The 144,179-nt window shown below is 38.0% G+C and overlaps 1 protein-coding gene across 1 annotated transcript; it reads right to left on the bottom strand.

Annotated features, from left to right (window-relative positions):
- Positions 1 to 41,966: 41,966 nt before the first annotated feature.
- LOC149848826 (alpha/beta hydrolase domain-containing protein VTE7-like) lies at positions 41,967 to 125,003 on the bottom strand. Its single transcript, XM_089997632.1, has 11 exons — positions 124,625 to 125,003; positions 121,304 to 121,398; positions 121,014 to 121,111; positions 120,746 to 120,795; positions 72,856 to 72,951; positions 72,394 to 72,483; positions 44,602 to 44,694; positions 44,254 to 44,349; positions 42,945 to 43,010; positions 42,553 to 42,670; positions 41,967 to 42,378 (listed from the first exon to the last, which is right to left on the bottom strand). The coding sequence occupies exons 1-11, from the start codon at positions 124,802 to 124,804 to the stop codon at positions 42,266 to 42,268; spliced, it is 1,095 nt and encodes a 364-aa protein (XP_089853758.1). The 5' UTR covers positions 124,805 to 125,003; the 3' UTR covers positions 41,967 to 42,265.
- Between the last annotated feature and the right edge of the window lie 19,176 nt (positions 125,004 to 144,179).

The raw sequence follows: 144,179 nt of genomic DNA, 5'->3' as shown, positions 1-144,179 counted from the left end.
TAAATTCTCCTCTCTTTTCCCCAAAGGAGAGACTCAGGTTTGACCCTTACCTGAACAGGTAATAAAAAATACTCCTCTCTTCCATGAAGAGGAGGTGCTTGAAAAATGAACTTTCGAAGAGAAATTATGTTTTTGTCAAAACTCCGTAACTTTAGGCTTCTCTTATAAAAATGTGGCCGATAATAAAGGTCGAGAAAAATATCATAGAGGAGCGAGTTTATCACACTCTCCCGGGAAAAGGGTCCTCGATGACGGGATGGCCTAACAAAAAATATTTGAGGCCATAAGGAAAACGAGCTTCCATCGAAACTCTCTCTGGAACTGGAGTTCCTTGTGTGATAATAAAAAAATGTCTTACAAACGGTTCACAAAACACGAGTCCCTTCAAACTCTCTCTAGAAAGGGGTTCAGCGAACAAACAATAGTTGCATGCGAAAAGAATGAGCTCAGGTCCCTTGCAAGAAAAATGATTGATAATTGATTTTGAGCCAATTGGAAGCGAGTTCGACACAAGGGTCGAATCTTGGAGGACCATGATTGGCGGATGCAACCCGAAGGTTGGGAAAATAACAACTTGGATAGAATTGATAACCTGAAGGTTTGCTTGATAAAAATTGGTGATTCGGAGGTCGATTGATAAAACTTGATTGACCCGGAGGTCTGAAAATGATTGATTTTGATAAAATTGGTAACCCGAAGGCTTGCTTGATAAAATTGGTTGACTTGGAGGTCTACCTGACAAAATTGATCGACCCAAAGGTCTGATTGATAAACACGGTCAACCCGGAGGTTTGCCTGACAAAATGATTGACCCAAAGGTCTAAAAATTGGCATTGAACCTGAATCTTGATGTGGAACCAATATAAGTATTGAATTTGATGAGAAGACTAGCACAATAATTGGGTTCAACAAAAGATCTAACGTAAAGTTGAATTTTGGTGAAAGGACCAATTCAAAAATTGGATTTGATAGGACCAGTGTAAAAACTGGGTTTTGCCGGACCAATTTAAAAATTGGATTTTGAAGGACCAGGGTAAACTGGATTTGGTAGGAAAGTTTGAGTTGGAACTCGAATCTTTGAAGGAAAACTATGCAAATTAGATTTGAAAGAAAATTAGAGTCGGAACTCGGATCTTCTAGACCAATTCTTAAATTTAAAGGAAAGAAAATTCAAGTCAAAACTCGAATCTTCAAAGAAAAACTAGACCAGTTTGGAGTTTAAGGAAAGAAAATTCAAGTCGGAAATCGAATCCCAAAGGAAAATTAAATCAATTCGGGTTTAAGAAAAAAAAATTCAAGTCAGAACTCGAATCCCAAAGGAAAATTAAACCAATTCGGATTTGAGGGAAAGAAAATTCAAGTCAGAACTCTAATCCCAAAGGAAACTGGAAAATTTGATCCAGAGCTCAAATCTTTAAAGGAAGACTATACCAATTGAAGGAAAGAAAATTTGAGTCGAAACTCGAATTTCAAAGGAAAAATTAAGCCAATTAGGATTTAAAGGAAAGAAAATTTGAGTCGAAACCCGAATCCCGAAGGAAAAACTAAACCAATTAGGTTTTAAGGAAAAAAATTCGAGTCGAAACTCGAATCCCAGAGGAAAAACTAAACCGAATTAGGATTTGAAGGAAAGAAGATTCGAGTCGGAACCCAAATCTTGAAGGAAAAACTAGACCAAATTAGGAAGTTGGGAAACTCGAGATAGGGCTCGGATAGTTGAAGGAAAACTGGACCAACTCCGAAGTTGGTTTTGAAAATGGGCTTGAAAGCTAAATTTTGAAAGCTCGATCAGTTCGAAGACTGAATTTTAGAATAGTTCGGCTAGTGTGAAACTGGATTTTGGAATAGTTTGACCAATGAAAACTGGATTTAGGTGGTTCAACCAGTAAGAACTGAATTCAGGTGGTTCGACCAGTGAAAAGTTGGATTTAGAAAGTTCAACCAGTGAAAAGCTGGATTTAGGAAGTTCAACCAGTAAAACTGGATTTGAAGGGTTTAACCAGTAAAAATTGGATTTAGGAAGGTCGACCAACGTACACTGGATTTAGGAAGTTCGACCAATGAAAACCAGATTTAGGAAGTTCAACCAGTGAAAACCAGATTTAGGAAGTTCGACCAGTGAAAACTGGATTTAGGTGGTTCAACCAGTGCAAAGCTGGATTTAGGAAGTTCGACCAGTAAAAACTAGATTTAGAGAGTTCGACCAGTAAAAACTGGATTTGGAGAGTTCGACCAGTAAGAACTGGATTTAGGTGGTTCGACCAGTAAAAACTGGATTTAGGAAGTTCGACCAATAAGAAACCGAATTTTGAGAATAGGCTTAATCTGAAAGTTGATTTTTGACCTGACCGGCAAAAATGGTTTCGATAAAAGACTCGATCTGAAGGTCGAATTTGAAAAAGATTGGTGTTTAGAAAGTGTTTGATGATTCTGATGGGAGATTTTCAACCCTCACCTTCACGATGACCTAGACAACTGCCGGGGTCTCAGGATTTGTCCCTTATCCTGAATAGGGAATGAATTTGATGCAAATGAATGCAAAATGCAGATGAATGCAGACAAATATGAATGAATGCAAATATATGGTGGGAGATTTTGTTTGATCCTACCTGCATATAGGACGTTTTGAAGAAAAACAAATTTTCAAGAGATGCCCCAGTGTAACTGGGGAGTAAGGTATTAAACAAAAGGATAAATAATTGATATTTGACGAACGCTCTCTGAAGGTAACAAGGGAAAGATTGACGATGCACTTCTTGATTGATTCGGGAGGCGCTCTGAAAGGGGTCACTCCTCGCAAGCAGACATTTTGCAAAGAAGGAGAAGAACAAAAGATGCTGCCAATTATGAAGAAAAATGATAAATTTATTGACGCATTGAAGAAGAGGAATAACAAATCGATAAGAGAACTGGGACTACATCGCCCCTTCAAAATGATAAAAGCAAAATTAAAGAAATGATATAACATTGGCATCATCCTTCTTCTTCACATCCAGAAAGGATGTTGGCAGGATAGCTGATTGATTCTCTAACTGCCTCAAGAAGTCCTCTGTTGATGCAATCCTGCACGATGTTCTTGAAATTAGAGCAATGTTCTATGTCATGCCCCAATGCTCGGTGATACTTGTAGAATTGATCTTTCCATTTCTCCATAGTGACAAAAGGATCAGTGGCCTTCGAAAGTCTGACCATATCTTTTAAGAGCATGTATGCGAGAATACTCTCGAGTGCTTGATCTAATGGGGTAAACTTGCGGTCATGGTTCCAACCGTTGCGTTGTATCTTTTGCTGAGTGCTTGATTTCTTCGAGGTTTGGCCAGGATAGTTGATTGGTCCTCTTTTTTGTCCACAATGAAGAGATTCTCATCGACGTAGTCTTGAATGATGTTCTTGAAGACAAAACAGTGATCGGTATCATGCCCTACTGCCCGATGGAATTTGCAGAACTGACTCATGAATCTTCCCATGATCGTGGGAGGGTCTGTGGCTCTTGGGATCTTTACTAATTCCTTAGTCAACATATATTCAAGGATTTTGTCAAGTGACTGCTCTAGAGGAGTAAACTTGCGATCGTTACCTCAACCTTCACACTTTATCTTTTCTTTCTGTTGTGATTTTTGGTGAAAACTCGACTGGAAAGGCTTGTTATCTTGCTTGAAAGTATCTCCCTTATTGCCTCTCTGGATGCATCTGTCGGGCTTAGAACCTCCCATGTTGTTGCCCTTGCTAGTGATGTTCTTGGAGAAGGTGACAGGTGCCTTCTTCTTGATGGGAGCCTTTCTATGACTGTCTTTAGCTTGCTGAGACATCATTTTAATCATCATTTTCTTAAACAGCAGATATACGACAGGATCGATGTCATCCCTGTCAGTTTGACTCTGTCCTCTGGCAGATCTTGGAGAATTCATCTTTTCTTGCTCGCTGCTGAAATCATTGATGCACTAATATGTTGCAGTCTTTTTGCTTGATCTTGTCTGAACCACTCAAAAATACCGATGCTCTTTGCAGAATGAAACAAATGATTAGAATTTGAGGGTGACAATTTTGGATAAAAATAAATAGAGGAAAAAAATTTGGTGAGCATCAAGTCGACAATTTGAAGAATATCCCGTTACCAAGGATTAGGTCATCGCTGAAATTGCGACAATTGCATTGCTATTCTTGTAAAGGAAATAAACAACTAAAATATGTCTTGTTACCTAGGCGAGGTCGTCAAACCATGATAAAATGAGAGTTGTTAAAGGAAAATAATTTTATTAATAATAAACTTGATAAAGAGGGGGAGGACAAATGATCTCCCACCACTCATAATAATCAGAAGATACTCGAGAACCAGGAAAAAACAGTGAGGGTGGCAAAAGAATCCTAGCTATGCTTGACAGAATAGTATGTTCTGGACCACTAAGCAGACTTTGGATCCAACTCTAGCATAATGCCTGACAACAATCGAGCCTCAATGCGCCCCTGCCTCTGCGAGAACTATCTAATACATCGCTCTAGCTGGTAATAAATGGAAAAGAAGGGCCTAAGCAACTTGAATCGCTTGCCATATGCATAAGTGTATCAAGGAGATGACTCTTGACGATCAAAATAGTCCCACACGATTTCTTCTTCATGGAGGTTCTTGATCAAGAATCTGTACCGAGAGGTCGGTAATGACTTTTTGCTGTTATATCTGAATGAGTTGGATCGAGTTGGCATATGCCAGAAGAACCAAGACTGTAATGCATAGATGCACCCTACTAAGATCGAATATTTGAGCGTAAAGTGGGTCAATCCATGGTACAAGAAAGCGAGTGCGGCCATGGCGATCGAGAGACAGTTAGTCTGCCGACTTCTCCATCTTCGCAAAAGTTACAATGTTCTGATGTCAACATAAAACTATCTGTCCAGGAAGAAGGCTAGTCCTACTGTGCACAGAAGCATCGCATGCTAGATCCTTTCTCGCGCTGCTCGGGATAAGGAGTCGACTTCTTCAAAATTTTCATACTTTCGGCATAGCTAAAACAAGTCAACACACTGAGTCTCATAGACTTCTATCAGCGGCCAGGATCTGCGTCCAGTAATCCAGGCGAAAGCATCTCAAGGGTCGAGTCCCTTGACATTGATTAAAAATTGCTCCTCTAATGGATCCTCTGCCTGACCAGATGGCTCAGGTAAACCCATAATCTCTAAGAATTCATCCAATAGTAGAGTCATTTCTTCCCACGGAAACCAAAAGGTACAGGTACGAGGATTCCATCGCTCTGCTAGTGCTTGAATCAAATTGCTTTTGATGATCTGATTCCCTACTGATGATGTCAGTTTCAATCCGCAGTCGCTCAGATGGTCCAGGAACATATAGGAGAAGTTTTGTGCCAAGAATAGTACCACCAGGGAAGGAAGGGTCTGATGATCAGAGTTCGATGATCAGGGAGACCTTGCTGCACCTCATAAGAGATATGGCCCTCAGAAAAGACTGAATCAAGCTGACTAGATGCCATCAGGACAAACTGAAAGATAAAGAGGAAATCAGGATAAGACTTGGGGAATATACATGATTTTTGAAAAAATTGCAGGCAGGATAAAAATAAGGTTGGAAATTCGAGATCTAGAGGAACGGAAGGATAGAAAATCGCCCGGAGTTTTGAAGAAAAGACAAAGGTTTTGCAAAAATCATCTAGGGTTTTGTGAAAATAAAAGGGAATGTAAGATAATACATTAAAATAAATGGAAAATAAGGGATTTTGAAAATCATCTAGTATTTTCAGAAAGATTATGAAAGAATAAAATAAATAAAAAGAAAATAACTAAGATACATTCAATCACATCCTGCACAATCAAGTATGTACATACAACATTCCCTAAAAGGCTGACTCTAGATGCACAAATTTAAAAATAGTTGTAGGACCCTAATCCTAACTCTAAGGCTCAGATCATCTGTGTTCAATCATGTTATTTCAATATACTTGAGCTGAGGCTTGATATACGTGGCATAAAGAGAATTTCTCTGGTTTTAAGCCCATGTTTTCCAATATCCTTGAGCTCCTGCCGATATACTTTGGACTATGGCCCTTGGTACGTGGCAGAGGGGATCAACCCAAATAGGTGGCCCAATTGTGAGGATTAAATTTTGAAATATTTGGATTTGGAGCAAAATTCAGAATTTGAATGGACCTAGCTCAGGTGTCGACCAACTGGTTCCCTGAAGGATTCAGAGAGTGGGCCACAGTGGCAAGAAGAAAGGGTTTTATGAGCGAAGGTGGAAATTTTGGGGTGTTTACACCTTCCCTTACCATGGTGGTTTAAGGGGACTTTATGCTCAAATACACATGGTGGAGTTTAAGTTACAATTGTATGCCGATAGTAGTGCACCTACGATATTCCTATTCGAGGGATAACGTGACGACATATCCCGGACTCTGGTGCTAGTCTCTTGTTCAATTAAAGATTAAAATGTGAAAAATATAAATTATGTAAATGAACAACTCTAAAGGGACCTGAGTACCCATAGTTGACCAGACCTGGTACCCTGAATTAACAAGATAAAATTTAGGTTTAATGTTTGTAAGGATTTCTTAAAATGCAAAATAAAATTAATTAAAAGAAAGGAAAACTACTCATGCATGAGGTAAGTCATGGCATGACTGCATAGTTATATGCATTTAAACTGTTTGTGAGCATGGTCGTATATTTAATTTGATATCTGCATAATTGTATGCATAAAGTACGTGTGAACATGATTGCATGTTGAAATAGGATAAATGCTTAACCGTTTGCATGGATTGGTATGCGAGCATAAGTTTATATTCGAATGACCTCTGTGCATATCTATATGGATGAATATAAGTACATATGATTATATGTTTGAATTGTATGTGTACTTACGCATAAAGATATGTGTTACTTGTATGTATCATTTACACATATATTTTTGTGTGAGAATGTATGCTTTAGTATGAATAAATGAATGCATGTATGATATACGCACATGAGTGCACGTTAATAATTTGCCTGTTGAGACCGAAAATGGGTCTGCGAAATTGCATTGAGACATAATGTGTTAATAATTTGTCTATTGAGACCTATTGCAAGAACGAGCAGGGCATCGCCTACTAAGAAGCCTAGAGTGCAACAAAGTGGAGCCAATCGTCCACAGCCGACTATCAGAGTGTGTTCGAAGTGCAAGAGGCAGCATAAGAGTGTCTGATACAAAGACATAGGAGCTTGCCTACACTGTGGTGAGATGAGATATTTTATCAAGGAGTATCCCAAGAGGTTGGCACTAGGAGGAGCAAACGCGACACCACAAGGACAACAACATCGGCAACAACAGTCCCAATAATAAGGACAAAAGAGAGCCATCGTGCGTGTATACGCGACTATCACAGAGGAGATGCCGGAACATGCAGATGTCATTAAAGATACTATTCTCATTGCCAAATATTATGCTAGGGTACTATTCGATATTGGTGCTACACATTCTTTCGTGTTCACACATTTTTCTAGCATGATGGATTTGACACTCATCAACATGGAGTATATATTGGAAGTGGTCACACTACTGAACGATAGGACATTCGCTCACACATATCTGCTAGATGTGGAAGTCATTATTTCTCTTCTGAACCTCTATGTCATTAAAAACAGAGTCCTAAACTAATTGAAATTTTGACTAGAGTCTTAAAATTCTGAAACTCTTAAATTTGGGGTTTTGAAAGACAAACGAAGAGGTTTTGAAAGATCTTTTCAAAGATCAGTGGAAATAAGCAAAATACGAGATCGGGGTTAGAATCCTGAAATTCTGAAACTCTAAAATAGAGTACTAAATCAACTGGAACTTTGAGAATTGGGTATGTTTTCGCAAAACAAGCAAAATAGAAGTAAAGAATGAAATCAGAGTAGAGTTATAAACCGACTGAAACTTTGGGGTAGAGTCCTAAAATTTTAAAACTCTACAATAAAGTCCTAAAATTTTGAAATTTGGTTTTTTGAAAGATAATGGAGAAGTTTTTGAAGGATTTTCTAAAAATTAAAGTCAGGGTAAGAGTCCTAATCCAACTAAAACTCTAAAATAGAGTCCTAATTCGACTAAAACTCTAAAATTTTGACTTCTTTTGAAAGATTTTCTTAAAAATAGGTGAAAATAAAAATGAAAAATAGAGTCCTAATCTGACTAAAACTCTGTGATAGAGTCCTAGAATTTTAAAACACTATAATTTTGACCTTTTTGAAAGTCAGATGAGAAAGTTTTTGAAAACAAGTAAAACAAAAAGAATAACGAATGAAATTGGGATAGAATCCTAGTCCAATTAAAACTCTGGAACAGAGTCCTTGTCCGACTGAGACTCTATAATTTTGTCCAAAATGTCAAAAATGGGCAAGGGGTAAGGCTACTTCTGGTTTAAAACCAAAATGAAATTTTGAAAATGGTTTAAAAGGTGGAAAGACAGAGTCCTAATCTGACTAGAACTCTGAAATAACTAAAATTTTGAGAAATTTGAATAAAAGAAGTGATTCAGAAGCGACACCACCTAGATGGATCCCGTGTGAGATTTGAAATCAATTAAAAAAATGAGTTTAAAATAAATCCATATTATTTTTCTAAAGAAAATGTTTTTGAAATAAGGGTTGTGAAGAGTCCTTGGGGTTGGCCAAATGGCAAATATCGATTTAAAACCCAGGTTTTTGAAATTGATTTAAAAAAAGGTTTAAAATCGAATTTGGATTAGAAATTTCAAAAAACCAGAATGTTGGATCTCGAGAATGACATGCAATGAGATAAAATGCAATGAAATGACCTAAAATGATACGAAATGATGTGAAAATGTAAGCCTTGGATGAGGGATTTGAAGTCCCGAACCCCTGGCAGAGACAAGGAATTAAGAATTTTTGTCTGACGACAAAAATTGATAACTAAAATAGAGATTAAATTTTGAAATATTTGGATTTGGGGCAAAATTCAAGCTCTGAATGGCCCTGGCTCAGGTGTCGACAACCTGATTCCCTGAAGGACTCAAAGAGTGGGCCCAAATGGCAAGAAGAAAGGGTTTTATGAGCGAATGTGGAAAATTTGGGGTGTTTACACCTTCCCTTACCATGGTGGTTTAAGGGGACTTTATGCCCTAATACACATGGTGGAGTTTGAGTTGCAACTGTATGCCAATAGTAGTGCACCTACGATATTCCTATTCGAGGGATAATGTGACGACATATCCCGAACTCTAGTGCTAGTCTCTTGTTTAATTGAAGATTAAAATGTGAAAAATATAAATGATGTGAATGAACAACTCTAGAAAGACCTGGGTACCCATAGTTGACCAGGTGTGGTGCCCTGAATTAATAAGATAAAATTTAAGTTTAATGTTTGTAAGGATTTTTTAAAATGCAAAATAAAGTTAATTAAAAGAAAGGAAAACTACTCATGCATGAGGTAAGTCATGGCATGACTGCATAGTTATATGCATTTAAACTATTTGCGAGCATGGTCGTATATTTAATTTGATACCTGCATAAAGTACGTGTGAACATGATTGCATGTTTAAATAGGATAAATGCTTAACTGTTTGCATGGATTGGTATGCGAGCATAAGTTTTGTTTGAATGACCTGTATGCATAACTATATGGATGAATACAAGTACATATGATTATATGTTTGAATTGTATGTGTACTTACGCATAAAGATATGTGCTACTTGTATGTATCATTTACACATATATGTTTATGTGAGATTGTATGCTTAAGCATGAATAAATGAATGCATGTATAATATACACACATGAGTGCACGTTAAAAATTTGCTTGTTGAGACCTAAAAAGGGTCAGCGAAATTGCGTTGAGACATAATGTGTTAATAATTTGTCTGTTGAGACCTATGCAGGAACGAGCAGGGCATCTCCTACTAAGAAGCCTAGAGTGCAGCAAAGTGGAGCCAATCGTCCACAACCGACTATCAGAGTGTGTTCGAAGTGCAAGAGGCAGCATAAGAGTGTTTGCTATAAAGACATAGGAGCTTGCCTACACTGTGGTGAGATGAGATATTTTATCAGAGAGTATCCCAAGAGGTTGGCACTAGGAGGAGCAAACACGACACCACAAGGACAACAACAGTCTCAGTAATAGGGACAAAAGAGAGCCATCGTCCGTGTATACACGACTATCACAAAGGAGATGTAGGAACATGTAGATGTCATTGAAGGTACTATTATCATTGCCAAATATTATGCTAGGGTACTATTTGATATTGGTGCTATACATTCTTTCGTGTTCACACATTTTGCTAGCATGATTGATTTGACATTCATGAGCATAGAGTATATATTGAAAGTGGTCACACCTTTGAACGATAGGACAATCGCTCACACATATCTGCTTGATGTGGAAGTCATTATTTCTTATCCGAACCTCTATGTCAACTTGATCGTGTTAGATATGATTGGGTATGATATTATTCTAGGTATGGATTGGTTGTACTAGCACTACACTTGTATAGATTTCCATGCAAGACATATGTGATTTATTCGGCATGATCAACTTGAATTTGAGTACAAGGCTGGTAAGTCGATCAAGAAAGGCAAGATGATTTTGGTGCTCAAAGCTCAACAGTTTATTGAGAAAGGGTGTGAAGCCTTTCTGTCCAGTGTTTCTCTAGTGGACCCTTCTATCACTTTGTTATCATCGCAAAATTTAATTTTGCAAGTCAAACTGACCTTTGAAAAAGATTTTGAAAATAACTCGCCTCCGTTTTAAAAAAATCATAGGAAAGGGACTCGCTTGTCGGTATGAGGTTCAACCATTCTTGGCACCATAACCAGGGGTAATCGAACTAATAATCAATCTAGTGCTTTGCTTTGCTCAACTGTCTAAATCAATGTTTTATTCTTAAATGCATAAAGAATCAGGCACGTGCTGTAAACTTTGGAAAAATGCATATTGAAAACATGATGTATGCTTCGAAGATTGGAAAATACTTGGAAATGAGATACTTTAAACATTGTGAATCATATTGGGAGAATACTTTGAAGAGAAAGGAAAATCGATTTCTGAAGAAATCTTGATTGTTTTGAGAAAATCAATTTTGAAGAAGACTTGGATAACTTTAAGAGAATCGGTTTTTCTGAGATGAAATTGGAAAAAGGGATGGGCGTGTGGCCATGTGGAATCCTTTTATGATGCAATCTAAACCTAGATGAAAGAATGAATGCAATTTTCAAAAATATTTTCTAAAGAATTTATGAAAAATCTTTGATAAAAGAATTTTTGTGCCCTATAGAATTTAGATGAAATAAACTCAGCATATATTCCTGACTATGGCTACGAATATATATTAAATATAGTTCATTTTATTCTAAAAGGAGAAATACTTAGAAAAATTTTGAAATATGCAATGATTTCTGAAAATGCTTAAGAGTGCAAGTCATTTGTGGCTTAAAGGAAGATGATAAATTTGGATATTGTTCGTATTCTAACTATGGTCACAAATACGAACTCAATCGAGTTTATTAACTTCCTAGAAGAAGATTCATGTGTCATTCGTGTAGACCATTGTGAATTTAAATATGCATGAATCATCATTCATCACACAATTAACATTATTAAAATAAACTACATGCAATACAACCCTAATCTAAGCAGAAAATTAAATTCTTATTCCAATGTTTATACTTTACATCAATAATAAATTAAAAAAAAAAGAAGAATAAAGGAAAATATAATTTTGAATGTCCCTGCAAAATTAGCAAACTCATTAGTGGATAAATGTTGGCTTTTCGAAATTTATCCAACAATATCTAGAAATTGATGGATTTATCTGAATATAAGCCTTTTTTCATGCTTCCCTAAAATAAACAGAATAAAGGATGATGCAGATTCGAATAAATAATAAAAATAAGCAACTTTAACATTTAAATTTTTTGGAAAAATAGCTAAAACACCCTTGAAAATTGACTTTTATTGCAAAACAATGTTTTTCAGAAAAGATTTTGGTAATTTGTTTAATCTGGGGACCAACAGATTCAAAACAACACCAAATCGGGTGGAGAGCACCCTAGCATGATTATGAAAATGATCAAACCCTAAAAATATAAAACCTTTTATGAAAAAATTGAAATATTAGAAAATATCAATTTTTGCTTGTGTTTTAGTTGGATCAGGACTTCGCGGGCATCCTGTTTTCATGATTTAACTAAATAATGCATTCAATGAATTCCAAAATTCAAAAAAATCAACATGAACACTTATAATAACCCTAAAATTAAAATTCAATCAAAAAATATATTTTTGATATTATTTTGATGTGAAAATTAAATAAAAAGATGAAAATATGCAATTTTGCTTATGAGCACATACCTATCACAGTGTCAGACCCAAATTAGATATCAACCAGCCATAAAAATTTATGAAATTTTACAGGGAAAAACTAGACAGATGAACAAAAATAATCCTTTTTACATATCAGAAAAATCATCTCCGGTTAGGGAGATATCGCTCTGATAATATGTACCTGATTCTGGCTTATGCATAACGATGTAAAACAAATAAATTTGGCAAGACAATATAGTAAAACAGAATAAAAAATCAGAAATTTTTTAGAGAATATAGTATACATGCATATGAAGACACTACTTTTTACGGATCGTCGATACGGTCTTTGGTTACGGAGAAATCATTCCGGCAAGTTGGCTTTGACTCTGAATAATGATTGACAGTTGTAGAAATACAGACCAGATTCTTAACTGAAATAAAATAACAATTCATCATGAAAGTTCATGAAATTTTTACAAGATAAATTAGACTCTTTAACGAGCACACTGCCTTTTACGGATCAGAAAATTGATCTCTGATGAGGGAGATATGTCTCCAACAAGATGACTTTGGGTTTCCATAGCGTTTTCTTGACTCAAAAAATAGGTTTCAGTTTGGATTTTTGAAAAGTGGGTTACAGACCTCAAAAAAGTCTGATTTTTTTTATGAAAAACTGTGGACATATGCATGATTCTACCCTAAAAATTTTAGATCTAAATAACAAGTATAAGGATGTGAAACAACATCATTATCAGACGGCCAAAATTGTAAATAACGAATCTAAAACCCTAGAATAAAATAACATGGATTATTCATGCTAAAATATAAAAAAATATGTAAATAATACAATGAATCATTATTTGATGCTTGAACAACTTAAATAAACATGAATATGATGAAATAAATAAAAAAAAATTAGGAAAGCATGGTTAGAATTTTGATTTAGCCGTTAAAAGAGGGATTCGACCTATAAAAAGGTCGAATCTCGATCTTTTTTTTTTACTTTTAACATAATAATCAAATTTTCAACGATTTTAATGGATCAAAAACATGAAAATAATGATCAGTGTATCATCATCTTGAATCGCGGAGCATGGGGCTTGAACGAAAAAAATGAGAAGAGCTCATGCATAAGGGGCGACAATGGCAAAAATAATAAAATAAAACAAAACAACAAATAAAAAAGAAGAAGAACTTACCTTGCTTGCACCAATGGAGGAGGAGAAGGATGAGAGAGAGAGAGAGAGAGGATGAGAGAGCATGCTTGGTTGACCCCCTATAGCCCCTATTTATAGTTTTTCCAACTCTTAATTAAAGAGTTTGATTTTTCTGAAACTCTCCTTATTTAACCCAATTAAAGGGGGCAATTTTCTTAGAGATTTCTAACCTAACCAAAACACTAACTACTAACCCTAATTGACTCTAATTAACTTAATTAAGACTCCTAATTAACTTTGAAAAAACCCAAAATGTGGCACCACCTACGTGGGCCCACATTTGGTTTTTAAAATCTCTAATTGCAAGTTTTAGAAACAAAGTTTTAAAAGGTCAAAATAAAGGTTGAATTTTAAAATCAATTTTGGCTTTTCAAACTCCTAATCTAACTTGAATACTATTAAATCCTAAACTAACCTAAATATCCTCAAATGTGGCGCCACCTACTATGGTCTCCATTTGTTTTTTCAAGAACGATTTTGAATAAAAGAGTTAAAAATAAGGTTTTCCAAAAAAGGCTTAAGACCTAAACTAGAACTGACCTAGGGTTAGACTCCTACACTGACCTACAGGGTTGGCATCTGCGAGAGGGGGGGTGTCTGAAAATGAATGAGGAAAATTTGGGGTGTTTACACACTTCTATAAGAGAGTTAGCAATCGTCATAAACTTTGTAGATGTGTTTCTTGATGATTTGTCAGGACTGCCGCCTACAAGGGAGATTGACTTCGCTATAAAATTGGTGTCTGGTATGGCCCCAATCTCTAAGGCTCCTTATCATATGGACCTCGTAGAGCTAGAAGAACTGAATAAGCAACTTCATGAATTGACGGATAAGGATTTATTAGGCCGAGTGTATCACTGTGGAGTGTACTGATGTTATTCATCAAAAAGAAGGAAAAATCAATGTGCCTATACATTGATTACTGCATGTTGAACCAGATGACAATCAAGAATAAATATCCTCTTCCATGTATCGATGATTTGTTTGATCAACTTCGAGATGCAAAGGTCTTCTCAAAGATAGATCTTTGATCCGGTTACCATCAATTGTGAATCAAAGACTTGGATATGCAGAAAACAATGTTTAGGATACGGTATGACCATTATGAGTTTTTTATGATGCCTTTTGGGTTAATTAATGCTCCGACAATGTTTATGGACCTAATGAAAATGATTTTTTGGCCATATCTGGATTGTTTATGATTGTATTCATCGATGACATATTGATCTATTCAGAAAGTGAGGAAGATCCAGAGAGCATCTAAAGATTGTTTTAGAAACACTTACAAATCATTAGTTGTATGCAAAATTTTATGAGTGTGAATTCTGGTTAAAGCAAATTATGTTTTTGGGACATGTGATCTTAAAAGACAGAGTGTTGGTAGATCCTGCTAAGGTAATTTTATACTGATAAACTACGCTTTGAAGAAGTAAATTTTAGACTTTTCTTTAATTTATTAGAAATTTATGTATTATATTGGATTTTTTTAAGGTAAAAGCAATCGTGGATTGGAAACAACTGAACAATGTTTCAGATATTCATAGTTTCCTTGGTCTCGTCGGGTATTATCGAAGATTTATTCAGGACTTCTCCAAAATAGCAACCACGATGACCAAACTTCTTTGCAAATGAATTAAATTTGTATGGACTCAGCAGTGTGAAGAAAGTTTTTAGGAGCTAAAGAAGAGGCTTACTTCAACCCCAGTGCTCAATGCCATGAAGGATTTATGGTTTACAGTGACGCTTCAAGTATGAGACTTGGTTGTGTCCTGATGCAACAAGGTAAGGTAATCACTTATGCTTCTCTCCAGCTGAAAGTACACGAGAGACATTACCCTATGCATGACTTGAAGTTAGCAGTTGTGGTTTTTGCTCTCAAAGTGTGGTAACACTCTGTATAGAGAGCAGTTCAAGGTTTTCTCCAATTAAAAAAGTTTCAAGTATATTTTGTCACAAAAGGATCTGAACATGAGACAAAGGCGGTGATTGAAATTTTTGAAGGATTATGACTTTTTTATATCTTACCACCTAGGAAAAACAAATATGGTGGTTGACACCTTGAGCAGGAAGACAGGAAGTTTAGCAAGCATTATGAGCAGTGAATGGAAACTACTCAAGGATTTGATCACTTGAGGACCTTTTGGTTTAGACTTAGGCAAAATTGAGATCTCAAGTCTCGCAGTTTGAACAGAACTCATTGATCGGATCATAGCTCAACAGAAGGATGATCCAATTTTTTTGAAGATGGTTGCAACCTGCCAACAAAATGTGTCGACTCTACACTTATAGGAGGATGGCAACATATGGTATAATTAGAGATTATGGGTGCTGAAAGACCCAGAATTACAAAAAGAGCTATTGGATGAATCACATAGGTCAAGGTACACAATACATCTAGGCAGTACCAAGGATACAAGGATATGCAACCAAATTACTGGTGGCACAGAATAAAAAGAGAGATGCCTAGTTTGTCAACAGGTTAAAATAGAATATCAGATACCTGAAGGGACACTGTAGATGATAGAAATACCCAAGTGAAAATGGGAGGACATTGCCATGGACTTCATGGTAAGTCAGCCCAAGACAAGACATCAGTATGATTCTATTTGGGCGATTATAGATTGCTTTACGAAGTTAGCACACTTCCTACCGACCAAGGTGAATCATACCTTAGAGAGTTTAGCAGACTTTTATGTAGATAAGATTGACAGATTACATGGAGTACTTGTCTTGATTATTTTAAATAGAGATTTGCGGTTCACATCCAAGTTTTGGAGACAATTACAGAAAACTTTAGGGACAAAGCTTAAGTTTAGCACAATATTTTACCCTCAGACAGATAGACAAATAGAGAGGACGATCTAGACACTAGAAAACATGTTGTGTGCTTGTGCATTGGATTGGAAGGGAGATTGAAGTAAGCATTTGAAGTTAGCATAGTTTGCCTATAATAATAGTTATCATTCGAGTATTGATATGGCTCCATACGTGGCTTTATATGGGCAACCCTATAGATCTCCTATTTGTTGGAGTGAAGTTGGTGATTAATGATTTATCCAGTCACCTATAGTACTGCATCACTATACCGATCAAGTGTAGTTGATTCGGAAGAGGCTTTTGACTACACATAGTCGCCAAAAAAGCTACGCCAATCCAAAACATCATAAGCTTGATTTTGAAATTAGAGATCATGTATTCGTCAAGGTTTCTACAACCAAGAGAGTGTTTTGATTCAATAAGAACGACAAGCTTAGTCTGAGGTATGTAGGACCTTTTCTCATTCTCGAGAAGATCGGAGAAGCAGTGTATAGATTGACACTTCCTTCCCAATTTTTGAATATCCACAGTATGTTTCATATGTCGATGTTAAGGAAATATATGTCAGACCCAACACATATCATTCAGTACAAGGAGGTTAAGATACAGAAAGATCTCAACATTCGATAGAGATTTTGGACTGACGAGAACAAGTGTTGTGAAAGAAGACCATTCCTCTAATAAAAGTTTGATGTCAACACCATGGGATCTAGGAATGCACTTGGGAGCCAGAAGTGGAGATGAAAGCTAAATATCCATATCTATTCGGTAAGTAACCCTAGTTAAATTTCTCGGACGAAATTTCCTTTAAATGGGGTTGGATGTAATAATGTTTTTTTAGATCTGAAATCAACAGAAATTCTTGAATATAAACTTAAAAAAATAATTGTTGGAAAACATGAAATAGGTCATTATACCATCCTTTTAGGAATCTTATTCAGATAGTCATTCGGGGTATTAAAATATCCATGCATAATAAACCCCCAGATGGTCTCATTTCTCTCGACGTATTGGAACTGCGCGTACCCACAAGAGGTTAATCAAGCAAAACATAAATTTTAATTGTACAACTTTATATTTCTATAAATAGTTATTTATGCATATGTGTAATTATGTTGATGCACTGCTATTGGTTCAGATATCTTTTGAGGCATGTTTTGTATTTAATTTTCAAGTATTCGTGACTACTAAGTGAATAATTTTATGGTATTGCTTAAATACATTATTTATTATTACTTCTGACATGTTCTAAGATTAATTATACTTATCTTGAATGAACGAGATGTTAAATTCTAACATGCTCTTGTATGCCTGACATTTTACTTGCATAACTTGGGAAGAGATTCTCTACTGAGACTTGAAAAGTCTGACCCGCAATATTAACAATTTTATAGATTAGGATGAATGATCAACATGAGTTGTTGCAGAAGGCTTGACTAGAGTTGTGAAGATCACATCCTTCCTTGCTGATCTGGGATTTTGTTTTGCTTGTTTCAAACATTTTTACTTAATTTTATTTTTAGAGATGTAATAACTCTTTAAATTTCAGTTGAATAATATTTACATCAATGTTTTTGTCAAATACAGATTTATTTGTAATTGCCCAGGATTTTCCAACTTCACTTTGAATATTTTTGTTGTGTGTAAAAAAAATGGTCTGAAAAATTGGATAAATTTTGGGGTGTTACAACACGTGTAGGCTTAGCTATTGTTCATCTCTATGACTTTACTCAAGCTTTAATAAGGTAGTATTCTTATACCATTGTCGTAGATGACAGACCAACATGTAAGACCATGCTGGGTGCGCATCTCTATGTGCATTGATCTACCTTGATCAGTGAGACCGATGGCACATTGGGTGAGAATCAATCATACTGATAGGCATATAAATGCAAAGAAAAAGATTATTTTATTTATTTTAGGTTATGTCCACTTAGTGTGATATTTCAGAAAATTGACTATTGAAGACTGTTTTATCTCAGATTTTATGGTTTGCATGTTTGAGTCAAACAATTCTTTTATGCTTCTTGATTTTAATAATGTGATTCATGAAATTGGTTGGTTAAATTTATAACTTATTTTGTGAGCATCGAATTTTGATTGATTGCGATTCAAAAATTTGATTCAAGATCTGAATATTTTGTTATATGACTATTATTGCATGCACGTTAGTTATGAGTTCATTGCATAAGTATCAATTTTTTTTATTCAGATGAGATTCAAAATCTGAGTACTTTGTCAATACATCACATACATTCGAATTTAATCAATGTGACTCATAATCTAACTTTGTCAATACATCACATACATTATAATTGTTAATATATTTTTAATATATGAATTAATTTGAATCAAAATCCAAGATTTGTACATTCTCAAAATACAATATGGTCAATGCATGCAATTAATCTGATTTTTTCTTTAGTGAGTATTGGAATGAGAAATTATAAGCATTTTAGTTAATAAAACATTATATGTTGGCATATTTGTAAATTAGACTACATGAAATCATGTTTACTTGAGATTACAACTTTATTGTAATGAATTTGCAACTGCATATTAATGATACACTTTTCTTGTGATTAGAGAATGAATGCATGTAAATTAGCCCTAATGCCATAAATGTTTTCATGTATATGTGATATTTTAGCATGAGTTGCATGTATTAAATTATTGTATTTTAGATTAATACATACTTAAGTTTATGAATAACTTAAAAATACATGCATAAGAACAGTCCTTGAGATGAGATTTGAGTCTCATACTAGTTACATAGGTGCTACTGTAACTTGAAGTACTTTAGCATGCTAAAACCCCATAAATTATCAAAGGGTGATGGGTAGAAATGGCTACCTGATGACCGTCGGTGTGAGAGTCATCACTGTCAAGGCCCTTGGGATTTATAGATGTAGAGAGATTATATCTCTGCATGCTTAGAATATTGGTGAACCTCAAAACTTTAGGATTATCCCTTAAGAATACTTAATTGAGAATGTCCCTTGAGAACACTTGTAAGGAGACTGTGAGTATGAACTCAAGTGAGAGTTCATGTGAATGCATGAGATGCACATTATATATATCTTAAGAGATTTTAGGGTTTCATCAAAAAAATTGAGACTCTAAAGTTAAAATAAGATGTAGCATGAGCCACAAAATCCTTGTATCATGTATAACTCTAGTTACTGACTTGTCGATTCACTATCGCGGGTCCTACACTGCAGTGGACAAAGACAGAGGAAGTGATTCATATTCTGGCCAACACTGTAAAATTAGAGTATTCTACACGGGTGTTACGCCCACAATAGGTTATTACCGGTATAGCCAAAGTAGATAGAGTTTAGCATTGAGAGAATGCTAACTTGTGAGAATTAAGTGAGAAACTAGAAAGGATTTAAAAGACACAAACATGTGTGTGTTATGTAATCAAAAACTAAAATAAAACTAGGGGCTTAGAGTCCACTACAATTATAAATCTAAGTTTATTCTACTTGTAATTTATTTGTTATTGAGTTGTAGACTCACCCTCATTTTAATTATTACAATTGTAGGTTCCAGGTGACTTTGTGGGACATGACTTGGTGTAGAATTTTGTCAACCTCCTTTAAGACATAGGTGGCATCGCCTTTTGAGAAAGCAATTTTCTGTTTCTTCTTTTATTTATTGAACTTGAGAGGCGGTGCATCATTTGGACGATGTAGCCTTTATGGCTTATGTGGGATTTCTTTATTTGAACTTAATTAATGACAATTTATTTAGAAAAAAAATATGGTGTCATGTTTCTGTGCGTTGCTTTGGTATTTTCCTCCGAATAGTAATACTCATGAACCCAAACTCCAGAGGTCCCGGATTAGTGTTACGTGTATTAAAAAATAAATATACTGTAAAGTGGGAGATCATTGCAAAACCAATGGATCAAGGCGGCCTGGTTCCATAAAAGATGAATGGAGCCTACCTCATTAAGTGGTGGTGGATGTTATGCACGGCAGAAAGCAAGTGATTTTTTTTATTATTAAACGCTAAACACAATATTAAGGTTTGGCCTTGGGGTTGGATCCAAACTCTAAATGGCAAAATGGATCTGGCGTGAGGAAATGATTGATGACTTTATAGGGATTGTGAGCGTTAAGGTGGGCAACAGGGAAATCACGCTTTTTTTGGAAAGATGGCTGGTTGGAGGAGCCGTCTTTTTTTTATTTATTTATAAACCAAAGAAACCACACCTGGCATGAAGACCAGGGCGTACTGGCGCAACCTGCCATACCTGCGGTCATGGTGCCAACAGCGTAAAACTCCAAGGCTAGGACCCCTACTCCTAGGAATGAAGCGGCTGCCTTTAATTTAGATTCCCAGCTCTATACAGTTCTGCATGGCACAAGGAAAGGGCCATAAAGGAATTTTGTCAAGCAGGGGGGAACTTGGGACATTATTGTCAGAAGAAGCCCAAACCTTCATGATTTCCAAGAATGGATGAGCCACATGAGCAGCTTCATCAGTTGTGTTGACGACAACCCTTCTCACCTCTCTCTCCTTGATTTACGAGATCTGATCTCGTCTCATCCAAACGGTTACAGGAAATATCTCTACGTATTAAGACAATTATGGAAACTATATATCGTACCGCTATGATCTTTCCAATTTAGTCATTCATTGTGTATTATAAATATTGTATCCATGGATGATTCAATATAAGAAAAAGAGAGAGCGAGAGTGTTTGCCGTGGATATAGGTCTAATATGACCGAACCATGTTAATTCAGTCTTGTGGCAAATTTTGTTCGTGATCCTCTAGTACACTGTGTAAATCGTTACATAGTGATACCTGCAAATCGCTTCCTGTCTTCATATCGCTTCATGATGGTGTGAGTCATCTCTCATAAATCGCTACTCGCTTGCTTCATGATGGTAGCTCACAAATCGCTACACGGTGGTTTCATAAATCGCTACTCGCTTCATGGTAGTAGCTCACAAATAGCTACACGGTGGTTTCATAAATCGCTACTCGCTTCATAGTGGCAGTTCATAAATCGCTATATGGTATTAGAGCATAGTTGATCTCTAGCCATTGCGTTCTCCTCTCATCCCTGTCAAGCGTCTCTATTATCTGTGTGTTCTTCATGGCGAGCAACTCATCAGAACAACCTCAATCTCCACCATCAACAGAGCAAATTCTTGTTCAGTATCAAGTACCTAATACAAAAATTACATCGATATTATTGAATGGTAAAAATTATCTTTCTTGGTCCAAATCGGTTTCCCTGTACCTGAGCGGTAGATCCAAGCTCGGATATATTAATGGAGAAATAACTAGGCCAAGTATAAATGACCCCAAATATCATGATTGGAGGTCTGTCAATGATCTTGTCATGTCTTGGCTTCTTAATTCGATGAAAAATCGAATTGCTGAGGGTTTCTTATTCTTAAATACAGCTCAAGAAATATGGACTACTGCTGAAGAAATGTATAGTGAGCGAAACAATATAGCTCGTATGTATCAGTTGTCCTGCGAGATCCATAATCTCAAGAAGGATACTCAAGGTGTCTCTGACTTTGTTGGAAAAATGAAGCGCCTATGGGATGAATACGAATCTTATACATCCATATGCACAGATATGATTTCATTCAAAAAACTTCATGAAAAAGAAAAAGCATTCCAATTGCTTGCTGGGCTTGGGAATGAATTTGATCAGGTCCGAAGTTAGATTTTGTTATTCACAGAATTACCATTGGTTAATAATATATGCTCTATCATAATGAAAGAGGAAACTCGTCGTCGAGTTATGAATGTAGAGAAGTCTCTCTCTGAAGCATCCGATAAAGCTCCTTTTACTGAAGTTGTAGCATGTGCAACAAAAAAATATGAATCATCAAGTCATAAAACAAGAAACAAGATTTCTTGTACTTTTTGTAAAAAGATTGGACATACCCGAGATAGATGTTGGAACCTTCACGGTAGACCAGAAACTGCTCCAGTTCGACGTCCTTATGAAGCCATACCAACTAGTCCTGTGGCTACTACTTCAAGCTCAAATGATAAAGTTAGCTCAGAAACTTTGTCTACTCAATTAAAGAATATTTTTGAGCTTCTTAAAACCGCTTGTCAAAAGAATGATCAAGTAGCTATGACAACCTCCTCTTCAAGTCCAGGTAATATTTCAACTCATCACAATGATAAAAGTTGGGTCATTGATTCTGGAGCAAGTGAACATATGTGTGCAACCATAACCGATAAATCCAGACTAAAACCAATTTTCGACAGTAAGCACATTGTCATTGCGGATGGAACAAAAGTAGAGGTAACATGTATTAGTAGATTTCAGTCGTTTGAGCATGCAAAAGAACTGGATGTTATGGTAGTTCCAAGCTTATCGACCGACTTATTATCTGTGTCAAAAATTACCAATGAGCTTAATTGCGATATCACTTTCTCACCCTATAATGTGATATTTCAGGACAGGGTAACGTAGAAAGTTATTGGTGAAGGAAAAATTTCAGACGGTCTTTATGTGCTTGGAAGACATGAAAGAGCTATGTTTGCTGAAAAGTATGGAGGATGTCTGTGGCATAAACGCCTAGGACACCCATCAAGCCAATCATTAAACATTTTATTTCCTAGTTTTTAATTTGAATGTCATTTGTGTGATATTTGTAGATATGCTCTAATGACTAGACTTCCATTTTCTAGATCAGATACTGTTGTTGAAAAACCATTTGATCTAATTCATATCGATGTATGGGGTCTGTCTCCTGTGATGTCTTATTCTGGTTTTAGATATTATCCAACATTCATTGACGATTTTTCAAAGGTTACCTGGATCTATTTGCTTAAGACCAAAGATGAAGTCTTGGGTAAATTTAATGAAATTTTCTCTATGGTAGAAAACCAATATGACACAAAAATCAAGGTCCTAAGATCAGACAATGGTATCGAGTATAAGAATACTCAGTTTGACGAATTTGAAAAACAAAAGGGTATAGACCATCAATTTACCTGTGTATGTACTCAACAAAATGGAGTAGCTGAAAGAAAAAATCGTCATTTGCTTGAAGTTACCAGAGCCCTGTTGTTTCAAATGAATGTTCCTAAAATATTTTGGAGTGATGTTGTTCTGACTTCTTGCTACATCATTAATCGTCTGCCTAGCAGAACTTTGGAAAAGCGCTCTCCCCTTGAGATTCTGAAAGGACGGAAACTCAATTTAAATCACATGAGAACTTTTGGATGTATAGTTTTTATAGCCAAACAAGGATTGTATAAACTTAGCAGTCGTGCCTCCAAATGTGTCTTCTTGGGGTATTCAGCATCCCAAAAAGGATATAAATGCTATAATGTAGAAGAACAATGTCTTTTTATCACCAGGGATATCAAATTCAATGAAAATATTTCATACTTTCAGCAAAATCAATGTCAAGGGGAGACAATGTCTACAAACATATTTGAGAAAAACTATTCTCAAGAAGAAGTTGTTCTGCCTGCGACTGACTCATGTGAGGAAATTGCAACCAGCATAGGAAGATCTTTGGACTCATCACAAGAGACAAACTCTGAAACAGAAAATCAACCCTTACTAAGAAGGTCAGGATACCAATCTAGAGCTCCTACTCATTTGAATGATTATGTTACATTCTCAGTCACATACTTTATTGAAAATTATATTGGGTATCACAAAATTAGCAGGACTCACAAAGCCTATATTAGTCGCATTTCTCAAATTAAGCAACCATCCACGTATGAGGAAGCTAGAAATGATCCAATATGGGTTCGAGCTATGACTGAGGAATTACAAGCTCTGTATAAAAATAAGACTTGGGAAGTTGTTTCATTACCTCTTGGAAAAAAGGCAGTAGGATGCCGTTGGGTATATAAGATAAAACATAACAACGATGGAACTATACAGAGATACAAGGTCAGGATGGTGGCTAAAGGGTATACTCAAACTCAAGGTCTTGATTACGATAAAACATTCGCTTCCATTGCCAAAATAAATACCGTCAGAATTCTCTTATCTGTTGCTTGTAATTATAATTGGTCTCTCTATCAATTAGATGTCAAAAAAACTTTCTTGCAGGGAGACTTAAAAGAAGAAGTGTATATGAAACTGCCACCTGGACATTCTAAAGAAGAAAATATTGATAGAGTATGCAAATTATATAAAGCCATTTATGGCCTGAAACAATCTCCCAGGGCGTGGTACCATTGATTGAGCAATTGTTTGAAACAACACAAATTTGTCAGAAGCAATACTGACAATTCTATGTTTGTCAAAGGAGAAGGTAATCACTTAGTTATTATCTCGATATATGTGGATGATATCATTGTGACAGGTACAGATGATGAAGGTATCTAAAAAACAAAGAAGCTTCTGCATAACACCTTTGACATAAAAGATTTGAGCAAACTTCGCTACTTCTTAGGCATTGAAATAGCTCATGCAAGAAAGGGTCTATTCTTATCTCAAAGGAAATATACATTAGATCTTCTTAAAAGTGTAGGAAAAATTGGGTATAAGCCCATTGAAACTCCAGTGGAGAGCGAACAAAAATCTATTATCTCTTCTGATGATGTAACTGTTAATATGGAAGGATACCAGAGATTAGTTAGAAAACTAATCTACTTAACTATTACTCGGCCAAACATTTCATATGTCGTCAACCTCGCAAGCCAATGTATGCATGCTCCTCAGGAACTACATTGGAAAATCGTAAATCGAATATTGCAGTATTTGAAAGGAACGTCAGGCCAAGGATTATGGTACAAGCGGAACAATTGTCACGAAATTCAAGGGTTCACAGATGCAGACTAGGCAAGATGTTCAGACAGAAGGTCTACCACAAGATATTGTGTATTTGTTGGTGGCAATATGGTTACCTGGAAAAGCAAAAAACAAGGGGTGGTTGCCAGATCTAGTGTAGAAGCCGAGTATAGGGCAATGACAACCACTGCCAGTGAAATAACCTGGGTCAAAACTCTCCTAACAGAAATGAAGACGTCGATCGATCTACCTATTTCCATGTTCTGTGACAATCAAGCAGCAATACATATTGCGGCAAATTCAGTCTTTCATGAACAGACTAAGCATATCGAAATCGATTGCCATTATGTTCGTGAAAAGGTTCAAAGAGGAGAGATGTCTACTCCATATACTAAAAGTACAGAACAACTTGTTGATGGATTCACCAAAAGTCTGAGTCGAGATCATCATCGTGGCCTTCTTGACAAGTGGGGTTGTCCAAACATCTACACCCCACTTGAGGGGGAGTATTGACGATAACCCTTCTCACCTCTCTCTCCTTGATTTACGGGATCTGATCTCGTCTCATCCAAACGGTTACAGAAAATATCTCTACGTATCAAGACGGTTATGAAAACTGTATATCGTACCGCTATGATCTTTCCAATTTAGTCATTCATTGTGTATTATAAATATTGTATCCATGAATGATTCAATATAAGAAAAAAAGAGAGCGAGAGTGTTTGTCGTGGATGTAGGTCTAATATGACCGAACCACGTTAATTCAGTCTTGTGGCAAATCTTGTTCGTGATCCTCTGGTACACTGTGGAAATCGTTACATAGTGATACCTGCAAATCGCTTCCTGTCTTCATATCGCTTCATGATGGTGTGAGTCATCTCTCATAAATCGCTACTCGCTTGCTTCATGATGGTAGCTCACAAATCGCTACACGGTGGTTTCATAAATCGCTACTCGCTTCATGGTAGTAGCTCACAAATAGCTACACGGTGGTTTCATAAATCGCTACTCGCTTCATAGTGGCAGTTCATAAATCGCTACAGGTTGAACCTGTCTGACAAACTATCATGGAAACATAGCAAAGATGGGCAGTTCTCTGTTGGTTCTTGTTACAAGGCTCTTCGCTAGCTCACAAGGGGTCAATGGCTGCCCAAAAACGCTCTTTCGGGTAATGGCTTACCCGTTCGGGGTTCTTTCATTGGTTGGCTTGTCTTTTGCTTCTTAATTCCCTAGTCATTGCTGCATGAGGAATATGTTTCTCATCTACTTTGGCAATGCCCATTTATGATGTTTATTCTGGCTTCTAAATCGGGAGAATAAGCAGATCCATTGGGAGGGAAACCTCCACGTTGGTCACATTTTGGTGGCCAGACGACTGAAACATTTAGGACTCGGATGGTTGTTCATTTGGAGGTGCTGGGTTCTGATTGCCTGGAGGTTTATTTGGATGGAAAGAAACAATAGGATCTTCAGGGATGGGATGTCTAATGTCATGAGCTTACAAGGGAAGGCCCCCGCGACGTAGCTTCGGGTAGTATGGAACATCTAACGTCCAAGCCGTTATTCATGAGATTTGTATGAAGCTCAAATGACCTTATTTGAATTTGAAATGGGTGGGGTCGTGGAGAATGGCTCTAAACTAATATATTTTTCTCTTATTCCACCGGTGATATCACATCACCAGTATTCTCATTGATGCTAATTCTTCATGTCTATATTTAATGATATGATTTTATTACTCTTTCAGGCAAATACTGCCAACTCAAGGGCCAATCAGGATATGTGGACTTCTCTCATAAACATGGTTCAAGCCAGGATTTGGCTTAGTTGGATTGGACCTAGGCCACTAGGCAGCTGGTCTACATTCAAATCCCATGGGCATCACCCCATGGGCATAAACCGAATCATGGTGACTCTCTGGGGCAAGGGGTAGGACCAAAGAGTTTTATGTCTGCCAAGACATCGACCATAAGTACAGCAGGCAAAGCCAATGCGGCAAGGTCTCTGATCCTTGGGGTGGTTTCTCCGTGTAAATATCAAAAAATATATATAAATTGAAGGGGCATCCAGATCAATGAACCTCAAAGCTGAGGTGGAAGAAGGGGTCAACAACTGTGAAAAGGATTGGTGAAAACTCTTGCTAATCATACAAAGATGGAGGATATGGACGGTGGTGATTTTAAAACAGAAAAAAAAAATTGTGTTTTTTGACGAATCACTAAGTACCCGTTTGCATGTCATGGAAAAGGAGTGATTTTCGCAGAAATGCATGGGCACCTGTGCCATTTCCATGGGCCCCACAATCTAACACTAACATGGGAGATGCTTTCCTTGCGGAAAGCAGCTGCCGTTTTACACGTTGGACCCCCCCCCCCCCCCCTCCCATGGATTCAGTTTCTGGGGAGCCCAGGTCTGCGGCACCTTCTTCCATGAGAAGCAAACACGCCCTAAAGGAAAGAAACCCTTATGAGGATACTCTTCTCTGCGTTCACCAAAAACCAAACACTAAACATGTGTTGTGTACCATTGGAATTTAGATCTGAATCTGTACCTAGTCCGGATGGATATACGGCTTACTCTTGATCTAAAATGTATATGGTGGCCGTCTCAGGTAAAAAAGACAAAAATCAAGGTTTTCACATGCTAAAATGCAAATGGACCACATTGGATCCAAATTATTCAACTTAAGACATTGATCCCAATCTGAAAATAATCCAACTATATAAAACCAACTCTGATATAATTTTGGGTCATTTTCTGAGAATCTGTATCCAAAGATAAAATGTTTGTTTTCGGTTAGAGGTCCGACCAAACCCAATCCATTTGGACCCTAGACATGAGTAATCACGGCATATGACCACAATGAATCCAAACGCTACTTAAGCATGGATTGGACTTCTTTGGTTAATTAAAAAAACATTATCCAACTAGAATATATGTCAGATTCAAACTGGAAATTAAAGCTGATTCAGGCTTGAATCTTGATGAATCCAACTCGTTTTATGAAAAATGATGCTATTACACGATAAAAAAACTGAACAGGTTCTTGTTGGATCCAGACTGGGTGTGATGAAGGCATCTGTAACTTCAATCCCCGTAAATGGGCTGGGTCTCCAACCAAAATAGGGCTGTCAAGGGATTGGATATTCGACCCATCACGGTGCACCATAACGTGCACAAATAACAAGCACTTTTTTGTTATTGATTTATAACCTAAAGAAACTGCACCCAGCACGAAGACCTGGTCGCACTAGCTCAGCCTGCCATACCTACGGTGGTCTTGCCAGCAAAGTAAAACTCTGAGGCTAGGACCCCTGCCCCTGGGGCCTATGCTAAATAACAAGCACTTGGGTTTGAATTATGTCAGGTCAAAGATAGAACCATAAACCAAAAACCTACATAATTTAGAGGACGTCAAGGATGTGTTCAGCATGGTCAAAGTAGTAGGAATCAACATTGATCATAGTTTTTAGAAGTAAAAATAAGTTTTTGTTTTTAAGTCTGAAATTTTAGTACACTGTAGGCCATTCATTTTTCAGCACTCGTGCACGTCAGAAAAACATGATCCCAATGTCAGTTTCTACTAAATTTAATACGTAAATCACATATGGAGGGTTCGACGTAAAAAAAAAGATTAAAAAAAAAAAACAAAAACATTACATTTTTTTTACTAGGGGGTTCCTTACCCACGAGGGTAGAAAACATTACCCCTTTAGAATACATTTTTTTACGTAAAAAAAAAGATTGTAAGAAAACACTTGACTCGGCTGGTTCAGTCCAAATATCTGAAAAAAAAAATCATGATGTTACTTGGGTCAGCTTCGGGTCAACCCGAATACCATTCATGTCGGTATTTTTTGTGCCCATATTATACAAGGTTTGCAAGACCATTCTTTGTTCCTTTCCTCCTAACCAATTTAGCTTGGGTCATTGAAGGTGAGCTGAAAGACGGTTTAAGTTGACAAAAGAAATACATTGTTTCAAAGATGGAAGCAACAGGATTTGAACTCGACATATTGAGCAAGCTTGCCCTTTAATTTACAAAGAAAACATATATTGTTTCAAGGTCGAAAGCAATAAAATTGCTAGCAAGGCAAACACTTCAACCATTTGTTCTACACTACACTATGCAATGTAAAATTTATATAAATATATGACCAGCCAACGGTAGATGAGCCCGACAACTGTGGTCGATGTTCAGCTTGCCGAGCCAATCGAGCTAGTTTGGGTAGGTCCTTCACAAACCAAGCATGATCGAATCCATGAGCTGCTCATCTAGTTTCCCAGACCAATTTTGGGATAGATGTCAACTTGGTTAGGCATGTTCTCTATAGACAAGCTTTCTTCTCAAAAAAGTGGGTGCCAGGCACATGCAACTATTACCTGTGATGGCTCCAAGGCCTAGTCAGAAGTTAGATTTTGCACAAGTGGGTAATCAGATGTGAAATCTTGCCACATCAAACGAATACCCCATCCCATGTGGATGAAACAAGTGGCAAGTGGGCGACCAACTATTATCAATCTTGCATATACACTGACGTGAGTATTCATATAAAAACATGCAGTCTGCAAATGGATACGGGGAAGTTACCTTTTTAGCAACACTTGATGTAAAACCCAGTTGAAAAAAATCAGACCCGTGTTGGGTCCAGACCCGACCCGGATCCAACCCATGCCCAACCCCTCGAAAGAGGCTTTCAGAGGGGCTGGGAGCCCACAGAGGGGGGGGGGGGATCGCCGGCGACACAGGGGGGGCGGCCCCTGTGTGCGCCTCCCCTTATAAAAGGGTGAGAGGGGAGAGGGGAGGGCTTACGAGCCTCTCCCCCTATCCCCGACTCTCTCTCTCTCTCTCTCTCTCTCTCTCTCTCTCTCTCTCTCTCTCTCTCTCTCTCTCTCTCTCTCTCTCTCGTTTGCCGACGCCGACGACTTCTCTTCCTGACGATCTCCCTCCTCTTCGACAGCCCCAGGTAAGCCCTCCCGCCTCTTCTCTTCCCCCCCCCCCCCCCCTTTCCTCTTCTTCTACCTTCTCCTCTCCCGACAGCCGCAAGCAGGGGCCAAAGGCCCCTGCGTCTCTCTCTCTCTGCTTACCTTCCGACAAGGGCCATTGGCCCCTGCCCCCTCTTCTTTTAAAATCCAGCAGGGGCCGATGGCCCCTGCCATTTTTTCTCAAGCCCGACAAGGGCCATTGGCCCCTGCCTCTTGACCCAAATGTCGCAGGGGGGCTTTGGCCCTTGCGCCCCCTCTCTCTGCTCGTTTTTTCGGTAAGGGCCATCGGCCCCTGCCCTCTTTACTTTTCCGGCAAGGGCCATCGACCCCTGCCCTTCTCTTTCTGGTAGGGGCCAATGGCCCCTGCACTTCCTTTAAAACTAAGCAGGAGCCTTCAGCTCCTGCCTCCCTTTTTGAAAACCCAGCAGGAGCCGATGGCCCCTGCCCCCTCTCTTATTTGTCTGGCAGGGGCTGAAAGCCCCTGCCCCTCTTTTTATAAACCCGACAGGGGCCAATGGCCCCTACATTTGTCTCCTTTGGCGGCATGGGTCATTGGACCCTACCCCGTTTTGTTTCAAGTCATCAGGGACCTTTGATCCCTGCCTTGTATTGCTGAGAAGTCGAGTCTCCTCTTTACCTTTGCTCGTTTATATGCCTTCTAAAAAGTCATATTTTTGCAATTTGCGCAACGGAGCCCGTTCGTGCCCTGCAAACCGAACCGGCGATTACCTACGCTCGTAGGCAACCTCTTTCTCGCAATACCCCGAGGTAGGGGAAACTACACAAGGACTTAAATAACTGATGCTAGCTTAAATAATTAAAGACTGAAAGAACAAAAATATATATTTATATACGTATAAGTATATAAGTGTGCTTTTAGCTCAAGGACGCGGTTTCACGATCCTTGTCCTTTACTTACGCATTTTCCTGCTTTCTGTCTTTAATTTGTCGTCGCGCTTTGCGCCCAGACTTTTGTTTTCGTATTTTCTGCTTTCTGTCTTTAGCTCAAGGACGCGGTTTCGCGATCCTTGTCCTTTGCTTTCACATTACTTGTTCTATGTTTGCCGTCGTGTTTTACGCCCGGGCTTTTGCTTTCGCATTTCCTGCTTTCTGTCTTTAAATTTGCCATCACGCTTCGCGTCGAGGCTTTTGCATTTTTTTTCCATTACTATATTGTTTTCACCTTGCTATCGCACACACTATCCTATAGCATTTCTTCATACGGAGTTTAATAAATTCAAACTTATGAAGTGTGCATAGGCTTGCACCTCTCTTGCGCCTGCGATCGAGGAATAGCAAGGTTTAAACTTTGCAACCTCGATGATGGGAGGGTCCTTTGTAAGAACCCTGATTTGTCGATTGAACAGTTTTACAAATAATGTTGAAAGCTTTGAATATTGCGCCATCACAACTAGTTTTCCCGAATCAAAACGTTTGGAAGGAGTAGTTTTTCTACTCTGTTTAGTATTTTTGGCGCAGCTCGAGATTTCCCAAAATCTGGGACTCGAGCAAGCTTGTGAAAGTAATTTTCTCATGTGAAATCTGCATTCACCGTTTATCGTTATGAGTGTCAAAATTTGTATTGCATGTTGACACTACGATAACGAATGTGAGATTCGAGAAAATCACATGCTATAGGTTGGCACATGATATTGGTCATTTCAAAAGTTTATAATGATGATATTATGTCTTTGCAAATTATGTTGTTGAAGCTCCTATTGAGGACCTAGAACCCTTCCTCGTAACGTGCTCATAGACATGCATGGCATGCGAGTAGTACGACGGATGTTTGAGATGGTCATTCGACCTCGACCAGTGCTATGAGCACATTGATAAACCACATTACAGATTGATTGATTTTCGCCTTCACAGGTAAGATACTCGATTGGGTCAAAAGACCAGAGCATGTAGAATGGGTTGTTGGTTAAGTAACCCTTGACACATCCATTCGTTTTCTTGTTGTCTGTCAAGGGAGAGGACAGATTGGTACACACACTTCGATGGACAGGTTGTTAATAACCATTCTACGAGCAAAGACTCGGTGTCCCCAGTCATCAGAGTTAGGGGATGAGACTACCAGATATTATCCTAGGTGGTAGATTTTTTGGACTTCTGAAGAAGTATGATGCATCCGTAGTCATGAACGCCTTTGGGGAATCCTCTCTCGGCTAACGGTCGTCCCCTTAGGAACAGACTCAACTAGCTATTCAGGTTATTCAAAATACATAGAATAATAGACGCCCGAACTAGTCTCAGTTGCTTCTACGAATCGCGTCTGCGCATACCCGCGGGCCAGTTAATGATGAAACATAAAGTAACTTGTGCACTCTACCTAATAAGCATAGAATTGTTGTTTTGCTTAAAGCTCAGTGATTTTCAATTTATTGTTAAATGCTTTGATATAATATATAACATGTGCTAGTTAGACTTTCACACATGCTAGTAAACTGCTCATGTTAATTCAATAACTGCTTAGTTACTCATCATGCATAATTAATTGTTTATGCTTCTTTCAGACATTTTTGTCTACTTGTGTACCTACTAGTTTTTTACGAAACTAACCCATTTTATGGGTACAGGTGATGATTAGGTGCTTAGCAGGCAATGGCGCTATTGCGAGATGTCTTCAGGATACACTGTTACCACTCACAGCTCTTGTCCTGATCATTTTGGGTTTTTGTTACGGATTTCTTAAGGAAATCCAAATTTCGTATAACTTAAAACTTTTTATAATACGAATGTTTTTATCTAGATATTTGCAAGCTATTTCTTTGTCATTTGTGTGCTTTTAGCTAACGTACCCAAGATTTTCGACTTGCCCTCTTTTCTTTCAAAGACGTGTTTCCGTTGAATTTATAAATAAACTCTGAAAAGAAAAAGGATTCTCTAGTCTTCTAAACCGTTTTAAAAAAGGTTTACAAGTTCAAAATTTTGAGGCGTTACAACTTTGGTATCAGAGCCAAAGGTTTACAGTGATTCTTTGACATCTGGCATCTGCATCGCGCTGTAAGTAATCTCTTTTACTATTCATGCTTTTACTATTAAACTTAAGAATACCTTACATGGGTACTTGGGGTCTCTTGTTTAAAGAATATGAATCCTTCGGACGGTGCAGAGTACGTACCAGACAGAGGCGCACGATGGATGTGTTGCCATTCAAGAAGGGGAAGAAACCCTATGACTTCTTGTCATGACCGTGAAGGGTCCCAAGCTAAGTTTTGGGTAAGAAGGCTGAATCCTCCTACTTTTGCGGATTCTTGGGGCTTTACGCTACCAAATGCTTACCAAACACCACTTGCCGCTACTTGGGCATTAGTGCACTGTCAGAATAGGGACTACGTCCCATGGCACGTTTATGATAACCATCCTGATGAGCCAGTGCCTCTCGAAATGTGGGTTCCCTTAAATGGTCATGTACCAAGACACGTTTTGCTTAACCATCATACCACTTTGGAATCATCAAAAGTGGAATCTTCCTGGCGGGCCCTGATGGAATTCATTTTCTGTGGCGAAGACGGGCACACAATGACTAATTGCCAAACTAGGAAAGCATACGACAAGAGGGTGTTTGCAACTCAAGATTTGGAAGACACAGCTTCCTTAATCCATGGTGCTCAGGGCAATCGTTCGCCCGCTTATAGACCCTCGCCCAACTCGCCAATATACACACATGCCTCCTACTCATCCCAATACTCAGCAGGTTCTCTGAAATACACTCCGGCCTTGCCACCTTATGCGTCAAATGCTTCACCGCATTACACCCCCACGACCCCTCCTCACGGCCAAGGAGTCCTGAATGAAGAGTTGTATCATTTTTCCCCTCTGTGAGGGATAAGGCATACAGGTATCGCAAGAGAGTACTTAAAGAAGTACTCTCATTGACCCTAAAGGATATAGGACTCGTTGTTTTATTATCGGCTTGTCCTTTTGTTTAACAAGTAACTTTTTGTACCAGAGTTCGTGTACTCTGTTGCTTTTTGTAAAGTGTCTTTTTGTACCAGCACTGTTGAATTTTTGTAACTTGGACACTTAAAAATACTATGATATTTTGGGTTCTTCACTATGTCTCTTTGAATCTTGACTTACGTATTTTTTTATATTAAGAATGGTGCAAAGTACGAATGAAGGTTCGTCTAATGATTGGTCAGATCAACGGGGATTTGTCATGGATTCTCTCGGTGCTTTGGCTGATGCAATTCGAGGCCAAATGCACGCTCAAGCACCCTCCTCCGAGCCAAGCCAACACACGACGGTCTCATATGAGAAATTTCTGAAACTTGATCCACCCATTTTCGTTGGCAAAACCGATCCAGACTTGGCAGAAAGCTAGATTAAAGAGGTGAAACGAGTTTTTCGAGTATTGAAAGTCCCAGACGACAAGAAGACCTTGTTTGGGACCTTCCTATTGAAGCATGACACCCATAATTGGTGGGACACGACCCAAGATGTTCAGTTCCCAGATTCATCCGTGATTCCTTGGGAAGCCTTCAAAAATGCGTTTTTGGAAAATTATTTTCCTCCTCATGCACGAGAGAAGAAGAAGGTCGAATTTTTGGAACTCTGCCAGGGAACCTCCAAATTGGCGGACTATATCGCCAATTTTCAAAGACTAGAGCGTTACTGCTCCAGCCTGTTCAACGGTGAGTGCGAACGGGCAGGCAAGTTCGTTTGAGTATTGAGGGAAGGACTCTGACCTAGGGTCCTCACCAACATGCCCCCAACCTTCTCCACGGCAGTTGCGGCCGCCATCCTCCTGAACGAAGACTGGGAGAGCTCTAAGAGCACCCAGGCCAAGAAGCCACTTGTTGCAGGTGGAAAGCATAAGAAGACCCCTTCCGGTGGCCAAGCCAAGCGACCTCCCTTTTTTGTAAAAAGGGAAGGAGGAAGGAGGCAGGCTCCTCCTCACAAGCGTTAGCGCCCTCAGGGCAACCCTTCAATCAGGCATCAAGCTAGTGATGCTTGCTCCCAGTGCTCACGACCCCATCCTGGGCAAGCATGCCCTCATGAGACCAGTGGATGCTTGTATTGTGGCAAGATGGGTCACTACATTCGTGAATGCCGCAAAAAGGCGATAGATGATCTCAGGCGAAACAACGGAGCACCTCTGTTTCCTTGACCACCGCAACAACCACAACAACCGTAATCCAGCGGCTAGAAGAAGACACCAGGACGCCTCTACACCGCCACGGTCGAGCAGTTGACCAAGGGCGAGCTCGTGCAAGGTACCATTCTGGTTGCTAACCAAGCAGCTTTTGTAATCTTTGACTGTGGTGCCACTCATTCCTTTATTTCCGTAAAGTTTGTTGAACACTTGCACTTACCTGTTAGTCCTTTGAACAATGTTCTCGATGTGTATAGTTCAATTAGGAAGAACACAGTTTGTGCGACCTACGTACCAACTCTAGACGTAGTCTTAGCCGATCAACACTTGCCTGCTCGTGTTATCCTGCTTGAGATGACAAAATTCAACATCATCCTAGGCATGGATTGGTTACACAAGTACCATGCCAAAATCTTTTGTCGGGATAGTAGAATTGTCTTATCTCCACCAGGGATGCCTAAGGTAGAATTCAAGATCGTGAGACCGGTTTGAGCTAGCAAGATAGTTTCTTCGCTAAAAGCGCAAAACTACCTAAGAAAGGGATGCACTGCCTTTTTAGTCAGTGTCGTCCAGTCTAAGTCATCGCAAGTTTCGATCAGAGATTTGGAGGTTATTCATGATTTTCCAGACGTCTTCCCAAAGGAGCTGCCAGGACTTCCCCCGCCTCGTGAAGTGAAACTCAACATCGAGTTGCTACCGGGTACCACACTGATTTCTAAAGCACCATATCGAATGGCCTCAGCTGAGCTCGAGGAACTCAAGAAGCAATTGCAGGAGTTAATGAATTTGGGTTTTATTCACCCCAGTGTCTCGCCCTAGGGAGCTCCTGTCCTATTCGTTAAAAAGAAGGATGGATCGTTGTGATTGTGCATTGATTATCGAATGCTTAATCAGGCCACAATAAAGAATAAGTATTTGTTGCCTCGCATCGAGGATCTTTTCGATCAGCTAAGGAAGGCTAGGGTATTCTCTAAAATCGACCTTAGATCTGGGTACCATCAACTCAGAATTAAGGGAGATGTTATCTTCAAAATAGCTTTTTGAACCAGGTATGAGCATTACGAGTTTACTGTCATGCCTTTCGGACTCACCAACGCTCATGCAGCCTTCATGAACCGTGTATTCAAACCCTTTTTGGATACCTTCGTTATCGTGTTCATCGATGACATCCTGGTGTACTCGGAGACCTGGGATCAACATCGTGAACACCTGATTATAATTTTGGAGACCCTGCGGAAGGAGTGTTTCTTCGCTAAGTTCTCCAAGAGTGAGTTTTGGCTAAAGGAGGTTATGTATTTGGGGCATGTTATATCTGAGAAAGGAGTATCCGTAGATCCTGCCAAGGTGGAGGTCGTACTAAGTTGGCAACAACCGATGAATGTTCGTGACATCAGGAGTTTTCTTGGATTAGCTGGATATTATCGAAGATTTATCCAGGACTTTTCCAAAATCTTTCTACCTATGACAAAACTACTAAACAAGGAAGCTAAGTTCGTGTGGGACGATACGTGCGAAAACAGTTTTCAGATGCTGAAGGAGCGACTTACTACCACTCCTATCTTGGCCTTGCCTTCAGGACAAGGCGACTTCATGATCTATACGAACGCTTCAGAAACAGGCTTAGGATGTGTCCTGATGCAAAATGAGAAAGTAATCGCCTACGCCTCGCGTCAACTCAAAATCCATGAGAAGAATTACCTGATCCACGATTTGGAGTTAGCAGCCGTAGTCTTCGCTTTGAAGATATGACGACACTATTTATACGGGGAACAATTCGAGACCTTCACGGATCACAAGAGCCTTAAGTACTTATTCTCGCAGAAAGAGCTGAACATGAGGCAACGACGTTGGTTAGAATTCTTAAAGGATTACGATTTCACCCTTTCCTACCATCCAGAGAAGGCAAATATCGTGGCTGACGCTCTCAGCCGCAAGGCTTCCAGTGTTTCTTTCAATCTATTACATGTTGATTGGAAGCTTTTTAAGGATCTGGTTTCTTGGAAACCATTTGCGGTCACGCAGCATTCTATCAGACTTTCAAGCCTAGTGGCCCAACCTGAGCTTTTAGCAAAGATTGTTGTTGGGTAAAGGATTGATGTGCAATACATAAAGCTGAAGGCTCAAGCACAGCAGGTCGATACCCCCTTTTGTCTGATGAAAGAAGGAAGTATATGGCATAAGAATCGCCTCTGGGTCCCAAATGATCCTGTTTTGAGATATAAGGTTCTCGCAGAGGCTCACAAGTCCAGATACACAATCCACCTAGGAGTCACGAAGATGTTCAAAGACCTACAACGAGGTTATTGGTGGAACAGAATGAAGCGAGATGTGGCCAAATACATCGCCAAGTGTTTGACTTGTCAATAGATTAAGAACGAGCATCAACGACCTGGCGGAGTGATGCAACAGATAGAAATCCCACAATGGAAATGGGAAGACATCATTATGGACTTTATCGTCAGTTTGCCAAAGACTCGGAAAAAGCATGATGCGATTTGGGTGATCGTCGATCGACTTACCAAATCAACATATTTCCTCCATATCCGCCTTAGTCAGTCACTCGACAGTTTGGCGGACCTCTATGTTCGGGAGATTATAAGATTGCACGGTGTTCCAGTGTCCATTATCTCTAATCGCGACCCAAGGTTCACCTCAAGGTTTTGGGGACAATTGCAGTCAGCCTTGGGTACAAAATTGAAGTTTAGCACCGCTTTCCACCCTCAGACCGACAATCAGTCTGAACGCACGATTCAGACTTTGGAAGACATGCTACGTGCATGTATGTCAGATTGAAAAGGAGAATAGGATTCTCATACCAGTCTGGTAGAATTCACGTACAACAACAATGATCACGCTAGCATCAGGATGGCCCCTTACGAGGACTTGTACGGGAAGCCCTGTCAATCGCCTCTCTACTGGGACGAGGTTGGCAAGAGAATATTGAATTCTCTTGTAGTATTACAACACTACACTCGGCAAGTTCAGTTGATTCGAGAATGACTCTGTACTGCCTAGAGCCAGCAGAAAAGTTATGCAGACCGGCATCGTCAAGAGCTCACCTTCTCGACGGGAGATATGGTTTTTGTTAAGGTATTTCCCATAAAAAGCATTTTCCGGTTCGGGAAAAAGGGGAAGTTAAATCCCAGATTAGTCGGACCATTCAAGATCCTAGATCAAATTGGTGAAGCAGCTTACCGTGTGGCTTTACCTCCTCAATATGCTCAGATCCATAATGTCTTTCACGTATCTATGTTGAGGAAATATGTGCATGACCCGTCACACATCATCCATTATGATGATATAGACATTCAGAAGGATTTATCTTTCGAGAAAAGACCTGTCGAGATCATTGATCGTCGGGATCAAGTACTTAGGTCAAAGACGATATCCCTTGTCAAGGTGCGTTAGCAGCACCATGGGATAGAAAAATGTACTTGGGAGCTAGACTCTGATATTAGGGAGAAATACCCTGACTTGTACTTTGAACGATAAATTCAATTTAATTTCGAGACCGAAATTATTTTAAGGAGGGTAGGATGTAAAACCTAGTTAAAAAAAAATTGAACCCGGGTCAGGTCCAGACCCGACCCGGATCCAACCCGTGCCTAGCCCCTCGAAAGAGGCTTTCAAAGGGGTTGGCAGCCCACAGAGGGCAGGGATCGCCGGCGACACAGGGGGCGGCCCCTGTGTGCGCCTCCCCTTATAAAAGGGCGAGAGGGGGAGAGGGGAGGGCTTACGAGCCTCTCCCCCGATCCTCGACTCTCTCTCTCTCTCTCTCTCTCTCTCTCTCTCTCTCTCTCTCTCTCTCTCTCTCTCTCTCTCTCTCTCTCCTGTTTGCCGACACCGACGACTTCCCTTCCCCCCCCTTTCCTCTTCTTCTACCTTCTCCTCTCCCGACAGCCGCAGGCAGGGGCCAAAGGCCCCTGCGTCTCTCTCTCTCTGCTTACCTTCCGGCAGGGGCCATCGGCCCATGCCCCTCTTCTTTTAAAATCCAGCAGGTGCCGATGGCCCCTGCCATTTTTTCTCAAGCCCGACAAGGGCCATTGGCCCCTACCTCCTCACCCAAATGCCACAGAGGGGCCTTTGGCCCTTGTGCCCCCTCTCTCTGCTCATTTTCCGGCAGGGGCCATCGGCCCCTGCCCTCTTTACTTTTCCAACAGGGGTCATCGACCCCTGCCCTTCTCTTTTTGGTAGGGGCCGATGGCCCGTGCGCCCTCTCTTATTTGTCTGGCAGGGGCCGAAGGCCCCTGTCCCTCTTTTTATAAACCCGGCAGGGGTCGATGGCCCCTGCCCTTTTTTAAATATTAAGCAGGGGGCGATGGTCCCTGCACCTGTCTCCTTTGGCGGCATGGGTCATTGGACCCTACCCCGTTCTGTTTCAAGTTGGCAGGGACCTTTGATCCCTGCCTTGTATTGCGGAGAAGCCGAGTCTCCTCTCTACCTTTGCTCATTTATATGCCTTCTAAAAAGTCATGTTTTTGCAGTTTACGCAACAGAGCCCGTTCGTGCCCTGCGAACCGAATCGGCGATTACCTACGCTTGTAGGCAATCTCTTTCTTGCAATACCTCGAGGTAGGGAACACTGCACAAGGACTTAAATAACTGAAGCTAGCTTAAATAATTAAAGACCGAAAGAACAAAAATATATATTTATATACGTATAAGTATATAAGTGTGTTTTTAGCTCAAGGATGCGGTTTCGTGATCCTTGTCCTTTACTTACGCATTTTCCTGCTTTCTGTCTTTAATTTGTCGTCGCGCTTTGCGCCCAGGCTTTTGCATTTCCTACTTTCTGTCTTTAGCTCAAGGACGCAGTTTCGCGATCCTTGTCATTTGCTTTCGCATTACTTGTTCTATGTTTGTCGTCGTGCTTTGCGCCCAGGCTTTTGCTTTCGCATTTCCTGCTTTCTGTCTTTAAATTTGCCGCCGCGCTTCGCGCCCAGGCCCTTGCATTTTTTTCCATTACTGTATTGTTTTCACCTTGCTATCACACACACTATCCTGTAGCATTTCTTCATACAGAGTTTCATAAATTCAAACTTATGAAGCGTGCGTAGGCTTGCATCTCTCTCGCGCCTGCGATTGAGGAATGCAAGGTTTAAACTTTGCAACCTCGATGATGGGAGGGTCCTTTGTAAGAACCCTGATTCATCGATTGAATAGTTTTACAAATAACGTTTAAAGGTTTGAATATTGCGCCATCACAACTGGTTTTCCCAAATCAAAACGTTCGGAAGGAGTAGTTTTTCTACTCTGTTTAGTATTTTTGGCGCAGCTCGAGATTTCCCAAAATCTGGGACTCGAGCAAGCTTGTGAGCATAATTTTCTCATACGAAATCTGCATTCACCGTTTATCGTTATCAGTGTCAAAATTTGCATTGCATGTTGACACTACGATAACGAATGTGAGATTCGAGAAAATCACATGCTATAAGTTGACACATGATATTGGTCATTTCAAAAGTTTATAATGATGACATTATATCTTTGCAAATTATGTTGTTGAGGCTCCTATTGAGGACCTAGAACCCTTCCTTGTAACGTGCTCATAGACATGCATTGCATGCGAGTAGTACAACGGATGTTTGAGACGGTCATTCGACCTCGACCAGTGCTATGAGCACATTGATAAACCACATTACATATTGATTGATTTTCGCCTTCACAGGTAAGATACTCGATTGGGTCAAATGACCAGAGCATGTAGAATGGGTTGTTGGTTAAGTAACCCTTGACACACCCATTCGTTTTCTTGTTGTCTGTCAAGGGAGAGGACGGATTGGTACACACACTTCGATGGACAGGTTGTTAACAACCATTCTACGAGCAAAGACTCGGTGTCCCCAGTCATCGGAGTTAGGGGATGAGACTACCAGATATTATCCTAGGTAGTAGATCTTTTGAATTTCTGTAGAAGTAAGATGCATCCGTAGCCACGAACGCCTTTGAGAAATCCTCTATTGGCTAGCGGTCGTCCCCTTAGGAACAGACTCAACTAGCTATTCGGGTTATTCAAAATACATAAAATAATAGACGCCCGAACTAGTCTCAGTTGCTTCTACGAATCACGTCTGCGCGTACCCGCAGGCCAGTTAATGATGAAATATAAAGTAACTTGTGCACTCTACCTAACAAGCATAGAATTGTTGTTTTGCTTAAAGCTCAGTGATTTTCAATTCATTGTTAAATGCTTTGATATAATATGTAGCATGTGCTAGTTAGACTTTCACACATGCTAGTAAACTGCTCATGTTAATTCAATAAGTACTTAGTTACTCATCATGCATAATTAATTGTTTATGTTTCTTTCAGACATTTCTGTCTACTTGTGCACCTACTAGTTTTTCACGAAACTAACCCATTTTATAGGTACATGTGATGATTAGATGCTTAGCAGGCGATGGCGCGATGACGAGATGTCTTCAGGATTCACTGTTACTACTCGCAGCTCTTGTCCTGATCATTTTGGGTTTTTGTTATGTATTTCTTAAGGAAATCCAAATTTTGTACAGTTTAAAACTATTTATAATACAAATGTTTTCATCTAAATATTTGCACGCTATGCCTTTGTCATTTGTGAGCTTTTAGCTAACGTACCCATGATTGTCGACTTGCCCTCTTTTCTTTCAAAGACATGCTTCGGCTGAATTTATAAATAAACTCTGAAAAGAAAAAGGATTCTCTAGTCTTCTAAACCGTTTTCAAAAAGGTTTACAAGTTCGAAATTTTGGGGCGTTACACTTGATATGTTTATGACTGAGATGCAAACAACCATGTTGGTTCTACTGTTCAAATTCACAAATGATCTATGAAGTTGGAATTGAATGCATTCATCCAATCATTACCTTCCTGCTGTAATTGTTCTTGTGAGATTCTAGGTTACATATAAATTGTCCTATTTCAAGTCTGGCAGTTGAGACGAACTTCTGCAAGCACATGAGCAAAGTAATACCGAGTGTAAAGTGCATGTGTGACCTTTATTAATGCTGCATGATTTTGACAGCTAAGTACATTAGTATGTCAATGGATCTTTGGCACCAGAACACTCAGAAAGCTATAAGCCTCAGACATATTTACACACTCGGCAGGTCTCATACTCTTGTGACACGATTCAGAGATTCAGACCAAGTTTGCCGTGAGGCTCCACTACATCCCTATACAGAGGGCTATCCAGTTCAGCTCTACAAGCTTTCTTGTTCGGTTGCCGTGTCCGCTCAACTGCATCTGTGAACAACATTTTCCCCAGTTAATTATCATCCAGAAAGAAAAGCTCTTTATGAACACTATCGCCTGATCATGAGTAGTTTGATAAGACCATTTCAATGCATTGCTCACAATCAATTAAGTAGAACAAGGAGAAAGCTTGTGCAGAGAAGAAAAGGATGAATCTCCAAATACCTTCACGTACAAAGTCCACAATCAACTTGGCCACGGTCTTTGGCTTCTCGACATGGGGAATATGGCCACAATCTGGAATCATATGAAGAACAGAATTTGGTATGTCTTGACGCAACCTCTGACACAGGGTACAGTCTTAAAAGTCAGAACCATTTTTCAATCTAGACATCTTAAATCAGCAGAGATTATGTCAACTTAAACCACTGAATATATATGAGAAATAAAAACTGTATTAGTCAGTAATCTAATAAGTTATCCTTGGGAAGCTTAGGTAAGATTCCGGCAGGCAACATTGTACGGTGCCTGCGAATCCCATGTTGAGTTTTCTTATCATCAACCAGGTAACTGGACTTAACCTATATCACAAAATAAGAATTCTTCACGTAACTCACATGTGCAAACTTCCTATTGATAATCCGGTCATCCTCTCCCCACACAATAAGTGTTTTCTTCTTTACCTGTGAAATCAGCATCAGCACCATTATAATTGACAAGTGCAAGCAATTAAGAAACCTGTTGTTCTCTATCCAGTTACACAAGTTATCGGAACACAGCTTTCACTTGTTTAGCACAGGATCTTGAATACATGTTCTTTTAATTTTAGTATCAAGATTTACAAATATCGACGGCAGGATAAATTCACATGAGAGCAGATCCTATGTCAACCTGGAAAGCTCCACACTGTCTCAGAAGTCTAAAAAGTGCTTAAGAGGTTGTCAGCCCATGACTCAACAAGGACATCCTAGCTTTTTAATGTTTCAGGGGTCCCGAATAAATTATTTCTATCAAACCTTGGTGTTTGGATTCAATTGTATGGTAAGGAAAAACCTTTTCAGTTCAAGACACATCAAGATTTAGCTTTATGTCCTAGTGAGTCTAACAGATGGTAAGAAACCAATATGACGCCTGCTTAGTAGATGCAATCCAGGCGACATCAATTGTAACATCATTCTGCCCAACTCTCCAGATCTATGCACTCTACAGATACATAAAAAATGACATAAAATGCTTCAGCTCTTTGGATAAGAAACAATAAATTTCACTAATGAAGGTGGAATTGGTGAGGTCAGAATTTGCTGCTGGCAGCGGATGCTACAGAAGCTACCAATATGCAATACCTTCTTTACTTTTCCTGTGAAAATAAGTCAAGGACAAATGTTTGGGAAATTCCTAAAAAGGAAAGGCTGATTTTGATTTGATGAACCAGAAGGGGTTGCCCTTAGTGTTGCCTCATTTTGATACAGCCAGGATACCCTTGATACTGCTGCCAGTCACTCATCCTGATAAAAATGTTCATAATTTCCATATGGACTTTATGTAGGTATGTAAAGGGTGGACACAAGGCAGGACCATGGTGAGGTTGGTCTGGTTAAGGCTAGTCAGTGTTGCCCTGCTCCAGATAGGTATGAAGTTATAAAGAAATTCAATCAAGTAAAGCCCTCTTCTGCAAGATTTGTGTAAGTGGGTTGGAGGAAATGCCCTCAGATTGAACTCCCTTCTGGGTTAAAACAACCACATAAAGTCTGTATCCACCCTGTAATCTTATCTGGTCAATGTGGGTGAGTCCAAGCCTGATCTTTAGTGGGTTGGAATTTGGTCAGGCGGCTAAATCAAACCCATTAATAGTGTTATGCAATATCATTTGATAATATCCACAAATACATCAGCAAATAATTCATCTAACAAGGATTTTAACTATACCTGATTAATATGAGCCGTAACATTATAGCCACCGCTAAGCATGAAATCAACAGTTGCATCTTCCCACCAAGGAAGTAAGCAATGCAGGCGTCCCACCTGATGAAGGAAAAAATTACGTAAACAAATGAAAATATTCGTCATAATGCACTTTTAACATTAGACATGCAAAAAGTTGCAAGTTCAAAACAGTATATATGGGTTATGTCTCTTTGCTGAAAGCTTCTTGAGCAGAGTCTGGCAGAAGTGTTATATGTCCACTAGTATGTATCTGCCATATATATTTGCTAATTATTGTTTACCAGTATGGATCTTAGCATAAATATATCACAAGTATAGAGAAATGCTTACAGTTGTTCTATCAACAATAGTTGAGAGTGAACTGCTGTTGAAGGTTCCCAGACTAGCAATCAACCTCAATGGCATGCTCTTTAATAAGGAAACCTAAAGAAAATTTTTATCTCATAAATAGGAAGGTTCCGGAAGATTGTACCGATACAGTAACATAACACAAAATCACATTGACAGTGGGAGGCACTCTAGAAGAGTAGAAATTTCAAATGCTAGCTGTATTTGGAATAAATGATGTCCACATACAATTTACATCATCTCACCATGCATAATCTATGATTTATTTACCGTTGAGAAGAACTGAACAATTTGGAAAGAAAAAATTCAGGAATATAATTATAAGATATCTCAGGATACAACAAATGACTTGGCATGAACAGAAGATAATAAACCAAACTAATAACCAAGACATGCACCTACTAAGTAAATATGGGAAGCCAAAATATATAGCAATGAGAACACTGAACACATGCCAAATTATACAATTCCTTGTCAGCAAGATATGAAACCCTAAGCACAGTCACATCCTTATAAAAAATAAAATTAGATCATTCCAACTAACATGAAAAATGAGATTGACCTACTAGAGCATAGCAGCAAAGGCCACAATTAACAATATGTGCTAATGTTGGGATTTTGAGTACCCAAATAATGCAACAGAAAGTGGTACAATCAATAAAGAACACGTTGGAAGGAGGTGTGAGGCAAATAGAGTCTTATGTGCACACACACTTAATCTCTCTCACTCACACACACTCAAGTAAATATGCCAAGGAGGCACTCACGTTGAAGAGGCACACACAACTTCATTGTTTGATGCTTCAAGGAGAGCACAAGGAGGTTTATATAGAGCCAAACGAAGTGATGAGATAAGGATGTCGCACTCTAATTTTGGAATAGGCACAATAACCAAAGAGTCTTGGTAAAAACCAAGAAGACACTTCTGTAAATTAACCAATCTTCTAGAGACCTCCTTTTTTAAAATGAAGATGAGGTAGAAGAGGGAGTCTTCTACAGAGTACAGACCTACCTAATTTTAGCATATGACATGCTGACATTACTTGGCCTCATTGATTTGGATTCTGGACCCAAAACAAGGTCTAGATCCAATTACAAATTATCATTTTTAACACCCCCCCTTAATTTGTAATTCCCACAAAAGATCTGAAATTTTCAAACTTATCTGCGAGCAATGGTTTGGTGAACATATCTGCTGCTTGTTCATTGCTTGGGATGAACTCTAGAAAAATTTCTTTTTTCTCAACCAATTCTCTAATGAAATGGTGGCGAATCTCAATGTCCTTCGATCGACTGTGAAAAATCGGATTCTTCATCAATGCAATAGCAGACTTGTCGCAATTGATAATGGCTGGTCCTTCTAGCTTTTGCTGCAAGTCCAAAAGAATTCTCCTTATCCATACTGCTTCACTTGTTGGGGTAGTGGATGCGATACTGCTTTGGCAGAAGACAATGCAATAGTATTTTGCTTTTTTGACGACCAAGAGATCACTTTTGTTCTCAGGCAAAAAACATAGCCTGAAGTGCTTTTCCTGTCATCGACCGATCCTGCCCAATCACTATCAGTATAGTCAAGCAACTTTAAATTGTTTTCAGCAACTTGATTCCAAAACTTTTTGTGCCCTGCAAATACTTTAAAATTCTTTTTGTTGTTGTAAAGTGGAGTTTGCTTGGTTCACTCATGAACCTGGAAACAAGGCTTACTGCATTTATGGTGTTAGGTCTTGTATTGGTGAGATAAATTAAAGACCCGACCAAGCTTCGATACATCGAAGCATCCACCTTTTTGGCTCCATCATTTTTTGATAACTTTTCATTTACAACCACTGGTGTACTCATTGGTTTGCAATTCACGTTTTTCTTGAGAAATGAAAATCTCTCCGTTTTGCTTTACTTGGATTTCGAGAAAATATTTCATAATCCCCAGATCTGTCATCTCATATTTCTTCATCATGACTTCTTTGAACTTAACAACCATTTTCACATTTGATCCAACATAGATCAAATTATCGATATATAAAAGCACACGATAAAAAAAACTTCTCCATCTCTTTTCACATAGAGAGAGAGTTCACTTGGACTTCTTTGAAAACCATTCTTTTGAAAATATTGATCTATTTTTATGTTTCAAGCTTGGGTGTTTGTTTTAGGCCATACAAAGCCTTTTTTAGCTTGTAAACTTTTTTTTCACTTCCTTTCTTCTCAAATCCAAGAGGTTGTTAAACATAAACCTCTTCTTTGAGCTCTCCATTCAGGAAAGCAGATTTCACATCTAGCTGGTACACTAGAATTTTTAATTCAACAACAATGGCTAGTAAAGCTTGAATTGTCTCAATTCTCACAACTGGAGCGAAGGTTTCATTGAAGTCTACTCTAAATTTTTTAGAGTAGCCCTTTGCTACAAGTCGATCTTTGTGCTTTTGAATTGACCCATCTTCATTATATTTTGTTTTGAAAATCCATTTTAGGCCAATGACATCTTTTCTTTTTGGCCTATCTACCAACTACCATGCATGATTCTTCTCTATTGCAGAGATTTTCTCATTCAAGGCGGTTTTCCAAATTTCATCACGAATAGCTTCTTCATAATTTTGTGGCTCACAAGAAAATAATGGAAGATCATATGAATCATAGATGTCTGCAAGAGATATGACCTTTTGCGGAGATGACTCAGATTCTGAATCGCTTGAGTCAACATCTTCTTTTGTTGCAACTGGATCTTTCTCATGCTCTAGTGACTGCACTGAGCTTATTTCCCAGATCCATTCACTTTCTTCGTCAAAGATCGCATCTCTTGAGTTCACCAACTTCTCTGTATTTGGGTTAAAGAGATGATAGACTTTGAAGTATCACTATAGCCAATAAATATGAACTTTTCTCCTTTTTATCATTTTTTTCTCTATTTTGAGAAAGAGTTTTGCTATAAGTAACACAACCAAAAACTTTGAAATAGCTCACCTTTGGTTTGTGTTTATACCAAGCTTCATATAGAGTCTTGTGTGAATGGATTTTGTCGGAGCTCTATTCAGGATATGCACCACAATGTTTACAGCTTCGGCTCAAAAACTATTAGGGAGAATGTTTTCTTTGAGCATGCTTCTTGTCATTTCCACAATAGTTCTATTTCGACGCTCGACCACACCATTAGTAGTTAGCTGCCGCTTGATGCCATGATTTTGTAGAAGTCCCAAAACTCATTGGATGTGAACTCTCCTCCGCGATTCGTCCTTAATCTCTTTAGATTGTAACCATTTTAGATGATCAATTTAGATGGAGGTAGAGTTGCCCCAGTAAGGCCTCCGGGTGGAGGTGTGCTTCTTAAGATGATCAATTTAGATGTGAGATTTCCTGACCCTAGTGAGGGGAGTCAGGCATGCTTCGGTCAAGTGGCACCGAAGAAAGGGCAGATCTTTATGTATACTCCTTAGACTCGGGATCCTTGTGGCTAGACTCTTTGGTACATTATGATGCATGCAATGATATGCAATAGAACTCATGCATTTCTAGGGTTAATGATTTTTTGATCTTTTCTCCTTTTCTCAGAGATTAGAACCTTCCTAACAAATTGATTCCTGCACTTGAGATTTCTATACTTTAGACTTTTATCTTCTTAGGTTGGTATAAGGTAGTGACACTCAACTTCATTGGGATTTTTCTCCTATAAATTTGCCTTGATTTTTAAGTGACTATTATAGGAACATGAGATTAGGTCTCAAGGCATTCCTGTTAGGTCTAATGGTCCTTACTAAGGCTTGTGTTAAAACATATGTAATAATATGTAATAATACATCTATATATATATATATATATATAAATATAGATGTATATTCACCATAATACCTGATAGGGGTATTATGGTCTTTTCACAAGTATGGATACCGAAAAGGGGGCCCACAATGGAGTCGTTGGGGCCCCCAACGGTCACAATTGTGACCGTTGGGGGCTCCCAACGACTCTATTGGGAGCCCCTTTGGTCTCCTTTTCTTATAAATAGGGGAAACCCCCCTTGTATGTTGTATTGCTCTTGAGAGCTCCTCTTCAATAATAGTGATATTATTTTTCATGTGTGTAGCCTTTTTATAAGGCCCTTCGTATATCCCTTAGTGGATTTTCTCTCTTATGCTTGTTGCATTTGTCCGTGTGGGACATAGTGAATGCTTTAGCATTCTTGGATTCTTCCGCATATTTCATTACATGGTATCAGAGCCATACGATCTTCTAAGGTAAAATCGTGTATCTCTCTACTTCCTTTTTTTCTCACACCTCCATTTTGTAGCAATGGAAGTCAAGATCGATCTATCATTCAAGCTCAATGGGAAAAATTGCATGATGTGGGCATCTGCAATGGAGAATAATCTCAAAGGCAAGAAGCTTTGGGGTTATGTAATGGGAACCGTTCCGGAACCCCAACTTAAGCTCACAAAGATGGAAGAAGATCAAGAGAAAGCATTTGAAGGCGATGCTCGTCTCAAGGCTATTGAAGATTATCATCACCAAATGGAAGATTGGGAGAGCAACCATGCAAAAATCCTAGCATGGTTTATGAATAATGTTGAACTTAAGGTATGTGCAAATATTGCAAAATTCCGCCGGGCAAATGAAGCTTGGTTTTTTATGAAGGGTATGTTTACCCAAAAGGATCTTGCAAGAGCTTATTTTTTGCAAGAAAAAGTAAGAACCACAAAACAAGGTGACATGAGCATACAAGACTATTATAGTGCTCTAAATCCTTTGTGGGATGAATTGGCTCTTTTAGAGCCTAAATAGGTGTCTATGAAGGATGTGGTACTAAGATAAAAACAAATGGAACAAGATAGATTGTTTCAATTTTTATTTGGGCTTCGTCCTGAATTTGAACAAGTTAGATCCTCACTTCTCCATAGATCTACGTTTCCTCCTTTAGAAGAGGCTATTGCCGAGATTACTCAAGAAGAGACTAGGCATAATATGGGTAAAAGCATTGATGAAGTTCTTGCCGTATCTAAACCCGGCAATCATGTCAAAACATACAAACCACCTCATTTTGGTAAGCAAGGGAGTGGTGGAAGAAAAATGATTATATGTCATCATTGTTATGAGCCGGAGCATATTAAACCCGTTTGCCCAAAGCTAAATGGAGCATTCAAGCCAAAGGTGGCTTCCGTTGAAGAATCATCCACCAAAGAAGATGACGGCAAGAACGGGGATCTCAAAGATACTCTTGGACAAATTTCCTTGGCTCTCCAACAAATTCTAAAGGCTACTTCTTCCACCTCCGGTGCCGCCATTGCCTCATCATCACCTCCCGGTACATACTCTTGGATTTTAGATTCCGGAGCTTCTTTTCACATGACTCCTCATGAAAATGCATTAACCAATGTGCACACCAATTCAAAAATATCTTGTGTCTCTACGGCCGATGGAACTTTTCTCAAAATAAATGGTGTTGGAACTCTTGATTCTAAAAATGTTCAAAATTTCCTTATTCCAAAAGTTAGAATAGTTCCAAAATTAAATCTTAACCTCTTTTCCGTTTCTCAAATAGCCGACCATGGATGTGAAATATCTTTCTCATCCCAAGGGTGCTTTGTGCAGGATCTCCGGTCCGGGAAGCGGATTGGGCAAGGCCATAGGAAGGGAGACCTTTATTTTATGGATAACTTAATGCTTCCAAATACCTCATTTTGTACTTATGTCCAAGACAAAAATATTGAAACTTGGCATAAAAGGCTTGGACATCCAAGTTTCTCTAAAATGTATCTTTTTCCTTTTGGTCACAAGTTTTGTAAAGAAAAAGATATCAATTGCAGTGATTGCATTTTTTGAAAAATGAAGTCTACTCCTTTTCCTATTAGAACCTTTGTGACAACAAGACCTTTTGAATTGGTGCATTCCGATGTTTGGGGACCATCTCCAGTTATATCCAATGGTGGTTATTCGTATTATGTTACTTTTATTGATGATTATACTAGATATGTATGGATTTATTTTCTTAACTTTAAATCAGAAGTTTTTAACTTCTTTAAAGAATTTCATGCAAAAGTTCAAAATCAATTTCAAAGTCAAATATCCATTCTTAGATCTGATTCGGGTGGAGAGTACTTATCAAATGATTTTCAATCATATCTAAAACAACATGGCATTTGTCATAAAAAATCTTGTCCAAGAACTCCTCAACAAAACGGTCTAGCGGAAAGAAAACATAGACATATTTTGGAAACCACTAGATCCTTACTCATTTCTAAAAATATTCCTAAAAGTTTTTGGGTCGAAGCCGTGTTAACCTCCACCTATTTAATCAATAGGATGCCATCTTCAAAATTGAAAAATATCTCTCCTTATGAAAAACTTTTCAATATGACACCCGACTACAATCGTCTTCGTATTTTTTGGTGTAAATGCTTTGTTCTTTTACATAAAAGAGATAAATTGTCACCTAAAGCAATAGAATGTGTATTTTTAGGATATGGTGAAAATCAAAAGGGCTATAGATGCTTTGACCATAAAAACAATAAATTATTTGTCTCCAAAGATGTGACTTTTTTAGAAGATGAAAATGGATTTGAAATATTGGAAAAACCAAATGAAATTGATTATATGTTTATCAATGATCTTTTAGAAGATTCAAATGATGACTCTTTGAGTCATCCGGAAGTTTTAGAAAATACTCATGATTCTCATGATAGTGATGTATCACCAACTAATGGTGACAATCTCCAAGTTTACACTCGGCGTGAGGAAGCCCAACCTATTAGTGCTTTAGAAAAATTCTTGCGGCTTAATGAACCCCTAGAAGAAACCTCTCTTACGCGTTCTTCTAGAACATCAATTCCACCTAATAGGTTTGTCTCATATGAAACTCTCTCACCTAACTATAGAGCTTGTCTAATAGCCTTGCATTCTTACTATGAACCTTCCCATTATAATCAAGCAAAAAATATACCTCATTGGGTTGAAGCAATGAAAGTTGAACTAGATGCTTTAAATAAGGCTAAAACTTGGGAAATAGTTCTCCTTCCTCCAAATAAGAAAGCTATAGGATGTCGATGGGTCTACAAAGTCAAAACTAAAAGTGATGGTTCCCTAGAACGTTATAAAGCTAGATTAGTTGTTAAGGGATACTCACAAGAGTATGGCATCGATTATGAGGAGACTTTTGCTCCCGTGGCTCGCATGACAAGCGTTAGAACTTTAATAGTGGTAGCATCATCTAAGAAATGGCCTATATTCCAATTAGATGTTAAAAATGCCTTTCTTAATGGTCAGTTGAATGAAGAAGTATATATGGACCCTCCGCCGGGGATTAGCGTTAACCAAGGTCAAACTCTTCGGTTATTAAAAGCTTTATATGGTCTTAAACAAGCCCCTAAGGCTTGGTATGATAGATTTAGTGCTATCATGTTACAATTGGGATTTCGCTCATGTTATACTGACACTGCTCTTTTTGTTAAACGTGCAGGTAATAGTATCATCATCCTTCAGATTTATGTTGATGATATGATCATCACTGGCAATGCTGAAAGTGGCATTCTTAATGTTAAAAATATGTTAAAACATAATTTTGATATGTCTGATCTGGGTTTTCTCAGGTACTTTCTTGGTATAGAAGTAGCATACTCTCCTCGAGGGTATTGTCACAGATGAAGCTTGCTGCAGACATATGTTCCAAATCTGGGATTTCAGATGACAAAAAGGTGGAGACTCCCGAGGTTATCAATGTTAAACTACGACTGGAGGATGGAGTTCTGCTGGATGATCCTGTGAAAGTATCTTCAACAAGATACTAAAGTCAAAGGAACGATATAAATGTGTAAGCATACACACACCAAGAACACTTGGAACACTTGTGCACCAAAAGCACAAAATACGAAATTACAAACATGCAAATGCACTCATAAGTTTCATAAACACTAAAATGGTTGGGCAATAAACCCCAACACCCTTGAGCAAATACGAGAGAGAGTGCCCATATTTATAGGGCTAAAGGAGACCTTGGAAGGGGCTCCACATAGTCGTTGGAGCCCCTCCAACGGTCACAAATGTGACCGTTGGAGGGGTCCAACGACTAGTGTGTTGGGCCCCTCCCAAGGTAGGTACAAAGCATTTATTAAATGAAAAAAGAAAAATAAAAAAGGAGAAAAGAAATTACAAAACATATTTGAAAAAGAATATGTGTAAAAATGTCTAAACTACCCCTAAGACTAAAGATAGAATTATATATATATTTTACATATATAATAGGTAGATACATATACATATATTATATATATGTATATGTATTACCTTATATATGTAAAATATATATACGAAGTTACAAGTTTGAATTACATAATTTAACACCCCCCCTCAAACTTAGGGCAGGATGACCGATAGTTTGCCAAGAAGGAAGTTGAACCGCGAAGCACACAAGGCTTTGGTAAAGAAGTCTGCCAACTGATATTCGGACGTAATATAAGGAAAATCAATGACTCCTCGGAGATATGCTTCGCGAACGTAGTGACAGTCCATTTCAATGTGTTTGGTCCGCTCATGGAATGTGTGGTTTTTCGCAATGTAGATTGCGCTCTTGTTGTCGCAACACAGCTTGGTGGGCCCTTCTATTGTGACTCCCATGTCTTCAAGCAGTTGATGAATCCAAACAATCTCCATAGTAGTAGTTGCCATGGCACGATATTCAGCTTCTGTTGAGGAGAGTGACACCTTTTGTTGCTTCTTGCATCTCCATGAAATCAGTGAGTCACCTAAGAATACACAAAAACCAGTGGTGGAGTGACGGTTATTTGGGTCACCTCCCTAATCAGAATCAGTATAAGCGATTAATTTTAAATCGGAAGAAGATGAGAGAAAAACTCCCTTGTTTAGAGTACCCTTTATGTATCTTACGACTCGTAAGATGGCACTCATGTGAACGGATGTAGGCGCATGCTGAAACTGACTTGCAATATGGACTGCATGGGATATATATGGTCTGGTAATACTCAGATACATCAGAGATCCTACAAGCTGTCTGTAGGGTGTAGGATCCAAAAGTGGAACCCCATCATCAATTTTCATCTTTGCTCCTACTACCGGAGGAGTTTCGCAAAGCTTCTTATCCGTAATACCTGACCTGTCAATGATCTCAGATGCAAGCTTAGTTTGAGATAAGAAATATCCTCTAAGAGAGTATGCTACTTCAATTCCCAAAAAATAAGTTAGAAAACCCAAGTCAAACATTTCAAATTTATCTTTTAAGATAGATTTTATACTCTTAACCCCGTTAGAGTCACTCCCAGTGATGAGCATGCCATCAACATACAGAAGTAAAATAACAATCCCTGCATTGGATTTTCTAACAAATAGAGCAGTGTCAGTAAAACACGAGGAAAAACCATTCTCAATCATAACAGAGTTAAATCTATCATACCAAGCCTTGGGGGCTTGTTTTAGTCCATAGAGTGCTTTTTGAAGACGAAGCACCTTTCCCTTAGGAGCCTCCATTCCAGGAGGAGCATCCATATAAACTTCTTCACTTAAATCACCATTTAAAAAGACATTTTGAACATCTATTTGATAGATGTTCCATTTGTTGATAGAGGCAACGGTTATCAGGCATCGGACAGTGACTATACGGGCTACAGGAGCAAAAGTTTCTTCATAGTCAATACCATATTCTTGACTATATTCTTTTGCAACCAAGCGAGCTTTATACCTTTCAAGGGATCCATCACTTTTAGTTTTTACTTTAAAAACCCATCTGCATCCTATTGTTTTCTTACCTTTAGGAAGATGTTGAAACTCCCAAGTTTTGGCTCTTCTCAGAGCCTCAAGTTCACTGTCCATTGCATTAATCCATTCAGGGCACTTTCGTGCTTCTTCAAAATTTCTAGGTTCTATATAGGAGTGAATGGCACTAAGGCAGGCTCTATATCTTGGTGAAAAAGAGTCATAGGAGATGAACCTAGAAGGAGGCCTTCTACTTCTTTAAGTTCTACAAGGGATTATTTCATTCTGAGAACCACTGGGACTGGCATTACTATATCTGTCAAGAGCACTCCTAAAGTTGTTTTGATCTCTATGAGTATAGGTGATAGGGTCTCTAGGTAAGTCAATATGTTGATGTGACGAAGGAGGCAAGGAGGAGTTTTCCTCGGTTTCAAATTCATTTGGGTTACTTTGATCTGACTCATTATCACTAGTATCATCGTCTTAATTCAGTAAATCGAATAAAAAGGAGTAATCCATATTTTCATTTTGAGGGTTACTATGTTCGAATCCACTAACATTTTCCAAAAAACTCACATTTCTGGAAACATACAATTTATCACTTTTGATATCATAACAACGAAACCCCTTTTGGGTTTCGGAATAGCCAAGAAAGGCACAAGGAATGGCTTTAGGAGAAAGTTTGTCATTCTTATCAGTAAGAACAAAACATTTACACCCAAAGACCCTTAACCTGCTATAATCAGGTTCCTTGTCGTACAGTTTTTCAAAGGGAGAAATTTCGTTTAAATTCTTCGATAGGAGTCTGTTTATGAGATAGACAGAAGTAAGGGCTGCCTCAGCCCAGAGATTTTTTGGAAGGTTTTGAGAAATGAGTAAAGTCCTGGTTGTTTCAATGATGTGTTTGTGCTTTCGTTCGGCTAACCCATTTTGTTGAGGGGTTTTCGGACAAGATTTTTGGTGAAGAATACCAAAATTTTCAAGATAACTTTTAAATTCATTTGAAAGATATTCTCCTCTAGAGTCAGACCTAAAAATTTTTAAACATCCATTGAATTGATTTGAAATCATTGTGTGAAAACTTTTAAAGGTTGAGAAAACTTCATGTTTATGTTTAAGGAAATAAATCCAATAAAACCTAGTGTAGTCATCTACAAAGATCACATAATATGAAAATCCTCCTTTTGACATTACCGGAGCCGGTCCCCATACATCGGAATGGACAATTTCAAATGGTTTTGTCGTGAATATGGATCTTTGAGGAAAAGGCAAACATTTCATTTTCCCAAGAATGCATTCATTACACAAAAAGTCACTTTTACAAAGATGTTTAACAAAAGGTAAATAAGAGATTTTAACAATATTGGGATGACCCAATCTCTTATGCCATACATGAATGTCTTTGTTTTGGACGACGTTGCAAAATTGACTCTTAGGAACTTGAAGAAAATCTACGTAATAGAGGTCTCCTCTTCTAGAGCCTTCCCCAATCAATCTCCCGGACTGGCGATCCTGTATCCAACATTTATTAGAAGAGAATTTTATATCGCAACCATGGTCCGAGAGTTGGGAGACGGAAAGAAGATTTAAGTTAAGGTTTGGGATAAAACGAATTTTTGGAACAAAGAAGTCTTGTTTTTCAAAATTACCTACTCCTTTAATCTCAAGAGATGTTCCGTCCGCGGTTGAGACAAAAGATGGAAAAGAATTTTTAGAAAAATTTGAAAGAGAGCAAGAGCTAGGGGTCATGTGAAAGGATGCCCCAGAATCTAAAAGCCAAGATGTCTTACCGGGGGAAGAGGATGACATAGCGGCTCCGGAAGTACCTCCCTTGAGAAGAGGTTGGAGTGCTTCTACAATTTGTTGAAGAGAAAGAGACTCATTTGATGAAGAAGGTCGTTCTTCAACTTGGGATGCCATAGCCGTTGCAATCAATTTCTTCCATTTAGGACACAAAGGTTTGATATGTCCGGGTTCTTTACAATAGTAGCAAGTCACTTTGATATAGTCTCTTTTGCCATATCGATCATTTCCTCCTTGACCTTGATTCTTGAAATGAGGAGGTTTATAGGTCTTCATGTTGTTTCCCGGTCTTGACACGGCATTAGCCATTTCACCATCTTCTTGAGTAGAGGAAGTAACAAGAATGCTAGAATTGTTTTTGCCAATCCCCATCCGGGTTTCTTCACCACTTAGCTTGGTGATAACATCTTCAAGCGAGGGAGATGTGAAAGCGGAGAGAAGAGAGGACCGAACTTGTTCAAATTCGGGTCTAAGGCCATTTAAAAAATTGAAGAACCGGTCTTCCTCAAGTTGTTTGTGCCTTAATTCGATTGCCTCACCACTCCATTTAGGTTCAAGAATTGCGAGCTCGTCCCAAATAGCGGATAATTCGGCAAAGTACTCCCGAATGGTCATGTCATTTTGTTGGAGAGTCAAAGCCCTCTTTTGGAGAAAATACTTGTGGGATAAATCTCTTGAGGTGTACATTTTCTCAAGATATACCCAAGCTTCGGAAGCCCTTTTAAATTTGATGATGTTGGCATTTATCTTGGACTCAACGGATGAGAAAATCCAAGATAAGATCTTGAAGTTCTTCATTTCCCAATCATCATGTTTTTTAGAATACTCTTCAAGGGCCTTTTGTCTTTCATCCCCTTCGAGGATCTTAATATCCCCTCCTTCAACAATTGTAATTTTAGGTTCCGGTTCCGGTATGGATCCATGGACGTAACCCCAAAGGCCCTTTCCTTTAATATGAGCTTCCATATTACCGGCCCAAATACGATAGTTCGAGCCATTAAGCTTAAACCCAAGAGAGAAATGGGAGTCTTTTTCGCCCATTAGAGAGGAAAAAAGCCAAGGAATAATACGTACCTCAATTACTTTTCGCGTCTTCCTTGACAAGAGAGACTCCTAAAATATTGCTCGAAGAAGGTGATCCTCTTTGATTTCAAAAAACTTGAAGGCACGCTTTTCGAGGAATGCTAGAGAGGGCGAATCGCAATTCTCCTTTTTCAACGAGGCTCTGATACCATGTGAAAGTATCTTCAACAAGATACTAAAGTCAAAGGAACGATATAAATGTGTAAGCATACACACACCAAGAACACTTGGAACACTTGTGCATCAAAAGCAAAAAATACGAAATCACAAACGTGCAAATGCACTCATAAGTTTGATAAACACTAAAATGGTTGGGCAATAAACCCCAACACCCTTGAGCAAATACAAGAGAGAGTGCCCATATTTATAGGGCTAAAGGAGACCTTGGAAGGGGCTCCACATAGTCGTTGGAGCCCCTCCAACGGTCACAAATGTGACCGTTGGAGGGGTCCAACGACTAGTGTGTTGGGCCCCTCCCAAGGTAGGTACAAAGCATTTATTAAATGAAAAAAGAAAAATAAAAAAGGAGAAAAGAAACATATTCGAAAAAGAATGTGTAAAAATGTTTAAACTACCCCTAAGACTAAAGATAGAATTATATATATATATTTTACATATATAATAGGTAGATACATATACATATATCATATATATGTATATGTATTACCCTATGTCACACGGACTCGGCTCCAAGGTCGCCGCACCCGCGTCGACACGCACCGACACGGGTGCGGCTCGGACTCGGTCAACCCGACCCTGGGTGTGGTCAACGCACCCAGGGTCATTTTGGTCCATTTTTTGGAAATTTTTTTTTTTGAATTTTTTTTTTTAAAATTTTCTGGGCTACAGCTGTAAGGAAAAAAACCCATCACAACTAAAAAACCTGTACACTTTCAAGTTTTAAGTACAGAATGGGCACAACTCAAGTTTTTGTGGTTTTTTCCTGTATGAAGAAAGTGAATTATTACAGTGTATGAAGAAAGTACCCAAAAGTGAATTATTCCTGTATGAAGAAAGTGTACAGAATGCCTTCACAACTCATCACCTGTCCCCTAATGGGCACAACTTTGACCGAGTCTTATTTATATATATATATATATATATATATATATATATATATATATATTTTTTTTTTTTTTTAATATATATATAGCCGAGTCCCCGTGTCCAAAATTTTTGAAATTGCGCCGCACCCGTGTCGCACCCGCACCCGCACCCATGTGACATAGGTATTACCTTATATATGTAAAATATATATACGAAGTTACAAGTTTGAATTACATAATTTAACAGATCCTACGCCCTACAGGCAACTCATAGGCTCCCTCACCTATCTGACTATCACCAGGCCAGATATTGCTCATGTTGTGCACTCTGCAAGCCAGCATGCTCCTACATCTGTGCATATGAGTGTTGTGCTCCGGATCATTCGATACATCAAAAATACTTTGACTAAAGGGCTATTCCTATCCTCACTCTCTTCTTTAGACTTACTGGCTTATACTGATGCTGACTGGGGAGGAAACCCAAATGATCGAATCTCAACTACTGGCTTTTGTGTTTTTATAGGAGATTCGCTAATTGCTTGGAGGTGCAAGAAACAGCAGAAAGTCTCATTGTCTTCTACTGAAGCAGAATACAGGGCTATGGCAACTACTACAATGGAGCTTGTGTGGTTTCGAAGTCTTCTTCAAGATATGGGAGTCGAAATTACCGGTGCTTCGAAGCTTTGTTGCGACAACAAAAGTGCCATCTACATTGCCAGCAACCACACCTTTCATGAGAGGACTAAACATATTGAAATGGACTGTCATTATGTACGTGATGAATATCTTTGTGGGACAGTTACACTGCCATATGTCACTTCAGAATATCAACTTGCAGATTTCTTTACCAAAGCCCTGCCTGCTCCTCGCTTCTTGTTCTTTCTTGGCAAACTTTCGGTCATTCCCCCGTAAAGTTTGAGGGGGGGGGGGGTGTTAAAACATATGTAATAATATGTAATAATACATCTATATATATATATATATATATATATATATATAAATATAGATGTATATTCACCATAATACCAGATAGGGGTATTATGGTCTTTTCACAAGTACCCAATAGGGGTACTTGTTTTATTTCTTTTATTTCACTGTTTTTTATTTTTAAATGTTTTTTTTGGATACCGAAAAGGGGCCCCACAATGGAGTCGTTGGGGCCCCCAACGGTCACAATTGTGACCGTTGGGGGCTCCCAACGACTCTATTGGGAGCCCCTTTGGTCTCCTTTTCTTATAAATAGGGGGAACCCCCCTTGTATGTTGTATTGCTCTTGAGAGCTCCTCTTCAATAATAGTGATATTATTTTTCATGTGTGTAGCCTTTTTTATAAGGCCCTTCGTATATCCCTTAGTGGATTTCCTCTCTTATGCTTGTTGCATTTGTCTGTGTGGGACATAGTGAATGCTTTAGCATTCTTGGATTCTTCCGCATATTTCATTACACGAGATGTCTGCTTCAATCCATATATCGCCCTTTTTAGTCTGCAGACATATTTTGTAGGATTACCTTCTGCGTAACCAGTGGGTTGTTCCATGTAAACTTCTTCTCTCAAATCTCCATGAAGAAAAGCATTCTTCACATCGAGTTGGCTAATAGTCCATTGGTGTTCAATAGCTAAAGAAAGTATGACTCTGATTGTCCCCATCCTCACCACTGGACTAAAAGTTTCATCATAATCTTGTCCTTGCTCCTGTGTAAAACCTTTGGCTACAAGTCTCGCCTTGTATCGCTCTATGGTCCCATCTGGTTTATACTTTATTTTGTACACCCATTTCGAACCAACAACGTTTCTGTCAGGTGGTCTTGATACGACATCCCACGTACCACATTCATGTAGAGCTTCTATCTCCTCATTCATTGCTTCAATCCATCTTCTGGAATTTGATGCTTGAGAGAACGTTGTAGGTTCATCTTCTTTATTCAAGGCTGTTAGAAAGAGTTGAAAATCTAATGAGAAATTTTCATAACTGACCCACCTTTCAATTGGATGGCGAGAACGTGTGGATCTTCTAGTATCAACGATGTTGGATGTAGAGGATGTGTCCATGCCTGAATCAACTATGGTGGGTGACTCTCTTTCTCGTCGAGTGTAGACAAGGCCTTTATACCTTCCTGGATTCAACGTTGGGTCTGTATTTTCATGAGCAATCATTCCATCAGTAGACACAGGTTTCTTATCCTTTTGAGTGCAATTTGAGCAAGCATCACTAGCTCCTGAGAGAAGTTCATAATTCAACCAAGGATAATAAGCCTCAACTTTAGGTTTTGATTCTGAAGAACTAGTACATCGACAATCAAAATTCAATTCATCGAAGATGACATTTCTTGATATTTTGATGCGCTTGCTCACCGGATCATAGCACCTGTACCATTTATAGTCATCAGCATAACCCACAAACCTGCACTTCAAAGCCTTGTCCTGAAACTTATGTCTCCTTGAACTGTCAACATGAACATAGCATAAACAACCAAACACATGCAAATCATAGTAGTTGGGGTGTATACCAAAAAGAGACAAGTAAGAAGACTTGTTTTCCAAAATAGTCATGGGCAATCGATTTATCACATGAACTGCAGAATGAAAAGTCTCTGTCCATAAAGTGATCGGAAGATTACTGTCATGCATCATGCTCATCGCACTCTCAACAATATGGCGATGTTTCCTTTCAGCAATCTCATTCTGCTGAGGTGTGTGTGGGCAAGACACCTTTTTCCTTATCCCGTTACTTTGAAGAAAGTTAGTAAAGTCAATGGAAGAGAATTCACCTCCTCTGTCACATTGGAAACTTAGGATGTTTTCAGAAAATTGGTTTTTGACAAAGGAATGGAAGTTACGGAACAACTTGAAAGTCTCAGATTTATGTTTCATGAAAAATATCCAAGAATAGCGAGAATAACTGTCAACAAATAAAAGATAATATCTAGTTCCGGATATGGAAGCAACTGGAGCAGGCCCCCAAACATCAGAACAGATAGTCTCAAAAGGTCTTGAAGCTCTTTTATTAATAGAATGAAATGGTAAAACATGACTCTTACATAAGAGACAACTAGAACATTTGTTGTCATTGACATTTATTCATAAACTTGACTTGGGAATGAGGTTATTTGAAACAAGCTTTTCAATGAAACTACTACTGCAGTGACCTAGACGACCATGCCAAAGGTTTGGCTTATTGATTTCAGAGACACTAAAAACGCAGTTAGGATTTTCAGAAGGCAACGATGATTGGAGCTTCAAGTTTGGGTCTGCAGAGCGAATATGTGTTGAAGGATCTTCTTGAAAAACATACATATTGCCTTGCCGTTTTCCTCTAGCGAACGTCTCCTTCGTGCAGAGATCCTTAACAAGAACAGAAGAGGGAGTAAATTAACATGAGGCTTTGATATCATCAACAAGTTTAGAAACTGAAACGATGTTTTTCTTGATATTAGGAGCATAAAGAACCTTTGAAAGGTTGATGGAAGATTCGGGCAAGGGTATAATGGAGTTTCCAATATGCGAGACAGAGTGGTGTGATCCATCTCCAGTAACTATACTACTTCTACCAATGTAAGGAACAAGTTTTAGGAGCTTACCTGCATCACCAGTAACGTGAGTCGTTGCGCCAGAGTCCACATACCAAGTACCTTGCTCATTTTGTTTCAGATTCAATTTTGCTAAGGCTGACAACAACAACTCTTTTACTTCGTCGTTGGTCCTTGTACTGTCTGTGCCTCTTTTTGCTTCAGTTTGTGTTGATTTTCCTTTATTTAGGGGATTGAACCAGCAGTTAGCTTTGATATGCCCCTTTTTATTACACAGAAAGCAAGTAGGAATTGACCTTTGTCTTTGTGGATTGGTATATGAGTTGGGTGTAGGCAATAATCCACGACCTCTATGACCACTTCTCCCTTGTGCTCCCTTTCCCTTGATATCATAGCTTCCTCGTCCTCGTGCATAAGTAACCCCTGTAGCAAGAACTTCTTGTGCCCCAGTATGCATAGATGATTCTTCAGAAAATCCCTTTAGATTCATCTCATATTGTAACAATTTTGCGCGCAGATCTTCAAAGTTGGGCAGCTCAATTAAACATAACAGGGAAGTGACAATCATATGATAGTCGTGTCCCAATCCACTGAGGGTTTGTTGTACCAAATCTTTATCAGAAACTGTACTTCCAACAACTGCTAGCTGATCTGTGATAACCTTCATTTTGTTCAAATATTCCATGATGGTCATGGAATCCTTTCTTAACATTTGAAATTCTCTTTTAAGAAACATAATCCTGGCTTGAGAAACCTGTGAGTATGTCTGAACAAGTCTGTTCCAAAGTTGCATGGCAGTGCAGTCATCTGGAATGGCTATAAGAACCTCTTGTGACAGTGTTGATGTAATATAAGCAACTAGCGCTTTGTCTCTTTTCATCCAAGCCACAAATTCAGGATTTCTAACATATACTGTAGTAGATTCCCCTTTGCTGTCCCTTTCTTCTCGTGATATGAACTCAGGAGGAACTGGAATAGATCCATCCAGATGTCCAGAAAGATCCTGACTCCTAATGAAAGGTATGATTTGCCTCTTCCAAGTCAAGAAATTACCATTATTTAATTTTTCAGACACGAGTTGGCTGAGGAAACTTGAAGAAAGAACTGACTGGCTAGGAAGTGAATCCCTGTTTCACAGAATTAAGAGCGTGTTCAGCACAATCTGCCTACGCCTGCAGTTTCTGTAACTCTTTTTTTTTTTTTGCAGAAACTAATTCAGATCAATGGATATCAGATTGCAGAAACTAATTCAGATTGCTGATATGAAACAGAAATTGAATGTCTATCAGATTTCTGATTTGTATATGAAATGGAATATCGGATATGAAAATCACCAAAAAAAATGTGAATATGAATTCCTACTATGTATTGACACAATGCTTTCAAGCTAAAGGAGGTAAAATAGAAGAAATGAGAGTGTATCGGCTTGATTAGATCTGATCAAGGATGCAGCTGAATCAAAATAGGGCCCTGTGTGATTAGATCACGTTGCTATCAAGAGCGATAAACTGGGTATGTTAGTGACAGAATGAGGAAAGTGTAGGGATGAAGAAAAGGTATTTTCAACAAGGGATTTGGGTCGAAAATCTGGGCTGAGTCACTCAGTCCTCTCTGAGTTGACTTAGATCAGGTAGGGAGATGGTTTGATCAGATCTGATTAACGTCAGATCTGATCAAGTTCAAGAGACAAAGAAAACTGTAGGGAGAAGAAGTCAGATCTGATTATCGTCAGATCTGATTGATATCAGGTCTGATTGAGAAGAAAAGAATGGGATGTGTCAGTCGTGAACCAGAAAAAAAACAGATGAGATAAGGGGACTGAAGAAGAATATTTTCTTGACTTAGAAGAGGAAATAGAGAAGGGATAGATCTATCAGACGTACCTTTGAGATCGATTCCAGTTTCAACTGAAGCGTGGCTCTGATACCATGTCAGATTTTGAATCTCCAGATCCTTCCACGCGTGAGAGCTGAAAAACAGAGAGAGAGATAGAGAAAGGGAAAGAGAAGTTGGGAGAAACCGATGCCCTATTGTCTTAGGGTCGGCTGTTGTGTATATTCCTTTATATTAACATGTGATTACAAAATTAGGGTACTAAAATACCCTCATTACAATAACTTATATTACATAGTGCCATTAATGAAGAAGTGGATGTCACGGGTCTGGATCTTCAGATCCATGACCCGTAACCAGAGAAAACACTTCTTTTCAAAAAACACTTTCTAACAATGTTATTATTTGGGCATCTTAGAAAAATTGGGTGTCTACACCGACAGATGTCTGCATGGACAAATTCGAGTGGACGCTTTTTCTTCAAGAATGAGTCTGGGAATGGCAGTTTATGAAATTTGCCATAGATACATTCTTCACATATTTTCTTTTCTTCATGGATATAGGGGAGGCCAACCACCATATTTTTATGCTTTAACAATTTTAGGCTTTGATAATTTAAATGACCAAATCTTAAATGCCAAAGATTTGATTCATTTAAAGTTTCAACTTTCAAGGCTTCTCCTTCATATGGAGACATAGTCAAAGGAAAGACATTGTTCGCGGCCATTTTCACTTTGGCTATTATCTGTTGACTCTTTTTGTCAACTATAGTAAATTGGTCATTATTAAAATGAACCAAATATCTTTTTTGCATGAGTTGACCAACACTAAATAAATTTTGAGCTAAACTAGGGACATAAGAGACATCATGAATGAGTTTAGTCTGACTGGATTTAGTTTTCACTACTATGACTCCCTTGCCTTCAACATTTTGAAATCTACCATCTCCCATTGTTACTTTGGATGTGGCAGTTTCGTCCAGTTTGATGAAGCACTTTCGATTTTCGGTCATGTGGTTGATGCACCCGCTATCTACATACCATACGTCATGTGACACTTGCTCAACATTCATGCAAGAGAAGAATATATAGCCTTTGTCGTCTTTATTTTTTGTAAAATCGACTTCATTCTTTCTTGAAACCAGCAATCTTTATGAGAGTGATTTGGCACTCAGCATCTTATGCACTTGAATCGAGAATCCCTTGATTTATGACTAGGCTTTTTACACGCATACCAATTCTTTTCGGATTGCTTATGGTTTCTAGGCTGATTAGAATAGTCTTTTCCTCGATCGCGATCTCTAAATTTTGGAGTTTTGCTTCCTCTTGCAAAATGAGATTTTTTATTCGAGCTTTTTTTTTTCTTCATCAATATTGAGTTTTGATTTGAGTGCATGCTCAATATTTTGATATTCGGACCTAGAGATTCATTTCTCATATGCCTTGAGAGAACTTATGAACTCTTTACAAGGTTTCTAGGTCTTTCAACTCTTCTATGGCAGCTACAACATAGTCATACTTTATCGACAAGCTTCTTAGAATTTTTTCAACGATTTTTTTCTCAATTTTAACGCCATAGCTTCTTATTTGATTTATGATTCCAACAACTCTTGAAAAGAATTTTTGAATGGATTCACTGTCTTTCATTGAGAGTGTATCAAAATCTCTCTATAATGCTTAAAGCTTAATGGAGATGATTTTTTCGGAGCCTTAGAATTCAACTTTTAGAATATTCCAGGCTTCTTTTGATGTAGATGCATTCATAATCCGAGGAAGATCGAATTACTTACCCCAAGTTGGATGCATAGAAGCGCCTTCGCGTCCTTGTTCTCCTTAAACTCCTTTTGCTTTGTTGGAGTCCATGGTGCAAGAGTTGCGTCATCCGCTTGTCCTTCAAAACCAACTTGAACGAGCTCCCAAAGATCTTGTGAGGCGAATAGAGTCTGTGAAAGTATCTCCAATAAGATACTAATATCAAGACCTTAATATTCTTGATAATAAACCCACCACGAATGCAGAATAAGAACACTTTAGAACACTTGTGCACAAAGGCACAACTCACAAATAACTCACAAATGCACAAAGGCATAAAAACAATGCAATCGATTTATTGAGAACTTGGGCTTTGACTCAAAGCCATGAGAAATACAAGGGGGTGAAACCCCTATTTATAACAACACAAGAGGAGCCTTGGAGGGGCTCCACTCATAGACGTTGGAGCCCCTCCAACGGTCACAAATGTGACCGTTGGAGAGGGCCCAACGTCTATGTTAGTGGGCCCCCCAAGGTACCTTTTGGTACTTTACAAAAAGAAAATAAAAAAAAAATAAAAGAAAAATAAACTAAAACAAATTACAATCACATTCATAAGGTGAATGTGCGTAAAATAGAGGAAAAGACTAATCTACCCCTACGGCTAAACAAAACAGAAATATATATTTTATATATATAATAAGTAGATACATATACATATATATTAATATATGTATATGTATTACCTTATATATATAAAATATAAATATTACATTGAATGATTAGGTATATAATTTAACACCCCCCCTCAAACTTAGGGCAGGATGACCGAGAGTTTGCTAAGAAGAAAGTTGAAACGCGGAGCACACAAGGCTCTAATGAAGAAGTTGCCCGCCAATTGATATTCGGATGTGACATATGGAAGGTCAATGATTCCTTTGAGGTACACCTCCCGAACGTAGTGACAATCCATCTCTATGTGTTTGGTCCGCTCATGAAAAGTGTGATTTTTAGCAATATAAATCGCACTTTTGTTGTCACAGCAAAGCTTGGTAGGCCCTTCAATAGTGATCCCCATGTTTTCCAACAACTGATGAATCCAAACAATTTTCATGGTAGTAGTCGCCATGGCACGATATTCCGCTTCAGTTGATGATAGAGACACCTTTTGCTGCTTCTTACATCTCCATGAGATTAATGAGTCTCCTAAGAATACACAAAAACAGTGATGGAGTGACGGTTATTTGGGTCACCTCCCCAATCAGAGTCAGTATAAGCAATTAATCTTAACTCAGAAGAAGAAGACAGAAAAACTCCCTTATTAATAGTGTGCTTTAGGTATCTTACGACACGTAAGATAGCACCCATGTGAACAGAAGTTGGTGCATGCTGAAACTGACTTGCCGTATGCACCGCATGTGAGATATTTGGTCTGGTGATACTTAGGTACATCAACGATCCTACTAGTTGCCTGTAGGGAGTAGGATCAGAGAGAGGAACACCATCATCAATTTTCATTTTAGCAACTACTATAGCAGGAGTTTCACAAATTTTATCATTTGTAATACCTGACCTGTCAATAATCTCAGATGCAAGCTTAGTTTGAGACAAAAAATATCCTCTATGAGAGTAAGTTACCTCAATACCCAAAAAATAAGTTAAGAAGCCTAAGTCATACATTTCAAACTTATCCTTTAAAATTGATTTTATGCTTTTAATCCCTTTAGAATCGCTCACAGTTATAAGCATGTCATCCACATAAAGTAGTAGAATAACAATCTCTGCATTAGATTTTCTAACAAACAAAGCAGTATCAGTAAAGCAGGATGAGAAATCATTTTCTAACATTACGGAGTTAAACCTATCATACCAAGCCTTGGGAGCTTGTTTTAAACCATAAAGTGTTTTCCGAAGGCGAAACACTTTTCCTTTAGGATACTCTATTCCAGGAAGAGCATCCATATATACTTCTTCGTTTAGATCTCCGTTTAAAAACGCATTCTTAACATCCATCTGATAGATGTTCCATTTATTGATTAAAGCAACGGTTATAAGACATCGGACGGTGACCATTCGAGCAACGGGGGCAAAAGTCTCCTCATAATCAATCCCATATTTTTTACCATATCCTTTTGCAACTAAGCGGGCCTTATATCTCTCAAGAGACCCATCACTCTTAGTTTTGACTTTAAATACCCATCTACACCCTATTGCTTTCTTGTCTTTAGGAAGGTCTTGAAACTCCCAGGTCTTTGCTTTCTTTAGGGCTTCAAGTTCATTATTCATAGCGACTATCCATTCCGGGCATTTTCGTGTTTGCTCGAAATCCCTAGGTTCTGTGTACGAGTGAATGGCGCTTAGACATGCTCTATATTTTGGTGAAAAGGACTCATATGAGATGAACCTAGAAGGGGGTCTTCTTGATCTTTCGGTCCTACGAAGATTTCCTTCACTTGAAGGGGTAGACTCACTATCATATCTTTCGAGGGCACTTCTAAAAGTATTTCTATCTCTATGAGAGTAGGTTATAGGATCTCTATGTGGTTCTTCATTGATGTGTTGATCAAAATGAGTTTCATTATTATCCAAGTCATTTTGATTTGTTTCATCATCACTAGTATCATCATCTTCAGTTAATAAATCAAACAGAAAAGAATAGTCTATATTCTCGTCATTAGTTTCAAGTTTTTCGAAACCACTAATATTTTCCAAGAAGCTTACATTTCTGGAAACATATAGTTTATCACTTTTAACATCATAACAGCGAAAGCCTTTATGAGTTTCAGAATAACCAAGAAAGGCACAAGGAATGGTCTTAGGGGAGAGTTTGTCATTTTTATCAGTAAGGACAAAACATTTACATCCAAAAACCCTTAACCTGCTATAATCAGGTTCTTTTTCGTATAATTTTTCAAATGGGGAAATCTTGTTCAAGTTTTTAGATGGAAGTCTATTTATGAGATAGACAGAAGTAAGAGCGGCCTCCGCCCAAAGTTTTTTCGGAATATTTTGATAAATGAGCAAAGTTCGTGTGGTTTCAATAATATGCCTATGTTTTCGTTCAGCCAACCCATTTTGTTGGGGGGTTTTAGGACAAGACTTTTGATGGAGAATTCCATAATTTTCAAGATAGCTTTTGAATTCATTGAAAAGGTATTCGCCACCCGAATCGGTTCTAAGAATTTTTAAATTTTCATTGAATTGATTTAAAACCATCATATGAAATGTTTTAAAAGTTGAAAAAACTTCATGTTTATGTTTAAGAAAATATATCCAACTAAACCTAGTGAAGTCGTCCACAAAGATAACATAGTAAGAGAAACCTCCCTTGGATATTACCGGAGCCGGACCCCATACATCGGAGTAAACGATTTCAAAAGGTTTTGTTGTAAACATGGATCTTTGAGGAAAAGGAAGACTTCTCATTTTTCCAAGAATACATTCATTACAAACAAAATTTTCATTACAAAGATGCTTAATAAAAGGCAAATAAGAGATTTTAACAATGTTGGGATGACCCAATCTCTTATGCCATACATGAATATCTTTGTTTTGAGCAACATTACAAAATTGATTCTTGGGAATTTTAAGAAAATCAACATAGTAGAGGTCTCCTCTCCTAGAGTCTTCCCCAATCAACTTCCCGGACTGGCGATCCTGTATCCAACATTTATCAGAAGAGAATTTTATATCGCAACCACAGTCCGAGAGTTGAGAAACGGAAAGTAAATTTAAGTTTAGTTTTGGTATAAGACGAATTTTTGGGATAAAGAAGTCTTGTTTTTCAAAATTGCCCATTCCTTTAATTTCAAGAGGTGTTCCATCCGCCGTTGAGACAAAAGATGGAAGACAATTTTTAGAATAATCAGAAAGAAAACAATGGCTTGGAGTCATATGAAACGAAGCACCGGAATCAAGTAGCCAAGATGTCTTACCAAGAGAGGAAGAGGATGACATAGCGGCTCCAGAAAAGCCTCCTTTGAGAAGAGGTTGAAGAGCATCCATAATTTGATGAAGCGAGAGGTTCATTTGATGTCGAAGGCCGTTCCTCCGATTGGGATGCTAAAGTCGCGGCAAGAAATTTCTTCCATTTGGGACAATTGGGTTTGATATGTCCCGGTTCTTTACAAAAATGGCAAGTTAATTTGCTATAATCTCTCTTACCATATCGATCATTTTGCCCTTGATTTTTGAAATGGGGCTGTTTGTAGGTCTTCAAATTATTTCCGGGTCTTGACACAGCATTAACCACTTCATAATCACTTTGAGAAGGTGTAGCAAGGATGCTTGGGTTATTTTTACTGATCCCCATATGTGTTTCCTCACCACTTAGCTTGGTGATGACATCTTCAATAGAGGGGGATGTGAAAGCGGATAGAAGAGAGGACCGAATTTGCTCAAATTCGGGTCTAAGACCATTTAGGAAGTTAAAAAATCGATCTTCCTCTAGTTGTTTGTGCCTTAATTCAATAGCTTCTCCGCTCCATTTTGGTTCGAGCATGGCAAGCTCGTCCCAAATAGATGATAATTCGGCAAAATATTCCCGAATAGATAAATCATTTTGTTGAAGAGTCAAGGCTTTCTTTTGGAGATAGTATTTGTGAGACAAGTCCCTTGAAGTATACATTTTTTCAAGGTACAACCAAGCTTCGGAGACCCTTTTAAACTTAATGATGTTGGCATTGATCTTGGTTTCGACGGATGAAAAAATCCAAGACAATATTTTGAAGTTCTTCATTTCCCACTCATCATGCTTTTTGGAATATTCTTCTAAGGCCTTTTGTCTATCTTCTCCTTCAAGAATCTTAATTTCCCCTTTCTCTATAATAGAAAGTTTGGGTTTGGGTTCCGATATGGAACCTTGAACGTAACCCCAAAGGCCTTTCCCTTTGATATGGGCTTCCATATTGCCGGCCCAAACATGGTAGTTCGAACCACTAAGTTTAAACCCAAGGGAGAAGTGAGAGTCTTTTTCACCCATTAGAGAGAAGAAAAGATGGAAAATAATGCGTACCTTAACGGTTTTTCAAACTTTTCTTGACAAAAGTTGCTTCTAAAATATTGCCCGAAGTAAATGCTTTACTCCGAAACTTCACTAGCTTGACGGCACGTTTTTCGAGGTACTTCACAAGAGACGAGATGCACGATCCTCCTCCTTCCAACGAGGCTTTGATACCATGTGAAAGTATCTCCAATAAGATACTATTATCAAGACCTTAATATTCTTGATAATAAACCCACCACGAATGCACAATAAGAACACTTTAGAACACTTGTGCAACACAAAAGCACAACTCACAAATAACTCACAAATGCACAAAGGCATAAAAACAATGGAATCGATTTATTGAGAACTTGGGCTTTGACTCAAAGCCATGAGAAATACAAGGGGGTGAAACCCCTATTTATAACAACACAAGAGGAGCCTTCGAGGGGCTCCACTCATAGACGTTGGAGCCCCTCCAACGGTCACAAATGTGACCGTTGGAGAGGGCCCAACGTCTATGTTAGTGGGCCCCCCAAGGTACCTTTTGGTACTTTACAAAAAGAAAATAAAAAAAAATAAAAGAAAAAGAAACTAAAACAAATTACAATCACATTCATAAGGTGAATGTGCGTAAAATAGAGGAAAAGACTAATCTACCCCTACGGCTAAACAAAATAGAAATATATATTTTATATATATAATAAGTAGATACATATACATATATATTAATATATGTATATGTATTACCTAGCTGGCTGCCATAGTTTTGGTGTGAGTACAGTCTCCTTCAATAGTGCCTTTGATACCACTTGTTGGGATTTTGAGTACCAAAATAACGCAGCGGAAAGTGGTACGACCAATAAAGATCACATAGGAAGGAGGTGTGAGGCAAATAGAGTCATAGGTGCACACACTTAGTCTCTTTCACTCACACAACACTCAAGTAAATATGCCGAGGCACTCACTTTGAAGAGGCACACACAAAACTCACTTCATTGCTTTATGCTTCAAGGAGAGCACAAGGAGGTTTATATAGGGATGAGATAAGAACGTCCCACTCTAATTTTGGAATAGGCACAATAACCAAAGAGTCTTGATAAAAACCAAGAAGACTATTTGGTAAATTAACCAATCTTCTAGAGACCTTTTTTAAATGAAGATAAGGTAGAAGAGGGAGTCTTCTACCGACCTAACTAATTTTAGCATATGACATGCCTACATTACTTGGCCACATTGATTTGGATTATGGACCCAAAATAAGGTCCAGATCCAATTACAAATTATCATTTTTAACAGCTAATGTATCAACAGGTAGAAGCTCTAAAAGGTTAACACTGGATGAGCCTCCCTTGACCAGTGTGTCTATTCCCAGAAGGAACTTTCACAGAATCTTTTCTTTTCTTTTTTATTCTATTATTAACATGAGTTTTGGTAAAAAGTAACAGATTGTTACCATTTTCTAAAATGGGTTTATAACTTTATCTGTGAGTTAACAATAAAATCATGGCCAAGAATTGTTTGTCTTTGGGTTGGTGAAGAGAGTCCTCACTGCCCACACATAATGGCCTTGCGTAGTCCTATTGTAACTCATTCTTTCCTCTTCAGCAACACTCTGTCTCTCAAAAATGGCAAAGAAAAGGCAGTATGACTGCTTCAAATAAATGACTAAGTAAATATTTTATGGTTTTACAATATGAAAGTAGGAAGCAAAACATATAGCTAGAACTTATCCCAGTAACAGTATAGAACAAAGTTCATATGTAAGTAGCTGCAACATGTGCAGATGGAATAGAACAGAAAATTACGTTAAAAAGACCTGCAAGTGTGGTTCTTAAAAATGGAAGTAGAAATAAAAGGAAACTATATTACACAGTTCATGGAAGTAAAATAATTGAAAAAGAAACTGTGATAGAAACAAAATCATTATTGGTCTTCTTTATCTATCTTGCAATAGCAGAACATAAAAATCAAGTGCAGAAATTATCAGGGAATCCAGCCAAGAAATTACAGTTTTAACCTATAACTAAAGTCTACAAACTTCATGCATAACATGTCTCACCCCAGCATATGCCATATATCTTGGTAGTCTGGAAAGATGTCCTGTACCTTCTGCATATACACTTGCATCAATTAAGACCAACTCAGACACCTGTGTAAAACAACAAGACACCATAAGTTCATTTTGAACACTGGACGCCATGTAACAAGAAAATCAATTTTATGATTGTGCACAAGAACATTATCCACCTAAATACTTGAGCCCTTTTAGAAAATCATATACTTGAACTAAACTTCTTTCGCAGAAACCCATGTTTTCTGTGTGGGTTTGCTCAAGGGATAAAGATTAATAAAGTACTATATGCTAAAATCCTGTACACACATTTTTTGCTAGCAACAGGTAAAAATCTTTGCAGTTAATGACCTCAGTAAACACACCATCGGCCAGGTTTTAGGAACAAAAGATGAAAGATAAGAATATGATTGAACACAAAGAAACAGGTCTATATAATGGATTCCTTACAACTTCAGGATAGGAGACTGCAAAATCAATTGCAACAGCAGCACCAAGGCTTGCACCAACTAGCAGCATCGGCCTTTTTATGTATGATCTCCAAAACTGCAATTACAAATGGAATATAAATGCACAGTCTGTATTTGATTGGCATAGTCGTGGCAATGAGCCAAAAGAATACATTTACTTAGACACAAGCAAGTCAATAAACTAATATGCCAACTTTTACTGTCACAATAGAGTAATATTTCAGGCACATACTTTGTTACATTTGGGAAGTTCAGTCATAAACCATTGTAATTTTTTTCAAGTGTTCAAATGAAATTGAGGGCCTTACCAGTTAGATTTTTATGATCAGTAATAATGTCACATGATTTTGGTTTTGTTGTTGTCATTGCTGCTTGTGCTGCTGCTGTTGATTTTATTTTTACTATGAGGCAGTGTAAATCAAATATTAACAAAATTCAAGAAAAGAACACTGAAAGCTGGCAATAAGGGATTACCTGCCAAAAAGACACAAGCAATAAAAAGAAGCTCTTATTTGTTATCCAGACCAACATGTTGTTAGTGCAAACAGGTGACAAAAAAGGATTTAAGGAAATAGAGAGCTCAAGCCTAGAGGCACGTTCTTAAGATCACTATCTTTAGAACTTCAATCGCCCCACTCCGGGAATTCCGAAGATGCGAAAGGGGTTTGTTGCGACTGAGTTCCTAGGATACAACTAGGCTTGAACCTCAAAGAGTCACTGCTTCACAAGAACAAATGACCTCTCCCCACACTTGAACTCTGCAAGCCAAATCAGGAAGAAAGAAAGGAGAAAACTGGAGAGTCAGAAATTCGTATATCTCAAAAGAAAACGAAGAGATTTATAGACTTCTAGTAAGGCCAAAACGTTTTGCGATAAATTAGAGTAATTGTCATAAATCTGACGATTTGAAAAGGTCCCTGAATGGTCACCCACCTTTAACTGTAGATTAAAGGCCTTCAAAACCGTCTAACAGCCACAATGAACCATAAACTCAATATAAATGCAATTAAAACCTTTCAAACTGTCAGACATCTCAAAACCGAAAAGACAAAATGGACATTTGTGCCTCATATGCACCTCGCACTGCTGTGAGCGTGCGAAGTGCAAAGTGCACCATCAAAACGCCACATTACGCCTCAAACGCCCTTGCGCACACACGCGCATGCGTGCGTGCACGCGTGTGCACGAACGGCGAGTCCGTTGTTGCACGATGCGCAGCAACATCCGCATGCCACCTAAAGACTCAAGGCTTACCAAAGTAAATAATAGATAACAAACCCTCTATTTAAACCACTTGAAAAACTTTTCTCTCTTAGATATGGGACTAAACATTTTCAAAACACTTTTGGTGGGAAACAAAACTTAAAAGGATTTTATATTTTAAAACTTTTCTAACAATCCCCCACTAGTTTTAAAATGTACTTGGCTTGCATAGAAACTTATGCATCAGTGAGAGTGTCTGTAAGACTTGAACCCCCACTTATTAAAAGAAAACCTAAATTAACCAAGGTGCTAAGTGGACTTACCTTGAACTTAGCTCCTTATATTGTTAACGAGTTTTCAATCATACATAGGTTTCCAAAAAGTTCAATTGTGTGGATTTCATGTTGGCACATTTTGAGCCTTGTGCTTCCCTGAATTCATGAATGCTCTAGAGAATTGTCAGATCTCATAAGAACCGGTTCACACTTCTACACTCACATAGGTGAGTTTGTCTAGGTGTACTGTAACACACACCCTAACCTTAAGGCCTACAAACTCATTAAGAGCTATTAGCTTAACCCTCACATTAGTTACAGCTCATGAGCAAACATCAGTAATGGGTTCACATAAATATGCTCGATATCTGTCATTCACCAATTCGTTTCTCATTGAACCTAGGCATGTGAGATCTCCAACACTCTAGGTTGGGTATCCTTAGGTGATGACTTAATTGGCTTAATTCTCATTCCCCTCGATGTTTTATTGATGACATTTCTCGAAAGGCCTTTCGTAAATGGGTCTGCCAAATTTTGAAATGACTTCACATATTTCAATGATATAAAAATTGTGTCTTAGACTAATATGTCTAGACTTCCCATTGTATTTCATATTACCTGCTTTACATATAGCTGATTGGCTATCACAAAACATTGAAATAGCAGGTATAGGCTTCTCACCTAGTGGAATATCCACTAGCATATTCTTAAGCCATTCAACTTCTCTACAAGCAGATGCCACAGCAATAAACTCAGATTCTATTGTAGAATGAGTTATACAGGTTTGTTTCTTAGACCCCCATGCAATTGCTCTTCCACCAAGGGTAAAAACCCAACCACTCGTAGACTTGGAATCTTCAAAGTCGGTATTCCAACTTGCATCACTATACCTTTCAATAATAGCATGAAACTCGGTATAGTGGATTCCGTAGTCTAAAGTATGCTTAAGATATCTAAGAATCTTGTTCACTGCATTCCAATGTTGATGACTAGGATTATTAGTATATCTACACACTTTACTCAATGCATAGGCAATATCAGGCCTTGTGCAATTCATTGCATACATAAGACTACCTACAACACTGGCATATTTTAATTGTTGAACACTTGCACCAACATTTGGAATCAATTTCATATTTGGATCATATGGCGTGCATGCCGGTGAACTATTAATATATCCATACTTTGTAAGAATTTTCTCAATATAATGTGATTGACATAATGCAAAGCCATTATCACTTCTTATAATTTTGATTCCTAAAATAACATCTGCAACACTCAAATCTTTCATACAAAATATGGAAGATAAAAATCTTTTTGTTTAATTTATGCATTCACTATTGGAACCCAAAATAAGCATATCATCAACATATAAACAGATAATAATAATTGAGTTACAATCTATTTTACTGTATACACACTTATCAGCATAATGTATTTTAAAATCATTATGTACCAAAGAACTATCAAATTTTTCATGTCATTGCTTAGGGGCTTGCTTTAGTCCATATAAGGATTTCTCAAGTTTGCAAACTTTACACTATTGCCCTAGCACTACAAAACCTTCAGGTTGCTCCATATATATCTCTTCATCTAATTCTCCATTCAAAAAGGTTGTTTTCACATCCATTTGATGGATTTGAAGCTTATATATGGCAACCATGGCAATTAAAATTCTAATAGTAGATATTCTAGTTACAAGAGCAAAAGTATCAAAATAATCAATACATTCTTTTTGTTTAAAACCTTTTGCAACCAAACAAGCTTTAAATTTATTGATTGTACCATCAACTTTTAATTTCTTTTTGAAAATCCATTTGCAGTCAATAGTTTTGCAACCAACAGGTAAATCGACTAATTTTCAAACATTATTAGACATAATTGATTCAATTTCATCATTTACAGCTTCTCTCCAAAAGGCAGCATCATGAGAAGACATTGCCTCTCGAAAGGACACAAGATCATTCTCAATTAGAAATGTATAAAAGTCAGAACCAAAATTAGTTGGTTTTCTAATGCGTTTACTGTGTCTAACTTCAGTTTCTAGTTCAGCAGTACAATCATCAGAATATTCAATCATGTCATTAACAGGATGTTCATCTACTATAATATGACTGCCATCAAGAAAAAATCAAATGCATTTTTATGTTCTATGAACGATGCATCTCTAGATTCTACAATAACATCATTAACAATGTCTAGAAATCTATATGCTTTACTATGTTCAGCATACCCAACAAATGCACATTTAAATGCTTTAGGTCCAACCTTCTTTCTTTTATTTTCTGGAATTTTAACATATGCTAAACAACCCTAAACACGAAAATAACTAAGATTAGGTTTCTTACCAAAACACAATTCATAAGGTGATTTTTCAGATTTGGAATAAGGAACTCGGTTAAGAATATAACAAACAGAAAGTATAGCCTCTCCCCATAAGTTGGAATGCAAACCTGTATTAAGAAGCATAGCATTCATCATTTCTACAAGTACTTTGTTTTTCCTTTCTGCTACTCTATTCTGTTCAGGAGTTCTAGGAGCTGATGTTTGATGGATAATACCATTTTCTCCACAGAATTTATCAAATTCTCCACCTGAGTATTCAACTCCTCTATCTATTCTTAAATGTACAATCTTTGTTTTAAATCTATTTTATACTTCAGCAAAATTAAGGAGAAATTTTGAAAATGCTTTAGATTTATGTTTCATCAAATAAATATAACAGAATTTTGAATAGTCATCTATAAAGGTAATAAAGTACCTATTGCCGCCACGACTCAAAACATTATCCATCGTACACACATCAGAATGCACTAATTCAAGCAATTTATAATTTTTTTCTACACTGAAAAATGAGAGTCTAGTTAGCTTGGTTTGAATGCATGTCTCACACTTATGATTATGTTTTATTCTAACATGACAAAGAAGAAGACCAAAGTTATTCATATTATGAATGCAACAAGAATTTATATGTCATAATCGTGAATGCCAAAGAAAATAAGAGTCAACCATATAAACAAAATTAATAGCTTCATTTATGCTCACCTTGAACATACCACCAGTGGCAAACTCTTTTCCTACAAAGATTTTTCCTTTGATCACAGTTACAATCCCAGACTTAATAACAATTTTAAAACCATTTCGTGACAGTAGATCTGCAGAGATTAAATTTTTTTAAACTTCTGGAGCATAGTGGACATTCTTAAGTGTTAGGATTTTCCCGGAGATGAAATTAATTTTCACACTCCCTTTTCCCAGTACTTTAGTTGAGGAAGAGTTTTCCGTAGATGACACAAGGAGACAAAACTATTCGTGAATATTACAATGGGTTGTCCGAACTTTGGGAAGAACTTTCCCTTTTTAGAACCAAAGTGGCATTGTGCCGAAGACATCGAGCTTCGTCAGAAACAACTCGATGCTGAACATTTTTACCAGTTTATCACTGGATTAAGGCCGGAATTTGAAACCACTAAATCGGCCCTACTTCACCGGGGAAAAATTCCTTCTATTGTTGAAACTATTGAAGAGTTAACAATGGAAGAAAATCGTCTTCGGAAAGGTTCTTTAAAAATTAAAGATGATTCCGTTTTAGCCGTGTCTAGACCAGGGAATCATGTTCGATCATATAGGCCTCCTCACTTTAACCGACAAAATGGTGACTATGATAAGAAGAAAGTTATTTGTCATCACTGTCATGAACCGGGACACTACAGGCCACAATGTCCCAAACTTAAGGAGCTGAGAGAAAAAAGAGCTGCAATTGCTGGATCGGAGCCTAAAGATCAGGATGCACCAGTTTCCCTGGCCCAACTAATGGAGATTCTTCAGTCTCTCATCAAAGGTGCCTCTTCCTCATCTGAAGCTTCAACCGGCGCAACAGCCTCATCTTTTTCTGATCTAGGTAAAATTTCTTGGCTTCTTGACTCTGGTGCATCTTTTCATATGACCCCAAATAATCAAAGTCTATCCAAATGTGTTAAAAATAAAACAAGTGTGTCAAAGGTCTTTACTGCTGATGGGACTTCTCTTGAAATAGAAGGAATAGGAAATTTTGAAAAAATTTATAAAACAAAAATTTTTTTTATTCCAGAAATTAGACATGTTCCCAAATTAAATTTAAATCTTTTATCTGTATCTCAAATTTCTGATTATGGGTGTAATATTTCTTTTTCTTCTCATGGTTGTTGGGTACAGGATCGCCAGTCAGGCAAGCTGATTGGGGAAGGCCATAGAGAAGGATGACTCTATTACATGGATTTTTTGGAAATGCCGAAGAAAGCTTTTTGTTATAATATTCAAAAAATAGAGTTGGAACTGTGGCATAAGAGACTTGGTCACCCACATATAGCCAAAATCCAACATTTTCCAAATCTAGGGAAATTTTGTAACTCTGAATCATTTGATTGTAAAGATTGTATTCTCGGCAAAATGAAAAGATTACCATTTCAGAACAGAACCTTTTTCTCTTCAAGACCACTTGAATTAATACACTCGGATGTTTGGGGTCCTGCACCAGTAATTTCTAAAGGAGGATTTGTTTAGTATGTTATTTTTGTCGATGATTTCTCCCGACATACGTGGATGTATTTTCTCAAACATAAGTCTGAAGTATTTTCATACTTTCAAACTTTTCATAATATGGTTAAAACAAGTTTCAAAATGATATTACTATTTTTCGCACAGATTCAGGGGGAGAGTTTTTATCCACAGATTTTCAAAATTATCTTAAATTGCATGGCATCACACATCAAAGATCTTGTCCTTATACACCTCAACAAAATGGACTGGCAGAACGAAAACATCGCCATATTATAGAAACCACTAGGACTTTATTAATAGCAAATCAAGTCCCGAAAGGCTTTTGGGCAGAAGCTGCCTTAACTGCCACCTATCTCATTAATAAGATGCCATCTTCTTCGTTACAAAATATCACTCCCATTGAAAAACTTATGAACATTTGTCCAGACTACTCTAGACTAAGAATATTTGGGTGCAAATGTTTCATATTTACTGACAAAAAGGATAAACTTTCCCCTCGTGCGATTCCCTGTGCCTTTTTAGGATATGCTGAAAACCAGAAAGGTTATAGATGTTTTGACTTCAAAAATAATAAACTATATGTGTCTAGAAATGTTTCCTTTCTTGAAAAGGAGAGCTTCTTTGATTTTAGAAAATTAAAAGACGTCACTGAGTACTCCTTTTTGCTAGATCTAACATCAACATCTGATGAATATGACCTTGACTGTAACTTTGATGATGATCAAAGAATTATTGATCTTAATGTTGAAAATGAAGAAGTTCATAGAGATACTAGTATTCAATATTCCAGGCGACAAGAGTCTAATCCTCCATGTGCACTTGAGAAATATTATAACATTCCAACTAGACAATCAACCCGAATCTCGAGGCCTCCAGGAAAGTTTGTATCATACGAGTCTTTCTCACCCACATATAGGGCAGTTATTGCATTAATTCACTCATATGAAGAATCATCCACATATTTTCAAGCAAAAAATGATATCAAATGGATAGAAGCCATGAAAGCTGAATTAGATGCACTTGAAAAGGCTTCTACATGGAATATTCAAGATCTTCCTCCAGGGAAGAAAACTATAGGATGTCGATGGGTTTATAAAATTAAAACCAAGAGTGATGGTACTCTTGAAAGATATAAAGTCTGTTTAGTAGCCAAAGGTTATGCCCAAGAATATGGGATTGATTATGAAGAAACCTTTGCTCTGGTGGCTCGTATGACTACTGTCCGAACCTTAATTGCCTTAGCTTCTATCAAAAAATGGTCTATTTTTCAAATGGATGTCAAAAATGCTTTTTTAAATGGAAAGCTAGTTGAAGAAGTATATATGGAACCCCCTCCTGGTCTAAGTATTCCTAAGGGTAAAGTCCTTCGCTTAGAAAAAGCTCTTTATGGACTTAAACAAGCACCAAAAGCTTGGTATGATAGGTTTAGTCGTGTTATGATTGATATTGGTTTTCAATTCTGTTTAACTGACACTGCTTTGTTTATTAAGAATTCTGATGCAGGGATCATTGTGCTTCTTCTCTATGTGGATGATATGATCATCACCGGAAGCGATAAACAGGGAGTTGAAACAATCAAAACACTTCTTAAATCTCATTTTAAAATGACTGATTTGGGCTTGTTGAGATATTTTTTAGGCATTGAAGTTGCTTATTCTCCTAGAGGATATTTATTATCTCAGACTAAATTTGCTTTTGATATTGTTTTCAGGTCTGGTATTACTGATGATAAGAAAGTCGACACTCCAGAAGTTGTTAATGTTAAAATGAAGATTGATGATGGAGAACTTCTTGCAGACCCTACTCCTTACAGACAGCTTGTCGGGGCACTTTCCTATCTATCCATTACCAGACCAGATATAGCACATGTTGTTCATACAGCAAGTCAATTTCAATATGCTCCTACTTCTGTTCATATGGGAGCAGTCATGCGTATTATCAGATACATCAAGTCCTCTCTTTCACGAGGACTTTTCTTATCTTCCTCATCTTCTCTTGATTTAATTGCGTATACTGATGCTGATTGGGGAGGTGATCCCAATAACAGACACTCAACCACTGGCTTTTGTGTCTTTTTAGGGGAATCATTAATCTCGTGGAGGTGTAAAAAGCAGCAGAAGGTATCTCTCTCATCCACCGAAGCTGAATACAGAGCCATGGCAACCACGACCATGGAAGTAGTTTGGCTCCGACGACTGCTTGCTGACATGGGAGTTGAAGCAACAAAGGCTTCACAAATGTGTTGTGACAACAAAAGTGCGATCTACATTACCAGTAACAGAACATTCCACGAACGCACCAAACACATCGAAATGGATTGTCACTACGTCAGAGATGAATATCTACACGGGATAATTGATCTGCCATATGTCACTTCAGAATATCAGTTAGCAGACTTCTTTACAAAGCCTCTCGCTGCTCCCCGATTTCACTTTCTCTTAGACAAACTTTCGCTCATTGTACCGTAAGTTTGAGGGGGAGTGTTAAAATGTAAAACTGTACATATATGTATATATAATAATATTATATTATTATATATATATATATAAATACATTTTTCATTTCTTTTATTTCTGTAATTTGTTTCCTTTATTTTTATTTTTTGTCTTTATGTCATCTAGTTCAGTTTGAACTAGAATGACTGTTGCTAGTCAAGTCCTGTCCAGACTTGACTAGCAATAGAGCTGTTGGACTGTGCCCAACAGCTCTATTGAGTCCTCTTTCAGCTGTGTATATAAAGGGGTGCAGCCCCTCTTGTATTTTACTCCAATGCTTCTTAAGCAATTGGTTTTTCATATCAATAAAGAATACATTTTTATTTTTATTTTATTTCCAGTTATACCCTTTTTAAGGGTTATGCTTTAGTGTCATTCTTGATACTTGCTCTTGTTAATCTAAGCTTGTGTTTCGAAGATCCCCATTTCATTTCACCCTCCCCCACTACTTCATACGACTTGAATAAGTTCCTGTCGTTTGCCACATGAACAGTGCTTCCAGTATCCAGGTACCAGTCCTTATTTGTTGCTACCATGAAGGTTTCAGAGATTACAGCAACAAGCCTCTCCTCTGACTCATTTGGCTTAGGACCAGTCATCTTCCTTTCTCTGCACTCTCTAGCAAAATGGCCAAACTTACCACAAACATAGCAACTTATTTTCTTTTTATCAGTTGGCTTTTTCCATTTCACGAAATTCTTTTTGATTTTCTGGGTTTTCATGATTTTGCCACCCTTGTTACTAACAAAATTCACTTTAGGATAACCCTCTTTAGGACTTGAATTCTTTTTGTCACGAAGACGAGTTTCCTCCTCAATTCGGAGGTCCTTAAGAAGACCATCTAAAGTGATTTTCTCATTTTTATGTTTTAGGTGATTCCTATATTCTTTCCAGGAATCCGCTAGTTTCCCAATGATGACAACTTGGAAGTCACCATCAAGATATATACCTTCTCATTTGATTTTATAGGCCAATATTTGCATCTCATGAATTTGAGCAAGTATAGGCTTATCATCAACAATAGAAAAATTAACATACTGATCTACGATAAACCTTTTGTTACCAGCATCTTCTGCATTGTACTTGATCTCGAGAACATTCCACAAGTCTCTAGCCGACTCCAATGGTGAATACAAGTCAAAGAGAGAATCAACTAAAGTGTTCAGGATATGCCCTTTGCATCGGTAGTTGTCAGTATGCCACTTCTCTCGCTCTTTCTTCTGTTCTTCTGTCTCAACTTCTCCAGCAACAACAGTGGGACAGGCCTTTTTGAGGACATAGTCGATATGCAGCTCAGACAACAGGAAAGAGACCTTTGATTGCCACCGCTTGAAGTTGGACCCATCAAATCGATCGAGTTTTTCAAGGTCACGGCTAAGCAGATTGATGGAGTTGGATGTCGAACCAGAGGCCATATTGAAGTTCTAAAATTGTTAGTGCAAACAGGTGACAAAAAAGGATTTAAGGAAATGGAGAGCTCAAGCCTAGAGGCACGTTCTTAAGATCGCTATCTTTAGAACTTCAATCGCCCCACTCCGGAAATTTTGAAGATGCGAAAAGGGGTTTATTGCGACTGAGTTCCCAGGATACAACTAGGCTTGAACCTCAGAGAGTCACTGCTTCGCAAGAACAGATAACCTCTCCCCACACTTGAACTCTGCAAGCCAAATCAGGAAGAAAGAAAGGAGAAAACTGAAGAGTCAGAAATTCGTATATCTCAAAAGAAAACAAAGAGATTTATAGACTTTTAGTAAGGCCAAAATGTTTTACGATAAATGAGAGTAATTTCCATAAATCTGGATTTGAAAAGGTCCCTGAACGGTCACCCACCTTTGACGGTAGATTAAACGCCTTCAAAACCGTCCAACAGCCACAATGCACCATAAACTCAATATAAATGCAATTAAAACCTTTCAAACTGTCAGACATCTCAAAACCGAAAAGACAAAATGGACATTTGCTCCTCATATGCACCTCGCACTGCTGCGAGCGTGTGAAGTGCAAAGTGCGACATCAAAATGCCACATTGTGCCTCAAGTGCCCTTGCACACACACACACGCGCGTGTGCGCGAACGGCGTGTCCGTTGCTGCACGATGCGCAACAACGTTCGCAAGCCACCTAAAGACTCAAGGCTTATCAAAGTAAAGAATAGATAACAAACCCTTTATTTAAACCACTTGAAAAACTTTTCTCTCTTAGATATGGGACTAAACATTTTCAAAACACTTTTGGTGGGAAACAAAACTTAAAAGGATTTTATATTTTAAAACTTTTCTAACAATCTCCCACTAGTTTTAAAATGTACTTGGCTTGCATAAAAATGCAAATTAAACAATTAAATATATACGTATATATATATATATATAATAGTACGCTTTTAAACTCAAGGATGTAGTTTTGCGATCCTTGTCCTCATTTCTTTTTGTCATTTACTTTCACCGTCGCACTTTAGTGCAAAGGCTGATTTTCTTTATGCATTTATTTGGCTTGATACGCGGTTTCGCATATCAAGCATCGCTTTCTGTCATTTACTTTCGCCGTCGCGCTTTAGTGCCCAGGCTGATTTCCTTTATGCATTTATTTAGCTTGATATGCGGTTTCACGTATCAAGCATCTCTTTCTGTCATTTACTTTCGCCGCCGCGCTTTAGTGTACAGGCTGATTTCCTTTACGCAGTTATTTGGCTTGATATGCGGTTTTGCGTATCAAGCATCTCTTTCTGTTATTTACTTTCATTGTCGCGCTTTAGTGCACAGGCTATTTGTTTTTTTGCATTTACCTGCTTACCATTTGATTAGCCGAAGTATGGTTTCGTACCTCGTGCATTGCTTTGTGTATTTACTAGCTTACACCTCTATTGCTGGCACGTTTTTGTGGCCAAAGTATGATTTCGTACCTCGCGCTCCGCTTATGCATTCTTGCGCCCAATGCGCATCTTCGCACTTTAAGGATTGCTGGCACCAAGCTGTCGCACTGCCTTGTGCACGAGCTCGCATTTCCATGCTAACTTACACATGCGTAAGTTAAGACTAGAGCAAAATCGATTTCGCTTGTTTGTTTCAAAATGACACAAGTGACACTTGCGTATTCCGTTTTTTTTAAAGGGGATTCTTAAAACGAATCCGTGTTGCCGAATGCATAGCCATGATTAGTTGGATTTTGGAAGTCCCTGCCATTGCAAGTTTGCAACCCAGTCTCCTGTATCGACGTATTTGGGAGAGAGGTTTTTACTACCTCTGTTTGCGTATCCGATACGACTTGGATAACCTCTAGTTTATTGATACAAACATGTGTTTGGGTGGGATTCTTTTGAGAAACTCGTGCCTTGTTTATCGAACTAGTATCGAGTCATGCACTGCATACATATACTACGATAAACGAACAAGAGATTAGTGGTGATCTCTTAGCATGCAAATAGCACAAGTGTTGTACATCAGTTTCGAAAGATAAAACTTGTCAAAGGAGTTTCTGCATTACATTGCATCTTTGTGAGACTTTGTGTTGGGGTTTCCTTTTTGTGAAACCTATACCCCTTTCGTCGTAGCATACTCGTAGACATGCGAGCCATGTCAGTACTACGATGATCGGATGAGACGGTCATGTGACCTCGAATCGTGCTAATGGCACAATGCTGTAATCACATAAATAGTGATAACTCTGAAAAAGGTACATAGGATCTGACCCGATCCATGTACCCAATCCATGTAACATGTAACGTAACCATGTAACTTTTGTTTTTCGTTTATCGGGTCTGGATACACCAGACCCGGACCCATACTGTAATGTAACTTAAATATCTAAGTTTAGGTCACGATTTCATTACAGGAATCGTGACAGCCGTAACTGCTCTCTCTCCCTCTCTCTCTCTCTATTCTCTTTCTCATCGCAGGTGCAGCGTGAAGAAAAGCTTTCATCGTAAAGGAAAACTTTCATGGTATCAGAGCATTAGATCCATCTAGGGGTCGAAGGGGATTCCAAAGGTGCGACAGATCAAAGGTTTGAGGTCGTTCATCTCCCATCTTCCTTTCTTCTTCAGATTTTTTTTTCTCTACCTCCATCCCCAATTTCTATCTATCGTTTTCCCTTTCTATCTCTCGTTTTTTTTTTCCTTTTTTTTCTGTTTCTCTTCAGTCTTTTCTTCTCCTGTTTAGTGGATTCACACCTCACGTGAATCCCTAAGCTGTTCACGTAAGGGAATCACGTGAAATCTCTTCAGTCTTTTCTTCTTCTACTGGGCTGGATCCGCAGTCTGATCGTGCTTTCGGCACAGACCTGCGACATCAAATCTGGGATTCTAAATCCCTTTGATGTCCAGCCTGCTGTTTGTGTGATAACTTCTTTGAGTCGACTCTCAGAACCCCTTTCTCGTATTATATTCCTTTTGACTGTTACCAATGGGATTCACATTGAAAATACAGTCTGGATTTTGTTTCTCTTCTTTTTCTTTCGTTCCTCATTACTTCCACGTTAAAATTACAGTCTGAATTTCTTTTCATCGCTTAAATATCCGACCTTAAAAAAAAAATACAGTGGGATTCACATTGAATTTCTTGGAATACAGTCTGCATTTCTTTTGACAGCCTCTGGTCACCAATTTTCGAGTTTCTCAGTCGTCGTAAAAAAAAAAAGGCAAATCTTTCTGGCTGCAGACTGAGCATTCTGTGGGTACTCTGGTAACACAAAAAGGGGTTCTTTTTCTTGTTAAAACTCTTCTTCATGGATCTTCATTCCTCTTCATCCAATCTTTCTTCAAGTTTTCTCACTCAACTCGTTTCTGAAAAGTTAACTACCTTAAACTTCTTGATTTGGAAGAGACAAATCATTCCTTTTATAAGGAGTCAAGGTCTCTTAGGTCACCTTGATGGAACCACTCTCGCTCCACTCGAATTTGTTACGAGAGAAGAAAAAGATGACAAAGGAGTAAGTTCAATTGTGTATGTCAAGAATGTAGAGTACCTCAATTGGGAAAGGAAAGATCAGTCGGTGGTTGCATATATCACTTCCACCTTGTCCCAAGAGGTCCTTGTTGCAATTCCCGACAATTGTACTGCTTTGCAACTTTGGGAAAAATTGGTTCAAACATATTCACAAGTTTCGCAGGCACGAATGGTTTTTCTCAAGAGGGAATTTCAAATGCTGAGAAAAGATTCTATGACCATCATGGAATATCTAAACAAGATGAAGACTATCACAGACCAACTTGCAGTTATAGGATGCGCGGTGAGTGACAGTGATATGGTGCAACAGACTCTGAGTGGATTGGGATCCGACTACAATATGATCGTCACTTCACTATTGTGTCTCCCTGCCCTTCCTACCTTTGATGAGTTGCGAGCAAAATTGATTCAGTATGAGATGACTCTGAAAGGGTTCTCTGAGGAATCTCACATTCACACAAATTCCCAAGAAGTTTTTGCCACAGGAGTGACTTATGGTAGAGGACGAGGACGAGGAGGACAATGGCGCAGTGGACACGGAGGGCATGGTCTGCTTCCCACTCCAAATACATCAGCTCATGCGCAGGGATCAAGAACCATTCCTACTTGCTTCCTTTGTAACAAAAAGGGGCATATCAAGGCGAATTGTTGGCATAATCCAGAGAATAAAGGAAAGGGTCCACAAACAGAAAACAAAAGGAAGGTATCAAATAGTGTAGAGATTAAAGATCTGCTAATATCTGCCTTGTCAGAGTTGAAATTGAAGCAGAGTGATGAAGGTACTTGGTTTGTCGACTCAGGAGCAGCGACTCATGTGACAGGTGATGCAGGTAAGATTTCTAATCCCATTCCTTATTTTGGAAAAAGTAAGATTGTCACTGGAGATGGATCCCACCATCCTGTTTCTCATGTCGGAAAAACTGTCATTCCCATGTCATATTCCACTCTTACTCTTTCAGACGTTCTTCATGCTCCTGACATTAAGAAAAATATTGTCTCTGTTTCCAAACTTATTGATGATAATAATGCTTCAGTTGAATTCACTCCCTTCTCTGTGCAGGTCAAGGACCTACGCACGAGGGAAACATTCGCTGAAGGAAAGAGACGAGGCAATATGTATGTCTTTGAAGAAGCTCCTTGTCATGTTGTTCGTCCAGTTCACCTGAATTCAAAGCCCTCATTAGAGTCGTGTTCATCCTCTTCTGCTAATGTTTTTAGTATTTCTGAATGTAATAAGCCATTCTTATGGCATAGTTGGTTAGCACATTGTGGGAGTCATTTTATTGAGAAACTTGTATCTAATAATCTCATTCCAAAAGAAAGTCTCAATAGGGATGAGAAAAGTCACAAATGTTCCAGTTGTCTTTCCTGCAAGAGTCATGTATTGCCTTTTCATTCCATTAATAAGAGAGCTTCAAAACCTTTTGAGATAATCTGTTCTGATGTATGGGGACCCACTCCAATTGCCTCTGGATCTGGAAGCAAATACTATCTAATATTTGTCGATAACTATTCTCGATACACTTGGATATATTTCATAAAAAATAAGTCGGAAGTCTTCTCTTTGTTTCAAAATTTTCTTTCCCTTGTCAAAAATCAATTTTCTGAGTCCGTTCAATTTTTCCAATGTGATGGAGGTGGGGAATTCTCATCCCGTGATTTTATTGCTTTTCTTCAAAATAACGGTATAGGAAGAAGGGTGTCCTGTCCTCACACCCCTCAACAAACTGGAATTGCTGAACGAAAACACAGGCATATCGTTGAAAGTGCCATGAGTATGCTCCATGACAGCAATCTTCCCATCAACTTATGGACAGAAGCTTTTCATTCTGCCGTGCATGTGATAAATAGACTGCCTATGGTTGTTCTGGAAAATAAGTCTCCTTATCACTGCCTTTTTGGAACTCATCCTAGTTATTATGATCTGCGTGTTTTTTGTTGTGTCTGCTATGTACATATCGATCAGTCCCTGAGAAACAAGTTTCAAGACAAGGCCCAAAAGTGCAGATTTGTGGGATATGCAGATGACTACAAAGGATATAGGTGTTATGATCCCACCAACAAACGCATCAGAACCTCAAGAAACGTTGTCTTTGATGAACAAAATTTTGATCACAGAGCTGACACAACGAATATGCCAACTGAAATTTATTATCCTTGGCTGAGCTAAGAACTTTTTGCTGGTTCCAATGAAGCATGTTCCTCAGACTGTGTGCAACAAGAAGGAGAGGTGTTTGAGAACACTGGGACGTCGGAGTCACAGAATGCAGAAGAAATACAAATACCGGGCAAATACAAAGGTATTGTCTATTCTAGACAGAGGCCGACAACATCAAGCCATTCAGATCATGTCTCAGTCGCCAATCCTGTGCCTTCTCATACTCTTGCAGCCAGAAAATCAAACCGCATACGACATCCTATTGACAGGTGGGTCAGTTATAACAACTTCTCCTTGGATCTTCAACTGTTTTTAACTGCCATCAATAAGGACGAAGAGCCCATCATGTATTATCAGGCAGCCGCTTCTATGAAATGGGTAGAAGCCATGAATGATGAAATGCAAGCCTTGCATGAATGTGGAACATGGGAAGTTGTTCCCAGACCACCTGATAAAAATGTTGTCGGATGCAAATGGGTCTACAAAATCAAGTACAAGCCAGATGGAACAATTGAACGATATAAGGCAAGGCTTGTAGCAAAAGGATTCACTCAAGAAGCTGGGCAAGACTATGATGAGACTTTTAGTCCGGTTGTAAGAATGGGAACGATTCGAATCATCATCTCCCTGGCTGTTGAACATGGATGGAATTTGAGTCAGCTTGATGTAAAAAATGCATTCTTACATGGGAATTTGAAGGAAGAAGTATACATGGAACAACCCCCTGGATATCAAGAACAAAATTGTAAAACCCATGTATGCAAGCTAAAAAGAGCCATCTACGGCCTGAAGCAAGCATCTCGCTCTTGGTTTGATAGCTTCTCGTTGGAGATTCAGAAACATGGATTTTCACGTTCCATGCTGGACCACTCATTATTTATTTTTAAAAGCCCGCCTGTGACCACTCTATTATTAATTTATGTCGATGATATTATCATCACAGGAAACTCTGCGGACCACATCCAAGAAATAAAAGACTTATTAGGTCAAAGGTTCAAAATGAAAGATCTTGGAATTCTACGCTATTTTCTTGGTGTAGAAGTTGATAACCAGGCTCATGGCTTGACACTCACTCAACACAAGTACACCGTTGACGTTCTCAGCAAGGCAGGCATGAAAGACTGCAAACCTCTAGGAACTCCGAGTGTACTTCACCAAAAACTTAGCGCTCATAATGGAGATCTGTGTGATGACCCCACCAGGTATCGTAGCATAATAGGAATGTTACAATACCTCACATTCACTAGACCTGATATTGTTTATTCAGTCAATCAAGTGTCTCAATTTATGCATGCGCCACGTACTGGACATATGGAAGCAGTCAAGAGGATCCTTCGATATCTGAAAGGCACTATTGGAGATGGATTGATATATTTACCACAGTCATATGGCCAAGACGAGCACCAAATTACTGTATATTGTGATGCAGACTGGGCAGGGGATCCTGACGAACGAAGATCTACATCAGGATATTGTGCCTTCATTGGAAGAAATTTAGTCTCTTGGAGCAGTAGAAAACAAAAAGCTATCGCTAGATCAAGCACTGAGGCTGAATATAGATCCATGGCTGCTGCCACTGTCGAAGTCACATGGATCAGGCATCTTCTTACTGAAGTAGGAGAAAAGATCTCCCACACTACCTTGCTCTGTGACAATCAAAGTGCAATCAACATGTCTTTCAATCCAGTACATCACAGTCGTGCCAAGCACATTGAGATCGACCAACACTTTGTGAGACAGAAGGTTGAAGAAAAAGAGATTGAGCCTGAGTTTTTCAGCACTGAAAGACAGGTTGCAGACATATTTACCAAAGGGTTAACCAAGGACCGCTTTTGGATGCTTAAAAGCAAGTTGTTCATGGTTCAAAACCATAATCAACTTGAGGGGGGATGAAAAAGGTACATAGGATCTGACCCGAGCCATGTACCCAATCCATGTAACATGTAACGTAACCATGTAACTTTTGTTTTTCGTTTATCGGGTCTGGATACACCAGACCCAGACCCATACTGTAATGTAACTTAAATATCTAAGTTTAGGTCACGATTTCATTACTGAAATCATGACAGCCGTAACTGCTCTCTCTCCCTCTCTCTCTCTCTATTCTCTTTCTCATCGCAGGTGCAGCGTGAAGAAAAGCTTTCATCGTAAAGGAAAACTTTCAAACTCGCCTTCACCGGCAAGATGCTCGAGTTGGGTCTAACAGACCAGAGCATGCAGAATGACTCTTTAGCAGTGTTTTAAAACTCGCCGAGTCAACTCATTGACTCGGCTGACTCGGCTCGGCTCGCCCCTCAGCGAGTCAACCCGGCAAGGCAAACTCGGTTTGCCAAAACTCGGGCTTGACTCAGCCTGACTCGGCTTGACTCGGCTTGACTCGGCCTGACTCAGGCGAGTTTTGGGATGTTTGAAATTTGTTTTTTGAGTTTCAAATTACAGTTTCGAAATATATAATTACATATATTTTAACAAGGGTTACCCCCAGATTTTGTATAAAAAAGAAAATAAAAATCATTTAAAGATAAAAAAGCATTTAAATCCATAGAATAAAATCGCCATGTTGTTCGAACTACTGTTCACCCTGTGTTATCAACTTATTCTAGCAAAATATTTTAAAGAAATGATTCTCACTATATATGGCGGGTCAACCGTGCCTATGGGAAGTCACATTTAGGTTTCATCATCCATTTGTCATGTGAACAAGCATTGTACATATTCAAATATTGGTAGTCTTTTTATAGTTGTGCCATTAATATATTTCCTGCATAGTTTTATACATGAGAAAACTGCTTATTTATGTTGATATTGGGCATTCTGTAAACTTTCAATATGCACATATATCCCTGTTTTACATTTATGGATTTGTTAGAGAGGGAATTAAACTTTTAAAACAAGCTAGCATATATGATTGGCCATTTTAGGAACCTTAGGTAGTAACAGACTGAACTCATGGTGACTAAATCCTCTAATTCAAGTCATGAATTAGTCAAAGTGCTTGTATAGATATCAAATTCAATTATTCAAGCAAACCTCTATAGCTCTTTGCAGTTGTTTTTATATTCTTACAGACATTTGGAGACTATGTTTACTCAAAAACATGGTTTTAGACAAATTATATATTGTTTTTTTTTTAAATCAAAAGTTAACAAAACCCGGTCCGAGTCACCGAGTTGACCCGCCGAGTCACGAGTCAATAAAGAACGAGTCGAGTTCCGAGTCATGGGTTTTAAAACCTTGCTCTTTAGTTAAATAAAACCTGAAATGCTCATTCGACCTGTTGTTTCCTATCAAGAGAGAGGATGGGACGGTACAAAAACTCTGATGGAAAGGTTGTTGACAACCACCCCTCGGGCAATGACTTGGTATCCCCAGTCATCGGAGTTAGGGGATGAGACTACTAAAAATTATCCTAGGTGATAGATCCCACAGTCTTCTATAGAAGTAGGATGTATCCGTTGTCTACATATGCCTTTGAGGAATCCTCTTTCGGTCATCGACCATCTCCTTAGGAACAGACTCAACTAGCTATTCAAGGTATTTGAAAATACATGGTATAATAGACCCCCGAACTAGTCTCAGTTGTTTCTACAATTCGTGCCTTGCGCGTACCTGCAAGCCAGCTAAGTATCAAAATGAAAGTTATCTTGTTCACTTCTTGTTTGCTTTGTACTATTTGTGAATTGCTGTTTTGCTAATTGTAGTATTTACTTATGCTGATGAACTACTTATGCTAATTGTAGCATTTACTTGTGCTGATGAACTACTTATGCTAATTATAGCATTTACTTATGTTGATGAACTGCTTATATAGTTTCTCACTTGTATAAACTATTGAGCATGATAAAATTAAATGCTTACACTTAATTTTGTTCTCTATTGTCATATTTATGCACCTACCAGTTTTTTTTTTTTAGACTTACTCATTTCATGGGCACATGTGACGAATAGGTTGCGAAACAGGCGATGGTGTGATTGCAAGATGGTTCGAGATCCCACTGTTTTGCTGTTAGCTCACATCCTGTACTTTTGGGTTTTTTTTTGCAATGGTTGTTTTCAAGAAAACCAAATTTTATACAATATGATCTTATTCTGAATGAAATGGCTTATTAAAATGTTTGCAAGTTACTTCTATGTGAAAATGTAGATTTTTACACTAATGTGCCCAAGGTTGTCAACTTGCCTTTCATCTTTCTTATTCAAAGAAAATCGTTTCCGCTGATATGTTAAACAAAACTCTTTCAAAACTCTGATAAGAAAAGAATTTTCCAGCCTTTTGAATTTTAAAAAAAGGTTTATAAGTTTGAAATTTTGGGGCGTTATAGCCGGTTCTTCTTGCCTTAGTCGATGGAGGCATGTGCATCTCTAGGGTAAAAATCACTTTCTCTTTCTCATCCCCTCCATCGAAAACAGATCAAAAGGTGCATTTCTTCTCCCCCATCTCCGTAGTTTTAGTTTTAGTTTTTGCATGGCATTCATCATATCATTGCATGTAGTTATTTATTCATTGCATATTTCTTGCATTTAATTTAGTTTAATTTATTTCTTACATCTGAAAATATAAAAAAAGTAGCAAATAGTTTAGTGTAATCGTTTTTCTCGATTTGCATGACAAAGTAGATAGTCATTTTTTTAGTAGTTATTAATTTTAATTCATGTTAGTTGTTGTTGTTAGTAGAATTAATTAGTTTACTTTTATAATTTAGTTTAGATTAAGTAATGGTAATCAATTTAGGTTTTGTCGATTTTCATGTATTTGATAAAGCAGTAGCTGCGTTCTTTTTAGAATAACCGTGTTGTTCTGAAGTTTATTTCATTCAATTCATTAGGTAGTTGTAGTTTAATGCATGTTAGTTTGTGAATCGTTGATTTCAATTCAGTAGTTGCAATAGTTTAGTTTTAATTAAATACTTATTAGCCGATTCTTAGTTTTATTTAATAATTAGTTAATTAGAATAGTTAGCATAGGTTGACATTTATTATTGTCATTGTTTTTAGGTGTTGAAATCTGAACATGTTTTTGTTAAAATGTATCATTCGACAATTGTAATATTATATATATTTTATATATATAAAGGATAATACATATTCATATATGGTATATATGCATATGTATTATCCTAATTATATATATAAAATATATATTTATCTATTTATAGGCATAGGGGTAGTTTAGACATTTCACATTTTTTATGCATATTCCATTTGGAATATGTTTGTAATTTTATTTTTAGTTTTCTTTTTTATTTTTCCTTTTTTTGTGGTTTGTGCCACCTAGGGAGGCTCCCCAAAGAGTCGTTGGGGAGACCCCAACGGTCACAAATGTGACCGTTGGGGGCTCCCAACGACTCCTTTGGGAGCCCCCTTGGTGGCCCCTCTCTTGTGTTATAAATAGGGGTCTCCCCCTTTGTATTCTTCACTCCTTAGAGGAGCTTATGCTCCATTGTATGGGGTTTATACCCCCTTCTTCCTTCTTCTTCAATAATATTCAACTTATGACTTTATGTCATTTTTTTGCCCCTTGTGTGGGTTTATGTGTTAGCACATTATGTGCTTGTGTTGTTCCCTTTAATGGGTTTATTCGCACTTCATGTGCATGTGTATGAGTTCTTTATTGAACCTAATGTATTCAAAGCCACTTTCTAACAGTTTTTGTTATTTGTCATTAGTTTAATTGTTAGCTTAATCTTTAGCTTTAATTGAGCATTATAATTCGGTTAGCATTGTTTTATTTGTTATTGTTAGTGCTTACTTTATTCATTAGTTAGTTATAGTTATTCATGTTATTTATTTATGTTAGATTAGTGATTAGTTATTCATATTAGTTTAATTACTTTCTTGATCTTTAGTTACTTAGTCTCTTGTTAGTAGTTAGTTTTACTATTTTGTTAGTGTAGTAGGTAGTTACATGTTATAAGTTGTTTCATGATAGTTTATTTCATGTTTTTATGATTTTGGGAAGAAACTAACATTGAATTTCTGTGAGTTTTTTTACTTTGTTTTGTGTTTTGTGTTTTGTGTTTTGTCTTTTTATTCTTGCAGGAAAGCGTTCAGACGTACGGTGAGCCCTCGAAAGTACCCTCGAAGAGCCCTCTGAGGTCCCCTCAAAAGGCCCTTCAATCTCTTCAGGGAGCCCTCAAAAGAAAGGAAAGGTTATAGCAACAAAACAAGAGGGACTAGAAGCTCGAGCACGGAAGACATTTTCTTTTCTTTTTAGATTAGGATTTATTTTATTAATTGGGTCTGTAATAAAACCAATAATTGTTTTTTTGTAAGCCCTCCGCAGAGGGCAGCACTCTTTTATTCACTTAGTTAATTAATTAATAAGAGTCTTCACCAAGGTTTTAAAATCCGTGACTCGGAACTCGACTCGTTCTTTATTGACTCGTGACTCGGCGGGTCAACTCGGTGACTCGGACCGGGTTTTGTTAACTTTTGATTTTAAAAGAAAAACAATATATAATTTGTATCAAACCATGTTTTTCAGTAAACATATAGTCTAAAGAGTTGACAATAAAAATTGCAAGTTCAGAGTAGAAAAAGTACAAACTTCTTCATAACAAGGTTACATGGAAAAATCAAGTTACATGAAGAAACTTCTTCATAACAAGCATGTCTTTGGTATTCAATGAAGGCCCCATGTAACTGAGTCTAGAAACATACTTAAACTCAAATTTCTAAATAGAATGGTTTAGGAATTTCAGCTAAACTTCTCCAGAAGACACCCTAGCTTTTGTTAGCTCTCCTTTGATCCTTTCTAGTGATCTCACCTCATTGAGAACAACAACACATCATCTTGCATAAAAAGCCAGATTGAATTAGTTGCCACAAGGTAAAACAACAATAAGAGAATGAATCACCAGAAGAAATTCCAATTATGACCAAGGGAAATGTTGTCACATGGATACATGTACAAGCATACTGTACAAGATCAGCACAACTGGTATGATATGGGTGTTTATGTCAAAAAATAAGGATGACAGGGTACAGATTGTTATGCACAGGTGTGATACAGACTTTGTACAAAAATGTATTTTTATATACAATGAAGGATATGATATGTGTTCATAAAACAACACTCAAAGGCACCCAACACCAGAACATGAAGTACAAGCACCGATACGTGTATGCTTCACTTTTTTGTTAAATCTTTGAATCATTTTTTTTGCCAATATGTTTAATCAACACATAAAGATTGATAGATTATTGTATCTTTGAACTGGTTTGTCTTGTAATTTATTATTTATTATTAAATTGTTATTTTGAAATACCCAAAAAATCAAATTTCAAATATCCCAGAACTCGGCCGAGTCAGACCGAGTTAGGCCGAGTCAAGTTTACCCTGCTGGGTTAACTCGCTGGAGGGCCGAGCCGAGCCGAGTCAATCGAGTCACCGAGTTGACTCGGCGAGTTTTAAAACTGTAGACGATGGCCTGAACCCTAGAAATAGAGAAGAGAGAGAGAGAAGAGAGAGAGAGAGAAGAGAGAGAGACGGCTGCAAAGAAAACCTCAGAACTCATAATACGATTAGGGCCTCTCTCTATGTTAAATAGAGAGAGGCTTAAAGACCTAATTACAATACTGCCCCATTATAAAGAACTAAAGTACAAAAAAACACCTTAATGAAAGATAACTCTAATTAAACCACCTATTCTCAACACTCCCCCTCAAGCTGGAGCATAGATATCGATCATGCTCAGCTTGTCACAACATTTTGAAAAATTTGGTCTGGCAAGAGGTTTTGTGAACATATCTGCAACTTGGTCTTCCGACTTTAGATATTGGGTAGTGATATGACCCGCTTGAACCATATCCCTTACATAGTGGCAATCAACCTCAATGTGCTTTGTTCTCTCATGAAATACAGGATTGTTCGCTATATATGTTGCAGCTTTGTTATCGCACATCATGGTCATGGGAGAAGAAACCTTCACCTGGAGATCAAGAAGCAGAGTACGAACCCACATCAATTCAGCAGCTGTTTGGGCCATAGCCCGATATTCTGATTCTGCACTAGACCTCGAAACCACATTTTGCTTCTTACTTCTCCAAGAGATTAAGTTGTCTCCCAGGAACACACAAAATCCTGTGGTAGATTTTCTATCTACTACAGATCCTGCATAGTCAGCATCAGAATAGGCCACTATATCCAGAGGTCCACCTTTCTTGAACAATAACCCCTTTCCAGGAGAAGATTTTAGATATCTGAGAATCATAATAGCTGCATTCCAGTGTACCTCAGTAGGTTTGTCCATAAACTGACTGACTTTACTCACAGCTAAAGCAATATCTGGCCTGGTCACAGTTACATACAGTAGTTTCCCAACTAGGGAGCGATAGCTTTTGCTATCAACCAGTTTTGACCTTCTTCAAACAACTGAACTTTATGGTCCATGGGAATATTTGCTGGTTTAGCTCCCAACATTCCTGTTTCCTTTAATAAGTCAAGAACATACTTTCGTTGAGACAAGACCATCCCTTCACGGCTCCTGGCAACTTCTATACCCAGAAAATACCTGAGTGAACCAAGGTCTTTTGTAACAAAGTGTTTGTGAAGATGAGCCTTTGTGGCTTCAATAGCTTTCACATCATTACCTGTAAGAATGATGTCATCCACATATACCACCATAACAACTATGCCAGAGCTAGTTTTCTTTATGAATAGTGTATGATCTGCTGCTGACCTATTAAAGCCAAAACCTGACATTACTTCAAACAACTTCTGAAACCATGCACGAGGACTTTGTTTCAAGCCATAAATTGCCTTTTTCAATCTACACACCTTCTGACACTCCCCCTCAACCTCGAATCCTGGAGGTTGTTGCATGTAAACAGTTTCAGATAGGTCCCCATATAGAAATGCATTTTTCACATCTAATTGAGACAGGCTCCAACCATGCTGCACAGCTACTGAGAGAACAAGACGAATGGTACCCATTCGTGCAACAGGAGAAAAAGTTTCAAAGAAATCAATACCATATGTCTGAGTATACCCTTTGGCTACTAATCTGGCCTTGTACCGTTCAATGGAACCATCAGATTTGTACTTTATCGTATATACCCATTTGCATCCAACAATGTCAGCATCTGCAGGGGAATCAACTAGGTCCCAAGTATGCTAAGATAGTAAGGCATCCATTTCTTCTTGCATAGCCCTCTTCCAGTGAGTATGAATCTCGGCCTGCTGATAGTTTCGAGGAATAACTTCAGCAGATAAAGCTGAAATAAAAGATTTCATCTGATTTCCAATTCGGGCTTCAGAGACAAAACGAGACATGGGATATAAAGTACATTGTCGTGTCCCCTTTCGTAGAGCAATCGGCCTGTTATCATCATCATGAAGATCATTATTGTCAGTAGAACTTACCTCAGGGGAAGAAGATGGAGGCACTTGAGGAGGTGGATCTCTACGCACATATACCAATGGAGGATTATGAAATCTGGAAGAGGATGAAGTATGGTTCGGGAATGAGGGCACGGATTCCAAGGGAAAAGGGGGTATAGGTAATGGGCAAGACTCAGCTGGATCAACCTGCAGCGGGGAACTAGTATTAGAGTAATATGGAGTGGATTCCAAGAAAGACACATCCGCACTGACATACTCTCGGCGAGAAGTAGGATCATAACATCGATATCCCTTTTGATTTTTGGGATAACCTATAAATATGCACTTTGTAGCTTGAGCAGCTAATTTATCACGGTCAGGGCCAAGTTTGTGTACAAAGCAAACACATCCAAACACTTTGGGCGAGAGGGAGAAAAGAGGGGTATTGGGTTTTAGGATATGAATTGGAATTTGATCACCCACAGAAGAGGAAGGCATGCGGTTGATCAGATAGCAAGCAGTTGTAATTGCATCTCCCCAGTATAACGCAGGAACATTTGATTGGATCATAATGGTCCTGGCAATATCCAGTAGGTGACGATGTTTTCGCTCAGCCACCCCATTTTGTTGAGATGAATAGGCACAGGAAGTTTGGGGTTGGATGCCACTATCATGGTAAAATTGTAAGAGACTTTTTGATTTAAACTCGAGAGCATTATCAGTGCGAACAATCTTGACACTCGATTCAAACTGAGTCTTTATTTCAAGAATTAAAGATTTGATAATATTTTGAACATCAGATCGTTCCTTTATTAAAAACACCCATGATAACTTAGAGAAATCATCAACAATAACTAGATAGTATCGACACTGAGTCCTAGTAGGAATCTTACTAGGACCCCATACATCTGCATGAAGAAGTTCAAAGACTTTATTACTAGACTGACTCTGACTCGAAGGGAACGAACTTCGATGATGCTTGCCCAGCTGACATGCTTCACACTGAAATGATGTGGTGGAGGGAATCTGAGGAAAGACCGAACGAAGCTTTGACAATGAAGGATGACCAAGACGACGATGCCACTGAACAGGACTAAATGAATGGTCCATTGCTGCATGCACAGTACCCATTGGATGATGTAAGTAGTAGATTCCATTTTCTTCATAGCCGCCACCAATCTTCTTCCCCGTCAGCAAATCCTGAAAATGACAACCCATTGGATCAAATATTACTCTACAGTTTTGTTCTTTTACAAGACAACTCACAGAAAGTAAACTCTGAGGAAATTTTGGGGCATGAAGAGCATTTTTCAACTGTAATGAGGAGGATATAGAAATATTTCCCTGACCAACAACCGAGGAGGTACTCCCATCGGCTAATGAGACTCCAAGCTGAGCCTTAATATCCTTCAGATCTGAAAAAACAAGTGAATTTCCACACAAATGCCTGGATGCACCAGAATCAATAATCCACTTACTGTCAGTCGGATGAAGAAGATTTCCGGTTGAATAGGCAACACCAGCAACAGGAGAGGTAGAGCTCAAAGGACGAAGAGCTATCAGCTCATCATATTCAGCATGACTGAGGGTTATACTACTGTCACTTGCAGAAATATTGTCTTGTGCCTTTGTTGCCTCGAGAGAAGTAGTATTAGCCCTAGGAGTATATGACTTTGATGAAGATGAGGTTGGTCGGCCATGCTTATCCCAGCAACGATCTTCTAAATGTCCAGATTTTCCACAGAATGTACATTGAAGCTTTCATCTGCCTCCCACACCTCGGCCGCGACCTCGTCCTCTGATGTTCTGAAGATTTCCACGTCCATAACCAGATGAGACAACTAAGGCAGAAGACTGAGTCACAGGCTGAGAATGTGGAAGAGATATAGCAAGTCTGCTTAGACGGTTATATGCCTCAGCAAGAGTAGGCACATCCGACCCAGTCAACATTTGGACTTTTGCAACAGAAAATTCTGAAGATAAACCTGTAAGAAACCTAGCAACCATAGTTTGTTCTTGATGATCCTTTTGTTTCGAACAACAGAGAGGTCTGTGAGCATTAAGTCTTTCAAAAGCAGCTTTTACGGAGGCATAGTACTGGGCCAAGGTTTGATCTCCCTGCTGTAAATTGTATATTTCCTGTTCGACTTGTAGGATACGACTCACATTAGTTTCTTGTGAGTATGTATCTCGAAGATTGTCCCACATCTGTTTGGCGGTATTATAATAAATTAAACCATCTGCAATATGGGGTTCGACACTATTCATAATCCATGACATGACTATGTCATTATCTTCATCCCAAGTAACATATTTTCCCACCTTTTCAGTGGGTCCATCTTCCAACAAGATATGTTTTCTACGATGTCCAGATACCGACATCATAAATGTTCTGGACCACCTAGCATAGTTGGTTTCATTTAACCTCACAGACGAGCCGTACGAAAAGGGATTGGCAAATGCCTTATATTCTCCCATTTGTTCCAATTTTGAATCACCTTTCGAAGTTTCAGCCATACTGCAGAAAAAAAAAACTGGACAGTCTCCACACTATCCAAAAAAAAACCCTGCGTGTTACACCCACACGCCAACTGATATTCCAACCAGCAGTTGTTCACTTACGAACAATAATAAAAAAAACCCACTACAGTAGTGAGCAGCAGCCCACAAGCAGACAGATAATTCAGCACTTCAGTGATTCACAGCTAACACGACTTCTGCATATGCAGAAAAAATTTTCATAACAGGGGCAGCTCCCCAGACATATACAGTTTGACAATACGTCATTAATTTTTCCCGAGCAACACCACTAAGAGTTGGATTGCTGGAGAAAAAAAAAAGCAGGAAGTACCAGCACCAATCAAACTCCACACAGCCACGATATCACCAATCAAACTCCACACAGCCACGATATCAAGATACACAAAACATTTTCAGTGCAAAGAGTACCAGCACCAATCAAACTCCACACAGCCACGATATCAAGATACACAAAACATTTTCAGTGCAAAGAGTACCAGCACCAATCAAACTTCACACAACCACGGTATCAAGATACACAAAACAGGCCCCCAACCATATGCAAAATCACCAACAGTAATCAGACTCCCAACAGCAACTATAGCAATATCTCACAACATGTTCAGTGTATATTATACCAACAACAATCAACTCCCAACAGGTAGCCACGAAACCGAGACAGTAGGCAGTCATGGAATGATAAAAACAAGAAGCTGCAAACTCACAACAAGCATCCACGACAAGAAGCTGCGAACTCACAGCAAGCATCCACGACCAACTGCGTGATCAGATCTGTCAACAGATCCAGAAAAAAAAATTATCGCTGACCTGATTAGGTATTTTTCTTTTTACTCATTAGATCTGTTGACAGATCTGGTGGCCTCCACGATCTGATGGCCTCCACGATCGATCGAGCCTTGATCAGACTCGATCACGCTCCCACGATCACGCTCGATCACGCTCCCACGATCGGTACAGCTTTGATACCATGTAGACGATGGCCTGAACCCTAGAAATAGAGAAGAGAGAGAGAGAAGAGAGAGAGAGAAGAGAGAAAGAGAGAGAAGAGAGAGAGACTGCTGCAAAGAAAACCTCAGAACTCATAATACGATTAGGGCCTCTCTCTATGTTAAATAGAGAGAGGCTTAAAGACCTAATTACAATATTGCCCCATTATAAAGAACTAAAGTACAAAAAAACACCTTAATGAAAGATAACTCTAATTAAACCACCTATTCTCAATAAAAACCATGGTCTTCACATAGAAAATCAAATCATATTTCTAAAGCACAAAATAGATTTGTATCCTATGACTCTTTCTCTCCAAATTTTAGAGCATGATTAATAGCCCTTCACTCTTTCTATGAACCATCTCATTATAATTGTAAAGTCAACGCCTTTTACAAATTTTAGAGCATGATTAATAGCCCTTCACTCGTGCCTATTTAAAGCACGCAGGGGGAGGGTTTCTCTTATGCAAAGAGAAACCCTCCCCCGCTCTCCTCTCTCCCCGAGCCTCCCTGTAATAACCATGATTTTTATCAGATAAATAACTGTAGACTTTAAGTCATTAAGGTAATACACGAATATTTTATGGTTTTAATTATTTATTCGTAATTGGATCTTAGATAACCTATTTGGATCCTTGAAGTAAATCGGATTTTAATGAGACAATTTCTATAACACTTTAGTGAGAATTGGTATAGCTTAAGGCGATGTTCGGATCCACAATATTGCATTTGGATCTTCGATATCAGAACTTCAAATATTAATCTGGATCCTTGGATCCAGATTTATTTAAAGAGTGTATCAAGCACAATGGACCCCGGATTCATAGTAAGTTAGTAGATATTTATAATAATGTAATTGGATCCACAACATTTTTAATTCGTGTTATACTCAATATTTAATAAGTTAAATATTTAGATGTGGGTCTGGATCCTCAGATGGATCCGGATATGCCCAAGACTTGGACCCAACTGTGGCGGGTTCGGGTTCGGGTTCAGCCGAACCAAACAGGCACCCGACAGCACGTTAAAACCAAGTAAAATAAAACAAAAAAAAACAAAAAAAAAAGCAAAAGCCCTACCCGATAAAAACGAGTGTTAGGGTTCATTTTTGAACCCTAACACAGCGTGGAAGTAAGGAAGCTGAGGAAGGGGGATGCGCAGCCGCCGTGTGAAGGGGAGGGTAGCAGATCCCCTTCCGATCTTCGTGGCACCCTTCCATATCTCGCCTCCTTCCTCTCCCATTTAGCCGAACCCTCTCTCTCTCTTGGTCTCCCTCAACTCCCTTCCGTTTCTCTTTTCCTCTCCCTCCCAATTTCCTTTCTTTCTTACACCAGCCGGTGGAGAACGCACGACTCACACGAGCACGGCAGCGAGGTTACTTCGGTTTTTCCATCTCTCTCGTTCGTGTTCGTGGAGTCGGCGTGAGGAGGGCTTGGCTTCACAGCGGCTAGGGAGAAACAATCGCACAAAATTGGGGGACCCGGACTACCAAATGTGTCCTAGGTGGTAGTTCCATGTTCTTCTGCAGAAGTTAGGGATGCATCCTGTTTTGGTTTTGGCCTTTGGGAGTTTCTCTCGGTCACTGGCCGCTCCCTTGGGATTTCAGTCACAGTTAGAATGTTCGGGTTAATAAAACAACTTTGAATAATATACCCCTGAACGTTCTCTTCTGTGATGGTTGCCTCGGCCCGTGTGTACCCGCGGGATAAGATAAGATAAGAAAAGATAAACATCAATTAGAACATTCTAGGTATCACAGTGAGTGGAGTTTTAGGGAGACATGTTTATATTCTTCCAGCATGTTCTGAGCTTGTGATGAAATGAAATCCTGAAAGGTGTAGATATGAGATAATTGAATTCATATTGTGGTTGTTACATGACTATTATGCATGTTGTTGTTGTTGCATAATCCGCTTTACTTGCTTATGTATATGTCTGTTATAGTTGTTGCATAGTCTGTTTCACTTACTTTTAAGCATTCAATGGAATCGGTGGCCATGATATATTTAAATGCTGCAAATGATATTACCTTATCATGAGATGAATTTTGTACTCCTGCAATGGTTGATTTGGTCTTGGTAGTGTTTATATATTCTAGCTAGAAACTTAAATTAACAATGTGCAGTAGTTTAGTAATGTTTATATTCTCATGCTATGTTTTATTGTCCATAATTAAACAAATCCCTTGCATACTTGTTACTTAGTATATTTGCCAAATTTACAGTAATTCCTACTTAGACGTGGTAGTCTAATTCCAATCAATCTACTAATTTTTCAGGTAAAGAATAAGGTTTTTGAGCGACTGCGGGATGAGGCATCGGATCGAGATTTTTGGATTTATTGTTCCAGGGATAGTTTGAGTTCTTCTTATAATTTTAACTCTGATGATTTTCATTGATAAATGGAATGAAATAAATGTGTTGGGTTTTCTCTCCACCGTAATGTCTCGAAATACTTAACCCTATATTATTTCTTGTTTCCGCTGGAAAAAAAAAATCCTCTTAAATTTGGGTTAAAATTTCGGGGTGTTTCACTCCCTCTCTCCCGCTCATCGTGTTCCAGCAACCCCAGTCCGGTGAGCCTCTCTCTTCGTTACCCTCTCCTCCCCCTCGGTTTCCCTCCCTCTCGCAGCTCTCGCCGGAGCTCTCGCCAGGCATCACCCCACCCTATTCCAGTCCCCTCGCAAGTAACCCCTCCCCTCTCTCAGTCTCTCGCTCTCTTTCTCTCTCTCAGAGATTGAGGAGGGGTGTCGTCCCCCCCCCCCCCCGCTTCCTGTTTCCCCTCTTAGAGGACGGGGAGGGGCGCAACCCCCTCCCCTTGTACGTCGAGTCGGGGAGGGGGGTGCCTCCCCCTCCTCGTTGTCTTCTTCTTCTTGTTTTTTCGGCCGGCAGGCAGGGGCGATGCCCCTACCTTCCTGGGCTTTCCGACCAGCAGGCAGGAGTGACGCCCCTGTTAGAATACAGTTTGCATATGCGTATGGATCTGGATCCATACGCATATTATATGAAACACATGATAAATAGGCTCATTAATGGCATACTTGTAATATGTATACCTCTTTACTTTTATAAGGTTTAGGGTTTTGGAGGTCGAGCATTGTGTGCCGCCCCAGCCTTTGCGTATCTCTCTCTCTCTCTCAATCTCTCTCTCTTTCTCTCTCTCCCTGTTTCCTGTGAAGGTTGTACCAGATATCAAATCTGATATGGTATCAGAGCTTAGGTTAATTGCGTGAAGAAGTTCTGAACAGCGTGAACACCTCCTTAGCGTGATTCTTCAGCATGGATCGTGATTCTCCAGCGTGAACCCCCCCTCAGCGTGATTCTTCAGCATGGACTGTGATTCTTCAGCGTGAATAGCAAACCCAGATCGTGATTCTTCAGCGTGAACAACTCCCAGCGTGATTCTTCAGCGTGATTCTTCAGCGTAAACAGGTCTTCAGCGTGATCAGTTTCTCTTTATCTCAAATTTCATTCTACTGAAATCTGAAATCTTATCTCTATTCTGAAAGGTGGTACCTTTTCCTTCTCTTTTCTTTCAGCGTGCTCAATTTTTTTTTTGTTACCCATTTTTTTTTATTATTCTTGTTCATTGGTATTAGTTTATCCTCTTCATTCCATCGTCTGTGTTGATTTCATCTTCTCTTCAACACCAACGACTGGTTTTCAGACCTGTGTTGGTTCCATCTGCACTCAACAAAAACCGACTGCAGTTCCCTTTTTATTACAAACCAGTTTTATCTGATTCCACAAGTTTTCTTTCCTTTATTGTTGTTTCAGTGTTCTTTGTGCAATACTTTTGGTAGTACATACCTTATTCACTACTATGAATTTTTCTTCGTCATCCGGTCCCTCTGCCAATTTCTTGAGTCAGCTCGTTACAGAAAAACTTTCTCATTCTAATTTTTTGACCTGGAAGAGGCAAATCCTTCCTTTTATACAGAGTCAGGATCTCGATGAACATTTGGATGGTTTAGTTTCTATACCACCACGGCTTATTTTGCAGGAAACCAAGGATGAGAAGGGTGACACAATTACCATTTCCATTAAGAATCCAGAGTATACAGCTTGGAGGAAGCGGGATCAGTCTTTGGTTGCTTATATTACGTCAACACTCTCTTAAGAAGTGTTGGTTACTCTTTCCGATGATTGCACTGCGGCAGATCTGTGGAGTAAGATGTCTCAGACATACTCTCAGATATCAGAAGCCCGAGTTATGTACTTAAAAAATGAATTTCAAAGTTTGAAGAAAGGCTTCATGACTGTCATGGAATACATAGGCCGCTTGAAGAGCATTACTGATCAATTGGCTGTTGTTGGAAGTGCTATTGCAGATAAAGATAAAGTTCAGCAACTTCTCAATGGATTGGGTCCTGATTTTGACATGTTTACCACAGCTTTATCATGCCTTCCTCACTTGCCCACTTTTGATGACCTCCAAGCGAAACTTCTCCAGCATGAGATGATTATGAAGCAAAGGGTAGAAGGAAATGAGTCAGCTCGTCCTCATTCAGTTTTGGCCATGGACACTTCTGTAGGTTTTGGACGAGGGAATGGAGGGTATCAAGGAGGCAGAGGCCGCGGACGTTTCGGGCAGGGAGGACGTGGTATCTTACCTACACCTAATATTTCAGGAGCTTTTAATACAGGGAATCAGAGGAGAGTGCCCACTTGTTTCTTATGTAACAAAAGAGGACATGTGAAAGTTGATTGTTGGTTCAATCCACAGAATAGAGAAAAACTAAACAAAATTGAAAATAAATCAACTACTGCTGGGGACACAAAAGTGCCATCCACAGATGTGCAACAACTTTTGTTATCAGCATTGTCACAGATGACGATCAAGCAAAATGAACAAGGCGAATGGTATGTTGATTCAGGTGCCGCCTTACGGGTAATGCGGGTAAGTTATCTCACTTATTGCCTTATTTTGAAAAAGGTAGTATAGTTACGGGAGATGGAACTTATCACTCAATTAGTCATACTGGCAATGCATATATCCCTATGTCAAAGTCCTCACTTCATTTGTCAAATGTCCTTCTTGCTCCTAATATTAAAAAGAACATTGTTTCTGTAGCTAAACTTGTTGACGATATGAATTCTTCCGTCGAATTTACTCCCTCTTCTGTTTATGTTAAGGATCTACGAACGAAGGAGACGTTCGCTAAGGGGGAGCGACAAGGAAACATGTACGTCTTCAAGGAGATTCCTCCAGTGTCTTCGCCCTCAGTCCCAGTCCTTCAGTTGAAGTCGTCCAAGCATTCTTCAGTGTCTTCGCCTTCAGAGTCTTTGTTTTTTCCTTCATTAGAGGTTTTTAATTCATCTCATTGTAATAAGCCAGATATTTGGCATAGTCGTTTGGGACATTGTAGTCAAGGTTTCATTGAAAATCTTGTATCTGATGGTCTCCTTCCAGAGTCTAGTTTAAGTTCATTTTTTGATAATAATAATAAATGTTCTTCATGCGAACTCTGCAAAAGCCATGTTCTTCCCTTTCATATTATCAATAAAAGAGCTTCAAAGCCATTTGAGATTATTTGTTCCGATGTTTGGGGACCCGCACCTATTCCTTCTCTTTCTGACAGTCGTTACTATGTTGTCTTTATTGATTCCTATTCCCGTTATACTTGGATATATTTCTTAAAACACAAGCATGAAGTTTTCCAAATATTTCGGGAATTCCATTCGATGGTCAAAACAAAGTTTGCTTGTGATATTGTGCATTTACAATGTGATGGTGGAGGAGAGTATTCGTCGAACGAGTTTATTGCCTTTCTTCAAGATAAAGGAATAAGCCGACAGGTTTCTTGCCCTCATACTCCTCAACAAAATGGGGTTGCGGAGAGGAAACACAGGCATATTGTCGAGAGTGCGATGAGCATGTTACATGATAGCAATGTGCCCGTTAGTCTCTGGACAGAAGTTTTTCACACATCTGTTCATATCATCAATCGTCTTCCTATGGCACTCTTGGATCGGAAATCTCCCTATTATACTTTATTTGGGCAACATCCCTCTTACGATGAACTGCGTGTTTTTGGTTGTGTATGTTATGTACATATTGATTCATCTCTGTGAAATAAGTTTCAGGACAAGGCTGTCAAGTGCAGATTTGTTGGGTATGCAGATGAATACAAAGGTTATCGATGCTATGACCCTACTACAAAACGTATTAGGACCTCCAGAAATGTTGTTTTTGATGAACAAAATTTTTAGGTCAATGACTCTGCAATGTTGCCACCTCGAGAATTAGAAGTATATGATCCATGGATGAGCGCAGATCTTTTTGCTAATACCGGAGAAACATGTCACACAAATTGTCCTTCCTTCGGCTTGAGTAGGGAGTTGAATGACTCACAAATGCATGGTGAATTATCTCCAGTTGAGCCACCCCCAGTAGAACGTTTCTCTGGACATATATACACTAGACGGAACAAAAATACAGAGCCAAGGAATGTGGAGGAAAGCATCGCCAATGATTCGGCTCAAAGGCCGTCACGCATTAAGCATCCTATTCAACGATGGGTGAGTTATGAGACCTTCTCCCTTGATTTCCAGTTGTTTATGTCTCAACTCACAAAACAGGATGAACCCACTTGTTTTAATCAAGCTCTTCAATCCCGTCATTAGACTGAAGCTATGAATGAAGAAATGGAAGCTCTCCATGAATGCCAGACTTGGGAAATAGTCCCTCGGCCAGAAGAAAAGAATGTAGTTGGCTCAAAATGGGTTTATAAAATAAAATATAAGCCTGAAGGAAGTATTGACAGATATAAGGCATGACTTGTTGCTCGCGGATTCACACAACAATATGGTGAAGACTACGATGAAACTTTTAGTCCCGTAGTCAAAATGGGTACTATTCGTATAATCATATCCCTAACAGTCGATCAAGGTTGGAGCCTTAGCCAGATGGATGTTAAAAATGCATTCTTGCATGGAACTTTAAAGGAAGAAGTGTATATGGAGCAACCACCTGGTTATGCCGAGAAGGATCCTATTGCCTGGGTGTGCAAACTAAGGAAATCTCTGTATGGGTTGAAACAGGTGTCTCGTTCCTGGTTTGAAAGTTTCTCTATGCAGATTCAAAGTTATGGTTTTAGAAGATGCTCTCTGGATCACTCACTCTTTATTTACCAAAAGACGGACATTGTTATACTTCTTATATATGTTGATGACATTGTGATCACTGGAAGCTCAAATAGTCATGTGCAAGACGTGAAACAGTTTTTAATGAAAACTTTCAAGATGAAAGATTTAGGAGAGTTGCGGTACTTTCTTGGTGTGGAAGTTGACAGACAACAAGACACATTGACACTCATGCAACAAAAATACACTCTTGACCTTCTTGAAAGAGCCGGGATGACGAATTGCAAACCAGTCAGTACTCCTAGTGTATGACATCAAAGGCTGAGCTCTGAAGATGGTCATCTTTGTGTCAAGCCTACAACGTATAGAAGTCTCGTGGGGATGTTACAGTACTTGACCTTTACCAGACCTGATATAGTTTATGTTGTCAATCAAGTATCCCAGTTTATGCATGCTCCAACAGAGGGTCATATGGAAGCTGTGAAGCGCATTCTACGCTATTTAAAAGGAACTATAAGAGATGGACTTGTTTATCGCAAGAACGATAATCTGCATAGAGGCCATGCACTCATTACTTATACAGACGCAGATTGGGCAGGGGATCCAGATGAGAGACGATCTGTCTCTGGATATTGTGTTTATATTGGGCACAATTTAGTGTCCTGGAGCAGCAAAAAACAAAAGGCAGTGGCATGCTCGAGTACAGAGGCTGAATACAGATCGATGGCTGCAGGCACATGGATTAGACACTTATTGAGTGATCTTGGGGAGACAATTATTCGATCATTTCTTTTATGTGACAATCAAAGTGCAATAAACATTTCATGTAATCCTATCCAGCATAGCAGAACGAAGCACATTGAGATTGATCAACATTTCATACGGCAGAAAGTCGAGATGAAGGAGATAGAACTACGTCATGTTCGTACAGAAGATCAAGTGGCAGACCTGTTTACCAAGGGATTGACATGACGTCAATTTTGGCTATTAAAGAGCAAGTTGTACATGCTCCAAAATCACGTACAAGTTGAGGGAGGGTGTTAGAATACAGTTTGCATATGCGTATGGATCTGGATCAAGATCCATACGCATATTATATGAAACACATGATAAATAGGCTCATTAATGGTATACTTGTAATATGTATACCTCTTTACTTTTATAAGGTTTAGGGTTTTAGAGGTCGAGCATTGTGTGCCGCCCCAGCCTTTGCGTATCTCTCTCTCTCAATCTCTCTCTCTTTCTCTCTCTCCCTGTTTCCTGTGAAGGCTGTACCAGATATCAAATCTGATAGCCCCTACCTTGTGTGTTTTCGACAGGTAGGGGCTAACTCATTTTTTGGGCAGGCACCCTGCCTCTTTTTTTTAGTTAGGCAGGGACGAAGCCCCTGCCTCCTTGGTTTTTCGGCAGGCAGGGGTGAAGCCCCTTTCTCTCTTGTTTCCGACAGGCAGGGGCGAAGCCCCTTCCTCCTTTGCCTATCTTCTTTTCCTACAAGGGAGGGGTGCCACCCCCTGCCTTTTTCTCTTTTTACAGAGGGGTGCTGCCCCCCTCCCCTTTTCTGTCAGGACGAGGGTCGGCGGACAGGGGCTGCCCCTGCCTCTTCAGCAAGTAGGGACGTGCCCCCTGCCCCTGCTTCTTTTTTTCCGGACCGGACAGCGGGTAGGGGATGCGCCCTTGCCCCTTCCCTTCTCTCTCTCTCTCTCTGTTGATCGATGGGCAGGGGCTGCGCTTCTGCCCCTTCCTCTCTTCTTTTGTTAATCAACGAGCGAGGGCGCAACCGTGCCCTATTTGGGGTCTCGACCCCCTTTTATTTTCGAGCATTTTTATGAGGTTAAGTTTTTACCTTTTTGTTTTTTCGCAGCTTACGCAATGGATCCCGTTCGCGCCCTAAGGTCCGATCCTTTTGCCACTTTATATATATATATATATATATATATATATATATATATATATATATACACGCTTTTAACTCAAGGACGCAGTTTTACGATCCTTGTCATTTTTCTGTCATTTACCGCTTTCTGTCTTTATTTTGTTGTCGCGCTTCAATGCACAGGCTTTTGCTTTCGCATTTACTGCTTTCTGTCTTTACTTTGCCGTCGCGCTTTATTGCACAGGCTTTTGCTTTCGCATTTACTACTTTTTGTCTTTACTTTGCTGTCACGCTTTAGTGCACAGGCTTTTTGCTTTCGCATTTATTGCTTTCTATCATTTCTTTGCTGTCGCGCTATGTGCACAGGCTTGAATTTTGATAAATGTGATTACATAAATGCAACCTCGCAGGACGCGCAAGAGCATATATTGTTTTCGCTCTTTTTGAAAAGACGCGAGTTTGCGTATGTTCTTAAGAGGGGGATTCCTTGCACGGATCCAACTTATAGAACATGCAATCTTGCAAAGCAAAGTTTGAAAGCCTTGTAAGTTGCAAAATAGCAACTAAGTTTTCCCAAGTCGGCGCATTTGGGAGAAATGTTTCACATCCATGGAGATCTTGTATTATGCAAGTTGTACTCCTGTTTCAAAAGCCTAAACATGTCAAAATAAGCTATTTGATTACATCGTGTCTTTGTGAAACATTGTGTTGGGTTTTCTTTTGATAAACCCATACCCCTCTCATCGTAGTTGTACTTTTAGACAGATATGGTATGTTTTTACTACGATGAGTAGGATGAGATGTATGTGGTAACCTCGAAACGTGCGATGGGTACTTTGTTGAAATCACATAAATAATGATGATTGCCTTCGCCGGCAAGATGGTCGAATTGGTTTGAAAGACCAGAGCATGTAGAATGGGTCATCAGTTAAATAAAACCTGACGCACTCATTCGCCTCTTGTTTCCATCAAGGGAGATGATGGATTGGTACAAAAACTAGATGAATATGTTGTTAATAGTCACTCCTCGGGCAAATGACTCGATGTCCCCAGTCATCGGAGTTAGGGAACGGGACTACCAAAAATTATCCTAGGTGGTAGATCCCATGGACTTTTGCAGATGTAAGATGCATCCGTTGCCACGAATACTTTTGGAGAATTCTCTCTCGGTCACAGACCATCCCCTTAGGAGCAGACTCAACTAGCTATTCGGGGTATTGAAAATACATGGCATAATAGACCCCCGAACTAGTCTCAATTGTTTCTACATTTCACATCTGTGAGTACCCACCGACCAGTTAATATCGAAACAAAATTATCATGTTCACAATACTTGTTGATTGTGCATCTTGTGTTAATTAACTGCTTATCACTTGTGTTAATTATCTGCTTATTGTCAGAAATCATCAAAATATGTTCACAAGCAAGAAAACTCAGAGAGGAGAGAGATAGAGATGTAACTGATCACGTATTCCCTTAATGAGTAGTGAGGGAGGCGTGATCTGATTCTATTTAATATAAAGTAATAACTCAAATACATGATTTACAAGAATACCCTTATATATCACATGTATTTACAAAGGTGACCAATATTACACGTTGGACATGTTACACAATGGATTGGATCCAGAACCATATATGAAATATCGTACTCTAATAGCCCTCCCTCAAGTTGTGCATGGTTTTGGACCATGGACAACTTATTCTTCAAGAATTAGAATTTGCACTTTGTGAGCCCTTTAGTAAACAAATCGGCCACCTGATCTTCTCTTCAAACATAATGGGGCTCAATCTCTTTTTCTTCAATCTTCTGCCTGATGAAATGTTGGTCAATCTCAATGTGCTTGGTCTTGCTATGATGAATAGGATTAAAAGATATCTGAATAGCACTTTGGTTATCACAAAGGAGAAGACAACTGGCAATCGACTCTCGTAACTCCGTCAACAAATGTCTAATCCATGTGACCTCTGCTATAGCAGCAACCATCAACCTATATTCAACTATTGTACTAGATCTAGATTGGCACCAAGAAAAACATTATAACCTGAAATTGACTTTCTATCATCAGGATCTCTAGCCTAGTCTGCATTTGAGTAAACAATAATGTCATGAGCAGTTTTTATGGGTCTTCTTTTGGTATACAAAAGTCCATCTCCAACAGTACTCTTTAAGTATCTTAGTATCCTTTTTATTGCATCCATGTGTCCATCCCTTGGCTCATGCATAAATTGAGAAACTTGATTGAATGAATATGTGATAGTCGGCCTGGTAAAGGTGAGGTATTGAAGCATCCCTACTAGACTTCGATATTTGGTGGGATCATGATACAATTCTCCATCTTGTGTGCTCAATTTCTGATTAAGCACACTAGGGGATTTTTCCATTTTCAATTCTTCAGAAATCCATATTCAGGGTTCAATTTCCATTTTTTGAACCGATTTCCTTCAAATCGAGATCCAGATCCAATCTTTTTCAAAACTTCGGATTCAGATCCCTTTCAAAAACCCAATTTTTATCCTAATTTCAAAATCAATCTTTGGATTTAAAATCAAAATTCATCATTTTGCAAAAATCCTTTGAAAAACATCCTGGATCCAATTCAAAATTCAATTCGGATTTTAAAATATCAAAATGGATCTAAATCCAGTTTCAAAATTCAATTTTTATTCAAAATCAATTTGGGGATTTCAAATTCAAAATCAAAATCCAATTTTTATCCCCAAATTCAAAGATAATCTTTGAAATTTTAGAAATCAAAATCAATATTTTGCAAAAATTCTCTAAATTTCAATCTGGATCCGATTTCGCCTAATTCGAATTTTATAAATCAAAAATTGAATTTTAAAGTTCAATTATTTCCAAAAATTCTCCTTTTTACTTTCATATTTCATTCCCTTTTTCTTAATTTTCAAAATAAAAAAAAATTATTATTTTCAAAGAGGGGCGTCACTTGGCATTTAAAAAAAACAAAATAAAAATCATTTTAGCAAACCTTTAAAAATCCTCTTGTCTTTAAAAACCCACATGAGCCTCACCCACAAGGTGAGGCCATGTGTCAAATTTTTCAAAACAAAAGGTCATTCTATCCATTTAGAAAATTGAAAATGACTCACATGGGCACCCTCTTGCAAGAGGGTGCTACATGTAAACCTTTTTCACAAAAGGGCATTCTTGCCCATTTAACAAAATAGAAATGCCCATATGGGCTTGGCCATCTCCTTTTTGAGATTTTTAGTCCCATATCTAAAGTTTTACAAAAGCCATCCCCATTCTCAAACTATAAATTGACCCCTTGGGGGTCTCTCTTCACAACAAGTTGAAGTTTGAGAAATTGAGAGAATCAAAGAAATTCTCTCTTTCTCTTCTCTTTTCTCCTCTCTCCCTCAAGCATCCCTCTTCCTCTTTGGCTCCTCTCTTGGTGGATGAAGTGAAGAAGAAGAAGGAAGCTCCTCCGGCCCAAGGTAGGCCCTCTCTCTCCCTTTCTTTTGATTTTTTTTTTCTTTCTATTTTTTTTCAATTTCTTAAAAATTGCCCCCCCCCCCCCTTTCTTCCCTTCTTTCTTGCATTTTCTTTCAATTTCAAGTAATAGGATTGTAGATATAGTTTAATTCCATGTAAATTTTCATTTTTATGTTTTGATCAATTCAATTTGCTATTTACTTTGTGCATTTTTATTTTAGCCATTTAGAATTAGAATCTGATCTTCAATAGATCAAATTCTACATTCTATGGGCCAAATCAATTTCAATTTATGCCTCAATGCTCTTGATTTCATTTTATATGCATTCATTTATGTTTTTATATCATTTTCATTATCATCAATGATGTAGAATGATAGATCTCACGTTTTGATCATTGGATCAATTCAATTTTAAAATTTTATTCCATTCAATTGTGTTGAGATGATATTTTCAATTATGGTCTATTTTTGCCTTCATCATTTCGCATATAATTAGGTCTTATTTTGATCTAATTTTTTTATCACATCTTTATTAGTATATTTTCGGGATCCACATAAAAAATCAGATAATTCTGAGTTGGTTTGATCCCTCAAAAAATTTGGGATTCGGACCCTACCATTTGGTCTCGTCCGGATTTTCCCTAAAATTAAACCAACTAGTTGGAGTGATTTCTCCATAACCAGAGATGATTTTTCGAATCTGTAAAAAAGGAAATCTCCATCATTGAATCTAGTTTCTTCGTGTAAAATTTAGTCAATTTATTTGGTATTTTGATATCTGATTTTAGCCAAAAACCGCAACCCTGTTATACTGTGGCACTTTTAGAGTTTGGTTTTTAACCCATTTTATCAAAGTCATATCTCCCTAATGGGAGATCATTTTCGAGATCTGTAAAAAGGATCCTCTCCATATGCATCTCTAGTTTCTTCATGTAAACTTTCATCTATTTTTATGAAATATTTATATTTATTTTGCATTTTAAGTTGGAACCTTGTCTGTTTGAAATTTCAGGTATTATTCCAACTAAAAACCAAATTGTTGTATTCATATCTCCCTAATCGGAGATCATTTTTTAGATCTGTAAAAATGCGTTTTCTTCTTAGAATGTCTAGTTTATGCATGTCAATTTTCAGAAATTTTCATTAAGTTTTCATTTGTTATTCGGATCAAAATTAGAAACCTGTTGAATTTTCTTTCACATGCTTTTACAAATTTTTGACCAACTTGATCAGATGGGATCACCCTAATAGGAGATCATTTTCTAGATCTGTAAATTGAGAATGTTTTATGGTTGAACTGAGCAACTTATCCCACAAATTTGGGAGAAATTGAATCTGTTTAGCTCCTGAAACTCAAAAATTACAGAAACTTGTCTATCAAAGCTCAATTTCCTGATTTCAAAATTTATTTCTCAATGTTTTAATCATATCTCAAGTTTTAAAAATGTTTTTCGAGATCTGTAAAAGGGAGATGTTTTCTTGAAGAGTTAGAAATCCATGAAATCAATTTTCAGCTCAATCTGAGTTGTTTTAGGCTTTCATTCATTCGAAATACTTTGATAGGGTCGATTTACATATCTCAATTTTGAAATATCTTGGTTTTACTTTGATAAAAAAAACCAAATTCGGGTTTTCCTGCAAACTTTTTCTGCATTTTTCGATTCTAGGATACTTTTTAGGTTATTAGAAACCTTCAAATCAAATTTCATCAATTTCTAATATGTTAATAGATTTTTCCTTTATTTTTTTGGGGCATAAAAAGGCTAAATTATAGATTTTTCTCATTTTTTAAATAATTAAAGAAAATCCATAAATGCCTACATTTATTTCTAACATATTTGCTCATTTTACAGGATTTTCCTTTTCTTTATTTTTAATTGATGTAAATTCATTCAAGTGTTGTAATAATTCAATTAATGAGAAATTTACTTTATGCTTAGTTTAAAATGAATGAGCATATAAATTAGTTTTAATTTCTCATAATTAATTGTTGCATTTATTTTTCTTTTATTTTTAATTCACTATGGGAAAACACGAATGACACATGCACCATTTAATAAAGGATAAATAAAACTAAGTAAAGTTTGAATTTACGGCCATAGTCTGAATATGAATAATACTTAGAATTATTATTCTTTATTAAAATGTAATTCATTTTAAAAAAATCATCATATTTCAAATACATTTTCTTCCTTTATTAAAATGTAAAATAAATATTAAATCAAAGTATATTCGTGGTCATAGTTATAAATATATGAAAATTTAATCTTATTTTAATTCTATAAAGGCACAAAAATTTATTTTATTCTTTATTGGAATTTAAATAAAGATTAAACTAGAATATGTTTGTAACCATAGTCATAAATATATTAAAGTTTTAATCTTGTTTTAATTCTATTAAAGAATAAAATTTGATTTTAATTCCAATTTCAAATAAATTCTTTTTTATACATTTATCATTTAAGAAAGAATTGCATCATTATTTTCCATTTTTCAAAATTACTCAAAACATTTTCAATTTCAAAAGTATTTTCCAAGTGATTTTCGAAATTTATTTTTCATTTTGTTTTCAAAAGTAAAGTTCAAAACTATTTCGAAATTGAATTTCAATTTCAAATTTAAAATCATTTACAAATTCAAAGTATTTTCAAAATCATTTTCAAAATCCAAACTAATTTCAATTTTGACTTCAATTTCCATTTCAATTTCAATTTTCAAATTGAAATTCCTATTTCAAACTCAAATTTCGAATTCTTTAAATTTCATTTCAATTTCCAAATTCAATTTAATTCTAAAATCAATTTTGAATTTTCAAATTCCAAAATGATTTCAGTTAAATTTCATTTTCCAAAATTCCATTTCATTTCTCAAATTTTAACTTTTATTCAGATCCCAATTCTAAATTCAATTTAAACTTGAATTCTTCATTCTGAATTTCAACTTCAATTTTCAAGATAAATTCAAAGTTCAAAATAACTCTCAAATTCAACTTCGATTTTCCATTTTCAAAACTCAAAGTAAATTCAATTCAAAAACTCAATTTCGATTTTCAAATTCTCAAAATTCAAAATAATTTCAATTTAAAAGTTTAATTTTAATTTCAAATTTAAATTCTTTATTCTAAATTTTAAATTTCATTTTCGATTTCAGAAGTTCAAATTCAAGTCGCAATTAAATTTTCATTTCAACTTCTAGATTCAAATTCAATTTCAATTTACAAGTTCATTTTTCAAACTCAATCTTTAAGAACTCCAAACTTCAATTCTAATTTCAAGTTTAAAGTTCAAATTCAAATTTCAAGTTCAATTCTGATTTCAAATCTCAAATTCGATTTCTAAGTTCAATTCTAAATTCAAAATCAACTCAAATTCAATTTTCAATCAATTCATATTTCAAAGTTCTTAACTTTGAATTCAATCTTCAATTTCAAACTTTCAATTCGAGTTCATTTCAAGTTCCAACCTTTCAATTCAAAATTGATTTATGAAACTTCAAAGTTACTTCTTAAAAGGATGTTTTCAAATCCATTTCAGAATCACTTGGAAAAATCCAAATTTCTGAAACATTTACAATAGGCATACACATTTCTAAGTTCAAATTCATAGCACAAGCCTGATTCAATGTGCATTTAGGACTTAGAATAATTTCTTAAGCAAGTTTAGGCAAAGCGAAGGCATAAATTCGATCATTGGTTCGATTACCCCTAGTAAAAGCGACAGAAACGGTTAAACCTCGTACCGACGAGCGAATCCGGTCTCCTCATTTTCCTCCAAAATTTCAAAACGGAGGTGAGTTATTTCAAAAATCTATTTTCAAAAGGTCAATTGAGACCTTGCGAGAGTTTTTCTCTTTCTTCCCTTAAAAAAGAACAAAAGAAAAAAAAATGCAACGATCACACCCATCCTAGAAATAGCAAGGCGGCGGGCGGAATTAAACAGTGGTTGGCAGGGGCTCTGCCCCTACCAGGAAAATAAAAAGTGAGTCGACAGGGGCAAAGCCCCCGCCAGAAAATGTCAATCGACAGGGGCTTTTGCCCCTGCCGAGAAAGAAGAATCGATAGGGGCAAAGTCCCTGCCTGAAAGCATCGATCGGCAGAGGCTTTTGCCCCTGTCGAAAGGAACAAATGGCAAGGGCAAAGCCCTAACCGAAAAAAATGCCAGTCGGCCCTGCCGAGAGATAAATTAATCGGTAGGGGCTTTGCCCTTGCCGAAAAATAGAGAGCGACAGGGGGGCGGAGCCCCCCTCTGCCAAAGATTTCAGAGGCAGGGGGCTCCACTGCCGGACGCTGAAATAGAGAGAGATAGGGGGCGGAGCCCCCCTGTCTGCCAAAGATTGCAGAGGCAGGGGGCTAAGCCCCCCTACCAAAGTCGTTTTAACAGAGGAGACAGGCAGCAGCCTGGCTGCCTGCCGAAAATCGACGAAGTAAGAAGAGGAAGGAGGTGGAGGAGAGGGTGTCGGGGTTACCTGAGATTGCTGGCGACGCGGCTGCTTTCGGCGAGTCACAGGTCGAGGGCAGAGAAAGAATGAGAAAAGAGGAGACAACGTCGGGGGTCACCGGAGAACGCGAAAGGGGAGAGGCATAGTGCGTTTCTGACAGCCGGTGAGGCTGCCAAAAAATAAAGAGAGGGGGAAGAGGACGGTGGTCGTCAGGTGGAGGCGGTGGTCGACGCGTGGGGGAAGGGCTCGCCGGCTGTCCCTCCCCTGCGTGCTTAATTGTTTTAAAGCATGCAGTCGGTGGCAGCGAGATGGTGCCCGACCTGACTGCATGTTTGGATCTGGGTCGGGTCCGGATCCAGATTCGGATCCAACCCGGATCCAACAAATTTTTTAAAGGATTTTACAGATTATGATGAGACATTTGCCTCGGTTGCTTGAATGACAAGTGTTCGAGCTCTTATTGTCATTGCATCTATTAAAAAATGATCTATTTATCAATTAGATGTTAAAAATGTTTTTCTAAATGGTGATCTCGGTAAAGAAGTTTACATGGAACCTCCTCCCGACATGATTTTAAATGAAAAATTTTTAAAATTAAAAAAGGCATTACATGGCCTTAAACAAGCTCCTAAAGTTTGGTATGATAAATTAAGTAATGTATTAATTAATTTGGGTTTTGTCTCTTGTTATACTAACACTGCTCTCTTAGTCAAGAAAACAGGTGACTCTAATGTGATTCTTCTTCTATATGTCACATGCAATGACAAAGGAGTAAATTAAATTAAAACTATATTGAAGAAAAGTTTTGATATGTCTAACTTGGCTTTCTTGAGATAGTTTTTAGGTATTGAAGTAACTTATTCACATAGAGGATACATCCCCTCTCAAATAAAATTAGTTGTTGATATTTGTGCTAAGTCGAGTATCTCGGATGAAAAGAAGGTGGAGACTCCAGAAGTTATAAATGCAAAATTAAGACTTGAAGATGGTGTTCAACTTGACGATCCTACTCCATATCGTCAATTAATTGGATCTCTTACTTATCTCTCTATCACCCGACCTGATATTGTTCATGTGGTTCATACGGCAAGTTAGTTTCAACATGCCCCTACCACTGTTCACATGGCAGCAGTAATGAGAATCGTGTGATATATCAAAAACACTATTTCAAAAGGACTTTTTTTTTCATCTTCCTCAGCCTTTAATTTAACTACTTATACTGATGATGATTTGGGAGGTAATCCCAATGATAGAATCTCAACTACCGGTTTTTGTATTTTTTAGGAGATTCACTTATTTCCTGGAAGTACAAGAAACAACAAAAGATATCCCTATCGTCCACCGAAGTTGAATATCGTGCTATGACGACTATAACCATGGAGATTGTCTGGCTTAAAAGTCTTCTCAATGATATGGTGATCATTATCTCAACTCCTTCAAAGATGTACTGTGACAACAAAAGTGCAATCTACATAGCAAGTAATCATACATTTCATAAGTGCATCAAACATATCGAGATGAATTGTCACTATATTCATGATGAATATTTAAGAGGAACAATCACTTTGCCCTATGTCACCTTGGAGTATCAGTTGGCTGACTTCTTCACCAAAGCACTTCCTATTCCTTGTTTTTTCTTTCTTCTTAGCAAACTTTCAATTTTTTTCCCGTAAAGTTTGAGGGGGCATGCTTTGATATATATATATATATATATATATATATATATATATATATATATATATATATATATATATATATATATATATATATATATATATATATATATATATATTCCAAAACACCCGACAGGGGTATTTTGATATTTTCACATGTAAATATAAGTTGTTTATTAAAACAACTTATTTTAGGTTTTATTTTCTTTTTTATTTTTATTTTATTTTTTCTCCTTTTTGGGAACCATTGGGGACCCCACATATGGAGTCATTGGGGTCCCCAACGACTACATTGTGGGAGCCCCAATGTCTCCCTCTCTCATTTGTTGTGTATACAAAGAGGGTGTTTCCCCCTCTCATTTGTAAGTTGTTCTCTCCCTCTCTTAATAATATTTTCAATCTTTTTTGCCCTTTGGCATTTCCCTTTGTGGGTCTATGACTCTATGTGTTTGCATTTAAAGTGCTTGTGTATTTTTCATGGTTCTTGTCTATTGTTGGAACTACAAGTGCTTTTCGCTTATTATTTGTATTTTCACTTATTTCATTACATATATATATATATAGTCTCTTTAGCTTAATATATATATATATATATATATATATATATATATATATAGTGTGTGTGTGTGTGTGTTTCATTCATTAACATGCACATCTAGTGATTTTACCTCCATTTTCACATATCCATGAATTTCACATAATAAGCTATGTGTTGGAAACAAATATGGTGATCAAATTAACGAAAGCACATAATGAGTGGCCTTGAAATGTAGAATGAAGCTTCTGTGAACTTTTCATTCCATAAAGGCATGTAAAGAACTGTTAACCCCCTAGTGCCATCAAAACCAATATCTCTAGATGAATGAATAAGGTTATATACCTGATAAAAGTGCTCACGCTTGGAAGCCACGTCACATGGTGGAAGTTGTTCTATTTCAAGCACAAGAAAAAACAGTAGATAATAACAACCTTCGAGTTAGTGCAACGAGAAAAATTTGAGTAGCAGGTAACACTCTTTAAATTAGTCCATCTATTAACAGAACACAAACTGCAAAGGATTCTAATCACTTAGTCTTCCCTAGATTGTAAATGATGTACAGGATAGAGCTTAAACAACAGGAAACTCAATCTAGAGGCAGACATCGAACCTAGATCAGAGAATCCCCATCCAAGAACATCTACTGCCCACGTCTCCAGTCCAGCATCCTCTAGCAAAGGAAAGGTGTACCTCCATTCTAAGCAAGAGCTGAAGAACCAAACAAAGAAACTTCTCTAACTCAGAAACTCGGCTCATTTTAAGCAAGCCCCACAAGCAGAAAGTGCAAGAGCAACAAAGGGACATGATTTCTTACTAAATGCAGTTCAAAAGAGAAGCAAGTTTTCTTGTTCTAAGTCAATATATAAGATTGGTTCCCAGAACAATATCAGTTACACGTACCTATCAAAACCATGGAGAAGCACAACTGGTTTGCCTTCAGTCCTTTGCAATGGCTTAACACAACTACTCATGATACATTTCTCCGAGACGCTAGACTGCAACCTCCAATTCATTAATGCACTGATGCAGGAACAAATGCAAAAGATGCATGAATATGAACCTACACAGTGCAATAAACTTGAAGCCAACTCAATTCTGTACTCTGGCATGTGACACCTGATCCAAGACCCAGCGTATGAAGGGTCTTACACGGTAACCCATGACCATGATGATTACAGACTACCAAGGATGCAAAATGAGCAATATACCGGCTCATATAGCCAGATTATATATATATATATATATATATATATATATAGAGAGAGAGAGAGAGAGACCTATGCAAACTAGGTACTATCTGAGTATTTTTGGGACTTTTTCTGCATAAATACCCTATAGATGTGTTCAGCATGTTCTATTTGCTAGGAATTGATGCTTGGATTGCATTTCTTGACAAAATATGATTTTCTGAAGTTTGAAAATTCATGAAAATTCTGGGTCATTGATTTTCAATCCTTAAAAAAAAACTTGCTTAAATGTTGCAATTGGACAATCCAAGAGTTGATTCCTAGAAAATGAAGCATGTAGTAGAACACATCCATATAGTCAAATTTTGAAAAAAATAAATAAAAAACCCCTTTAAAATCTCAGTAGGAGCATTAGTTTAGAGAATTTCAGTCTGTTCCAATCTCTCTCTCTCTCTCTCTCTCTCTCTCTCTCTCTCTCTCTCTCTCTCTCTCTCTCTCTCTCTCTCTCTCTATATATATATATATATATATATATATATATATATATATATAGATAGATAGATAGATAATGTTTGCCACCCCCGTGGATAAGGAACCCCTTAGTGAAAAAGTGTAATATTTTTATTTTTTCAGTCTTTTTTCAACATCTGACCCTCCAGATGTGATCTACATATTAAGTTTGGTAAAAACTGGCCTTTGGATCATGTTTTTATGACGTGTATATCAGATTTTAGGAGGGTTGAAAAATCAACGGCCTACAATGTACCACATTTCAAACCTTAAAAAAACATATTTTTACATCGAATAACTATGATCTAAGGGTTGTTTCCTACTATTTTGACCATGTCGAACACATCCATGAGGTCAGATTTGGTCAAAACAACCTCCTCCTATGAGTTCCAACTAGGGAGCTATATATATATATATATATATATATATATATATATATATATATATATATATGGAAGGAAGATCATCCAACCAAAAGAAGGTCCAAAACCTACAACCAATGACGATTGAACTGCTCTCCTTCTCCAATGCTTGAGCATCTTATTGATCAGACCTCATATATTTGTTCTTTATAATTTATTTGGTAAAAAATATGTTTTACATGGACTTTACAATATATAGGCATGTTTTTCGAAAAGTGAAAAATAGATGGCTCACAATGTATTTAAAACTTTACAATACAAAGTATTGTGGGCCGTTGACTTTTAGTGCTTTCAAATACACATCTAAACATTGAAAATTCATAATCCAAAACAAGTCGCTTACTAAATGAATGATAAAAATCCAATATGTAAAACTCTATCGTTAAGGAAGCAACACTGTCAGTTATCGTTAGTTGTAGATTTTGGACCTTCCTTTGGTTGGACTGTCCTCCTTTTATATATATATATATATATATATATATATATATATAAATGACATGTTTCATGTATAGGTACTTTTAACTCCATATCCAAACTAATCAGTAGTATAACCATGTTGCCATTTAGTTTTGGGTTCGGTCAGAGACATCCCTTGTGTCCAATTATTGGAGCCTTGATGTCCATATAAGTTTAAACAGATCTGTAAATGCATTGGATAGAGAGAGGAACATCGTCAGAGGTGCCTTGGATGTCATTCATCTTAAAAATGAACGATGAATGACACCCATCAAAACAATGAACAAGCGCATTGTGAGCAATTCATTTTAAATCATTCCCATGCCATCCATCTAAAATACAAACAAAATCGAAAAAAAAAAAGTGGGGCCCATCCAAACGATGGGCTTCCCATTTGTACAGGTTTTGGACGTTGTTCATCTTGAGATCAACGGCATCTACAGGCGCATTGACAGAATACTGTTAGAGCACACTCTGACCTGATCCAATCTCCATCCATTGGTTATATAACGATCTGGATGGAAAAGTTTCAAACAATGATGCAATGACGGAATGACTGCGCTGCATAAAAAACCAATTAGGTTGGTGCTAAGATGGTGACTATTAATGACATGTTGGGTTACAGCAGAGTTACCGAAAGCTTCTTAGATAGGTGGGAAGCTTGTTTTCCAGAAACCCGCTTGGGAATCGCCGAAACTTGATGAGAACCTCAATTTCCCCACGCCTCTCCTATGCTTTCCTCATGCTTTTCTTCTTGTTCTCTTAATAAACTTTTCATGTGTTTTCTCTCACTATTCTCACTGTCATGTGCCTTCTCTAAATTGGTAGTCATCATTTTTAGGTTTTATTAAAAATTTAGTTCTTACGCTAAAAATTTATGAAATGTAATATTAGTTACTTTTATTTTAGTTTTTATTTGTGTTTCATTTTTATTCCCATTCAGTTCTTATATATATATTTTTTATTCTTTGCTTCCCGCTTTATATACATTTTAAAATGTATAGCTTTTCGCTTTCCATTGCTGTATCGTTTTGGGTTATAGTACAAGCCAAAAGTGAAAGTCTTCAGTGAAGCCATCGAGTCAGAGTCGTATTTGGAGTTTTTTTTTTTTGTTTTTTTTTTAAAGGATCCCCACCAATTACACAACATCCTGTTGGGTTTTGAACTTGCAACGTGCCATCGCATTGCACACACTGAGTGTACCGCTGTAACTGACTGCTCTCGGCTCTCCATCTCTGGGGTACAGTGGGCCCAACATATCAGATGGAGCGACACACTAAAGAACGTGAGGAAAGAAAAGGAGTTTCAAAACGAGACGTCTTTTCTTTTCCGGAAGGGTAAGAGTGAAACCAACTCGGAATCCAAAACAGGAAAAAGGGAGCAATAGATCTCCTTGGCGTTCAAAGAGAAATTACACGAACTGACTGTGTCACCGAGAGAGATGATGATGAATTTCCAGTCATTTCTCCAGTTTTGTCCCGAGAAAGAAAAAGAGAATCAATCATAACAAAAAAATGAGAGAGAGAGAGAGACGGAAACAGAAAAAGGGTTAAAAATCCGCAAAAATTCTCCAATTTCACCCCTAAATAGAGGGTAAGACTAATCAAATCATGGAAAATGCGTGAGAGCGAGTGAGAGAGGCTGACCTTGACGTGGAGCCTCTCGATCCTCCGGGCCATCCTTCGCGTGGCTTGATCACGTACCCTCTCGATGTCCATCGGAAGGAAGGAAGGGAAGCACCGCTCCGCAATCCCGCCGTCCCCCTCCACCCCGCTGCATCGCAGAACTCCTGGCCGCGCGGAAGACGCCAGCGTCATCATAATCATTCCGATTTCTATCTCGATTTCCCCGGACGGCAAGCTTCCGAGGGGAACGAAAACTTCTCCGGCGAGAAGTCTCCGAGTTGCAGAGACCGCCGAGCGATCTCGGAAACCGACGGCTGGATTCTCCCACAGAAGTTGGAGATGGGATCCCTGCCGTCTCTCTCTCTCTCTCGTAACCTTTGGCGGGCGGTTGCGAGTCAGGCAAAACGTGGGAACTGGGAAGACATGCAAATTGCCACATGAACTTAATAAAGTTACAAAATTGTTCGCTTTCTTCAACTTTCTTGAAGTGAATCCCGTCCTTTTAATAAATGCCCACTGTCAAACTTGTGTCAATGACTCAATATAATTTATTAAAGAGCTTACTTTTACTAAAAATGTGGGTGTCAAGGGGTTTTCACCCCCGTGCTCTGTCTCAAAATTAGGACCTTCACCCCTCCACAGGTTTAGATTTTAACTTACATCCCTGCCTCCATCCCCGTTTCATTTTCGGTTCAAACAGTGCGAGGCAGGGCGGGGCCTCGTTTTCCCTCAATTCATTGCCATTCCTAAAGAAGGTTTGTGGGCCGGGCAGAGATCAAGACGTAGACAGGGTGGGGGCAGGGGAAAGCGTAAGTCCATCTTCGCCTTCATCTTTCCACATGTTTTGATTTTAAACTCCATTTCTGCCTCAATCCCTGTTTCATGTCCTCCGTCCCCCCATCCAAATGGGGCGAGGCGGGATAAGGCCCGTTTTCCACCGATCCACTACCATCCTTAATTAGGAGAGATTTGGAGCCCATTTTAGGATACTCTTTGATGAACCAGATCTATTTGATGCCCACAGGCTGAAAATTCAGATTAGGGCTCAAAGGAAGATCTGTTTTAGTTTTTTGTTAGGTTCTCTAAATAGTTAAGTTCGCTGCCACTTTGATAGGCATTGCCAATATTTGATGCTTCACTTCAAGTATAATGCCTCGGATTTCCAAAATATTACTTAATCTAAAATTCATGAATTTTTATTTTATTTTTTTACAGCAAAATTTAAAAAAAGTTTTTAACAGCGAAAATAGATGATAAGAAAACACCAGAGATGGCCAAACACTCGTTAACCACAAAAGTATTTCATTTATCAAAATGAGTTGTTTATTACAAACATTACTGTTTGAAAAAACAGTATTCTATGAAAATAATTTTATAAAGAAAGTGGTACAATACTATTTAGAGAAACCCTGAAACTCGATGTCGTTTTGTTTTACATATCGCATCGCAGATTCAGTACCTGTATTTTCCATTAAACGGGGTCAAAACTATTACTAGTGTGGTAGGAAAGCATTCAACTTCAAATCAAGAATAAACTTGTGAAAATACAGAGAGCTACTTAAGGCTACAGTTCAGAACAACGATGCTCAAGTCTCCATGACTTACCGTATATCGTGAAAGCCTCCTCAGGACCACGATTAGAACATTAAGCTTAAGTTTCCACAACTTGATATATATCACGAAAGCCTCCTTCAGGCTATGATCAAAACTCTATCCTTCAAGACTTGACATATCTATATCCTATGAATCCAAGCGAGAGCTCCTCGAGCTTAGCTTAGTCATACAGATGCAACACAGGTCTTTACCCTATCGATCCAGTAGTATACCAATATTGACACCTTTCACAAAGTTATGCAAGACTCATCAGAACAACGCACATTCATTTGTCCATTCATATATCGCTGAACCTAAAACTATTGCATTGTTTCGATATTAATCGTTCACCCCCTTGTACATGGGAGAAACTTGAACTTTGGCATCAATACAACATTCTATGATTTTATTAATCTATGTATTTTAGATACCCCAGAGACCTGATGACCCTATTCATGGTGGTGCGGTAGAACTCATATCAGGATAACCCCACAATGTTGTTTTGAATGCATCTTCTATTGTTGTAGTGGGGTTCATTTATTAGATCTTAAGGATAACCCAACCTTCAAACCTCTTGAGTGACGAAGGGAGGGTCCTTTGAACTCTTTGGTTTATAGTAAATATGTGTCACTCGTGATTGTACCATCATCGTCTGTCATGGTGAGCAATAGTCCTAAAGGGGTTCAGCGGCATAACCGTTCTTTATAGGACATTTGAATGCTACTTGGGCAAACTAGTTTGTTCTGCACTAAGAGAAATATGTACCCCAACCCTATTTAGTTATTCTAAAGCACAGTCCAAGCATGTCGTCAAGGGACTATTGTCAAGTTTTATTCATATGCATGCATGACTCTACTCTCAGCATCTATGGCCTTCATGAGCGTTTCACCTCTTTCGGATAGTAACCAACTCCGGCACGCTGGCCCTTACGAGTCTTGTTGTATAACAATATTTCATATAAGCATGCATATACCATGATCACCTTAGATTGACTGCTCGGCATATGTAGCCACAACGAGCACTGGCCTAGTCAAGGCACAACAATTACGCTGGCGCACCGGCCCTTACGGGTATGATACCCTAATAAGCAAAGGTGGAACAAGCCATTCTGACAGGGGTTTGACAATAGGGGCATCATCGTGTCATTCAAACTGGTTCAGGCAAGCATTTTGCCAAACATTTCAGCAGCACTTCGTCTGCTTGATGGAGGAAGCGTGATGACTCTTTCTACTCGTATAAAGTAACTTGTCAAAATTTCGGCAGTACCTCCACTCTGTGATGGAGTATGTGCTACGCTCTTTCTAAGCTCAGTGAGCTTCTTTCAAAAAAATTGGCAATACTTTCTCTCTTTGACAGAAAAAGCGTTGCATTTTTTTAAGCTCGATGAGCATCTTTTCAGAAAATCCGACAATACTTTCTCTCTTTGACGGAGGAAATGTCATGCTTAAATCAGGAATAGATGTGAACCATTGTACGTACTTCACATCTATCATGGTTCATTGGAACCTTGGCCTTAGTTAGGCCATGCGTAAGTAGCTTAGGTTTTTATGAAAAATCAGTTTTGCGCAAAGCGTGAAGCCTTTACAACAGGGAATTTTTTTATCAATCAGAATCTTGATCGAGGAGCGGCATATAAAATTACATTTGGAGATAGGAGTTGACCTTTATTTGAACGCTTATTTCTGCATAACTATATATAGTATAAGTAGGAGCCTATGCGATATAACATGACGACGTAAATAAAAGCATATTTAATGTTTAGCAAGAAATACTGAACTAAATAACTTGCAGAAAGCAAATACATATATATTTACAGAAAACAGGAGCCTTGGCATTGTTTGACGCAATGAGAAATCTTAAATGCATAAGCAAATGCATATATACGTATATGCGAAAAGTAGCAGCCTTGGCATCATTCGACGCGACAGTAATCTTAAAAGCATAAGCAAATACATATATATTATGAAAAGCAGAAGCCTTGTCATTATTCGACGCAATGACAATCTCAAAAGCATAAGCAAACACATATATATTGCGAAAAGCAAGAGCTTTGACATCGTTCGATGCGACGACAATCTCAAAAGCATAAGTAAATACATATATATCAAGAAGAATAGAACTTTGGCATTGTTTGGTGCATAAACCTACCAAAGCTATGAGGTAGTGCTCCAACGTGGTGGTTGAGACACTCCTAGGTCATGGTTGACACATTCTCTACATTTGGTACAGTCATAACCAAGAGTGTCTCTTGCAACTTTCGATAAAATGATGAAATGATGAAGTCTAGACTAAGAACCAGTTTGGACCTAGCTTAGGTCTAAATGGGTTTGAACCTACCTCAACTAGGCTAGGTTAGGTCGGATGAGTTGGACTTAACCAAGAAAATGGTAGAGGAGGTCAAGTCGTCAGAACCAAGGGGTCTTGTCCTAACTGAGTTCAATCTAGGTCAAGTGGGTCTAAACTCACTTCAAGTAGGCTATGTCTAGGTCAAGTAGGTTTGATGTAAGCTAAGACCAAGTCAAGAGAGGAGAGAGAAAAGCTAACCTAGTAGGTCAAGTGAATCTTGACCAACTGGGCTCAGCCTACGCTAAGCAGGTCTAAGCTCACTCCAAGTGGACTAGGTCTAGGCTAGAACCAAGAGAGAAGAGAGAGGGGAAAAATGCTAGAGAGAGAAAAAGTAGAGAGAGAGTGTTAGACAATTTTCTAAGAGGGGTCTTCTCTCATTTATAGGCAATTCTATGGATTTTGAATGCACATGTGGTGTGGATCCGATCCAAATCAACTTACTTGATCCAAGACCCAAACTTAATGATAAGGTAATAAAATGACTTCTTTGTCCCTATGGAGCCAACCTCATGATTCCATAGGATATTTTTGTGGGACTTACATGATATTTTTAGTGAGATATTTTTGTGGGACCCATCGGATATTTTTTTGGGTTTTGTATATTTTTAGGCTTTCATCGATATTTTTTACGAAAAATTATGAGTACACCATTTTCTTCATATCGACGAAATTAAGCGAGTTTTCTCATTGAAATCTCCTAATTTTACTTAGGGAGGAAGTTATGGTTCCCTGACTGTTTGAGCATATATTTGCGAGGATATAAATGACATAAGTATAATTGGTTTGTTGAAATCGATTTATTTTGCATTTTGAGTTCATATGATATTTTTACATAAAATACCTCTTAGATTTATTCAGAATTTTTGCTAAAAAATTATTGGTCTTACAACATTACTCTCTTAAAAAAATTTCGTCCTAAAAATTTTGTTAAGAGTACTACCCAAATAACTTTGAATACTTCTCTCGCATGCTGGATTCGATTTCCCAAGTGCAATCGTCTATACCGTGATGTTGTCATCTCACTTTAACAAGTGGAACGACCTTGGATCTTAGCACTTGTTTCCGATGGTACACGATTTCTCTCGGTCTTTCCTCCACCGTCATGTCTTTTCTGATATCGATGTCTTCATGTTGAATGACGTGGGAAGGGTCGTGAACGTATTTTCTAAGCATTGACACATAGAACACATTATGTATCTACACATATTGTGATGACAATGCTACTCAATATGATGTCTCTCCGATCTGGTTCAAAATTTTGAAGGGACCAATGAATCGAGGGTTGAGCTTCTCCTTCTTTCCAAAATGGAACACTTTTTTGGTTGGAGAGACCTTGACGAAAACTTTGTCTTCAACCGAAAAAGAGAGTTTCCTATGTCATTGATTCGTGTAGCTCTTCTGTCGGCTCTAAGCAATCAGTAGTTTCTCTCGGATCATATGTACCTGCTCAGTGTAGTGCTATAGTATAATGGGCGAGTCCAAGGTTCACTTACCCACTTCGCCCCAATGAATTGGTGATCGACAGGGTCTTCCATACAGGGTTTTGTACGGTTCTATTTCAATGTTAGCATGATAGCTATTGTTGTATGCAAATTCTGCCAACGTTAAGTGTGAATCACAATCTCTTTTCTATTCTAACATACAGGCTCGTAGCATGTCCTCCAGAGTCTGTATGCTACGCTCAGATTGCCCAGTAGTTTGGAGATGGAATGCCGTAATAAACTTAAGTTTCGTCTCCAGAGCTCTTTGTACCTTCTCCCAAAAGTGAGAGGTAAACTCCGGGTCGCGGTAAGAGATATTAGATATTGACACTCCATGGATTCTGACGATTTTCTGAACATAAAGCTTTGGCAATTTTTCTGTGGAATAACTTGTGTTAATTGGCAAGAAGTGAGCAAACTTGGTGAGTTTGTCCATAATCACCCATATTGAATCATGTTGTCTCTTGGATCGAAGTAATCCTATGATGAAATCTATCGTAATATCTTTTCATTTTTATTGTAGAATTTTGATCCATTGCATCATATCGTCAGGTCACTTATGTTCTATTTTGCCTTAATGACAGGTCAAACACTATCCTTCTTTATACCCATTCACCAGTATTTTCTATACAAATCTCTGAACATTTTTGTACCTCTAAGGTGGATAGTGTATTTGTTATTGTGTGCTTCCTAGAGTATTTCTTCTCTTACCTAAGGGTTATTTGAGACCTATAGCCTTTCTTCTATCTATATACCTCCATCTTATTTTAAGTGGAAGAAAGCATCGTCTTTTACAACCCTCGCTTGCAGTTCTATGTACTGGTGGTCTTTGAATTGTTTGGCTACGATACTATCAAGGATCTCCAACTGCATTGTCAGACTTGACAATTGAATCTTGTCTGGATCAACCAGAAATGACTTCTAGTTGACGAAGACTTACATTAACTTTCACTTTTCTATGAGGCTGTCAAGAGTGTCGACAGTCTTACAGCTCAGGGCATTGGATACGACATTCACCTTTTTAGGGTGATAGAAAAGCGTAAATTCAATCCTTGAAGAATTTCAGTCATCGCCTTTACCACATATTCATATTTTTCTGAGAGAAAAGGTATTTCAAGCTCTTATGGTCTGACATAATCTCAAACTTCTCTCCATATAAGTAGTGTCACCAAATTTAAAGTGTAAACACTACCATGGCAAGCTTCAGGTCATAGGTTGGATAGTTTTTCTCATGGATTCTCAATTGCCATAATGCATATGTGATCATCTTTCCGTGTTGCATCAACACACAACCCAGACCCGTTCGTGAGGCATCGGTATAAACTATGAAGCTTCCTTGACCAGAAGGTAAGGTAAGGATAGGGGTCATAGTAAGCCTCTGTTTCAGAATCTCAAAGCATTATTTGCATTGGTCGTTCCATCTGAACTTAACTAATTTTTTCAATATTTTCGTCATGGGTAAGGCAATTCGAGAGAAGTCTTGTATAAACTTTTGATAGTACCTGACAATGCTCAAGAAGCTGCGAACATCAATGATATTTTATGGTTGTTTTCAATCCAATACAACTTCTACTTTTGCGGGATCTACTGCTATACCATTTTTCGAGATTATGTGCCCAAGGAACATCACTCTGTCAAGCTAGAATTCACATTTTGAGAATTTGTCATAAAGTTGATTCTCTTAAAGGGTTTTAAAGACAATCCTCGAATGTTCTTGGTGTTGCTCTTTGTTCTCAGAGTAGATGAGGATATCATCGATAAAGATAATGACAAAGGTGTCCAGATAGGGCCTGGATATTCGATTAATCAGGTCTATAAAGGCAGTAGATGCATTAGTGAGTCCAAAAGACATTACTACAAACTCATAATGGTCATATCTTGTTCTAAAGGTCGTCTTGGGTATATCCTCCTCCTTAACTCTAAGTTGATAATACCCAGACTTGAGATCGATCTTAGAGAATACTTTAGTTGTTCTGAGTTGATCGAATAGATCCTCAATTCGAGGCAACAAATATTTGTTCTTGATGGTTTCCTGGTTAATCATCCTATAATTGATGCATAATTGTAATGATCCATCTTTTTTCTTTACAAATAACACGGGTGCTCCCCACGATTGCACACTTAGTCAGATGAATCCCTATTCTATCAGTTCTTCCAACTGACACTTTAGCTCACTAAGCTCTGCTGACGCCATTCGATAAGGAGCTTTTGAAATTAGTGTGGTTCCTGGTAAGGATTGAATTTCAAATTCAACCTCACGAAGTGGAGGGAGTCCTAGCAATTCGTCAGGAAATACATCAAAAAAATCATGCACCACTTCTAAACTCTCAATAGACATGGTAGTTAATCCTTCTACCGAGAGACTCACTAGGAATGCTATACAATCCTTCATAAGGTATTTTTGTACCTTCAACACTGATATAACTCATTTTTGTGGGACATGTTTGGATAACCAGTATTCTATCTCAGGTAGTCCAGGTCGAGATAGTAAGATCCTACCATCGTGGAACAAAATCTTAGCATGGTTCTGGGCTAATCAATTCATTTTCAAAATGATGTCATACTACACCATATCGAGTAGGATGGTACTAGTAGGCAAATGTTGTCCATCTATCTCTATATCAATGTTCTTCACACATTTGATGCATTTAGTACATGAACCTAGTGGATTGTATACTTTTATCATTTTATCTACCGGTTCCACCGAAGTGTGGAGTTGTTCGGTGAAACCATCAGAGATAAAAGTATGGGCGGCATATCCATTAATAGGTACGTTTTTTTTAATCAGGTCACCATTAGCTACTTGTTTAGTAGTTATAACATATACATGACTTGCCGTAGGTCTTTGATCTATTTTTTATGGTGGTCGTTTAAACTGAGGGCATTATTGTGCTCGTTGGGAGGGTCTGGCTGATCTAATATTTCTCTTTTGTTCATATATGGCTTTCTTAGCACATTCTTTCATATAGTGACCCACTTTACCAAAATAAAAGCAACCACCTGTGTCGTAAGGATATGGTCTTTTAGGGTAGTTCATGTGGCACTTTTGGCAATTGGATTTAAACTGCTGGCTAGGCTTAACCACTTCTTGCCTTGGTTGTGGCCTCACAACCTACAAAGCAGAGTTCTTTCTTTAGAACTCCCTCTTACGAAAGGGTGGTTGTGATCCCTACCCACCCGAGAACGTCCTCTTATGGTTCTCAGTATTCGCTATCAGCCTCTTCCCTGTGACCCCTTTGGATTGCTCCCAGTCAGTTTGAATCTTTGAAGTTGTCGCAACAGCAGCTTGAAAAGTCTGGGGCATACTATTGATAACATAAGACCGTAGCCCTTCCTGTAATTCATTGATGTACTTGTCGGCCCTCTCTTGATCAGTCTCGAATAACCGAGAGTAGTATCGCTCAAGATTCTGAAATTTGGTAGTATAGTCAATAAGACTCATACCACTCTGTTCTAATTCTAGAAACTCCATCTTTTTCTTGTTTCTTAAGTGCAACGGGAAGTAATTATCCATAAATGTTCTCCGAAAGTTACTCCAAGGGATGACCTCATACTGTGAGAACTGGATCATTTTTGTGGTATCCCACCACTTCTATGCGTTATCCTTCAACGTATACTTGTCGAAGTTGGTCCTTTTGTCCTCTAGCGTTATGAATACTAGAAAAACATGTTCTATTTCCTCGATCTAGCTTTCAGCAAGTTCTGAATCAGCTCTACCGATGAAGATTAGTGAATTAAATTTGAGGAACTTCTCATAGGTTATTCCTCCTAAGCTTTCATTATGAGGCAGGGTTGGTTCTTGCCTCGTCTCACAAATGACAGTTATAAGGTTATTAAGAGTCTCCAGTAGAAATCTTTGCATACACAACTCATCACTTAGAGCAATTCTCCTCGTCGTATGAGTCATTTATCTAGTCACATACAAACAACGTGGTTTAGTTTCTTGATATATATAGGAAAGTAAAATTTTATTTAGTTATATCGTGACAAGCATACATCGCCTTTAATTATAAGTGTCATGCCACATTGATGGATATTAGCAGTGAAAACCATACACACGAGTCCGTTGACTCAAACATAACCAGTTCCTAAGAACTGGATTTCTTTTTTGACGTGAATAGCCTCAGATAGGCCCGTCGGTAGCCACATCGCCTTGGCTTATGCGCAGTTAGAGTTGGCTCAGACAGTATTTTTGCGCTCTCAAGTGAAGTCGATGGGTAGACTGGTGATGCTCGTTCAATCCGTGACATGACAACATTATGACTCTGAGAATCTGAAATCAAAATGGACGAATAAAAAGAGTTGTCTCTCTCATTCTGGCCGTTAAAGCTAGGTGTACATGTTGCTTAATGATAACTTAGAGAGTGATAGAATTTCACAGAGAAAAGTCAGTCATTGCCTCCCAGACTCGGTAATCCTACTGAAGTCAATGCGGTACTGCTACTCTCCACACTCAAGTGATGGGGTCCACTAATGCACGAGGTCTCATCTTTAAGACCAAGCGATGTCCATTGACCCATATTGATGATGTGTTTCCTTTGACATTCATTGGAAAAATGCCCCTCTTTGCCACAAAACTGACAGTCTTGGACTTTGAATAGACACAACCATTCGGAGTGCAGGATTTGACATCGATAACAGTAGCCTCGTGAATCATGTATTACCATCTATAATTGACAAGGATTTTACACAATCAGAAAGCTTAAAAACATACTTAAAGTGTGATACTACGAACATGACAGTTCTATTTTTCACACTTAGGCTCTGAGACCAATTCTGTAACTTCTTGAATTTTTAAAACGTTACTTGGTCAAAATTTATGATTTTTATTTTCTTTGTAGCGGAAATAGACGATAATGAGTCATCGGTTTTAGAGAATATCGGATAAGTCACAGGTATGTGGCCAAACACTCATTGACCACAAAAGTATTTCATTTATCAAAATGAGTTATTTATTACAAACATCACTGATTGAAAAAGCAATATTCTATGAAACTGGTTTTATAAAGAAAGCAATGCAATATTGTTTATAGAAATCTTGGAACTCGATGCCACATTGCTCCGCATATCACATTGAAGGTTCAGTACCTGTATTCTCTATTAAACGGGGTTAGAACCATTGTTGGTCTCGTAGGAAAGCATTCAACTTCAAATTAAGTATTTACTCATGAAAATACATAGTCACTTACTGCCATAGTTCGGAACAACAATGCTCACATCTCCATGACTTAGCGTATATCGCAAAAGCCTCCTCAGGGCCACAATTAGAATATTGAGCTCAAGTCTCCAGAACTTAATATATATCACGAAAGCATCCTTCGAGCTATGATCAAAACTCAAGTCTTCAAGACTTGGCATATCTGTATCCTACAAATCCAAGCGAGAGCTCCTCAAGCTTAGCTTAGTCATACAGATACAACACGGGTCTTTATCCTATCGGTCTAGTAGTATACAAATCTTGACACCTTTCACAAGGTTATGCAAGACTTATTAAAATAATGCACATTCATTTATACATTCATAAATCGCTGAACCTAGAACTATTGCATTGCTTCGATATCAGTCGTTCACCCCCTAGTATATGGGAGAAGCTTAAACTTTGGAATCAACGTGATGTTCTAGGAGTTTATTATTCTATGTATTTTAGACACCCCAAAGACCTGATGACCCTGTCCATGGTGGGGCGGTAGAACTCATACTGAGATAACCCCACAAGGCCATTTTGGATGCGTCATCTACTGCAGTAGTGTGGTTCAATCCATAGATCCTAAGGATAACCCAACCTCCAAATCTCTTAAGTGACGGAAGGTCCCTTGAACTCTTTCATTTATAGTAAATATGTGTCACTCGTGATTGTACCATCATCATCTATCACAGTAAGCAATAGTCCTAAAGGGGTTCAACGGCATAACCATTCTTTATAGGACATTCAAATGTCACCAGACAGAATGTATGTTTTTCAGAAAAGTTTAGCAGCAGTCGACTGAAAGGTTTTTCAGTCTACTGATGATATTATCAGTCAATTAATTTTATCTCTAGTCGACTAAGTTTAAAAAGTTCAGATTTTCAAACGGCTCGATAAACAGATTAGTCGGCCAATGATAACTGTCAGTCTACTAATAACTAATTATTAGTCGACTAACTACTGTTTCAGTCGACTAATTTTGTCGTTTTTCCTGAAACTTTAAAAAAGGCGTGTTTTTTCATTTTTCAAACATTTTGATTGTTCAAAATGGACTGTTTTGACACCCTTTCATACCCTCAACATATGGAAACTTTCAACTATAAATATGAGTGCATTTTACACTCAAAATAACTTCAATTCAATAAATTTGAATCAATTACTCTTTGCTTTTCACTCATATTCATTTTCTCACTCACGTGATATTTTTCACTTCAGTTTTTCACTCAAATTCCTTTGAGAGATAGTGAATTCATGAGTAGAGTATTTCAACAACCTCAAAAGCCAATTGCATCTCATTTGTAATCATAAGAAGGGCTCATAGGTTGTATTGTAAGTTGTTACTTGTTTCAATTTTCTGTAAAAGGAAGGACTCCTTGGTTTAAAGGAGTTGTTTGCTTTCAGTAGATGTTTTACTGAAAGTGGGACCGGATTTGGTCTGTGTATGATCTTGTAGTTACACAAGGTTGATAGTAGAAATCTCAAACGGGTTTTGCTTGGGGACTGGATGTAGGTCGGGAAAGACTGAACCAGGATAAATTATTGTGTTCTTTGTGTGTTTGCTTTGCGAATTGCAAAATCCGTCAAAATTCCGCAGATAATTTTTAAAAGCACTATTCACCCCCCCTCTAGTGCTCGTTGCCTCAATCCTACTGCACTTTCATTTGGTATCAAAGCAGGTTTGTTATTATTTTGATTTGATCATCATCTAGCATGACAACTACAACATCTGAGCACAAAGAAGGATGCTCCTCTGTTCGTCCTCCTCTCTTTGACGGAACAAACTATGGATACTGAAAAGTGAGAATGACAATATTCTTGTAATCCATGGATCTCGATATTTGGAGAGTTGTTTCAGATAAGTACCAAACTCCATCAACTGATTTCAGCCGATGGACCGATGAAGAAAAGAAGACTGCTTCACTTAATGCCAAAGCTATGAATGCATTGTATTATGCCATTGACAAGGTAGAGTTCAATCGTATCTCTCAATGCTCTACAACAAATGAAATCTGACATACTCTTCTCGTGACTCATGAAGGTACGTCAAAGGTAAAGGAATCTAAAATCGCTTCTTTAGTTCATAAATTTAAATTGTTTAAAATGAAGCAAAATGAATCTATATCGGACATGGTAATAAGAATGACCGATATCACAAACACTCTGAAATCCCTTGGAAAAGAATATTCACAAGTGGATTTAGTCAGAAAAATTCTAAGGTGTTTAACTCCTAAATGGGAGAGAAAAACCACTGCTATTGAGGAAGCAAATGATTTAAACACTCTCACTCTTGAAGATTTGGTTGGTAACCTAATGGCATATGAAGTCCAACTTCAAGACAGACAAGAAGAAGAACCCAAGAAGAAATCTCTTGCTTTTAAGGCTACTTCTGACTCTGAAAATTCAGAAGAAGATGAAGATGAAGATGAAGATGAAGATGAAGATGAAGATGAAGATGAAGATGAAGATGAAGATGAAGATATTGCCCTCATTACAAGGCAATTCAGAAGATTCATAAAAAAAGAAATATTTCAAAGAAAGGTAAAGAAAACATATTCTTCCAATCCAAATGAAGTCAAGTGTTTTAATTGCAAAAAGGCTGAACATATCAAGAAAGATTATCCTCTTCTCAAAATCAAGCCCAAGGACCAATTCAAGAAGAAAAAGGCATTTCAAGCATGTTGGGATGATAGTGACTCCTCTTCCGATGAAGAATCAAATGAAGAAGTAGCCAATATGTGGTTTGTAGCACAAGAAGATTCGGTAAGTCAATTTGACTATGATGATTTATTAGGAGCATTCAATGATTTATATGCTAAATTTAAGAGTCTAAGTTCTTAAAACAAAGAGTTAAAAACTGAAAATTCAACTCTTGACTCTCAAAACAAAGTGTTACTTCAAGAGATAGAAGATCTCAAGAAGGAAAACTCTTGTCAAGCATTTTAGATAAAAGATATTGGAATTAGAACCAATCTCTTACAAAAAGAAATAACTAGTCTAAAAGAAAAATCAAATGATCTTCTTTCTATAGTGACCAAATTCACAAATGGTCAAGAGAATCTAGAAAAACTTTTTGGTTCTCAAAGATGCTCGGTTAATAAAACCGGATTAAGATATAGCTTCTTTGATACTCAAAATAGACCAAACTATGTGGTGAAGAATCAAAGACAATATTCTCAACCATTTATTCGTAGAACTAAATTTTTCAGTTCTAATAAAAATGCATCTAATCATGGAACTTATAATGCTTATAAGTCTAGACATGCTAAATCTTTTTATAGAAAGAATATTTATTATCAAAGGAAACCAAAATCCAAATGGATATGAGTTCCTAAGACTAACTCTCATGGACCCAAAAATAGAAAAGGGTCAAATGCTTTGTCTTCTAATTTTGTTGTAGGTACACAAAATAAAGAGCAAATGGATATTGGACAACGGTTGTTCCAAACATATGACTAGAAGGCCGGAGTTATTTTTCACCCTTCAAAATAAGGATGGAGGAACCGTCACCTTTGGTGACAATAATAAGGGAAAAGTAATAGGTATTGGTAATATTGGTAATCCAAAATTTCCCTTGATAGAAAATGTTCTTTTAGTAGATGGTTTAATGCATAATTTATTAACTATTAGTCAATTATGTGATAAAGGCTTTCATGTTTCTTTTGAAAATGATTTATACTTAATTTCTAATTTTCAATCTAAAAAGCTCATTTTTAAAGGTAAAAGAAGGAACAATGTGTATGAACTTTATCTAGATGAGTTACCCACGTTTAATGAAAAATGTCTTATTGTTTCAAATGAAATTCAATGGTTATTGCACAAGAGACTTGGACATGTTAACTTTAAAATTATTTCAAAGTTATCTAAGAATGATCTTGTAAGAGGCCTACCTAGAATACCATATAAGAAGGATCACTTATGTGATGTTTGCCAAATGGGTAAACAAATCAAGAGTTCTTTTAAAGCAAAAGATATAGTTTCAACAAAATGTCCTCTTAAACTTTTACATTTAGATCTATTTGGACCATCTAGAATTCAAAGTTTGAATGGTAGTAAGTATGCTTTTTTTCTAAAAAGCAAAAATGATGCTTTTTCTGAATTTTTCAAACTTTGTAGAAGAATTACAAATGAAAAATCTACATCTATTATTAAAATTCGTAGTGATCATGGTGGTGAATTTGAAAATGAATCTTTTCTAAAGTATTGTGATTTACATGGTATATCTCACAACTTTGCTTTTCCTAGAGCGACTCCACAAAATGGAGTTATTGAAAGAAAGAATAAAACTTTGCAAGAATGTGCTAGAACCATGCTTCAAGATAAAAAATTACCAAAATACTTTTGGGCTGAAGCAATAAATACAACATGTTATGTTTTAAACCGTGTTCTTATTTGACTAATTTTACATAAAACATGTTTTGAATTGTATTATGATCGTATACCAAAGATCTCATATTTCAAAATTTTTGGTAGTAAATGCTTCTTGTTAAATACCAAAGATAATCTTGATAAGTTTGATTCAAAATCAAATGAATCAATATTTCTTGGATATTCTTCTAGAAGTAAAGCTTATCGTATTTTTAATAAAAGAACATCTTGCATTGAAGAATCTTTACATGTTGCATTTGATGAGAACTGTGAGCAGATTATACCTCTAAGCGAAGGAGAAGAACCTTTGATAGAGAATACTTCTCAAGAAGATGTTCCTCTTTAACCGGTTTGAAAAGAAGTTCCCAATCATCCACATGAACAAGTTATTAGAGAAATAAAGAGTGGTGTCCAAACTAGAAGGCAATTAGAAAAATATATTGCAAATGTTGCTTTCATATCTAAAATAGAACCAAAGAATATCAATGAGGCTTGTGATGATGAATTTTGGCTTTTTGCCATGTCTGAAGAACTTAACCAATTTACTAGGAATGATGTTTGGGATCTAGTTGATAGACCAACGGATCATCCAGTAATTGGAATAAGATGGGTCTTCCAAAATAAGCTGGACGAAAATGGTGAAGTCATTCGAAACAAAGCAAGGCTAGTAGCACAAGGCTATAATCTAGAAGAAGGCATAGATTTTGATGAAACCTATGCACCAGTGGCTCGATTAGAGTCAATTCGAATGATGCTTGCTTTTGCTAGTTACATGAACTTTAAGTTATATCAAATTGATGTTAAGAGTGCATTCTTAAATGGACACATCAATGAAGAAGTTTATGTAGAGCAACCTCCAGGCTTTGAAAATGAGAATTATCCAGAAAAAGTCTACAAATTAAAAAGAGCTTTGTACGGACTTAAACAAGCACCAAGAGCGTGGTATGAAAGACTACGAATTTTTTTAGAAAAATCTGTTTTTTCCATTGGTAGGGTAGACTCCACTTTATTTATTAAAAATCTTAATTCATATATTCTCATTGTGCAAATTTATGTTGATGACATAATATTTGGTTCTACTAATGATTCTCTTTGTCAAGAATTTGCTAAAGCTATGCAGGAAGAGTTTGAAATGAGCTTGATGGGCGAATTAAACTACTTCCTTGGACTTCAAATAAAGCAAACTGAAGAAGGAATCTTCATCAATCAGGCTAAGTATACAAAAGAACTTCTCAAGAGATTTAGGATGGACTCATCGAAATCAAGAAAAAATCCTATGAGTACAACTACTTCTCTTGATAAAGATGAAAATGGTAAAAATGTAGATACTAAGCTCTACAGAGGTATGATCGGATCTCTATTATACTTAACTGCTAGTTGACCTGATATTGTGTTTAGTGTTTGTATATGTGCTAGATTTCAAGCTAATCCAAAGGAATCTCATTTAACTGCAGTAAAACAAATTCTTTGTTATTTGAAAGATACACCAGATTTCGGTTTGTTTTACCCAAAATCATCTTCCTTTGATTTAGTTTCATATAGTGATACAGATTTTGTAGGAAGTAAATCTGATCGCAAGAGTACTAGTGGAACTTGTCATTTCTTAGGAAATTCCTTAGTCTCTTGGTTTAGTAAAAAGCAAAATTCAGTGTCACTCTCAACAACTGAAGCAGAATATATGGCGGCTAGTTTAGCGTATTCACAAGTACTATGGATAAAACAGACCTTAAAAGATTTTGGTTTGAATTACTCCACAACAACTATTTATTGTGATAACACTAGTGCTATAAATCTTTCAAAAAATCCTGTTCAGCACTCAAGAACTAAGCATATTGAAGTTAGACATCATTTCTTAAGAGATCATGTGTTAAAAGAAGACATTTCATTAAATTTTATTTCCACTAATGAACAACATGCCGATATCTTCACTAAACCACTTAAAAATGAAGATTTTATGAGAATTAGGAGAGAACTAGGCATTTGCTCATTTTTGGATTTATAAAATGCTGATTTCTTGAATAAAATCTTAAAATCGCACCATATTAGTCAACCGATAAAATTCTAGTCAACTGATGCTTTAAATTTTTTACAGAATGAGTCGCACCTTATTAGTCGACCGATAAAATTTTTAGTCGACTAAAATATTTTTTTTAAACTGAAGGGACCTTATACCCCTTGGATTTTTTCATCCGTTTTTTTAAAATGGCATCGTTTTATTTCATTTTCACACCTTTTTTGTTTTTCTTAAAAACGAAACCCTTTGAAAAACGAAAACCCTCTCTCTCTATCTCTTTCCTCTCTCTCTTCCGAAAAACCCTCGGAGTGTCGTTCGAACCTATCCTTGACGGATTTTTCTGTCCGTGATAGGGAGTCGTCAGAATCCTCTTGCAGTGACCAACGCATCTTCAGATCTTGCCGAAATCCTATTGTCGTGCTCAGTGCATCATTAGTTCTTGGAATCCCCTTGTGGCAGCCTTCTCACTCGTCGTCAGCCACTGTATCCTCCTTTATTTCTGTTGCACGACGCAAGACAACATCTTCCTCCCGCCGAACGCCATTTGAAAGCCAACATCATTATCTACAACTATTTTTTGAGGTGAATCTGTTTTTTAACATTGCCTCGTTCGAAGACTGCATCTGCAAAAGGTTCTCCTCCTCCTACACCTTCAACAAGACATGGATTTTCTCTCAGATTACTTCGAAATCTTCTTTTATATGATACTTTTGGATCAATTTCTGCACTTCCTATTTTACCAGGCCGAAATATCCTGTTTCACCTATTTTCTCGTTACAAAATCAGAGAATTATTTCCAGGAATTTCACATCTTTTTGATGCTTGTGCAGACACCCTTCATTATCCTTTTTTGATTCACTTGTTTTATACAAATTTACAATTTGATCATGAAACTGGAGTTCTTTCCTCTCTTGTTCGTGATGTTGAAATTGAGTTTGATTCTAAACTACTTGGAGAAATCCTAGAAATTTCACCTTCAGACATTCTTTTCAATACTGTTGAACTAAATGATGAAAGAATTTTTGAACAAATTCTTCTTCACAGTGCACCTCATTGCCCTCCTTTCAAAAATACTAATCTTCAAACTCGTGCACGCATTGCTGGACGAATCCTTGCCCATAATGTTCTACCTAAAACTGGTTCTTTTGATTATTATTTCACAAATCTTTCTACGGCTCTTTATGTCTTATTTGAAAATATTTCTGTAAATTGGGCCAACGTGTATTTTACTAATTTGTGGAAACAAAAACCATTTCTTCCTTATGGATGTTTTCTTACTCGTATTTTCAGACATTTCAAAGTTCCCTTAACTAATGAAAAATATATTAAGCAAAAGGAGTTCTTTGATCAAACTATTTTTAAACGAATGAAAATTAAATATCTGCCTTCTTTAAACTTTAATCAAACTGAACCATCTGATCCTACTGAACCATCAATTTCTGAACCCTCACCATCTTCGGTGACACCTTCATCTCAAGCAAAACGAAAGAAATTTTCTACTAGTCAATACAATGATGAAGTTTTGCATCAACTGGAAGCTTTGGAGCTGCATCAACACACTTTTCGTGAAGATTTGACTCAACAACTTTCTTCCATTCAGAAAGATATTACTGCAATCAAGGACTTGCTCAACTCACTTTTTTTTATCTTTGTTTTCTGTCTTTACTGAACTTTGATACTTTATGGGTTGTAATATTTTGAACTTGACTGCCCTTACTCTTTTTTATTATGACAAAGTGGGAGAAAAAGATAGAATTTGGTAGACACATGTATGGAAATTGCAGGAGAAAAAGATAGACCTTGCATGAGAAATGAGAAATTAAGAGAAAAAGATAGAAATTGAATATTGCATTATGACATGAAAATTACATCATAAGAAAGCATTGAAAATTGCATTTATGAAAAAGTTTTAAAAATGCATGAAGTAATGATAGAAATGCAAACCAATCAATATGTGATATATGTGCTTTGAATGTGCTAACTTTTAATGTTTTACAACATATTGATAGGGGGAGTAAAATCTCCATCTATGCATCTAAATGCTTCATCTTTGATTAAGTTTGTCATCATAAAAAAAGGGGAGATTGTTACGATAATGAAGCCGTACGTGATACTTCAAGTACAATGTTTTGATGATGAGCAAGTGAAATCAACTGCATTTCAGCTAAGGCAATGAAGAAATTGAAGAATTCGATGAAGAATCTTTGAAGACTAGTGTGCAAATGTTAAATTCATTAAAAGTCTTAGATTCTTGTAAGAGTCTTACTTAGAGTGCATATTTTGGTTGCATTTCACCTAAAAAGTCTTTAGAAAAACTTTTCTAAAAGAACCCTTCATGAAAATCTTTTTAGAAAACTCTTTTCTTAAATTTTCGTGTTTATTAGTCGACCAATAGACTCACCAGTCGACTAATCCTTACGCGCCATATTTTCTAAAAAGTTATTTTTGTCAAATTAGTCGACCGAAGGTATTATCAGTCGACTGGACAGAATGTCTGTTTTCTGGAAATTTTAGCAGCAGTCGACTAATGATTTTATCAGTCGACTAGACAGAACATGTGTTTTTTGAAAATTTAGCAGCAGTCGACTAATG

The sequence above is a fragment of the Nuphar pumila genome, chromosome 1 (assembly GCF_984573655.1).
Source record: "Nuphar pumila chromosome 1, dmNupPumi1.hap1.1, whole genome shotgun sequence".
In the NCBI taxonomy this organism is placed as follows: Eukaryota; Viridiplantae; Streptophyta; class Magnoliopsida; order Nymphaeales; family Nymphaeaceae; genus Nuphar; species Nuphar pumila.
This window is presented reverse-complemented; position numbering and strand designations above follow the sequence as displayed.

Excerpts from the sequence above, each read along its gene's own strand:
- LOC149848826 (XM_089997632.1), bottom strand. The coding sequence starts at position 124,804 with ATGATTATGATGACGCTGGCGTCTTCCGCGCGGCCAGGAGTTCTGCGA. Across the intron at positions 72,484-72,855 it reads CAGTCTCCTATCCTGAAGTT|GTGTCTGAGTTGGTCTTAAT; the intron begins GTAAGGAATCCA and ends TGTTTTACACAG. Across the intron at positions 43,011-44,253 it reads TTACGGCTCATATTAATCAG|GTAAAGAAGAAAACACTTAT; the intron begins GTATAGTTAAAA and ends CTGATTTCACAG.